The 113,356-nt window shown below is 51.4% G+C and overlaps 2 protein-coding genes across 21 annotated transcripts; both read right to left on the reverse strand.

Moving 5' to 3' along the window:
* Positions 1–385: 385 nt before the first annotated feature.
* ADGRG3 (adhesion G protein-coupled receptor G3) lies at positions 386–22,103 on the reverse strand. The gene is made up of 12 exons (XM_010365496.2): positions 21,883–22,103; positions 16,862–17,015; positions 13,869–14,007; positions 11,880–12,026; positions 10,881–11,015; positions 10,338–10,377; positions 9,855–9,955; positions 9,604–9,716; positions 5,571–5,851; positions 5,300–5,393; positions 3,886–4,169; positions 386–1,435 (listed from the first exon to the last, which is right to left on the reverse strand). Exons 1-12 carry the CDS (start codon positions 21,938–21,940, stop codon positions 1,326–1,328), a joined length of 1,656 nt encoding a protein of 551 aa, XP_010363798.2. The 5' UTR covers positions 21,941–22,103; the 3' UTR covers positions 386–1,325.
* Positions 22,104–25,157: 3,054 nt separating this feature from the next.
* On the reverse strand, positions 25,158–68,859 carry ADGRG1 (adhesion G protein-coupled receptor G1). 20 transcript variants are annotated; one of them, XM_010365493.2, is made up of 14 exons: positions 68,712–68,859; positions 39,536–39,634; positions 38,574–38,996; positions 36,843–36,975; positions 36,042–36,189; positions 34,689–34,820; positions 34,224–34,340; positions 33,941–33,986; positions 33,595–33,698; positions 32,722–32,840; positions 30,482–30,768; positions 29,292–29,400; positions 28,202–28,470; positions 25,158–26,720 (listed from the first exon to the last, which is right to left on the reverse strand). In XM_010365493.2, exons 2-14 carry the CDS (start codon positions 39,597–39,599, stop codon positions 26,590–26,592), a joined length of 2,082 nt encoding a protein of 693 aa, XP_010363795.1. In that variant the 5' UTR covers positions 39,600–39,634; positions 68,712–68,859; the 3' UTR covers positions 25,158–26,589. The 20 variants fall into 20 exon arrangements, with proteins under 20 accessions (XP_010363795.1, XP_030781371.1, XP_010363794.1 ...); XM_030925511.1 differs by having other exon boundaries at positions 30,482–30,750; positions 68,712–68,856; XM_010365492.1 differs by lacking the exon at positions 68,712–68,859 and adding an exon at positions 68,457–68,595.
* Positions 68,860–113,356: the final 44,497 nt, after the last annotated feature.

Here is a 113,356-nt window from a genome sequence, read left to right on the forward strand (position 1 = left end):
TAAGTTGTGGGTAGAGTGAGAGATGGACTTGTGTGGTGAGGCTCCAGGGAGGGGAATGATGTCAACATGCACTGCTCCCCGCAAGCAGGGGGTGTCGCTGGAGCTGGCGTGGGGCTGCCATCTCCCTGCATCTGTCTCTCTGCCTCCGTTCTCCCTCTTTGTGTCGGCCTGTCTGTTAAGTCTCTCTCTCTGTCTCTCCATCTCTGTATCTCTACCCCCATCTCTGCTATTTCTGCCTCTTTTTGTTTCCTACTGAGAAATCTGCATTCGATTGTGACATGGAGCCCCAGCTGCTGGAAGTGCCCAGCCCAACCTAGGTCTGTCCTGAGACACCCCCTTGGCTCAGGGCTCTGCCAGGCTGGTGCCAAACTCATACATCCACTCATTCAGCCAACAAATATTTATTCAAGGCTTGCCATGAGCCAGGCCCTGTGCTCGGCCTGGGCTGGAACAGTGAGCGAGGCCACCCAGGTCCTTGTTCTCTAGGAGCTCAGGTTCTAGTGGCAATGCCCAGTCTCTGCTCAGGGAGCCCTCAACCCCACCCTCATCCCTCGGCCCCACACAGTGAATGAGTGGGAGCACCCCCAGGTGTGCTGAGCCCCAGATCGTTTGCTTTCTACCTCTATGATGACAGCAGGTCAGAGGTTGGGCCACCTACGTATGTGGCAGTCAGAGTCGGGAGTGGGGGGTTTGCCCAAGGTAGCTCACCCATTCAGTGGTTCTTTGAAATGCAGTGTCCCTGAACACCTGCAGGGCTGCCAGCACCCTGAACACTGGGGTCTCTTCCAGGAGGGTGGGCTCTGATGGGATGGGCAGAGACCAGGGGCAGACTGGGTGGGAGGATCAACTCCCACCCCCCAAAATAAACCCCCAATGCCTGAGGGAATGCTGGCCTCCTGAATGCCCCTCAAGGTTACAAGCAGCCATAGGGGTAGTTGTGGGAGGCCAGTGATAAGGAAGAGGGGAGAGGCTGGGGGCTCCTTCCAGGGCTACGCCAGCAACAGACTCTTCTCTCTTGCTGAGACCAGAATGTGGGTGAGGGCTTTGCAATGAGGGTAGGGCATGGAGGTGACTGTCACTTTTTGCAGGCAGGGGGTCTCAGGACTATAGGAACTTTGGAGCCCTGCAAACCTGCTTATGTGGACTCTTGAACCTACAGTTGGATCTGGAGGGGATCTCTGAAGCCACGTGGTCAAACGTGGTCCCATCCTCTCCCTCCCCAGCCATATTGTACAGAGAAGGAAACTGGCCCAGAGGGAGGCACAGAGCTGCCCAAGGTCACACAGCGAGCCAGAGCTAAGTCCAGATTGCAGGGACGTGCTTTCCTATTCTTGAGATGCGGAGTGGGCCTGGTCCAGTCGTGCAGTAGAGGAGGAGACTGTGGTGCTCTGACTTGGGAGGTAGAGGATGGTGAACCAGCAGCAGATGAAGACACCTGTCAGGGAGGAGAGGCCTCAGTGAGCCTGGAAAGGGGTGCCAGGGAGTGGGGCAGCCTGGGCTGGTGGCTGCTGAGAGGGAGGAGACCCACCGTAACCACTCAAGAACTTCTGGGAAAGTCGGGCAAAAATGCAACCATTTCATAACCATTTCAAAAATGAAATAAAAAAGAACCAAATAGAGATCTTGGAAATGAAAAACAGAGACCTTCAAATAAAATATCTACATATGCCTGTTACAGAAAAGAAAGAGCAAAATAGAGGAATTTTCAGACATGCAAAACAACCATCACTCCCTCAATAAAGGATTATTATGGGAGGCACTCTAGCAAGAGGAAAAGGGAAAGTGTTGGGTGCAAGAAATGATAGTAAGTATAGAACATGACTTAGAAAAACTCTGTTTCAAGGAAATCTGTAACTGAAACACTATATACATGACAAATGTTGAGAAGAATTCAATGGGCAATTCAAGTATACCAAGGGCTCTGTTGTATTGGAGAGGAAGAGAGAAGGTAACAGAATAACCCAGACCCAATGGAAACTTAGTAGAGTGAAGTATGCAGGCTTACCTATGAAGGTAACCTCTGAAAGAATAACGAGGTCAGCTATAGTTTCAACGTGCATTTCTCCCCAACCATCAACCCCTGGGATTCTTCAGCCGTGGATTCATGATTCTCCATCTGGAGACAGCCTCAGATGGCCTTACAGTCATAATTTCTGTGATAATTAATATAGTTCCCACATATTGAAGACCTAGTGGTTCCCACATATTCATTGTCATTGTTCATTTTGAAATCTGGCAGGCCAGGCACAGTGGCTCACGCCTGTAGTCCCAGCACTTTCGGAGGCTGAGGCAGGTAGATCACCTGAGGTCAGGAGTTTGAGACCAGCCTGACCAAATTGGCGAAACCCCATTTCTACTAAAAACACAAAAAGGAGCTGGTCATGGTGGCATGCACCTGTAGTTCCAGCTACTCAGGAGGCTGAAACAGGAGAATTGCTTGAACCCAGGAGGTGGAGGTTGCAGTGAGCTGAGATCATGCCACTGCACTCCAGCCTAGGCGACAGAGTAAGACTCCATCTCAAAAACAAACAAACAAACAAACATCTGGTAAAATAAGTATGGGATTATCCCAATTTCAAGATGAATGAGGATGGGAGGAGCCAAGTGACTTGCTGGGTCATGGATGGGGCTAGGATTTGGACCCAGGGCTTGCCTGGCCCCAGCCACTAAGCCACACAGTTTCATGGGGCACTGGGAGCCAGCCCTGGTCTTGGGGGCTTGTATCCGCTGCATCTAGGATGCCTGGGTTTCTAGTGACTCCTCTGAACAGGCTGAGTCTCGTCACTCCTGTCTTGGCTGTTTCTCTCACACACAGTCAGGCTGTGATGCCTCTCTGAGCTGTGGATGTAAGGAGCAAAGAGAGCACATACAAACCCTAACCCATGCACTGCTCTTACCCCTTTGCTGGGATCTCAGAGGAAGGGCCCTGTGGGGGCCGGTAACAAATGTAGCAAGCATTTCCTTCCTACCTCTATAGATCTCTGGAGATCCCGTCCATGTCATGTGGACATCAGATCACATGATTCTGCCCTTCTGGTCACTGCTGATTGGACCAGAGATGCATGATGGACACCCAACTTGCAAGGTCAGGTAGGGTTATGGTGGCCATGTTGGGTAACCATTTGGGGCCATAGGTAGTAAAGGGTGAGTGGAGAGAGAATGAAGGAATTTCCACAGACACTAGGTGAGAGACTCCACAGCTCCAGGAAAACGATGGAGAACGTATCTGCTTTGGTTTGGGTGGCTTTTTCTGATCCTGGTAGCAGCTCCCATGAAGGCAGCTGATATGTCTGGGATGTTCGTTCCCTCCAAATCTCATGTTGAAATGTGATTCCCAGTGTTGGAGGTGGGGCCTGGTGGGAAGGGATTGGATCATGGGGGTGGATCCTCATGAATCCGTATCACCATCATGATGCTTAGCACCATCTCCTTGGTGATGAGTGAGTGCTTGCTCGGAGTTCGTGCGAGATCTCATTTAAAACAGCATGGCGCCTCCCCACTCCCTTGCTCCCACTCTCGCCATGTGATATGCTGGCTCCCCTTTACTTTCCACCATGATTGGAAGCTTCCTGAGGCCTCACCAGGAGCAGATACTGGTGTTGTGCTTTGTCTACAGCCTGTGGAACCATGAGCCAATTAACCCCATTTTCTTTACAAATTACCCAGTCTCCAGTATTCCTTCGTATTATAGTAACACAAACGGACTAATACAGCAGCCAAACTTTGCTGCCCTGGATCATTGCTCTGAATATTTGAAATCAACATCCTTGACTTGAGCTAGCCTGACCAGAGTCCTGTGTTTTGCAAACCACCCTCTTCCCTACCTCCCAATACCTCCTGCGACAGACAACACAGCCCATCACCTCCCTGGTGCAGGGGCCTCACCTTGCAAGGAGTTGAAAAGTGCAAAGATGTAGACGGTGGAGAGGCCCAATGGGGTGAAGATGGCCAACCCCCATGTCACACCCACCAGGCTCGAGAGGCCCAGGATGGTGAGCACCTTCTTCCGGTTCTGTCCCCGCTCCTTGACCGCTGTCGCGCCAGATAGGGTGAAGATCTTCCAGGCCACCAGGGCCAGGACCACCATGCCAAAGAGGAAGGTGATGAGAAAATAGCCGTGGACGGTGATATAGAGGGCGTACATGGCTGTCCCTTCACGGAACCAGCATCTGGAGGAGGGGACAGCTGTGGTGGGACTGGGAGTGGTACCTCTGGCCAGCAAGCCCAGGAAGTCCCCTGGCTGAGCTTTTCTGTCTCTGTAGGTGCCTCTCCCATTTCCACCCATCAATCCTTGACTCTCCCGCTGTGTGAGGGTCCATCACCAGACTCCAGTCTCTTTAATGCGAAAATGACCTCAAAGACATGTTTCATTTGCCCCATATTACATTGTGAAAAAACTGAATTAGTGGCTGCCTTTAAAATCAGAAGCTTTGGAATAAATACCTAGATTTCTGTTTCTCCTATAAAATCATACACCTAGCAGCTCTGTGGATGCCCTCCTGAAGGATAGTAACTGGCCACTAATTAGATGGGCTTGTGACTGCCAGTTCACTGCAGTCCCCACCTGACCCACTGCCTGCACCTTTGTGACCTCCCCAGCTCCTGGGGCCCCTGCTTTTGAGGCCCTGGGGACAGGTCTAAGGCCTTACCAGCTCCTTTTAGCAGAGAGCCATGGGCCCAATGGTGAGTGCCCCAAGGATCCCAAGGTGGGAGTCTAGAAACTGAACTCAGTTCCACTGCCCCCTGCACTGCAGGGGCAAAGGGCCTCAAAGAGCATGTTGATCAGTTCCCCCATGGTGCAGATGAGGAGACTGAGGCCCTGGGAGAGATCGGGCCTGCCAAGGTCACACACACAGCAGACAGGGCAGAGCCCTGACTAGACCCAGGGCTACTGGGAATCACTGGGCAGGTGGTGGCCTGAACAAGGACACCTGGCTGGGCAGCAGGTGGGGACTGAAATCCAACACACCGTCCACTCTCCAGGCTGCACACCCAGCATGTGGACAGGGTGACCTTTACTTTGCCTCAAGGTGCCGTGTGGGCTCGTGTTGGCCCAGGCTCAAGTAAGGCATCCTGCCTCCTGGTCCAGTTCTCCCTCTCCTTTCTCAGGCCCCTCTCTCATTTCACTTCCTCTCTCTCTAGGCTTCAGTTTACTTCTCTGTGCCATGAGCTAGCTGGAGCTGAGGATTCTTCCGGTCTTGACACATTTGGTCTAGATTTTCCTAGAAATCCCTCATCTCCCCACCTCTCTCCAGCCCCGATATGTGGCATCGCCCCTGCTTCCACAGCCGCCACTCACAGCTCCAGAGAGGTGCGGTTCTCCCTGTCGCGGATGGTGTAGAGGCCATAGCTGTTGGCACTCCCAGTGCCGATGACGATCAGGGCAGGCAGGCCTGGGCACAAGGGGAAGCGGCATGGCATCACTGGGGCTTACTGGCACGTCCTCCTCCACATCCCTTCCAGATGGCCATCCCTCCAGCTCTGGGACCCCCTCCTCTCTCTCCCCAATGCTATTTCCCTCTGCACCCTCGGGGTCAGCTGTTTATTCTGTCCACCCAGGCAGCACCTACCCCAGCCCACCAGGCTCAGCTTCAGGAAGTAGTGCCCGAAGTAGGTGTTGAAGACCCTGACGGCGAGCAGGTAGAGGTGGAAGGCTTCCAGGCCCATCCAGGTGAAGGCACAGAGCAGGAAGTAGTGGAAGACAGCCCCCCGGGCCCAGCAGGCAGCATCAGACCCCTTTGAGCCACTCCCCACATTGACCAAGAAGGCCAGATTCAGGAGGAACAGGCTGCCACCCAGGGCCACGTGGATCTTTGGGGCATCTTCTGACTTGAACCTCTGCCGGGAAAGCCTGGGGAGAGAAATAAGAGGCCCCAAGGGGCCACAGCTCCCATGGGGAGCTCTCATGAGGCATCCAGGCCTGTCCACCCCAAACAGCCCATGGCTCTCCACCCCCACTGCCAGCTTCTGCCCCTGCCAGCAGACAGAGTGAAAATGTCCTGAGGTTCAAGTCCAGGAGCCTCTCATGGCCCGTGGGGCCCTGTGGGTTCTGGATCCTACCAACCTCATGATGTGAGGTTGGTAATAGGGAAAATGATCGATGTGAGGCAGGATAATAGGGAAAATGAGGCTGGAAAATGAGGCAGGAGAATAGCAAAGGGAATTAAAAGTTGGATAAAGGGCAGAATAAGTAAAAGCAGAGAATAGAAGCAAGGTGAATGGGGCTGGTGAACAAGAAGCAAGATGAAAAGCAGAGGTTCAGCAGGCAAGACAAAAGTGATATAAAAAAGGGACCCCATGGCCAGGAAGAGCCAGACCAAACCAGTAAGGGGCAGCTCTTCAGAGATGGGCATTTGCATTAGAGAGAAAAAGTATCTTTCACATAACCCTGTATGATAATTAGCTACTTAAGGTTCATGCATATGGGCTGCATATCATGCATGTACTTAAAATTATGGGATAGAGGTGATGCACAAGTGCACAAAGGCCCAAAGTAACTGAACAACACACACCTATCAGTCAAAAGCCAGACACTGGCTAGAGATTAGGCAGCCTTGGGAAGAGAAGAAAAAAACACCTGGAATGACCCAACTACACCAAGATGAGGCTGATCTCATTTCGCAGAGGCCAGCCCACTCTCCCCGTCTGAGAATGGAATACTGCATGGAATACACTTTCGCTGCTTTGCTTGGCTCTCTCTGTGTGTCTCATCCAACTCTTTGCTCGGGGCACCAAGAGCCCAGAACTTCGCGGCACTATCCAGTAACAGTTGCATTAGCCAAACCGTGTAACTCGCAGTTTCCTGAATGCATGCTGATTTTTCACACCTCCCAGACTCTGCCCATGCTCTTCCCACTGCTCTCAATGCCTTTCCCTGCTCCCCAGCTCTTCCCACCTTAATTGCCTGACTCCTGTTCTTCTGCCTTTCAAACGCCCCTTGGATGTTTCCTTCTGGGGAGGCCATCTCTGAATGCCCCTTAGCCTGAGCTGATTTGGACGTTTCCCAGGAGCAGAGTGTAACTCCCCATTCTCTCCCTCCTCGGGTCTCTCCCATGCTGTGAACTTCAGGCCTAACACTGGAGGGGCCATGGATTCACTGGTGAAGTAGATGGACAGGGGGGTGGGTGCATGAAGCCAAAAATGCAGTAGGAGAGTGAGGCTCAGAGAGGGATAGGAGGAGTCTTACAGGGTCACAGAGCAGGGCAGGGGCTCCAACCCTGGGCTCCAGACTCCCTGCCCAGTGACTCACCAGGCTCACCTCCCTCTCTCTGGAGCTCCCACTTAGAATTCTTAGCACACCAGATCCAAAAGGGCTCTCAGTCGAGGGAGGGGAGCCGGGGGCTTCCTGGAGGAGCATCTGGGATCATGTCCACCTCACCTGAGATGCCAGGCCCCACCCTGAGGAGCTGGTGGCAATTCCTCCTGGCGCTCCAAGCCCCGCTCACAGGGTCCAGCAACATGGCCAGCTGGCAAGTCACACTCGGCTTGTTGGGGACCGGGACCATGTCCTAGGCCAGGGCTTGGAGGGTGGGGATGGGGGCACCACTTACACTCATGGGTTGGTCTGTGATGGAGTGGGTGGGCCTAGTGGGGGCTGCAGCCCGGGGCCAAATGCTGACACAGAGGCACATGGAGAGGGCAGTGGGACGGCCCTGGATGCGGGGACAGGAGACCCAAGGGCTGCTTCAGGTCACTCCCAGGCACCCCCAGGAGGCTGGAGGACAGGACAAGCTGGGGAACTGGCAGCTCCCCTAGGCTCCTTCAAGCTGGCAGGTCCTGTAGGTCCCTCAGCCATGGCCTGGGCCCAGGCAAGAGAGGCTGCAGTGCTCTCTGCTGTTTGTGCCTGTCCTGCACTCACTCCCCCATCTTCTGGACACAGCCCCAGGTTTCTCTGAGGAATGCCTGTCCCCACTCTCAAGCACAACATAGGTCAGGGGCCAGGGGTTCTTTGTTAACTCAAACCCAAAAGTAGGCACGTGGCCTGGCCGGCCAATCTGTGTATTCCAGCCCTTGACCACAGTGACCCACGCAGGCATGGGCACGTGGTCCAAGTTAGACCAGTAAGACTCAACTCTGGTGTATACACGGGATAAAACTGCATAGGCTGATGCACGCAGACACGCAGACACATGCTCACACAGGGCCAGTTTCATGAGCACATGACCTGTGTAGGGCCCCATACACAGAAGGACTTCATGTTCTACTGTCACCATCTTGACATTCTTGAAAATTTTTGAATAAGGGGCCATATATTTTCTTTTTCTTTTTCTTTTTCTTTTCTTTCTTTCCCCCCCTCCTTTCCTTCCTTCCTTCCTTCCTTTCTTTCTCTCTTTCCTTTCTTCTTTCCTTCCTTCCTTCCTTCTTTCCTTCCTTCCTTCCTTCCTTCCTTCCTTCCTTCCTTCCTTCCTTCCTTCCTTCCTTCCTTCCTTTCTCTCTCTTTCCTTCCTTCCTTCCTTCTCTCTCTCTGTCTCTCTCTCTCTCTCTCTTTCTCTCTTTCTTTCTTTCTTTCTGACAGAGTTTTGCACTTGTTGCCCAGGCTGGAGTACAGTGGATCTCGGCTCACTGCAACCTCCACCTCCTGGGTTTAAGCAATTCTCTTGCCTCAGCCTCCTGAGTACCTGGGATTACAGGCATGTGCCACCACCATGCCCAGCTCATTATTTTGTATTTTCAGTACAGACAGGGTTTCACTATGTTGGCAAGGCTGGTCTTGAACTCCTGACCTCAGGTCATCCGCCTGCCTTGGCCTCCCAAAATGCTGGGATTACAGGCATGAGCCACTGCACCCGGCCTTCTATATTTTCATTTTGGACTGGGCTCAGCGAATGATATGTCCTGCACACACACACACACACACACACACATAGACACACACATGAATGTGCATAAAAAATTGTGAAAACTGAGCAAAGTCTATGTTCTAGGCAACAGTACTGTACCACCAGCTACTGGTTTTGATATTGAACTATAATTGTCTAGGATGTATCCATAGGGGGAATCTGGGAGAAGGAACCACAGGACTCTTTGCACTATTTTTGCAGCTTTCTGTTTTATCTCAAAGTAAAAGAAAAATTTTTAAACCCTTCTTAATCCTGGGATTCATCTTAGAATACTTGGAAAGAGGAGATCTCTTTTATTTCTGCCTAAGCAGCTAAGGACCTATGATGTAATCCTGAGGCAGCCAGGGCCCCTGAGGGTGGTGAGGCTGCCCGATGTGACTGTCAAGGGGTGAGCAAAGCTGTGAGAGGCAGAAGGACATCAAGTCCTGGGGACCTCTTTTGACCCCCCCTTGATTGAACCCTGCCTGAAGTCCATGCACCTTGGGTTTTTCAATTACATGAACCCTATTTGCTATTTGCTATTCTCAGTTATGTGAACCGCACATTCCCTATTATGTTTAAGCCAATTTGAGTTGAGTTTCTGCCACTTGCTCCTGAAATAGCTCTGACACATTTCAACCCCCAACCCTATTTTGGGATGAAGATACTAATGTGTGGAGAGAACATCAGTCAGAAGCTGCACAACCTGAGTGCTTCCCACCCTGCCCTGCTGCCTCCCTTGAGGGTGGGAGAGAGACATGGTGGGGAGGTGGGGATCACTCACCTCAGGACAGCATAAAGAATAGTGGTGAAGGCCAGGAAGATCATGGAGACCCCACAGCCTGCCTGGGAGATGCGTGTGAGGATGTGCACCGTGGACTGGTCCAAGGTGGGTCTCTGTGGGTGATCCCGAAACCAGGACTACATCAGTTGGAGGCCAGGTTCATATACCCCAAGACCACCAGGCAGCCCCTCCCCTGGGCAGGAGCTGGAAGCCCCTGGGATGGCTGGGATCAGAGTGGAGGGGGCTGTTACCAGGAGCAGGGCGAAAAAGGTCAGGTGGTCACAGCAGCACATGGTCCCCTCAGGCACGACCTCCGTGGAGCAGCCCTCAGAAGCCCAGTCTCCAGTGGGCCCTGGAGAGGAGGCCAGGGGAACAGAGGGAAAGGGAATATAGGGAGGGGAGGGGAGGGGAGGGGAGCATAGAGGGGAGGGGAGGGGAGCATAGAGGGGAGGGGAACAGAGGGGAAGGGAATATAGGGAGGGGAGGGGAGGAGAGTGGGGAGGGGAGGGGTGAAGAGTGGGGAGGGCAGGAGAGTGGGGAGGGGAGGGGAGGGGAACTGGGGGGAAGGGAATATAGGGAAGGGAGGGGAAGGGGAGGGGAAGGGAGGAGAGGAGGGGAGGGGAAGGGAGAGGAAGACAGGAGAGGGACTCGACCAGTGGAACCTGCCCCGCCCCACAATGCAGCCCATACCCTCCTTTCCTGTCTTACCCCAGAGAAGGTCCTCCAGGCCCTACCTTTAGTCACATCCCAGAATACACAGGTGAGGGTCATGTTCTGAAACGAAGAGTGGAAGTCGGGAGAGAGGAAAAGGGAAGGCTGGGGGAGGGCAGGGGAAGCCGGAGGACAGTGTGTTACCCCGAGGCCTAGCGTGAGTGTGCATTCGGTAGAAGGCAAGGTTCACGCCCATGGGCCACACAGAAAAATTAAGTGCATCATTTGATGAGCCCTGGGCCGGCGTGTGACAGGCGTGACTGTGGTATGGGGCTGTGGGCGGGAGGGTTTGCCTGTCTGCATGCATGTGTGCGTGTCAGGGGAGCATGGGTGTGGAGGATGTGGAATGCTGTGGGTATGCATGTGGGCTTGCCAAGTCCTCATGTGTGCCTCTATGGTGTGTGGCCTTGGACCCAATTATGTGTATGGTCCTAATGGCTCCTCCTGGGTGACTGTGGAAGGGTAGGGGACAGATGTGTGGTGTCCCATGCAGGGCCCATAGGCCCAGGTGTGCCCACCCGCCTGTCTGCCCTGCAGTGACTGCCAGGCCTGGGCAGGGGACTCACAGGGGGTGGATGCTGGTGGGAGAAGACAATCTCCAGAGGCTCAGCCAGCTTGGTGACACGCATTTGTCCCACACTCAAGCCCACCAGGTGATTATTCAACACACCGCTGCCATCTCCCAGGCCGAGTTGGGGGCCCTGTGAAAGGGGAGATCGGGGAGGCTAGGCTGCAGAAGGGGCCATCCCAACCTACCCAGGCTGGAGTTCCTAGGAGCCTCCAGGAACCCATGGCCTTTGCTTGGAGGGCAGAGTTCGAGAACAGGGGACCAGGGAGCTAAGGAGTCATGGGCAGCCTCCTCCCTGCTGCTCCCAGTGGTCTCCTGCTTGGGCTGGGCCAAGCAGGTCGCCTGGCCGCAAAGCTGTGCACGTGACAGCTTTCCATTGCTGGCCTCCAGAGTTCCTCTGCCCTCTTAACTAGAGGGAGCACGGGGCTAAGATCAGCCAAGAAATGGAAGTCAGCGGGGAGGACAGCGTGCCCCTGAGGGTCTTAGCGTGAGTGTGTATTCGGTAGAAAGGGGGCTGGTGGGGGGAGCACACCAGCCCTCAGGGGTACCCGTGTCTGCACAGGAGTGGATGCACACCTCTGGGTGCACATACCTGGTACACACATGTGCAAGGGCATGGGTACACTTGCTTGTGTGGATATGATCACAGTTGAGCACATGGGATTGTGCGTGCACAGGAATAGAAAAAGACACGCATGTTTGTGCACGCATGAGGACACACAGGGCACATGAACACCATCAGGATACACAGACGAGCCAAAGGGCACTGATGTGTGGGGGTCAAACATCTGAGAGCCTGTGACCAGTGTGAGTCTGAAGGCCATAGACTCTAGCGACAGGGGTCTGGGATGACCACGGGCTGCGTTGGAAACACTAAGAGGCTCACTACCTGCTCCGTCCCCATCGGATCCCTCAGCAGACTCCAGTGATAGCAAGCTGTGGCATGGGGCCCCCAGAGGACCTAGCACTTAACCTTGGAGCTTCCCTGAGTCCTCACCTTGAAGAGAGTCCCTGAACCGATGTCCAGAATGGTGACGGCCAAGCGGACCTCAGACCTGTTGCCTGGCAGGGATCGAAAAAAGCTCTTGGGAAGTCGCACTCTGTCAGGAGGCTTGTCCTCATCCTTCATCACCTGCCTCGGAATCTACAACCACAGACACAGCAGCTCCCATCGGTACCCAGCCCCCAACACAAGTCCTGCCACTCCCCCAGCTGGGAGGGGAAACAGGCACACTGGGTAGGGGGCAGCACCTGGGACTGTCAGCTCTGAGAAGCAGGACGCCTGGGACACAGTGCAAGCTCTGCTCGTCACAGGCTGTGCGTCCCTAAACAAGTTATAGCCCTTGTGGAGCCTCGGTTTTCCCAATACAGAGAGTAGAGCTAAGCTTGTGCCTGTTTGGGCACCTGACGCCTGGGCAAGCTGAATGTGCAAGTATGAGGACGGCTGGAGGGCGTGTGCTTTTGGCCAGAGCCCTAACGGTCCCAATGTTTACACAAGGCTTGATTGTGATAGTGTCTGACTTCTGACTCAGGAATAAACGGAAAGAATAAAACTGTCAGGAAGGAAGTTCAGGAAGCGAGAGAACAAGGGCAGAGAGGGAGGACACACACATTTACTCTGAATGTGAAATCCTGCCTGCCCAACAACAATACCTTTTTTAAAAAGCAAATAATCGTCAAAATATTGAAATACATTTCAGTGGTCATTGCAAAGCATGTTTTTTTTTTTTTTTTTTTAAGATGGAGTCTCATTCTTGTTGCGCAGGCTGGAGTGCAGTGGTGCAATGGCACTATCTCAGCTCAGTGCAACCTCCGCCTCCCAGGTTCAAGCGATTCTCCTGCCTCAGCCTTCCAAGTTGCTGGGATCACAGGCATGCACCACCATGCCCAGCTAATTTTGTATTTTTAGTAGAGACAAGGTTTCAGCATGTTGGCCAGGCTGGTTTCGAACTCCTGACCTCAGGTGATCCGTCCGCCTCAGCATCCCGAAATGCTAGTATTACAGGCGTGAGCCACTGTGCCCACCCGCAAAGCATGTTTCATTCATTCTCTGAGCTCCCTGTTCCACTAAGGGCTACAGCCTGACCCACCCAGGGCTTGCCTCAGAAGCACCCCATGCATACTGGCACAGGGGGTTTATGGTTGGAGCTGAAGGCCCCAACTTTCTCCTTCCCAGTCCAGACCCTCATCGAAAGGACATGTGGGTGATTTCTGGGGCCAGTGCATAACCCATGCAGAGGGCTCAGCTGCTTGAGTGACATAATAAAGGGTTGAGAAAGAATCTATCTTCCATTTCCCTTTCTCCAGACAAACCTAAAGGTACCTCAATGCTAACCAACTTACCTTGCAGCCTGAAGTTCCACCACCACATCCATTTCTTCTGGAAGGCAGGAGACCTTCTGAGCCCTCGCTATCCCAAGCATTCCCTGTGCATTATCTCATTTGCTCCTCTCATTCATCTTTTGTTTGTTTTGTGTTTCGTTTTGTTTTTGTAGAGATGGACTCTCACTGTGTTGCCCGGGATGGTCTAGAACTCTTGGCCTCAAGCCGTCCTCCTACCTCGGCCTCCTCAAATTGCAGGTGTGCACCACTGCACCTGGCCATGGGAATCTTGAAAGTGGGCAATACCTTCATCTTTTTACAGGCAGGGAAACCAAAGCTCAGAAAAGTAATTTGCCCATGATCGCAATGGCTGGTCAAGAGCAGAGCTGGGATTTGAATCCAGACCAGCGTAAACCCAGAGTCTGTCCATTGAACCCTTTACCTAATTTCAAATATGTTCCCTCAGTAGAAGAGCTCAAGGAAATTTTAGGCTTGGAGGAGACTTAGAGCTCATTTTACAGACACAGCTCTGCCAACTGGGATGTGGGGGAGAGACAAGCCCTAATGAGCACCAATCACAGGATATAACTTTCTGAGAGTTTTGAAATATATGTCCAAGAAAAAGAGGGTCTGAACCAGCCAAGAGGGCTGGGGAACTCCTCACCTGAGAGGGCTTCAGAGAGAAGTAGAGGTCTTCTGCGGTGTTGGTGCTGAGGTTCTGGACCAAAGCCTTCAAGAAAGGCATGTTCACCTTCTCCGTCAAACCTTCCTTCACCAGATGGGCCTCGAAGTTTAGCCAGTATCTGCAAAGGGCCAGGAATGTGGGGAGGGTAAGATCCTGCAGGCTGAGTTACTCACTCGTCAGGCTCTTGGGGTGAGAGGGCTGACCCAAACTCTCAAAGTAAAAACCCTGGGATCAGGGCAGGAGGAAGGAAAGTGGCTTGGGGGCCGTCCAGGCTGCTCCTGCAGGATTCCCACCAGGCATCCCTCTGAGTATTGTATGTGTTTGTCTTTTTTTGTGCATGTGGTAAAGTGCACATAGCGTAAAATTTACGATTTTAACCATTTTAAAGTGTCCAATTCAATGACATTAAGTAAGTCACAATGTTGTGCAACCGTCACACTATCTAGTTCCAGAACATTTTATCACCCCAAAGGAAACGCATACCCATGAAGCTCTCCCTTCCCCCTTCCCCCGGCCTCTGCGATCACTCATCTGCTTTCTGTCTCTGAGTTTGCCTATTCCAGATAGCTCACGCAAATGGAATCATACCACATGTAGCCTTTTGTTTCTGACTTGTTTCACTCAGCATAATGTTTTCAGGGTTCATCTGTGTTGTAGCATGTATCAGTATTCCATTTTATTTTTGAGATGAAGTCACACTGTGTCACCTAGGCTGGAGTGCAGTGGCGCAATCTTAGCTCACTGCAAACTCCGCCTCCCGGGTTCAAGTGATTCTGCTGCATCAGCCTCCCAAGTAGCTGGGATTACAGGCATGAGCCACCATACCTAGCTAATTTTTTGTATTTTTAGTAGAGAAACATGGGGTTTCACCATGTTGGCCAGACTGGTCTCGAGCTCCTGACCTCAAGCAATCCGCCCACCTCGGCTACCCAAAGTGCTGGAATTACAGGCGTGAACCACTGCACCTGGCCCTATTTCTTTTTTTAAATTATTTTTAGTAGGGTTGGTGTCTCACTCTGTTGCCCAGGCTGGTCTTGAACTCCTGTCCTCAAGTGATCTTCCTGCCTCAGCCTCCCAAAGTACTGGGATGACTTTGGGCATGAGCCACCATGCCTGGCCCATGTATTTTATTTCTTTTTATGGATGAATACTATTTCATTGTATGGGGAGATCACATTTTGATTATGCCTTCATCCATTGAGGGACATTTGGGTATTTTCCTCTCTCTTTTTTTTTTTTTTTTTTTTTTTTTTTTGGCTACTGTGAAAAAGTGCTGCTACAAATATTTATGTACAAGCTGCTGCTGCTGCTGCTGCTGCTGCTGCTTCTTCTTCTTCTTCTTCTTCTTCTTCTTCTTCTTCTTCTTCTTCTTCTTCTTCTTCCTCCTCCTCCTCCTCCTCTTCCTCCTCCTCCTCTTCTTCTTCTTTCTTCTTCTTCTTCTTTTTTTTTTTTTTTTTGAGATGGAGTCTCTCACTCTGTTGCCCAGGCTGGAATGCAGTGGAGAGATCTCGGGTCACTGCAGTCTTCACCTCCTGGGTTCAAGCAATTCTTTTACCTCAGCCTCCCGAGTAGCTGGGATTACAGGCGTCTGCCACCATACCTGGCTAATTTTGTTGTATTTTCAGTAGAGACAGGGTTTCACCATGTTGGCCAGGCTGGTCTCAAACTCCTGACCTCAAGTGATCTGCTCCCCTCAGCCTCCCAAAGTGCTAGGATTACATGCGTGAGCCGCCGTGCCTGTCCTATGTATGAGCTTTTGTTTGGAGACTTGTTTTAAATTCTTTTGGGTATATACCTTGGCAGCACAAAGAGGAGCCTCTGAACAGCTCTAGGGTGCTAAGAAGCTACTGGATCAGCTGCAGGTGGGAATGGAAGCATTTTCAGCCACCGAAATAACATGATCCAATGAGATGGCTGTCCTAACACCAAGCCTGAGAGCACAGGGATTTTACTCATTCCTTTAACACATATTCATTAAGTACTAATACAAGCCACATGCTTTTCTAGGTATCCCAGAAGAGTTATGGGCAACTTTGATTAGGAGTGGGAGAAGGAAAGAGAGGCAGAGATATTTTTGGAGATGTCTCCTAAAGATGTTGTGTTTTAAACCCCTTCATCTCCCTCACCCCCACATCTAACCAGTCTCTTGTCTTATTGAGTTTACATCATATCATCTCCCCATTCCATCTCTCCTTTCCAAGTACACAATGCCAATTGCTGCTGGTGGTGCTGGCTTGGCCCTCACTCCCACCCAGAGCCCTGGTCATGTCTTCCTGCATCACCACCCCTGTAGCCGTCCCTGAAGCCTGAGCAATCTTTCCAAAATGCAGAGCTGACTATACTCTACCTGTGCTTAAAATATGTCATTGCCCTGCCACACCCCTGCCATTGGTATAGCTTACACAACCCTTCACACCTTAGTCTCTGCTTTTATTTCCAGTCCTATCTCCCACCCATCGCATGTGCCCATTGTCTCTTCCATCCCCACGCAGTTTACATTGTTACAGTTCAAAGCATTGTAGTTTTTCCCCATTACTCTCAAGTTCTGTTGCCTGTATCCCCACCATTGCTTAGATCCAACTGGAAAACTCCTATGCACCCTTCAAAGCCCTTTCCAGGTTTCCTCCTCTGTGAAGCCTTGGCCAACTTCCCTCCTCCAGGCTAACCTGGCACCTTGTCTGCCCTTCTGTATACACTCTGGAGTCATCATTATTTGGGTCTGTGTCTGTCCTTCCACGACTCCCAAGGGCCAGGATAGGAGTGGATTCATCTCGAAATCCCCTAGATCAGTAGGGACCCCAGCTGCCAGAATGGAGGTGTTGGGTCAGGGGGACTGCAGTGTCAAACAAGGTGGAAGGGTCAGACGGCAGCAACATTTTCTGGGGCCATGGGGTCAGATGGCCCCATCCCTTCCTGATAGGCCCCCTCCTAGCAGCTTCAAATTCCCCTTTCAGCTCAGGGGGCCACCTCACCTCTGCAAGTTTTCCACATTGCAGGAGTCGCTGCCCCACTGCCTGCACTTGGTGAAGCACGAAGCCTTGTCATTCAAGTTGAGGATGTCGTACTTGTCTATGTTGTTGCTCCCCAGGCAGGTGTTTCTTGGCAGTTCAGTGGGCTTTTCCTGACCTAAGGAAGGAATGCAGAGAGTTTGAATGGGCTGGACGAAGATGGGCAACAAGGACGAGGAGCAGGGAAAGGAGCTGAGGCTCCAGAGTCTGGTGGTTGGGCTGGAATTCCAGCTCCATACATCACACCAATGGTGCACTTGAGCAGGATGCAGACCGTCTCTGGGGCTGTTTCCAAGGTAAAAGCAAATACCCCATCTCCCAGGGCTGGTAGGATGCTTTGGAAAAAGCATGTACAAAAGGCTTGGCACATGGCTTTGTCAATACAAGGTTTAATATGTTTGTGCTATTACTCCTTTACCCCTTCCTCCACGGAGTCTGCCTGGCTTTTCAGTTATTCCACATCAGATCTTCCAAAGCCCTTGTGACTGTGGCCTCCTGGTCAAACTCTTGGATGTATCTTGTCTTGGTTTGCCTCATTCTCCCACATTCACACTACAACCCTCACAGCTACTTCCTGGGACAGGTAGAAAATACACCAAACCAAGGTCCCTGGAGCAAAATGACTTGAGACAGGTTACTAGGTAGTTGGAGGCTGCTCCAGGACTAAAGACCAGCTTTTGTGAATTTTAGTTCAGTTCCCTTTCACCTAACACAGGGCAGGAAGTGGAAGGTTTGGGTCATCTACTAGCTGTATGTCCTGAGGCAACTTAAACTCTCTGAGGCTCAATCTTTTGCCAGCAAAATGGAGCTAATAATACATTCCTTGCCAGTTTTGGGAAGGATTGGAGATAAAGGACATAGCTCATTGTAGGTGTTCAAAGAGTTTACCACCTTTAATGGTTTATTGCACAGCCTTCTAGAAATTTTGCAGAAGGTATGCATATGCAAGTATTTATAAGTACATCTTTTTTTAACTAAAAATGTTTTAATTGATTAGAGAGGGTTCTCACTATGTTCACTATGTTGCCCAGGCTGGTCTCAAACTCCCAGCCTTAAGTGATCCTCCTGCCTTGGCTGCTCAAAGTGCTGGGATTACAGGTGTGAGCCACCACGCCCTGCCAATACATCATTTTTAAAATTTACACAAATAAGGTCACTTAACAATAAATCTCTTTTTTTCTTTTGAAACAGAGTCTTGCTCTGTCATCCAGGCTGGAGTGCAATAGCATGATCATAGCTCACTGCAGTCTAGACCTCCCAGGCTCAATTGATCCTCCAACCTCAGCCTCCCAAGTAGCTGGGACTACAGGCACATGCCACCATGCCTGGCTAGTTTTTCATTTTTTAATGTTGTTTATTTTTATTTTTTGTAGAGACAGAGTTTTGCTGTGTTGCCCAGGCTGATCTCAAACCCCTAGGCTCAAGCGATCCGCTCATCCTGGCCTCCTAAAGTGCTGGAATTTATAGGCATGAGCCACCATGCTTGGACTAGCAATATATCTTGAAGAACTTTCCACCTCATTCTTTATATAGTTGCAAACTACTCCATTACATGGGCATTGTAACACTTTTTTTAACCGGTCCCCTCTTGGTGGACATTGTTTTTCACAATCTGCCATAAAAATTCTTGAGTGTGCATCTTTCAGCTTGTGTTGAGAACTCATAGAAAACATTCCTATCATAGGACTTTCTGTACCTAACTGTATGTGCTTTAAAACACTGCCAGGAAGGCTGGCTGCGGTGACTCACGCCTGTAATCCCAGCACTTTGGGAGGCGGAGGCGGGCAAATCATGAGGTCAGGAGTTTGAGACCAGCCAGCCTGGCCAACATGGGGAAGCCCTACTAACCATACAAAAATTAGCTGGACGTGGTGGGGACGCCTCTAATCTCAGCTATTCAGAAGGCTGGGGCAGAAGAATTGCCTCAACCTGGGAGGTGGAGGTTGCAGTGAGCCGAGATCGCACCACTGCACTCCAGCTTGGACGACAAAGAGAGACTCTGTCTCAAAAAAAAAAAAAAAAAAAACCAACAACAAAAGTCCTATTATAGGACTTTCTGTATGTGCTTTAAAAAACTGCCGGGTATTATTGAATTTCCCTCCAGAAAATGGTGTACCTATTTATACTCTCACTCAAAGTGGGTAAGAGTGATCATTTATCCACATGCCCACATGCCTATTATTCTATAGTTTACTAAACTTTTGAATTTTTGCCAGTCTGAGAGATGACACTGAATCTTATTTTCATTTAAGGAGTTTGAGCATCTACCTGTATATTTGTGGCCACTTATATGTCTTTTACTCTGAATTGCTTTGTTGTATCCTTCTCCCGTTGAGGACGGGAAGTGGGTCTTGGCTCTGTGTCGTCACTTTTCGGATTGCCCCCCAGGGACTGTTAGGAGAGCTCCGTCTGCAATGGGTGGTGCTGGGGGGTGAGGCAAGCAGGAGCTCACTTGCTTTCCATTTTTTATTTCCCTCTCTGCTTTTTGATTTTTAAAAAATCATGTCCAGTATTACTGTCACATTTAAAAAAAAACTGTTCATTTTTAATCATTAAGACAAACAAATACGTGATAAAAATAATGGCTGAATAAAGAGTAACAGCAGAGTAAAAAAATAACATTTTAGAGTGGATTTTGTAATAATGGACTCTATGTGATCATTTGTTTTAGATAGCTTATAAAGGAACTGTAAATTTCTGTTTACAAAGATATTTATGATGCATTGTTTAATAGGAAATGAAAATGATAGCTGGGCATGCATGTAATATGATCCATGTTTGCTTTTTAAATAAAGGGGAGAAGAGGGAGAGGAGGAGGAAGACAGAAACAGGGAGAGGGAAGAAGAGAGGAGAGGGGAGGAGGGAATGGGAGGGGAAGGAAGAGGATGGGAGAGAACATCGTCAGCTTGAGGGCAGGTGCCATCCTCTGCCATCCTCTGCCATCCCAGCCCTGCTGTCATGAATGAGCGCAGCTGCAGGCAGCCCCCTGGTGGGTGACATCAGAGACTCCCTCCTGGATTGCCATGAATTTCAGTTCAGGCATGTAAGTGAAGCTCTTGGCAAGCACCCTACACAGACAGGATCATTAAATATCTTTTCTGTGTTTATTCTTTGAAGACACTGCAAGCATTTCATGTAGACAAGGAGACGCTGTGTTAGGCCTGTGGGTGGGATAACGCTCGCCTACTCGCCGGACCTTCTGTGCTCCAGAGCTTGGCCTCCATGGACTGCCTCATTTGGGGGTCAGCAAATGGGGTGTGGGCTGGAGGAGGGCAGGGTGGACATTCACCCCCACCCTGCATGGCTCCTTCAGCCCTTGCTGGCTCACCACGAGCAAACCACCGCCATTTCCCTCCTGCAGCCACAGTCTGGCTCCAGAAGCCCAGGGAGCCACTCCCTCCTGGGCCCTTTAGACCTCACGGTGCTGAAGGCCGCCTTAGGTGTCAGCCTGCCCAGCGACCACCCTCCTTGCTCCCCGTGCTCTGCCCGCACCTTTGTCATGTGTCCCTTCATGCCAGCCCCTCCATTGCATCCACCCTGCTCAGTCCTAACAGCTGGGTCTTACATGTGAGTCCCCACCACACTGTGTCACTGCTGCAGACTGTCAGCCTTTTGAGGGCAGGGGCCACGTGGTACCAGCAGGAGCAGAGGGCACCATCGCTGCTTCCTGAATGAATGAATGAATGAATGGGCAAATGGATGAATGGAGACTAACACATCACTGTCCACACAGGAAGTATGTACACCTTCCTGTGTGTAGACCTCTCAAAGCTCCTCGCTCGATCAAATGGCTGCTGTTCTGCCCCAATCAGAGCACCCACATCACCATGGGGGAGACAGCATCACCTGGAGGAGCCTTGAAGACCCAACCAGCGATGACAACTGGGGCCTGAGGACACCCACGAGCCCTGGTCACAGCTGCCATCGGTGGCTCTGTTCATCCATCCATCAAGGGCTGCCCGGTGGCCTGTTCTGTACCAGGACCTCCCGGGGCCACTAGGAGGACAGTGCTACCATCTCCCACCCTTTTTTGAGCCAGGGACTGATTCACTCCACTGAATCTCCCAATGATTGAAGAGAAGACGGTTCTTCGAAGCCCAAAGCAGTTGATCTGTGTGGCCAAAGTCATGCGACCACACGCTGGACACACAGGGAGATGGACAGGCAGGCCCCTCACTGAGTCGGGAGCAAAACGAGAGCGGCCCACAAGGCCCCGAGACAGGAGTACTGAGGAGGGAGCACTAACAGGGGAAGCACCTCCCTCTGTCTGAGAGGGTTGCTAAGACACCACAGAGGCCAAGAAGGGTAAATGGAACCGGCTAGGTGGGCAAGGGGTAGGGGGAACAGCTTTCCTGAGAGAGAGGCCAGTAAAGGCAAGGCCTGGGCACTTCCACGGCCTCTGGAGACGCACCACGTGTTTGTGTGTGAGACAGGAGAGTGACGGGGAGGAGTGTGGATCCTGGCTCAGGCTACTGAGGACCAAGGGGTCGTGGCTGAGACTGGGAGAGGGAGACTCCAGTGTAGGGTGACATGTACAGGAGGAGAGGGCCAGAAGAACGAGGTGACAGACTTTCCTGGCCTCAGCTTCTAGAGTGTCTGAATACTGTCCCCAGGATCCCACAAGCCAGTTGGAGAATTGCCTGCCCAGGGCCGACCCTTGTCCCAGAGCCAGGCCCGTCAGGGAGACACAGCCCAGGTCGGGGAGTCAGGGAGCACCCTCCGACCTCTCCTATCTCCAGGGCACTTTGGAGCAACAAAGGGAACCTCAGACCAGTCCTGAGCAAAGTTTAGTGGAAGGACAGGACTGACTCAAAGGGACAGGGCTAGAGGAGGTGCTGAGGTGGCCACGGGGGGTCTCGGAGGACACGTCTCAGACATCCCAACTCCTCACCCTCTCTAGTCCCTGTGTCTGTCCCTGGATCCCTCCCTCAGCAGGACAGCGTTGGCCCAGCATGGCAGGAGGGGATGAGGAGCCAGCCACTCACCTGAGGTCAGCAGCAGGAGAAGCAGGAGCAGGGACCCCAGGCCCCTGGGCGTCACCATCGTTGGTCAGCCTTGCCCACACCTCCAGAGCCCTGCAGCTGTCTGGCCGTCTGGCCCCAGGCTCTGCCGAGCTGGCCTGCCCCCACCCTGCAGCCCCACCGCTCTGGCTTCCTGTCTCCTCTTTCTCACCCTTCCTGCTCAATGGCCCCATCGGTTGGGTTGTGAAAGGTGATCGTGGGGAACTGGGTAGTGCTCCCAGTCGCACCGCACCCTGGTTCCATCTGCAGAGGGAGCTGCTGAGCCCACCCAGGTATGTGCCCCAGGGCCCCACTGGGGTGGATCTATGGGGCTAGAGGCTGGGTGGCCACAGAGGCCTGGCTCAGAGCAGATCCCTGGGAACTGTGATGAGCACAGGCTTTGGAGTCAGACGCACGTACTCAGACCCCTCCTCTCACAAGCTGGGAGCCTCTCTGAGCCTCAGTTTCCTCCTCTGTAAAGTGAAGATGGCAATGGGGCTGCCTCCTAAGGCTGTGTCAGGGTTTGATGAGACCTGCAAGAAGCTGGACACAGAGCCTGGCTCTGGGCATGAAGACAAAGACCCGGATGGAGCCTGTGGCTTGAACCAGGCTGGAAGGCGTGGGAGGAGAGCAGGAGCTGACCCTGTGGCCTGAGCCTCCCCCACCAGCCTGGATAACAGGACGGTCCCACAGGCAGGGGAGCGGGAAGACAGGAGTGCAGCCCCAGGGGCTGGTCAGGTCTGGGCTGACATCCATCCTGGCCACTTCCTGGCTGGGTGAGCTTGCATGCACTGTCTGTCACCCTGAGCCTTTGGAGGTGTGTGATGAACTCACGGATAACGCAGGCAGAGCCACTCAGCCAGTGGATGTGGCCATGACATCGCCTCTGATCATCAGAGCTGTGAAATTGTTGTCTTCACACCCCAGCTGGTCACTGATCGGGTGTGGGGGCGGGTGGCAAACACGTCTGGGCTTCAGCCTAAAGGAATTGGGGCTCCAGTCACTCGGGCTTCAACTCTGGAGGCCCCACGGATGCACTGTGGATGAGGTCATGGCCACTTGGAGATTGGAAGGTGAAGGGCAGCCCGCCAAGGTGTGTGGTTGCTGGCATCCCCCTCTGGCCCACGGGGCTGGCACTAGCCCTACTTAGCCTTGGGATCGAACTGGGGAGCCACTCAGCCCCCGCTGGCCTCCATTTCCCCTTCCTCCCTCTCAGTGTCTCCTGCTGAGCCCTTTGGGTCTGGGAAGGGGTAGGGAGGGGATGTCAGGATCACTCACGGGGTGGGAGCAGGTGGGAATTCAGCATGGAGCAGCAGGTCAGAGTCCAGGGCTTCCTGAGCCCCAAAACATTCCCCTGCAGGGAGGGCTGCAAAGGCAGATAAATGACTGGGCCTGCCACTGCTCCACACCCAGCCAGCCTTCTCCGGGAAGACCTGCGGACCTCCCTTCCAGCTGCAGGTGAGGGTGAGTTGGGGCAGTGGACTTGGATGTGCTGGGCCATCCTGGCGCCTGGGACCTCAGAGACGCTCGCAGGTACCAGCGCATGAAGAAGGGCCTGGGGCTGAGCAGAGTGGAACTCTGAGCACCCAGCCCACTTGGGAATGCAGGCTCAGGGCACCTGGGGGGAGGGCAGGGGAAGGTCAGGCAGGGCTGGAAGGAGGGCCACCTTTTCCTATGGCCCCTTCCCTGAAAGGCCCCATGGGGACCAGGGACTAGCCTGGAGCCACTCATAGAACCCTGAGACCCCCCCAATCCCAGGGCCAACAAAACAATAGTGTCCCTTCCTGCCACCTCCTGCCCCAGCTTCTCCCAATGGCTCCAGTGGGTGGGGCCTCAAGTCCTCCAGCCAGACCCAGCCAGCATTCAGCCCTCGGCTATTCCAATCCATTTCCCAAGTTAAAGGGACGTTTCCAGACGCAGGCCTGGCCACGTGCTGGCAGAAAGGGCAGTCCCGCTGTCCAAAGCCCCACAGGCCAGGAAAGTGCATGATAAGAACCATCAGGGTGAAAGGATCAGCACGGAGCTGTTGGTGCCCCGTCCAGGGCCTATGAGAAGCGGGAGAATTGCAGAAGAAGGGGGCTGGGTCTTTTCCCTCCCTTCTGGAGGATGGGGGGAGTTGCCTCAACCCCTGCCCCAGGACCTAGCCCAGCCATGGGGCTCTGAGAGACACCCTCATGGAGACCTAGAGGCCTGTAAGGAGGAAGCTGGCTCTGATCCCCCTGTGCTGCCCAATCCAGACACTGGGGTAGGGGAGGCTTGGGAAGGTTTGGCCTCTGTCCTTTGGAACTGGGGGCATAAGAGGAGCCCCCCGACCACCTGCAGAAAGGTGGAGACAGAGGTCAGTGGAGCGAGTGGAGGGAGGGTTGGGAGAGCCACAGGGCACAGGGATTCTTGGTGCCTGCAGGTCCCAAAATCCCACATTCATGCCCCTCAGAGGACACTGCCAGTCTAGGCCCGGCTGCCTCACACCCACCCTGTCCAATCCAAGACCCTGAGCCTCTTCCCTGCTGGACATACCCCCAGAGTGGCCAGGGGAGGAGGGTGGAGCCTGCAGAAGGAAGAGAGTGGGCTGTGGGCCTTGGGGAGGACTTTGGCTGCACTGAACATGGTGACAATAATTCATTGCAACTGCCCTCACCACAGGGAAGATGGGAACCTGTGTGATCTGCCTAACCTGGGCCTTAGGAGGGGGAGGAGAGATTGATTTGGTGGAACAAGGTTAAAGGCAGGGATGGGAGAGAAGTCCGGTGATTTCATTCTTGTAGCCCACCTGCTGCAGAGTGGTCAGTAAACTGATTGCACAAATCCCAGGACCAGGCAGCTTTTGACTGTAATCTCTTTGGCCAGATAATGTTTTGGATTCGCCAAAATCAGGGGATTTCAAACCACAATCTGGATTTCCCATTTCTCATAAAAGGCAGGCGATCTGGCTACATGGGCCCTCATCCCTGCAATGCAGTGACCAGCTGGAGCTGATGAGCAGCCACCCCCTCAGCACAGGGTTGGGAGTCTCCAGTTCACTACAGACCCCACCACTCTCCATTGCCTCCCCAGCACAGACACCAAGTTGACATTTATCTTCCCCTTTGCCCTGGTTTTCAGCAGTCGATTTTTTATTTTTTTTATTTTTATTTTTCACACACAGCCCTCTTCTCTCTTTCATGTTTCCTGATTGGCCTCAAGGCATTTGCATCAATGACTCTTTTAATAGAAACTTGGTATAAAGCTCAGAAGGAAATGACCCAAAATGCTTACGCCAGTTTGCCAGGTGATAACAACAGCTGATTTTTATTTTTCTCAATTCTCTCTACAGTTTCCAAATTCTCTACAATGAACACGTACTTCTTTTCAATATCAAAAGACAAAAGAATTGGTACGTAAAAAGAACATCCTTCCCATCTTTAAGGTCAAGATTAAACGCTGACTCCTGCAGGAAGTCTTCCAGGATTCCCAGCCAGGAATGATGGCTCCCTGTCCCCGTGCCTGTAGCTCCAGGAGCTCTTGCTTCATGCATGCCTCACATACCAGACTGAGGGTTGGCAGGGGGAGTTCCAGGTCGGTCATCTGTGTCCCTACACGTAGCACAGGCCAGCGATCAACCCGTGTGTGTTTGCTGGACAGAATTAACCATGATGGGTGACTGAGGGTGCCTGGAGCTATTTGCAGGGACTTGGAGAGGATCCCTTAGGAGTGTCAGGCTCTAGGCCAGTGTCACCAGAGGAGGTCAGTCTCAGTCCTTGGAGTGCTGGGATGGAAACCAGATGGGACTGGCATGGTCCACAGTTCTTGCCACAAGAGGGCTTCAGAAGAGGCTGAGGGCCCCTCTCAGGCATGTGCTTGGTCAGGGTGAGCAAGGGCAATGAAGCTCATACAAAGGCCCAGATGGACAGAGGGACCTAGCCCAGCCCAGGCATTGGTACTGAGCCTGGGTCAGGGGCAGGCCAAGGCTTGTGCAGTAGACAAACATTTACAGCAGACACCAGGCAGCGCCTAGAAACCACTCCCCGAAACATAGCATTGGAATCGGGGACCCCAAGCTGTGAATGAAGGAGCAAGGAGGCCCTAGGAGAGGAGGAGACCCCAGGGAAGATGGAGGACTGGGAGTCTAAGGGCGGGAGGGGGCCTAGGCTCAGAGGTAGGCGAGCTGCTGCTGTGCTCCTGGCAAAGGGCCTCTCCTCCGCCAGGGCTCTGGCCCTGAAGTTCTGTCCTGGGCCCCATTCGCCCTGGGTGCTACCTGAGGTTAAAATGACAGAGGATGCAGAGCACCCTCAGGGTGACCACGAGAGACAGAGCAACTGGAGCCGTTTCTGTCCTAGGCAGGGGCACAGGATTAAGGATGTGCCAGACCCTCAAGATCCAAGGCCTGGCCCCCCAGCAACAAGGGCTGGACCCAGGGGTTGTAAGGAGAGACCAGGCCTCCACCCGGGTTAGGACAGATGTGAGGACAGTCCCCTAGCCAGCATGGCGGTGCGCTTCTGAGCCCTGTGGGAGCTGAGTGAGAGCCGAGTAGTCCCCAAGGCCAATTCAAAAGCCCAGTCCATCCACCACAGCAACAGCCCATCTCTCCATGGTCGTTGGGCCTTCCCAAGTGTCTGGCTGACTGGCCTGGGGCTGGGCCTGGCTCAGGGGCCACACTCAGTGTGCAGTGAGGCCGCATCTGTGCTTCCTCACACGGGCAGGTGGGCTGGAGGCCTAGATGCGGCTGGATGAGGTGCTGCCCGTGCTGATGGGGAGCCTGGCGCTGTCTGAGTTGCTCTTCAGAGGGGAGGGGCCACCCCGGGCCTGTAGCCGCATGGACCAGTACCAGAGGAAGATGAGGAAGCCTGTGGGCAGCGAGAGCACAGGGTCAGCAGGTGGGGGAGCCCTGCCCCACCCGTCCTCCTCCCTCCCCAGCCACTGTGACTCGGGTCTGCCCCACCTCCCCACCAGTGTTTGCCCAGCACGTGCTGTCGGACACCCATGGGACCCAGCGAGCACCTCCTATGAGCCAGGCACCACGCTAAGTCCCCGTGTGGCCTCTCACTGTCACAAGCTTCCTGCAGGCCTGTCCTATTCATCACTATTCTCTTTTTTAAACAAACTGAGGCCCAGGAGGCCCAGCTAAGGGGATGTGGCTGAGCCGGGGCTCAAATCGTGGTGAACAGGCTCTGGAGCCCACCCACTTAAGCACTGTGTGATTTTGCACCCCCCAAATTAACCGCACTATGATGTATTCACAGCTCAGTGAATGTCTGTGTGAATGTACGCGCCTCACTTACAATCCTGAGTCCCCTCATCTCACAGGCAGGAAAGAAGGCTTGAATGTTAAATAACCAAAATTTTGGTAACATCTCCCCACCACCAACTCCCAGCTCCCATTCTAGGGTGACCCTGTATGGGAGGCTGGCCTTGTACCCCATGTGAGCCCCTGGGCCTGGCCATAAACCCCCTCCCATTCTGCACGGCCAGGAACAGAGGGGTGTACATGCCTGTGTGTGCACCTGAATGTACACACATAGATATAAGAACAGGAAGGGACCCTGTTGGCATCAAGCCAGGGCCCTCACAACCCCCCCCTGGGATCCCACCCCTCCGTCCCTGACCTGCTGCCCTCTGGCCACGCTCTCCCTCACTGTCCCTACACACAACTGGTTCCAACTTCAGGATCTTTGCTCTTGCCTCTCCCTCTGCCTGGAGCTTCCTTCCCCTAGACCAGGGCTCCTGAGTCTGTCATGTGCACATGACCCCATAGGCATTTATGAAAATGCAGATTCTGATGCAGCAGGGTCTGGATGGCCCAGAGGCCGCATTTCCAACAAGCTCCCAACAATGCTGCTGCTGCTGGTCGTGGGCCACACCTGGAGTAGGGAGGCCCCCCATCTCTCCATGGCGAGATCCTTCTCTTGTCTTCACACATCTCCTATCCAGAGAGGCCTCCCTGGCCACCCTTCTTAGGGGGTCCCCCACCCCAGTCCAGGCTCTGTGCAGCATGTCCTCACGACGACATCCCTACTATCTGGGACCACCTTTGATGGCTACATGCTTGTCCGCTGACGCTCAGTCTTCCCCACTAGAGCTGAGCTCTATGAGAACAGGGTCCACACCCAACCAGCTCAGCCATAGCCCTGTGGCTTAGCACAGGGCCTGCACATAGTAGGTGCTCAATAAAGACTTGTTGACTGTGGCCTGGATGTCCCCACTTCATGAATGGGATGACTGAGGCCCAGAGAAGGAAAGCCTTCATGTTCCCTGGGTCATCTCTTCCCTGCCCTGTGCTCCATGTGTAGGCACCCTGCCTGGGCCAAAGGACGGGTCTTCTCCTTACCTTGGAAGGAGGTGATGATGCTGAAAAGGTAGAGGACGACAAGCTGGAAGGTTCCAGAAGCAAAGGAGAAGAAGATCAAGGCCCAGGGTAGGCCAAGGACCAGGCTGAGGCCCAGCAGCGTCAGCACATGCGACCACTTTTGGGTGTGGGGGCGCAGTCGCAGGATCTGCACCACCATGGTGCCTAGCATGGCCATGTTGAACAGAAACACCAGGCTGAAGAGGCCCAGGTTGGTGATGTAGCTGACCAGGGAGTCCCGGATCCAGCACCTGTGGGCAAGGGCGGGAGGGCTCAGTGTGCAGCCAGCAGGGGCGGCACTTCCTGGGCTGTGGTTGTCATGTTTGTTTTCAGGATTATCCACTGTTTACAGCAAATACTGCTTGTTTTCTATTTACAGTGTTGATGTAATTTTAAAAATACATTTAAGTTAACCAGTCAGATGGTTTACAGGAAAATATCAAGTAAGTAATAATACAGATAGTACAAAAGTGAGGCAGAAATCACTGGGTCACAATGTGAAGAGCTGAAAATTTCAAAACCAGTGAGCCAATGGGAAGGATTCCTTCCCAGCCTGGAGCTCGGGAACCCTGGCTTCCAGGCTGGGTTCAGGGGATCCACAGGCAGGGCCACTGCCAGCCTGGGTGAATTGGGTGAGTGGAGAAGCACTGGACTTCAACCACACTCATTCCCTGCCTTTGAACAGCACACCAGCCCTCAGTGTGACCAAGAGTGGATCTGTCCCCTCCCTGAGACTCCGTCTTCCCATCTGCCTGGGGAGACAGCGAGGTGCTGCTGAGGAATGTGGTGAGGCTCATCTGCTCCAACCCATACCCATATTCATGCAGGAGGAAACCGAAGCTCAGAGAAGGGCCAGGGCCTGCGCAAGGTCACCTGGTGAGTGAGTGGTGGGTCCAGGCCTTTTCTCACCCTCCATGACTCTTAGACTAGTGCTGTGGCCACTGCCAGGCCAATTCCTTGAGGAGACTGGAACCCAGGTGTCTTGTGGCCAGCATGACCTGGGCCCGGCCTGCACTCGGGCCTCTATGCCCAGAGATCCACCTTCCTGCCCCCATTGCACACAGCCACTCACATGGAAGGGTAGATGACGCTCTCTGGAGTCCTATGCACAGCCAGGATGATGGGGCCATAGTTGTCCACATCCACCAGGGCCACCAGCGTCACCAGAAAGATGGGGAAGCCTGAGGGTGACAATGCATGTTGCTCCACTTCCCACTCTCTGAGGCCTGCCCCTTCCCTGCTGGCCTCAGGGGGTCTGGAGGGTGAGGGCCCCTCTGAAGTGTGGGCTCCTGAAGCCAACACAGCCCCATCTGGTGGCGAAGTTCCCCCAAGCTTGGACCCTCCCCCTTACCGTTCCAGTTTGGGTTCCCTATAAGGGGAAGCTATCTCCTCCAACCTTAGCCCTGCCCTTCATCACCCTGGGAGCCCCTGGGAGAAAGGCCTGTGGGTCTCTGCTGCAGGGCTGGATGTCACGGGGGGATGGGAGGGGCAGAGAGTTTAGGAGGGACAGCAAGAGTTCTGCCATCAGGGGACGTCTGCACTGGGCCTTGACCTCGCCCATTAGGTGGAGATTGGAAGCTCCCTAGAGCGGGCTGCCCACCTCCAAACACAGAGTCCTCATACAGAGACACCTCCATAGGAATTTCATGCAAATGGGGGAATGGACAGAGAAGGGGTCCAATGACAAACCCACGGAGAGCAGCAAGCTGGAGTCAGGGGCATGCAGAGGTTGGGGGTCTGTGCAACGTCCAAAAAGACCTGTGGCATCACGAGCCCCTGGGCTGTAGGTCTGACATGAGGGCTGAGCCACAGGTGAATTGAACAGTCATTGACCACGAACAAAATGCCAAAGCCGCAGGGAATCTGCTACCCAAGGTCCAGGGGGATCCTGAGGCAGGGCCACTGCCAGCCTGAGTTAATGAAATGAGTGGAGCGGGACTGGATTTCAGCCCCACTGATCTCTGAACTGGGTGCCTTTGAGCAGTGCACAACCTGCACATTCACACACAGTGGCCCTGCTCATAAATCCCCTTTGCAATGCAGTGAGTGATGTGGAGAATTTGGAAGTGTTTCTTGGGGACAGGGCTCACCACTTCTTCCTAAAGGGGACCGTGACCCAGCCAAGGTGAAGGACACCTGAGGATGAGTGAAGGAGGCCGGGAGGGAAGTCAGAGAGATAAGTGGAGAGGCAGAACCAGGTGCCTGGGTTTTACCAGAGCCAAGTGGGAGAGGCAGGTCTGAGGTATCCCCCATCCAACTTACCCCAGCCCATGGCGCTCAGCTTGAGCAGGTAGCCAGGGACGTAGGTGCCAAAGACCTCCACCACAAGTCGGTATAGGTTGTAGCCCTCGAGGCCCATCCAGGAAAGGCAGGCGAGCAGGGAGAAGTGCAGGAAGATGGCGCTGGCTCGGCAGCCAGACTGGGAGCCCGTCAGGGCCACTGGCTCACTGAGCAGGAAGCTCACGTCCAGCAGGAAGACAGCCAGCAGTAGGTTCATGTGTACCTTGATGGTGTAGTCCCGAGGTTTCCTCCTGCACGGCAGGGGCACCCTGGTGGGCCAGTGTGGGAAGGTAGAGTGTGCCCACATCTCCTCCAGGAAGCCGTCCCAGACTGCCCCCAAGTCCGACACACACACGCAATCATACACGCCCCCTATCCTATTCCTGTGGCTGCAGCCAAGCTGTTCCCCACATCCCCCTGTGCACCTACTGTGTGCCCAGCACCCACAGACTCAGGCACCAAGTGCACGTTTAACAGAAACCTCAGCCAGGCAGAGCAATGAAGACAAATCAACCACAATAATAAACCAGGCGCACCCGAAGTCGGAGAGCGCCGAACACTTCGGCATTTTCACCGTGTTGGAGAATCCATGCCGTCCACGTTCTGTGTCTGCCCGTCTGTCTGCGTGACTGTGCCTGTGAGTCTGAGTGTGGGCTGCGCGCATCGGTCTGTCTGAGGTTTGCAAGTCAATGTGTGCACACCCCACCTCCCACCCCCACTCCAGGATTCTACATGGCCCTAGAGGGTGCAGCAGAACATGCAGGTCCCAGCATCCCCACCCTGGAGTCCCACCCTGCCCTGCCACTAACTCATGGCACCATCTTGAGCTGGTCCCTTCCCCTTGAGACTCTCAGTTTGCCCATCTGTGAAGTGGGAGAATGGTGCCCTCGTAGGGTCGGGGTGAGAGTTACACTGACACAAAGCATCTGACACAGATAAGGTGCTCAATTCCTAAGGGTTCCTGTGCTGTGTCCTTGGGCATGTTTGTGAGCAGTTGGGTGTTGAGGACTTCTGCCTCCACCCCCAGCCTTCCGCTGGGCCCATCTCATCACCCAGCTGTCCTTCCTCATCACCATCACCTACTTAGTTCCCTGGGGACACAGCTGTGCACACACATGACAGTCATATATGCACACACATGACAGTCATATATGCACACACATGCTTGTGCCCACACATCAATACAGCTTCACCTTCCTCTCCTCCTTCCTCGTGACTGGGGACAGTGAGAACTGAGGGTGTCTCTCCTCTCTCCAAAAGGGTTCAGCACTGAGGGCAAGTGAACCCCAATGCAGGCTAAGTCAAGCCTGACAATCTGACCTCTGCCACTTCCTCACTGTGTGACCTCAGGCAAGTCACTTACCCTCTCTGAGTGTTCCTTCATAGGGCTGTTGTGAGGAAGAACTGAGTTCACACATGTAAAACACTTAGAACAGTACACGGCACGTGGGAAGTTGGACACACATGTTAAGAATGATCATTATCGCTTTGATATTATTCTGTCCACAGTGCTCCCACAAATCTGCTTATTCAAAGGCAGAAATGAAGATTCTTTCCTTTTTAAAATTTTTTTGGTTTGCTTTCCTGTCTTACTCTAGGAAAGAAACAGATCCTTAGGTGGACTCCCTCAATTTTAAATGTTGACAATTAGCTGGGCTCAGTGACTCATGCCTGTAATCCCAGCACTTCGGGGGGCTGAGGTGGGTAGATCACTTGAGGTCAGGAGTTCGAGACCAGCCTGAGCAACATAGTGAAACTCCATCTCTACTAAAAATACACAGATTAGCCAGGTGTGGTGGCGGGCACCAGTAGTCCCAACTACTCAGGAGGCTGAGGCAGGAGAATCACTTGAACCCAGGAGGCAGAGGTTGCAGTGAGCCAAGATCGTGCTACTGCACTCCAGCCTGGGCGACAGAGCAAGGCTCTGTCTCACAAAAAATAAAATAAAATAAAAATAAATAAATAAATAAACAAATAAATAAATAAATAAATAAAATGTGGACAGTTGAAATTTGTAAATGCTATGTTATCCAAACACCACAGATCTGAGGAGGAGATGTGGCCCCCAGGGGTCAGCATGCTGTACCCACCACAGCTCCCCTGACCACACACACAGTTCCAGGTCATGTGGGTGGGCCACAACCAGAGGTGTGTGTGGTGCCCTGGCGGAGGTGTGTGCCATGGAGGGTCCCCTCCCCTGTCCCACCCCTTTCAGGCCTCACCTGGAGCAGAGGTAGGCGGCAATGGTGGCGATGCAGGCCAGGGCAGAGACAACACAGCCCACGTAGGAGAGAAGGCTCAAGTAGTGCTTGTGCGCGGCGTCCACCTCCACCGAGGAGACCTGGCCCCAGGAGACAGGTGAGGGCTGGCCTCCGTGTCCCCCACCCAGCCTGGAGGCTTGCCCTGCATGAGGGGCTAACCTGGGGCCCCTGGTAGGCCTCGGAAGCCTAAGAACCCCCACTCCCAACTGGGCAGAATGTGGTCCCATGAATGCATTTTTCTGGAGTGGGGGCTTCTTTAGATTTAACCACATTCTCAAGTGGCTTCCTGACCCACAGAGGCCAAGAACCTTTCATGAGAGAACCCCTCTTCTGTCCTGGCATTGATTATTCTTCTACAACATTGAACATGGGAATAGGTTTCCTGTGAGGGAATGAGGTTCCCACACCCAGGGGAGTTCAAGCCCCAGGTGGATACCCATGGGCAGAATCCTCCAGTCCTGGGAGCATGAATTCTGCGGTGTTGGGGGTACTAGAGGCCACCTCAGGGGCATCATTAGAAACACTCATGGCCCCAGCACTGCCAAATCAGAACTCTAGGTGAGGGCCAGGAATCTGCATTTTAGCACACACCAAACTTTGGGAATAAACAGCAGGGGCTTTACGAACCAGCTCTTTCACTGACTAGCTGGTGGCCGTGGGTAAATTGCTTAACCTCTCTGAGCCTCCATTTCCTCTTCTATAAAATGGGACAACAATAGAAGCTACCTTGGAGAGCTGTTATGAGGAATAAATGACTTAATATATGAAAAGTGCTTGCACAGAACAAGCACACGGCCTGGGGCGTGACTGCAAGGCGGGAGCGGGGACCCTCACCATCAGCACTGCAAAGTAGGTCAAGTGGTTGCAGAAGCAGGATGTTTGGGTTTCTCTCCTGACGGTCTCACACCCAGCACTGCTCCAACGCCCTGGGCTGCTCACTGAGGAGGGGACAGCATGGGGCTCCAATCAAGTCCGGTCCTCCAGGACCCCACTGTGCCCATCCCCAAAAGCACGACTGTGTCATTCTTCCACCCGGCCTACTCGTAGCCTGCCATTGCTGTCTCTTCAAAGTCCACCTTTCTCCAGGAAGCCCTCGGTGATTAACCCCACCTCCCCCACCCCCCAGGACTCCATTTCTCTTTCAGATACTTGTCCAGCCCTGAGACCCCTGCATACTCACACGTCGGGTCTTCAACCCAGAACACACATTGCAGAGTCACGTTCTTCTGTAGGGACAAGAAAGAAGGAGAGTGGCTTCTGTTACACTCTCCCCGCTTTACAGGCCAGGCAGAGGAAGCCTAGAACACAGTCAAGCCACCACCTGCCCCATTTGGACCTGACTGGCTGGAGCCCTCAATCAGGCAATCGTTTCGTTATAAAGACAAATGAGTCTGGAGGGAGGGAGAGGAAAGGGCGATATGGCTGAGGGGCGCTTGTCCCCTCGATGGCTGGTCCCCACTCACCGGCTGCGGCTGGTGCTGGAAGGTGAGCACCACGGGCTCCGTGAGGTTGGCGACTTTGGTATTCTGCACCACAATCCCCAAGACTTTCTCACCCAGGACTTGGCTGGAATTCTTGTCCTAGATACGTGGGGTTAGGGGAAGAGCGTAGGGAGGGAGTTCAGGGCTGAGAAGAAGAGCCCAGAAGCCCCTTACTCTCGCTAGATAACTCTCTCTCCCAGCACATTGCCTTGAGATGCTGCGTCTCCCTCTGGAACCAATTTTGCCCATGTAGTCATTTACACTATAGTAAAAAGAACATTGCTTAGCCCTCTCACAGGGAGATTTGCACATTGCAGTGCAGTTTCTAACTTTACAAGGAAAGGCTTTGACTCCCAGAGGAAGGAGCTCATCTGCATGCCTTCTTTCCACCTCTGTCAGAAAAAAAACTGCTTTCTCCTGGGAGGCATGAGGGTCAGGACCCCATACCTGGAACAGGGCTTGGCTGCTGAAGTCCACCAGGAGGAGCCTCTTCTCAGCCTCCCCTCTCCGGCCTTTCGTCCTCTGGAAGAGTGTTCGAGGCAGCAGCACCGAGTACTCCAAGATCTCGCTCTGCTCCTCCTGCAGAGGTCCCTTCAGGGCTCAGCCAAATGTGGACCCCCAGATCCGTGCCCCTGCCCCAGCACACACACACACCCATCCCTTCCTTGACACTGCCACTTCTAAGCCTGTTTCTTCAGGAAGTCAAGCCTGACTCATGACAGCCCTCCTCATCCCTCCCTTCCTTGCTACCAGCTCTGGCTGGGGAGTCTCGTGGTTAGAATCCAGGACTCCAGGGCAAATAGCCCTGGGAGAACCACGTGGTTCGGTTCTGTTGTCTGGGGCTTCAGATGCCAGCTCTGCCTACAGCAGCCAAGTGGGGGATGGCCATGTGGGCAGTGTGGGTGGTTCCCAGCTAACCACAGCCACTCAGGAAGCAGTCTCGATACAGGGGTGTGGCTGGGTGTAGTGGCTTACACCTGTAATCCCAGCACTTTGGGAGGCCAAGGCGGGAGGATTGCTTGAACCCAGGAAGCCAAGACCAACCTGGACAACATAGCAGGACCGTGTCTTTACAAAAATAAAAAATATTTTTTGAGACAGAGTCTCACTCTGTTGCCCAGGCTGAAGTGCAGTGGCATGATCTCAGCTCACTGCAGCCTCTGCCTCCCGGGTTCAAGCGATTCTCCTGCCTCAGCTTCCTGGGTAGCTGAGATTACAGGCACTTACTGCCATGACCAACTAATTTTTGTATTTTTAGTAGAGACAGGGTTTCACCATGTTGGCCAGGCTGGTCTCGAACTCCTGACCTCAAGCGATCTGCCTGCCTCGGCCTCCCAAAGTACTGGGATTACAGAAGTGAGCCACCGCACCTGGCCTTACAAAGAATTTTTTCGAGCCAGGTGTGGCAACAAGCCTGTAGTCCCAGCTGCTCACGAGGCTGGAGTGGGAGGGAACTCTTGGAGACCAGGAGTTTGAGGCTGCAGTGAGATATGTACTGTACTCCAGCCTGGGTGACAGAGCAAGACCCTGTCTCGAAAAAAAAAGGGGGTGAGTGGACAGGCGTTTAGGGGCTGCTCTTCTGTTCATACGGCTGGCCCCAGGAGACTGGTATAGGAAAAGGTCCTGCTGCTGTGCCCACGCAGGGTCCTCAATCCCACGGTTGAGCTACTGACTGAAGATGGCTATCCTCGGGCCTGGAACCTTCTCAGGAGGCCCCAGGGAGAGGCTGCGGGGGCACTGGGCTTCAGGGAGTGCTCACAGCCCCACCTCCTGCCAGCCCCAGCCCAGCCCGCATCTGACCTCCTGCCGGGAGCGGATGTGCAGGTCCTGCAGGCTGGCTGTGGGCTGGAGCTTCCACACCGTGGCGTTGACCCGGTCCTCCTCGAAGGACACCATGTCCCCCATGAATTTCACAGAGGTCAGCTTCGATTCCAGGCTCTGCAATTGCCTGGCAGGGAGGAGAAAGCGGCGGTGATGGTGGGGAGGGGGCCAGACAAGCAGGGAGACCGAGGCAGGAAGAGGAGACACTCAGACAGAGACACAGGGAAGAGGCAGAGGCAGAGGCAGAGAGGGGGCTGGGTGGGCAGGAGAGAGTGGAGAGCAGACAGAAGAGAAAAGCAGGCAGCTGTGTGCATGAGGCAGAGAAAGAATGAGCCAGGGGTGGGGTTAGACAAAGGAGGCGGGGGGCCTGGGAGCCACAGGAAAGGAGAGCAGTGGGGTTGTGGGGGCTGTCCTGGGACTCCGCACTATGGATTCGGGCCCAGCTCTGCCTGTGCCAACCCACTCTGTGGCCTTGGAGCGGCTCTGCCGTCTCTGAGCCTTGGTCTGCTGGGCTGTACCATGGACCACCTGTCCCTTCTTTACGTGGGGGAGGAGGGCTTGGGATGGTGGATGCAATGTTGGTTACTGACTCAGACGGGAGAGGTGCCCAGCCTGGGGGGCATGTGTTGACTCCCAGAAGGCGGAAATATCAATCAAGGAAGCATTCCAGTCCCAGGGAAGGCCTCGCAGTGGCCCCCCCGCTCCAGGTCTCCGCCATGCCCAGGTCCAGATCTCTGATGCCTTCCTGGCTCCCCTCACAGCCCCAGGTGCCATACTTACTGGCTGGCGGGGGTGGCCGAGGGCCTCCTCGAGGCCTTCTGGGGATGCTTCAGGAACTGGCTGAGCAGCTGGAGGTCCCTTTTGAGCTCGCACATGTCCACCGAGGCATTGTGAGCAGCTGTGTGGGGAGGACCTGGGGGAGAGGTGGACAGGCCCCCGCCGAGGCTGCTGATTCAGGCCCCAGGACCCTCCCATTCTGCCCCCTGCCACCCTGACATGACTCTGAATCCCTCGATCTTGACTTTATAGAGGGGAAACTGAGGTTTCAAGAAGTAGAGTGGACTCTGCCAAGGTCACTCAGATGAGGCCAGCCTGCAGGGGCTGTGTCTTACAGAACCCGCCAGCAACACCAGCCCCAGTGGGATGGGGTGGGATGCGCCTTGCTCAGCACCCTCTGCAGGCGCCCTCAGCTACACACACGGAGCAGGGAGGGTCCAGCCAGGTCTCCTTAGGAGGGATGTAGGGGGCTTGGTGGTTTGGTGGTGGTTCCTGGGACTCCACACCCACCAGCCTCCCTGACTCCAGGCTTGGGCCCCTCTGCCCAGGTAGCCTGCACTCAAAGGCGGCCAACTAAGGTATCTCCAGGGATTAGCTGGGAGTCAGATGAGGAAGACAGACAGTGGGGGTTGGAGGGTATACTTTCTGTGCCACTGAGGAAGGCAGGCCCTGGGTAGCCGCATCTTTTGAATGCATAACCCAGAAAGCCTGGGTTTTAGGCGATTTGAAATCCCTGGTCAATGTTTTTTAAAAACCCTTTACAGGTCAAACAAGACCAGGCTCAGTCTGGTCTTCAAGAATGCCAATTTGCAACTAGGACCAACTTTGCCCTAAATCCTCCCAGGTTGCAGGGCAGAATCCCAGCCTGGCGTGTGGAGATCCCCCTCACCACTGATTGGCCTGGCCCTGCCTGTTGCACTGGACATAATCAGTTAGCCTGTTACACTAACACAATCAAAGTGCTGTGCCCTCCACCCCTGAAAGCCCTGCCTCAAACTCGAGGTGCTGGAAAGACATGAAAACCCCCCATTAAACCTTCAAGCTGCTTCTGATGCTCCTCCCTTCCTGGCCACCATTCAGCATTTAATGGTGCTGAATGGCAGTGGCCACATGGAACCTGTCACACTCAGCAGGGAAGATGCAGCTTCTGGACCTCAGAGTCAGCCCCACTGCTTTCCTGACCTTTGACCTCTCGTGCTCCACCCCTCACCCTCACCCCACTCCAATCAGCTGCTGGGTTCAAATCCTGGCTCTCCCATTGGCTAGCTGTGCAGCTTTGGGCAGCCTCTCTGTGCCCCAGTTTCCTCTTCTGTGAAAGGAAATTAAATAGTCTACACTGATGCTGAGGAAGAATTTTTCTCCAGGCTCTTGATCTTCAGTCCCTTTCTAGTCTCTGCTCTCCCACCCTGTTCAGACTTCATCCTCCTTCATCAAGACCTTCTCTGCAGCCTCAGGATGGGCCCTTGCCCCTCCATCCTCACCCCTGCCTGCCCACAAAGTAACCATCAAGAGACAGTGGGGCCAAGCGCAGTGGTTCATGCCTGTTATCCTAGCACTTAGATCACACTCCTCCCCTCCTCAGATACCTTCATTGGCTCCCCAGTGCCTGTGAGCAAAGTCCAGGCTTCATGATCTGACATTGCGAGCCCAGTCCACTTTGAGTTTTGCCTTCCTTGCCTCCAGACCACTGCCCAGTTATTCCCTCTGCCTGGAAGTTATTCCCTCTTGCCTTACTGTGGAAGGAGAAGGTGAAGTTGGAGGCACTGGGCAGGCTGATGTTCTGAGGGCTCCACCAGGAGGTGACAGAAGTGGCGAACAGCGGGGGCCCCTGGGCCAGGCTCTCCTCCTGGTGCTGGAAGCAGAGGAGGCTAGAGGCTTTGTCACTCAGCAAGAAGTCATGCTTGCCATAGAGAAGATGCAATCTCCCAGCATGTCGGTCCCAGTAGAGGCAGAAATGGTAGAGGCCCCTGGGGTGAGGGAAGGATCGGGAAGCAGGGTGGGCTGCAGGGAAGGGGGCATGGACTGTGAGGGCCTCCTCGGAGTTCTCGATGGAGATGCGCAGGTCTGACGTGGATTTGTAGTGGAGGCTGCTAATGTGTGTCTGGTTCCGCTGGCTGCAGAAGCGAAAGTCTTCCCTGTGGCCCCTGCCGTGGGCACCTGAGGAGGCAGAGGCTGCAGATGGGACCCTGTGGCAGTGGCTGACCAGAGGCATGGAAGGGGACAGGACCTAGGCTGAGTACATATGAACTTGCAGCCTGAGACTCACACACATTCCAAGGGTCTACAAAAATGTATTAGTCTTTCCCGCTCAAAACTTACCAGCATCAAACTATAAAACAAGAAAACTGAAAACAAATAGTAATTTCAAAGGCAAAATATACTCTTAACAGCAATGAAATATTTAATGAGGCCATGGCTGCCATAGACGGTTGTGCAGGTGGTACACTGCACAAGAATGCTCTGGCTGCAAAGGTGAGTGGGACCAGTACCCCATCCAGGTTCCATACCCTAAGCTGTGCACTGCGGGGCTGCACCTGCCAGAAAGAAGGAGTGTCTTTTTCTTTTCTCCAAGGTACCCTCTGCTAGCTAAGCTGTACCTGCCTAAAGGAGTTAGCATGTGTGCTGGCAGCCACCCTAGGCACAGGGGCTTTTTAACATACGTTCCAACAGCCCAGGGGAGCCCTGGGAAGACTTGCCTTGGACCAGGAAGAGCAGACTCAGCAGGAACAGTGTCGTCTGCAGCAGCGACTGGGCAGTCATTTTCCTCCCACAGAGTCACTCTTGGAAGTTACCACCTGGAAAAGGCCAGGAGTGTTAGCTGGGAGTGTGGCCTGTGTGGTGGTTGGGCTGGCCCTGCAGAAGAGGAGGCCAGTGTGGCATGGATGTGGGAGGTGAGGTGAGGAGGCAAGTGCGGAAACAGCCCATGGACCTCTCCAGAGCAGCCAGAAGCTGATTATCAAGAGGCAGTGAGGCCAGGCGCAGTGGCTCACGTCTATTATCCCAGCACTTTGGAAGGCCAAGAAAGGAGGATTGCTTGAGCACAGGCATTCAGACCAGCCTGGGCAACATAGTGAGACCCTATTTCTACAATAAATAAACAAAATTAGCCAGGCATGGTGGTGCATGCCTGTGGTCCCAGCTACTAGGGAGGCTGAGGTGGAAGGATCACTTGAGCCCAGGAGGTCGAGGCTGCAGTGAACTATAACTGTGCCACTGCACTCCAGCCTGGGTGACAGAGTGAGACCCTGCTTTAAAAAAAAAAAAAAAAAAAAGATGTGCAGATGGAGAACCTGAGGCCCATGTGGTTAAATGACTTGCCCAAAAATGCTTCCAAGGTCAGGGGCTTTCCCTGCCTAGTCAGGACCATAGTGCCTGGCAGGGAACCTGTGGTCCTGGCACTTGTAGAGTTGCCAGAAGGCTTGGCCCTCCCTCTGGCCAGCTGGCCCTGTGGCAGAGCTGGATGCCCACAGACACAGACAGAACCTCATCCTGTGTGGCATGGCAGCTGGCCACAGTGACAGAGGCACTCATGGGCCACAAGCCGGAGAACACACTGGAGTCTGAGTTTGAGAGAAACCAAGGCGGACTTTCAGAGTCCAACTAGTTCCAGTCTCAGTTCCACCTTTTACCGGTTGCAGGACCTTGTGTAAGTCACTCAAAACCGGGCTAATCACAGTGCCTCCCTCCTGAACCCAGAGTGACGGCGTGATCTTGTCTAGAATCTGGTGTGAGTGTTCTACCTAGAACCGTCACCACCTTGCCCCTCCAGGCCCGGAGGGAACACAGACAAAAGGGGGTTCCCAGAGTTCTCCCCAGCTACCTCCCTATCATCATTCCTGAGACCTAGCTCAGAGGACACCTCCTTCAGGAAGCCCTTCTCAACTCCCTCCAGCGTCAGTCCCAGCCTCCTTTGGTTCCCACCACTGGCCGAAACCCCTCCCACCTCCTCTAGCCTCCTCCAGGTAGTGGGAGATGGTGCATTCCCTCCTCCTTGGTCAGCCAGGGAGCACCTGATCCATCTCTGTGGGCAGGCCCTGGTTGTACAGAGGTTGCCGGATAAAGGCTGTGGGGATGGACAGTGAAGGAACTAAAGGAGCAATGCATCCGCGACGCCCTCTACAGGAGCCAGAGGGGAAGGGCGCTTCCTATCATGACCACCAGGGGGCGCCAGTTCCCAGGGCCCGGAGCATCTGGAACAGCAAAGGGACCAGGGTCTCTGCTGGGGACAAGGACTCGGTATTGCCCCGCCCTGGCAAGGATGGAGCACATCTGACCCCCCAAGCTCTCTATTAGCTGAGCGGCTACTATCTGCCAGCCTCTGTGTTGACCCGTCCCACCCCTGCATCTGCACTGATTCTCACTCCAACCCTATCAAGAGGGCACTGCTGTTGATCCATTGTGCAGATGGAGAACCTGAGGCCCATGTGGTTAAATGACTTGCCCAAAAATGCTCCTGAGGCCAGGGGCTTTCCCTGCCTAGTCAGGACCATAGTGCCTGGCAGGGAACCTGTGGCCCTGGCACTTGTAGAGTTGCCAGAAGGCTTGGCCCTCCCTCTGGCCAGCTGGCCCTGTGGCAGAGCTGGATGCTCACAGACACAGACAGAACCTCATCCTGTGTGGCACGGCAGCTAGCCACAGTGACAGAGGCACTCATGGGCCACAAGCCGGAGAACACACATGGAGTCTGAGTTTGAGAGAAACCAAGGAGGACTTTCAGGAAGAGGTGGCTTTTGAACCGAATAATTGAGAACAGCATTAAAAGGAAGGGTGTCCCAGGCAGGAGCTCGGTGTCTCCTTCCTGGGCCAGTCCTCCCTCAAATAAACCTGGCCCCTTCGATCACGAGCCTATCCCCTGCGTCCCACCATGTGGAATGGAACCCCAATTTCTCAGGCCTCGTCAGTTCAGTCATGCGTCAAATAGGCTCAGCATCTTGCCCTGGTGGCATCACAGGGCCCTTTGAGAAGAAGGATGTGGAAGTGTTTTAGGGAAGGGCACCATTTCCCAGATTGTGATTTGTAAGCATTTTTATTCCTTTTGAAACTGCCTCCTGCCACCTCCGACCAGCAGAAGGAAACCCAACATCTGGGGACAAGGACTCCCAGACCCCTTCTTTCCTTCTGCTTCCTGTCAGTCTCTGTTGCTGTCCCCCTCTGATTGTCAGTCCAAATGCCACTTTCTCCAAGCAGCCCCTCACTGCTACCACCAGTCTCCATCTGTAAACTTGAAGCTGACAAATCATTTGGAGAATTTGAATCCAAGGCCCAAAGAGGGCAAGGAAGGAACTGGCCAGAATCCATGCCTCTCCCTGGCTTACTGACCTTCAAAGTGAGCCTTCACTATTAGTAGGCATGGCTGAAGGACAGAGCAGAACCACTGCCTCACTTCAGCCCTCCTGGATTGGCCCTTGAGAGTAAAGGAGGGGAGTACAGGTAGTGAGCTCCCCATCATTGGTAGGAAACAAGTGAAGTGACAACATGGGGTTCCATGGAAGAAATCCAAACACACACAAGGGACCAACTGTCCCCACCACCTCCTGAGTCATCCCCACTCCACCTCAGCTGTTTGAACAACTACTCCAAGGTGGACAGCTCTGGCTCCATCAACATGCTTTAGGCTTGATGGGGAGGGGCTGCCTGGCTTCCTTTAACCTAAGGGGTAGACTCTAGAGCCAGACTGCCTGGGTTCAAATCCTGACTCCCTCGCTAGCTGTGTGTCCTTGGGCTAGTTACTCACCCTCTCTGAGCCTCGCTTTCCTCACTTGTAAAGAAGAATAAAGAAATCAAGCTCACCTCAAAGGTCATTGTGAGAATTAAAGAATTGATACCTGTAAAGGGCTTAGAGGCAGGCGCCATGAGTCTCAGCTAAGTAGCTCTACTTTCGAAATAGCTCAGCCCCCTGGGCCTGTCACAGGCCCCTCCTCCCCGTTTCCGTCTCTTCCTTGCGGCCCCCAGCAGCCAGCTCACCCACCGGAGCACCTTGAGGGGAAATTCTTAGAGCATGAAGCTTCCTTTCCGGGAGAGTGCAATGGAAGGCTGAAACCCCACCCAGAAAACTTCCCTCCTTCAGAAGCCCACTGGGGCAGGAGAGCTGGGCTGGGCACAAGGAAGTTGCCATTCAGATGGGGCCGGGGGGCACTGTCCCGCTTGTCTGCTTAGCGCCCTTCCTTCATCCCTGCCTATGCCACCCCTCCAGGTCTGCCCCCCACACGCACAGCTGCCAGCTGCCCACCCACCCACCCAGGCACCAGGGATGTAGCATGAGTCTCCGCACAGACCCCTGGGACCTGACCTGTCTCTGCCTCTGGAGCAGAAGCCCAGCGCTACAGGGCCTCAGCTATCAGGCGCTCAGTACCAAGCACGGCCCCACAGGCTAGGGCCTTGCCTCGGCTCACACAGAGCCAGAGGGAGTAGCTGAGCAGGGGGCATTCTAGCAACATCCCCACAATGATAATGTCAGTGGCAACGCCCGTGGTATCACACCAAACCCTCAGAACCACCCTGTGATGCGGGTCCCACTGCTACCATTTTACAGATGTGGACACTGAGGCTGGGGAAGGCTGTGTGTTCTGAGATCACATGGGCATGGTGCCAAGCCTCCCCCTCCTTGTAGAGCTGGCATTGGTAAAGGCCCCAGAGATGTATATCCTTTCCAACCCCCTGGCTTTAGAATCCCCCAAAGAGAAGGAGAGGAGAATGGGGAGTAGCACAGAGAATCCAGCCTGGGAGAGAGGGTGCTGGGGCTGAGGCCCAGGGAAGCCGCCACCACCCCCAGCTTCCAGAGCAGCCGCCCTTGACTTCAGACCTTCCATAAACACGCACAGGACAGAACAGGCCGGTCCAACCTGACACAATGGGAGCCACATCATGGGGTTCCCCAAGGATCCAACAGAGTGGAGGATGGCCAGAGTTTGTCTGAGATCCCACCCCACCCCCAGCCCATCCCCTGCCCCACCCCCAGGGCTCCAGCTCCAGACCTAGCTCAGCCCTGCCCCTCTGCACGGTGGGCAGGGGGGACCCACGGCTCACTTTCTCCCGGGGGGCCTGAGTCACTTCCGTGTGGAGCCACGAGTCACCGCTGCCCAGGCCAAGCTCCTGGAAAACCCATTTCCTCGGAGGATGGAGGTGGAAGTTGAGTGGACAGGACCTGGATGGCTCCGGGATTAACCCTTCCCGGGCAGGCGCCTCTCTGCCGTCTCCTGCCAGGAAGACTCACGAAGCTGGCCGTCCACTGCTTCCTTCTTCCCTTTACACACAGTGGCCACTGCCCGCCCCTGAGCACAGGCATCCCACCCCCAGACCTTTGCCCCTTGCTGTCCCTTTGCGTTGGATAACACCTAGCCCTGTGACATTCCACTCATCTTTGAGACGAGCTGAGACAAGTCGTCCCCATGAAACCTCACCTACCCGTCCATTCCTTGCCAAAATTAACCCGTGTTCCTGCCGGCCCACAACTCCCCCCATTGCCACAGATGCTCACATCAGAGGCTCCCAAGCCTGCCGGTGGTCAGACCCCCTGCTGGGAGTGAGCTAAAATGCAGATACACAGTCCCGGCCCACAGAGGGTCTGATGGGGTGGGCTTGGGAGCTTGGCTGTAACAAGCATCCTGCTGATCAACACACTGCAGGCTTGGGAGCCAGGGGCTTATGAACCGGAGATAGGCACGAGCAGCCCTGGTTTAGAGATGGTCAGAGAGCGGAGGGACTAGCGCCGCATCCCTCAGCTGCTAGATGGCAGGGCCTGGACTCCGGGCCAGAGCAGCGTGCGTTCTCTTCCTTGCCCTGTGACGCAGACCCATCAGGCTCCTCTGTGGCTCCCCTAGCATTTAGCAGGGCCCTGGAAGGGGCCTCCTGAAAGACATCAGGAGAAGGGCAGGCATCGGGTGGGGGGTGGCGGGGTGGGAAGGGAGTCAAGAAGGGAGGAACGTGGGAGCCCCAGGGGCGATCTCCAGGTTCCAGCCTAGTCTTGCCCACCTGGAGGACTTCCCCTCAAACTGATCCTCGCTGGGAGAGGCAGAGGGAAAGGTCCCAGCTCAACTTCCACTGCCCCAGCTCCCCTCCCGTCCGCAGCTGCTCTCCCATGGGCAGCTGGGGCACAACACGGAGCTGCTGAGCCTTTGGAAGCAAGGATTTGGCCTGGGAGGGTCGGGGGGCAGGGTGAGGATGAACTCCTGCCAGTTACACAGGCATGTGGGTGTGCATGAGTGTGTGTGCCCGTGCATGAGTGTGAGTGTGTGTGCATGAGTGTGTGATGAATGTGTGTGCCTGTGCATGAGTGTGTGTGTGCATGAGTGTGCGTGTGTGTGAGTGTGCGCATAAGTGTGTGTGCCCGTGCATACATAGTGATCCAGGGGGCCAGGAGGAGAAAGCAAGAGAGGGCTGGGAGTACCACAGAGGAGGCAAGTTAGCTCTGCAGAGGAGGAACAAGGGAGCCGCTCAAACAGACTTCAAAGCTGGGGAGGGGACAGGGAGGGCGGGGAACAGTGCAAAGAGCAGGGCTTTTGCAGGTGCTTCCTCCATGGTGGGTGGGGTGGTGTCTGAGAGGACCCTCCCTCCAACGGTTTCCAAACGTTTTTTATAAAAGTAAATCTTACTTGGAAATAGCATGTACCCAACAGCTCAAAGGAGACGCCCCTGTCAGACCCAGGTGGCACTCAGGGCCACGCCCCACTCCCAGCCCAGTCCCCTAGCCCCTCAACTGCGCCCATGGGTCCTGGGATAACAGCTTGCAAAGGCTGAACCACTTCCCTCCCCCATTCCCACTCCCCAAGTGAATGACTGAAGCCCAAGTTAGGTGACCACAGAGAGCACCCCAGGAGGGGTGTTCCAGGATCACTGGCGGAAGCAGAGCGACTTCAGTTTTCAGGAATTTTCCTACAATAAAGGAGAATAAAATGAAGCAAGCTGCCTGCCTCGGAGGCTAGCGGGTGCCCAGGCCTGACCTGCTCACTGCCCAGGGTGAGGCTTACACTCTTACACCAGACCTGCTGGACACCCCCCACCCCCCACCCCGCCAGCTCAGGTCTCACTGTCCCGGTAGCTTCTGGTCCAGCCAAGTCCTTGGGCCACAAGACCCTCTGCCTGCCCAGACACACCCTGTGGGGAGACTGACAAAGGGGAGAAGTTGGGGCACTCCCTGCCAGCCTGAGAGGGAAGGAACCGCTCATGGGAAGGGACTCTGAGTCCTCCCAGAGAGTCAGTTGTCCAAAGCCGGCTACCCTTGTGCCTCCCGTATGTGGAACTGGGCATTTGCTTAAGAGGCCTCAGAGAAGCCAACATATAGTCACCCAGCCAGGAAGGAGCCTGGTCTTGGATGCTCCCACCTCCAAGCCTGTGCACACACTGGTCCTCCTCCCTGTGATGCCAGCCTTGTGACACATCTGTGAGAGTCCCAGTGCCCTGGCCTCAGGCCCCCATATCCTCCCAGTCCCCATGCCTGGCAGGACGCCAGATGATGAGTGGGACTAAACAGGAGTCTTATCTGGTGCAGTGAAAAGAGCCCTGGAATCCAGGGAGATTCTAAGAGGAGAGGGAGGATCACAGCTTCCACTCACCAAGTGCTCAATTAGCTGCTGGCATCCTGCAAAGCACTTGGCAAAAAATTAATTGTTCAATCCTCACAATAACCCTAAGAGCAGAGCCCGTGAATCATGCAATCCTCGCAGCAGCTCGGTGAAGCAAATGCTATCAGTGTCCCCACTTTAAAGACAGGGAAACTGAAGCCCAAAGAGGTTAAGTTATGCCCAAGATCACACAGCAAATAAGCAGCTGAGCCGGGACTCAAACTCAGGTCTGCCTAACCTCCGAGCCCAAACTTTTGGCCACTGTGGTCTTTTGAGTTCTTTCTCTTCTCTGGGACTCAGTCTCCCCATCTTAACCATGAGGTAACTTGCCAAAGCACTTTCAGGGAGCACTAGTGCCCATATTAGAGAAAGGTTGGGGGTCGTACTTTCTCTTGTATATTAGCATATCAAAGGCCCTGATAAGTCCTGCAGGAAAGAAACCCATAAAGCTTGGTTGGGAGTTTCCCAGCCCAACATGAAGGTAGAGCCTTTTTTGCATGGACCCCTGTTATCAACATGGAGAAAAGCTCTCAGAAATCTCGTCGCACACGGAGAAAAGCTCTCAGAAATCTCATCGCCACACAGAAGCCTGCCGGCACCTCCAGCCCCCTCCCCGCTCTTCCCCTTTGAGCTGTCCCAAAGGTCATTAGCTAGCATGAGATGAGCTAGAGGAGATACTTAGGCATCCCCAGGGCCACTCATCATCATCCCTGACACTTACAGGAAAGAGGTCCCTGGTGAGCCTGGGGTATATTCGGGCCTATCCCACCTCCCTTTGGCCGGCAGCACCAGCTCGTGGGGAAAAGGGCACTGCCAGGGCTGTCCCCAGGTGCGCCATTCCATTAAAGTTGGCCGTGGCCAGCTGGGCCTGCAACTTCATCTCAAGCAGCTAAGACACTCAGGATGTTGGAAAAGAGAGAGAAAGAATATGAGGATGCAAGAGTTTTAGGAGATGAGATCAAAGCCTCTTAGAATTTTGGAATTCAATCCAGGGGTGGTGGTGCGTGCCTGTAGTACCAGCTACTTGGGAGGCTGAGGCAGGAGGATTGCTTGAGCCCAGGAGTTTGAGGCTGCAGTGAGCTATGATCGTGCCACAGTACTCAAGCCTAGGTGACAGAGTGAGATCTTATCTCTAAATACAAATTAATAAAAAAAAAAATAGGCCGGGCGCGGTGGCTCAAGCCTGTAATCCCAGCACTTTGGGAGGCCGAGACGGGCGGATCACGAGGTCAGGAGATCGAGACCATCCTGGCTAACACAGTGAAACCCCGCCTCTACTAAAAAATACAAAAATCTAGCCGGGCGAGGTGGCGGGCGCCTGTAGTCCCAGCTACTCGGGAGGCTGAGGCAGGAGAATGGCGTAAACCCGGGAGGCGGAGCTTGCAGTGAGCTGAGATCCGGCCACTGCACTCCAGCCTAGGCGACAGAGCCAGACTCCGTCTCAAAAAAAAAAAAAAAAAAAAAAAATTAAAAAAAAGAAGAAGAAGAATTTTGGAGGCCAGGCACGGAGACTCACGCCTGTAATCCCAGCACTTTGGGAAGCCAAGGTGGGCAGATCACTTGAAGTCAGGAATTTGAGACCAGTCTGGCCAAAACAGTGAAACCCTATCTCTAAACAAACAAACAAACAAACAAACAAACAAACAAACATTACTGGGCATGGTGGCACATGCCTGTAATCCCAGCTACTCGGGAGGCTGAGGCGTGAGAATCACTTGAACCCGGGAGGTAGATGTTACAGTGAGCTGAGATCACACCACTGCACTCCAGCCTGGGCGACAGAGCAAGACTCTGTCTCAAAAAAAAAAAAAAAAAAAAAAAAACTTTTAGAATTGATTGAAGAGACTTAGAACCTAAAGGAGAAACAGGGATTAGGAAGGCACTGGGGACACCAGCCTGTCTTGAAGGGACCTCAAAGAGCCAAACAGCCAGCAGTCCGAGCACTCTGGTGCAGACCTGTTTAGCTTATGCTCCTGGGGTGGTCTGCAGCCAGGCAGAGGCTCATGGCCAAGTCTCCACCTGGCCGTCTCCAAGAAGCAGCTGAGGCCAGCCTCCTGGGCGCCAGGGCATACGCCAGTCAGTACCTGCCCAGAGAATGTACATGCCTAGAGCAGGGGTGGCAGGAGTTAGGGGCATAAGGTTCAGACAAGCTCTGCAGGCAACTGGAAGCTTGGGGTCAGCCTGTCCCTTCTCTGGGCCTTATTTTCTCCCCTGTCAAGTGGGCGACTCTGATGCCTGCCCCCTGCATGCCTTCTCTGGAGTCAGGGCCCTCCAGGCTCCCACAGGCTTCAGGATGCCTACAGGTAAGAACAGAGCTTACCTCCGAGCTGGCAGCAGGGGACAAAGAGGATGCTGAGCCGTCTCCCCTGCCCTGTCCAGACTGTCTTCCCTCTCAAACCACAGCCGGACCTCAACTGTCTGGCTGAGGTTCCCCTTCCCCATCTGTGTTCCCACGTTGCCCAAGGCCAGGCCCTCAAGGTCAGCCTCAGTCACCTCCCTCCTTGTTTAGCAGTTCAGCTACCCCAGGTCTGGCAAAACTCCCATCTTTGGAGCACAGGACACTTAGCATTCCCAACACTGGCCACCAACCCTCCCTTTCTTTTCTCCTCCCCCTCCTCGAGGTCCTGGATTGCTGGCTGAGGGGCTGAGAGCACCCTCCCCTATTAAGCAGGCTGAATAGGACAAAGTTCTCCCCTACCAAGGCTGGGGGCCCGAGCCTGGTTGCACCTGGGCCCCGTCCAGGGAAGGGAATTAGAAGCACTGAGTTCCATCCCAGCTCCTGAGCACACAGCACAGCATCACTGAGCATCAGGGGCTGCACACTCCACAGGCGGGGTGCTCACCACCTCCAGTGACACAACCGTGTTCATTAAGCTCTTTGAAAATGCAAAACAGGATTGTGAGCTTTTTACACATGTTCACACATTTAAGCCTCCTCAAAACCCTTGAGACAAGTACCATCACACCCACTCAACAAATAAGGCCAGCGAGGCCCAGGGAGGTCAAGTTACCTGTCTGAGGTCACACAGCTAAGTGAGTAATGAAGGTTGAATGTGAACCAGGGCCAGCTCCAGGACACACGCTGTTCATCTCGAAGCCTATTTCCCCCCGAACTTACCTGACTCTTAGAAAGCGTATCTCTTGGAAAGTGACAGTAAAGAAAGCTTCCCACAATGAGTTTCCATGGGTTCAGCTGGACGCCATCCTCCCAAGGGCCCAAATCGGGGGGCCCATCGGAACTCACCCAGGTGACCTTGGATCCCAGCCCCACTGGCGGCTGTTTCCTGCACTTCCAGTCTCCTCACACCCTGGGCTTGTCAGAGGCTTATTTCTGACCCCTGGGGTGCAGCCCAGGGACCCAAAAGAATCTTCAGCAAGGGTTGGGCTGCAGGAAGGGGGGCAGAACTCTCACCCCCAACCACTTCCTTTTAGTTGAAGCTGCTGTCTTTAACTGCCCAAGTCCCTTGGAGTACTGTCTGACCCCCTCAGGGTCCCTAGTGCCGCCCCACCCACTGGCTACACCATCAATGTTGGGTAGAAGGGGGATGCAGGGGAGAGGAAAAAGATAAAGGGGAAGGGATGGGAGGAAAGAGGGGAGCTGGAGGGGAAGAAGAGTGAAGGAGGCAGACAGGGGAGAAGTGGGGAGCAGGGAGAGGGAGCAGGAGTGAGAGGGATGGGGAGGAGAGGAGGCAGGAGAATCGTACCTGGACTCCTTTGTGGCATCAAGCAGACTATAGATACGTTAAGAATGTGCATGGCAGATGAAGGGTTCTTGTTTGCAGGCAGTAGCCTGCGGGTCTGGTGTCAATCTCCCCTCCACCACCTCTTTTCAAGAGGACAGAGACTTTGAAGCTGTGCCACCCCAGCCACTGCTCCCTCACTGGAGCTTCAAACAAAGGGGACAGCCAGGGAAGAGAGGCTGAGAAGCCCCAGCCGCCAGCGCGGGAGAAGGGGCGCAGGTGACAGCAGCCCCTGGCAACCGTTGCCCTGGCAACCGTTGGCAGCTGCAGGGACTACGTCACACCCTGGCTCAGACCCAGCAAAGCAACGTGGCCCCGTAACTTGTCCTGTGCCCAAGTCCTCAACTCAGACGCTGCCCAGGCCAGACAGGGAGCTGGCAGGAGGGAGGGCAGGGGTTAGGACAGCGATTTATGGAGAGCCTGAGGGACACCTGCCTGTCTTGAAGGGACCACAAAGAGCCAGAGCTTCCAATTTCTCCAGAGAGGCAGAGCCTCAGGTTTTTACATGAAATCTGCAAGTTTGTCAACATTGACTTTAACACCAAATCTTTTTTTTTTTTTTTTTTTTTTCTCTGAGACGGAGTTTCGCTCTTTCGCCCAGGCTGGAGTGCAGTGGCACGATCTCAGCTCACTGCAACCTCCGCCTTCCGGTTTCAAGCAATTCTCCTGACTCAGCCTCTCAAGTAACTGGGACTACAGGCACCCGCCACCATGCCTGGCTAATTTTTGTATTTTTAGTAGAGACGGGGTTTCACTATGTTGGCCAGGCTGGTCTCGAACTCCTGACCTCATGATATGTTCGCCTCAGCCTCCCAAAGTGCTGGGATTACAGGTGTGAGCCACTGCACCCAACCCGAAACCAAATCTTTTTTAGAACCCAGTGCAGGCCACCCAGTAACCAAATTATGCCTAACAATAGCTGGATTTGCTTCTAGAAGCTGCCAGACTGAGGCCCTGGCCTCAAAACAAGCAGAACACCCTCTAATCCCACCATTGGCTTTTGTGAGCACAATGTGTGCATCATATTTCTCTGAAAACTCCTTAGGATCCACCTCCTCCAGGAAGCCTTCTCAGATTGCCACAGCCTACCAAGAATCCCCCTTCTGAGTTAGCCTTAGGCCTGGAGGTTCCTCCTGGCTTCCTTCTAGAGCTCCCAGGGGGCTAGGAGCTCAGATTCTCTTTTTCCAGTCTGGGGATGGAGGAAAATAGAGGCAGAGCTTCTGAAACTCCTCTTGTGTGCCAGGAACTACATTGGGCATTTTGGAGATCCATTTCTACCACTCTGCAAGGTTAGCCCTGTAGGACCCACCTTACAGATGGGGAAACAGAGGCTCGGGGATGTGACTTGCTGTGAGCCTCCTAGCTGGTAAGGGAGGGGTATGGAATTTAAAGAGATCTTCTCTGGGACATGAAGATATCAAGACCAGTTGTCCATCTGGCGCTTGACTAATCCCTAACTCTCCCCCACGTTCAATGCTCGGCCAACTTTATTTGAACATCTCCAGTGACAGGGAGCTCACTCTCTTCCAAGAGGGCACATTCCTTTGATCTCTAAGTTTTTCATACCCACTGAATCAAAGGGGAAGGGGCATAAAAACTGTGGTATTCCCCAGACACGGCGCAGAAGAGAACCAGGAGTTAGAACCCCCACCGAGGTTTTCGGTTCCAGACCAGCAACAGCCCAGCAGATAGGGTGGGGTTGCTCAGGGGTGCAAAAGGTCCTGGGGTCTCAGTCAACCAGCTATAAGCACTTTCGCAGAACACAACAAGCAGGGAACCCCACTGGCAATCATGTTCCAAAGGGAGTCCAACAGAGGAAGGGGCTTTGGGATGATTTCTGGCAGAGGCCATGGGAAAGGCAGCAGGGGCTTGGGGCTGAGGGGATGGCGTCTCTGCAACTCCCCTCCTCCCCCGCCCCTCCGTGGAGCAGAGCCAGGAGGCAGCTTCAGTCAGGAGGCCGCTATTGTCTCACTGCAGGCCCAGAGCTGGGTCCCATTCAGGCCCTATTTTTGGCCCCCGGAGGAAGAGGAAAAGAAAGCAAAGAAAGGACTTGCTGTTCTCTGGTGAAACCTTCTCCCGGAAAGGCTCACAGGGCTTGCCGGGCCGGAGAAGGCGGCCTCTGTTGCATCAAAGGATCCTGGGCTTAAAGGGAGCTGGCAGGGGGCTGTGGTTCAGGGGACCTGGGGGGAGGTACAGACAAGGCACGCCATGCCTGTTACATACACTTAGTACTCACTTACAACAGCAACCCAGAGAAACAGAGGCCCAGCTTCCCCAGCCCCACCCACAGTCCCTAAACATCCCACTCATGGTAATAATAAAAATAACTGCAATAGCTCATCGCTGCCCAGAGCCAAAAGCCAAAGCACTGTCTTACCTCACACCTACAACATTCCCCATCAGGGTGGGGGCGGGGACCAAAATGATGAAGCTCATTCTGTAAGTCAGAGAACTGAGGCTCAGGGAGCAGCAGGACTGCTGAAATCATGAGCCAGTGACCACAAGCTTACTCCCATCCCCCAGCCTTATGCCACCCCATCCCTTCCTTGCAGTCGCCAACTCCAGCCACTCTAGACTTCTATCCTCGGACACACCTCAGGGTCTTTGCACGCACCTTTCCTTCAACATAGCACATCCTTTCCAGGACCCTTTCCCTGACTGCCTCCTTCTCAGGCCTCAACTCAAATGTCCCCTCCTGTGAGAAGCCTTCCATGACCACCCAATTAAAATTATCTTCCACATCCATCACTTGCTTCCATGTGATGTATTACTGTGATTTATTACCCTTACGGCACCCAACACTGACAAGACTCTGCGATTTGCTTACGTGTTATCCCTTGCTCAGCTTTGCTGTCTCACCTATCTTGCTCACCACCTGCATCTCCAGTACCTAGCACAGTGCCTGGTCCACAGATGATCCCAGTGACTGCTAGATGAGTAAATGAAGACTGAGACGGAGCTGGGACTCTAACCCAGGGCAGGCAGGCTCCACACCTCTTCCTAAAAGGAGCCATTCCTGATAGATACCATAGAAGGTCTAGAAGATCCAACCCAAAAGTGCCACTCAGGCTATGTGAGGGGTAGGGGATAGGGGATGGAGAGGGTTCGAGCATTGAGTCATCTCCACTCCCCAGCCTCTAACACGATCAGGAGCACACACACCTCACTGGGTGCTTGGCCAGAGAAGGGTTCCCAAAACTGTGCATAGCCTGATAGGATCTGATACACAAGGCAAACTCTCCTTTGCTTTCCTGGTAAAGGCTCTGAGAAGTCCTGCGGCATGGAAGCCTGGGAGCCCATGCCTTTCCTATGCCGCTAGGGCCATAGACAGTTTTAATGAGTGCTGCATTAGAAGATGTCTGAGATTCCATCTGAATCTGTGAGCACTGAACCTTGGATTTTCTCTCTACATTAAAGCAAAATTACCACCCCCAAGACCCTCAAAGCCTCACTCCTGTGGTTCGGGTCTAAGCGGAGCCCAGGTAGCAGATTTGCCAATGAAAGTGGGGCACGTTCCCATTGCTGCAGACACCAAGCTCCTACCTGTGCTCCCCATGGGCTCCCCCAGGTAAAGCAAGGAGGAGAAAGGGCACATGCTTATGGCCATGGGGTCCTGCAGTCTAGCAAGCTGGGGGTGGGGTGTGTCCCAAGGACTAGTCTGCAGAGATTCATGAGGCAGCTGGGGCAGGGAAGGGAGCCATGCATGAGTGCAAACCATAGGATATGCACTTGGCCTCACATGCTTCCAGGGCCACTCTGTGAGGAGGTACTATCATTCCCATTTTATAGCAGGGACACAGGGACACGGAGCTTGCCCAGGGACACAGAGCTGGTAAAACTGGATCCAAAGGAGCATGATGTACTCCTTTCCCTGGGCTGCCTCTGTTGTCCTGCATGCCCTGGCATCAACATGGAGAGTCAGCAGAAGCTACTCCATAGAGAGGGAAAGGGAGGCTCAGAAGTGCTGAGCCACAGGGCCCAAAGCCTCATGGCCCAGGAACAGGGGCGGGGCCGGACCTTGCTCTCTCCTTTGCTCATGTGGTTTGCAAACACTACTGTCCTTCCTCGATCACAGTCACTAAAGCTTCGGACTCCAGTTTCCCAAACCCAGGTAGAGGGACAGAGACAGGACCCTGGGGCATGCCACCACCTGCTGCAGGGTCTCCATGAAGAGGCACTGGCTGTCCTCCCCCCACCATGGCTGGCAAGAGTGCTGCACTGGTCCCAGCTCCCACCACCTCCAGTTAAGGTGCCAGGACACAGGCAGGAGAGGAGCTGGAGGACAGACCATGTGCATCTGGTCCCCTAGGTGTGCGCACAGGTGGCATAGCCCCCCAGAGGGTGTGGCCAGCAAGGCCATGGTGTAGGATAAGTACAGCTTTGAGGAAACTGTACATGAGGGTTTCTTCCAGCCTTGCCCACTGTCCATGGCTCTAGGCAGGTAGGGGGCTGCGGGAGTGCCATGAAGTCAGGAAGGCCCCTATTCAGGTTCAAGCCTACTGGATAAGGGAGAGCAAGGGTCCCTGAAGCTTCGCCAGGTAGGTGTCCTGCCCCTCCTGACCTCCATCAGCCTCTCCCAGCTCACTCCAGTCCTCTTCAGCTGGATCCCTCTCCCCCTCTGCTCCCTCCCATCCAGCCTACTGAGTTATTTACACATGGACAGGAGTCTCTGAAGATGCATTCACGGCTTTCACGGTGGAGGTTCCTTGGAAAAACCTTGCCAGTCGGCCAGGCTATTAAGAGGGTTTCCAGATAGAGGCACCACCTGCCCACAAGCACGGCCTGATGTAGCTAGAATGACCCATGTGCTGCTTACAGACATAACGACTCGGGGGAACGTGGGAATCGGGTGCCCATCTCCCCCAAGGCTGGGAAAGCTCGGGGCTGGAAGGCGCCATGAAGAGAAGCCCCATGCAATACCCAAGTTGCCTCTGCAACTCCCCTGCCACACTTGAACACCTACAAAGATGGGGAACTCACTACCTACCATGGGAATGGCCATCTGTGGCACTGTGGGGAAAAGTCCAGGCTAACAGGCCGGAGACTGGGTTCGGGCCCTGCTACCACTGACCGCTCCGAGCTCTTGGGTCTGATTCCCCATCTGTGAAATGTGGATAAAGTTTCAAGTCTTAGAGGGCCAGCAGAACTCAAGATTGAATGAGGGTCTTTGTAGGCAGTGAAGTGTATGCCCCAGGGGTGGAGGTTTGGGCTGTGAGTCGCCCCTGAACTGTTTGGCTCATGCCCAGATGGTGACACAGCAGAGGAGCAGTGGGCAGAGGGCACAGGGCTGAGCATGACTCAGGGGCCCCCGCCAGCCCCTGGGGCTCACCACTAGCATCTGTCACCATCAAAGCAGGTGGGTCTGGGCAGTTGTCTGACCCCCTGCCACAGGGTCTGAGACCCAAGGTGCCAGCCACAGAGCCACACCCTGAGGCCCAGATTCTGCCAAGGACCCAGAAGGGGTCAGCTGCTCAGCCTAGCTCCCAGGGGCCCCAGGAATTCACCCAGCAGAGAAGTGACCACAGTGCTGTTCTGTCCCAGGAAACCAGCTTGACTAGAACTCAGGCCTCCTCTCCAGGGCTAGTGCCACGGCCTCTGGTCCCCTGAAAGGTCAGCAGTTCTGTGGGTAATGGCTGCAGCCCAGCTCCCCAGCCCAGGGTCATATCAACTCACTCCAAAACCTGGGTCAGGTCTCAGGTCTTGGGGAACATGAAGGAGCCCCAGGCTGGACAATGCCTCGGGGCAGCAGATCAAGACCCTAGTAATGGGCATGTCCAAAGGGGAAGCTGTCACAGGATTGGTGGTTTTCCCGGTAACATCTTGGGAGGATGGCATCATTGTTCCCGATAAAGTCTCCGTTGCTCTCTAAGAACAAGGCTTGGCCATGGCCCAGAAGGGGCAATGACAACAGCACTTGAGGTGTGCCCGGCCCTGCACTCAGCACTTAACATCTAGAGGCTCACTTAACCCTCTCAAGGTGCCATTACCATCCTCATGTTTACAATTAGGAAGATGAGGCACAGAGAAGTTAATATACCTGTCCCAGGTCACACAGCCAGTGAAGCTGGGACAGAATCAGGCAGCGCCAGGACCCATGCCCCTAACAGCCCACCTCGTGCTGCCTCTCCTAGGGGGCAGCCTGGCTGGGGGATGGAAAAGCAAAGTTCTGGGCCAGCTGGGGACAGGGTCTACATCTCATAAGCCCCTACAACATGTGGCTGTCTCGGTTCATCCCCACAGGGCCGCATTTAGATATCAGAGACTTTCACAGCCCAAGTAATGAAGTTTTGAGAAATGCAGCCGCTTGCTCTAAGTCATTTTTCAAAGATTTGAGCCTAACTCAATGACCCCATGACCTGGAAGATTAAACCTTGAGCTGAGGTTTAGGGAGGACCTCTTGAAGTCATGCACTGTGCTAGGTACATACTTTGCAGCCATTTGTTGCCCCAAATTCCACAGCAACCCTGCAAAGGGGTGTATTGTTATCTCCATTTACAGGCAGGGAAATGGGTCCAGAGAAGCTGTCATCTTTGACAGTGGAATGCAAGCCTCCACAGCTCCTCTCAAAAGTCAGTTTTCCTCCGTGGGCCTTCAGCATCCAGGCTGGGGTACTGGGAGGAGGACAGAGACCTGGGAACGGGAGGGGAGAGGGCCTGGGAGGTGGCAGAGGCAGCTCTCCATCTCACTGTTTCTTGTTTTGGAGTTGGTGTAAGTGGCCCTGAGTCTGGGAAGCCAAACCAGAGCCATTCACCACAGAACTTTTCAGGCCACCGGGGCTGGGCTGGCTCTTGGACAGTGAGGCCGTCTCCCCACCGCCAGGCCATCTCCCACTAATGCAGAGAGGCCCGTCCACTGGTGCCCGGAACCATGCCAGCTCCTCCAGGGCTGAGCTTTTATCTCTGCCTGGAACTGCCAAGCATACCACAAACTGCCTGAGCCTGCGCAGGCGCCAGCTTGGGAGCCCGACGTCCACCACACTGGCCTCCTTACCAAAGCACAAGTCAGGCTAGAGGTGGGTGAGTGAGCGCCACTGGTGTCCAAGTGGCCACAGCTCTCCCAGTAGTAGCGGGGACAGGGAGAAGTGCTCACAGTTATTACAGGTTATCTCTGGGCCTCAATACACCCATCTGTTCAATGGGAGAGGTAATAAAAAAGGCTTAACATTCCCACATATGGGAAATGCACTGTCCCATATGCTTTCCTATATCAACTCTCTTCATGCTCATAACAGCCTCTGGAGTAGATGTGACTGTAATCCACAGTTTACAGATGAGGAAACTGAGGCACAGGCCCACGTTCACACAACCAGAGAGAAACAAAGCCAAGATTCTCCCTGGGCAAGCCACCCCTGCTGTCTGTAAGGGTGTCCCTACAGGTGTGCGGATTTGGCAGTGGCAGGGGCGGGGTTCAAGACATGTGCCCGGCTGGCTGAGGAGCCTCCTCTCCACCAAGACACAAGAGCCCACATTCTGGATCCCCAGAGATGTGGGTTTGCCTCCCTTGCCTCAGTGTCCTCATCTGAAAAGTGGGTGTCGTGTGCAAGGCACTGAGCCCAAGGCCTGGTAGAGTCTGACGTCGGGGAAGGTCCGGGATTGCTCCCGTCCAGGCTCAGCCATCGGGGAATCAGGGAGAGTTTGGGGCTTAGCCGACCTCCTGCCAGGGCAGGCTAGCACGAGGCAGTGGTCAGAAAATGTGTGTGCCTTCCTCCTCCCCAACCCTTGGCCCCTCTACCCAGCAGTCCAGTCCTAAGCCCAGAATCTACAGGGCTCCCCTGGGGGCTTCAAGGCGCCCCAGATGGAGCACCAGAGACAGGAGGAGGGGCAGGGTCTCAGCCGAGTGACGGCTCAGGAGAAAGCAGGCCTGGGAGGCTGAGGCCGTGCCAGGGCCCCGCCCCACCCGGTTTGAGAGACCCCTTTGTGCCAGCCCGCCCTGCCCCCCACTTGCCATCTGCCCGGTTGCTGCGTCTGATCACCCCCGACTGCTGGGTTTGCTCACATGATGCCCCCATCTGCTGTGAGTCAGAAGGCGGGGTCCACAGGGCCACCCCCAGCATGGGGACAGGGGCTGAGCCCTGCTCAGGCTCCTGTCTGGGGGGAGGAGGTGGTGCTGGGGTTTGGGGCTCTGTTGTCACGCTTCCCTCTCCTCCCTACTTCCACCCAACTTCTCCACGGCCTCCTCCGTGGCCTCCCTGGGAGCCCTACCACATGGAAACCCATCCCGCATCCCTGAGACAGCACAGCCCCCCAGGTCCCACCTGTACACAGCTTCTGCACAGGATGGCGGAACCCGCATCCCAGTCCGGCTGGAGCACAGTCTGCAGTGGCACCTCCACGGCTGTTCTGCCCACTCCCCGCACCTGCCTTTGTCATGCTGGGCCTTGCCAGGAGGCCACCCCCCACACCAACCCTGCCGCAGTTCTGCCACCTCTCTCCTGCCCTTCCCCTAGACAGGGTGCCACCTCCACCTCATCTCCCTCATACGTGAAGCTGCCCCCAAGCTTCAGCCTTAACCCAGCAGCAAGAGACTGGGACTGCCTGGCCAACCTCACACTGCACACCTATCCTGCCCCTCCCCGTCCTGCTGGGTTTGTAGCCTGGGTCCCCAGCCCCACACAGCACCCACCTGGTGAGTCCTCCTGCCTCCCTTCCCCCCACAGAGCAGATTGGGACCTGCTGGCCTGGCTCATCAAGTCCCATGAAATGACCCATGCCAGGGGCCCGGTAACACCTTCCCCATGGTCCTCAGCTTGTATCATTCCCCAAATGTTTTCCTACTTAGTTTCCTCCACTAGGACTCCCCCTGCAGTGCTCATACAGATATCAGCTCCTTCCCCTCCCACCTTCTCCCAAGCCCAGCCTAAGTGCCTTCCACAGAGCCTCCCTGGTCCTCTTCCCCTTCTCTGGGCCTCCGGTTAGCGAGTTTATCTCACGCCTCCATTTCACCTCCTAACGGTTTTGTTTGTTTGTGTCCCTGACAAAAGGAAGTGTCATGCCAGGCTGACTGGCCCTTGCCCAGTGGCCCAGGTGGGGACACAGCCTGTCTGTCACAGATCACACCTGGAGCTGTGTTCTCCATCACCCGGCACTCTCAGAGCCAAGCCCCAGGCTTACAGGAGCCAGGGCAGCTGTGATCACCCCTACCTACCCATTTAACAGCCGAGCTCCTGAGGTCAGAGGAGAGGAAGGGCAAGGAGGCCACAGTGATGCCGTGACCACGGTGGCTCCATATCTCGGGTCCCTGCAGCAAAGAAGGGGTCAGGTCTGGCCCTAAGAGCTCATTCCACACCTGGACATTGGCAGAAAAGAGCCCAACAGGACCCTGCCTGGGCTCTGGGGAGCCAACTTGGCAGCCCATGGTTATTAAAGCCCAGATATGCTCCTTCTCACACAGTCTCTGACCCCAAGGAGCCAACGGGCTGCCTGGGGCTACCCTCTGGGAGGGGCGGGGGACTTGGCTCTGGGGTCTGGGCCACTCACGAGCTCTGAGATACCTTATTCGCCTTGCTCACGGCCATGTCCCCAACAGAGTACAGAGCGCACAGTAAGCGCTCAATAAATGCTTCTATAAATAACTTCCTTGGTCCGCTGAAAGAGCCACAAAGGCTATTTCTACCCAGCCTGTGGACTCCAGGCCATAGCTGCTCCACATTGGTGGGGAGTGGGACGGCCCTGCCTTGGCCCATCCTCTCCTCCCCACTCAGTAAAATGAGCACCAGGCCCCTCCCGGTGGGGCGCTGGGAGACCCCCCAACTCTACCACACAGCGGAGGTGAGTGGGGGATGGGGGAGGACAGGAACCATCGGTTTCCTACACACCCCCAGCCCCTGCGGGGACCAGTGGGAAGTCCTATCAGTCCCAGGCAGCCAGAGTCCTGAGGTCTGGTGGCAACCCACAGGGTGTTCAGCCCGCAGCCTGCGCTTCCCGTCTGCGTGTCACCGGTTCCAGGACTCTCACCCAGGTGCCCCATGTTCAGAGACCCTGAGGGGCCACCTCCTCCCAAAGCTGGCCTTGGTGATGAAGAGCACAGCTGTCCCTAGCTTAGTGGGGACCCCGGACCCAGCCCCAGGGGCAGCTGCAGGAAAGCTGCCCTCAGGAGTCCCCTCAAGTTCCCCCTCCTCCCTGAGCCTGGCCCCCGGCTTTCTATCCCTGGATGTGCTAGGTGACCCTGGGCAAACCACCTGCCCTCCCAGAGCCTCGGTTCTCCCACCTGTGTGGTGGGACCACTGATCTCACAGCCCAGAGAGCAGACCCCAGCTTGCTGGGCCCAGTGACTGCACCACTCTGAGCCTCAGTTTCCCCTGCTATGAAATGCCTGGGAGCCCCGGGAGGTGCTACTCCCCTTGGGCCCCAGCCCTTTCCCAGGCATCTCCCTGTGGGTCCACCCTCACTCTAGAGACCCCCCACATCCATGCTGATCTGGGCTAGATCCCACCAAGATACCAAGACCTCCCCCCATTTCCCCATTTCCCCACCACCCCTACCCACTGCCCAACAGCCACCCGTGCATGGATGCACACACCCACACTCACACTCACACACTATTCCTCTTCCCACCTGCTGTCCAGCCCGTGTTTGGGTACCTGCTGCCAGGCGGAAGGAAGGTCCCACGCAGGGCCAGGCGGCTGGACCACCTTTCAGGATCCACCCCCAGAGGCTTAACCTGCCAGCCCTGGTCCCCGCTGCCTGCCGAGTGAGCTGGAGAGTGTGGGAGGCTCCCAGCCCATCTCCTACGGCAGGGCAGGGCAGGCAGCTAGTGCGGAGAGGGAGGGACCGGGTGTGTTTGGTGGGGAGACACCCCCCTCCTGCCCCAGCTGGGCTCCTCCCTCCTCCCTGAGCTTGACTGGGGATGACGGACGATATATGTGAGTCATGGATTTCTCAGAGGGAGACCAGGAGGGGGCAGGGCTGAGAGCGCTGAGGCAGTGACCCTGGGGGATGCCCATGACTCAGCGCCGGGCAAGGGGGCACCTCAGCCTCACCCCTCATCCAGGCAGACAGACTTCAGGGACAGGCAGGGACCGGGGATCACTCTGCTTCCTCAGCCTCCATCTGTGGCTTCCCAGGGCCAGTATCCCCAAAGTTCCCACAGAGCGGCCAGGGTTGCCATGGCAACAGGGTCCTTGGATGCTGTCCACCCACCCCCCAGGTCAGGGCAACAACTGCCCTTTCCTGAAGGAGAGTCCAGCCTCCTTGGCAGCCGACGGGAGCCAGTGCTGACCGGCAGAGCGGAAGGCAGTCAGGAGGGAGTGGGAGACAGGCAGCCAGGCAGGAAGCCAGCCAGGCCACGCACGACGGACCGGCTGACCCACGTCCCCTCTCGGGGGTGACCCGTCTCCCCTCTCAGTGCTCCTCAAGCACCCGCAGTTTCAATATCCCAAGTCATTTTGGACTCTGAGACCCCAGGGGCTTCTGGAAATGGCCTCCTTTAATCCATCTGCTGAGCCAAAGGGGAAACCGAGGCCTGGTTGAAGAGCCATTCCCAATGGCCCCAAAAGCTCAGAGAGTGGAAATGGGCCATGCCCCATCCCCTTTCTGGTCATTCATCTGTCAGCAGTGCCTCCTGCTGCTGGGGTTCAGCGCCCTTCTCAAGTCAAGAGGCTTTGGATAACTCACACTCCCTGCAGAGGCTCCCATCTGCCCTCCTCCAAGCAATGAGGATAGATGATTCCTCAGTCAGACATGCTGGGAGGATTTTACAGTGTCAGAAGGGTGAGTGGTGACAACAACAGTAATTACACTCGCTGATCACCGTCTGCATTCCAGCTCCAGAGCGCCCCTGGCAGTGGAGAGAAGTCAAACCTGCTGCTCAGACTAGCGCCGCTGCCCGCTACTTGCCAAGCCCTCAATAAATACTCCCTGTGAATGTGGTGATGAAGTAGAGGGAGCTTAAGGCAGAGACATGCAGCTCAGAGATGAGAATGAACCTGCCCAAGATCACACAGCAGGGAGGTGCCCGAGTTGGGATGGCTCCATAGCCAGGTCTCCTAACCACTCAGCAATCCGGCTCCCCAGGCCTCAGCCTGGGGCCTGGACACGTGGATGCTTGGGGAACTTGAGATTCCTTCTCTCCGGCAGAGATCTGCCTTCTAAACGAGGGGGCCTGGAAAAGCTTCCCAATGCCACGTGGAGGAAGAATGAATGGAACGTCTCAGGCAGCCTGGGAGCCGGGGCTGTCGCAGCTGAACTGCACTCCTCACCTACCCGCCTGAAATCAAGCTGCAGAAAGGAAGGGCCACAAAGCCACCCTGTGAGGTCCAGGGAGGCCACAAGGTGAGAGCTTCCAGAAAACAGCACTGTGCTCCCCACATTCACAGCCCCCAGTCCATGCTGTGGGCCAATGCCTGGGGCAGGGAGGCACCATGAGCACTGGGCCCATGTCAGGCCCTCTGCTCCCTCCTAGGGCTGAAGTGGGAGCTCCCTTATTGCCAAAGCAGCAGGGACCAGCCTAAACTGGGGGGCCTACTAACAAGGCAGGACGAGTTATCCAGCAGAGGATAGGGAGTCCCTGACATACCACCACCTCTGCCTCAGTTTCCCCAAGGTCAGTCCTTCAGGGCCCGATCAATTGGTAACCAGGGCAGCCTCAGCTGTTCCCCAGGGACCAAGCCCACAGGGCAGCTGTCCCCCCCGCCCCACCACCACACACACACCCCACAGAGGGTGCCAACCAGAAGAGCACAGATGGAGAGTTGAAGGCACCACTCTCTCTGCAGATGGCTGAAGAGAGTGCAGAGCCAGCTGCCACTCTGGCCACATAGGAGAGGCCTGTGGGGCCGCCTGGCTGGGCAGGAGTTGGCTGCCCAGCTCTGCCTGCCTCTCTCACCATCTGGCTTTGCAGAGACCTACTAGGAGCTAGGGGCAGGCAGGTGAGGAAGCAGGCCCCAGCTCTGAGTCTGGCTAGGGAGACAAGCCTGGCTCTCATCACAGTGATACCCAGAGTTGGTATTCAGCATCCAGGGGGTCTCTGGGAGTAAACGGGGAGAAATTCAATGAATTATTAAACACAACACTATCTGTTATGAGTGCTGATAACAGGACTAATAATAACCTGCTATGTCTGGAGGTTTTATGGTGTCAGATGCTCTGCTTATGCAGATCATTCTCATTTTATCCACACAACCCTGTGGGCTGGGTACCACTTGTATGTTAGAGATGGTCAGAGACATGAAGTAACTTAGCCAAGATCGCACAGCTTGGACCTGGCTGGGCCTCCAGGTGTGTGGGCTGTAACCAAACACAGGACACCAGGGATCTGTCCCCTGTTAGGCACTTCATCTTCTCCTTTGGTTTTCACAACAGTCTATCCCCACTTTACAGAAGGGGAATCGAGGTACAGGGAGGTACCCATGCCTTTCTATAACAGAGCAGAAAGCTGAAGGTGCAGGAAGCCCTTCATTTGAGGGACAGAGGAGAGGGGGCAATGCTGCTGCCCCCTCTCTGAGCCCGGAGTCTCTGATCACAGACTCTGGGTTCAGGCCAGCTGTCCCCTACTCCCAGCGGGCCAGCTGGATGACTTGGGCAAGCATCTCTCCATCCATTTATCTCCTCGCCTGCCAAGTGGGGACCAAAATAGCACCTCCTATGGGGGCAACTAAATGAGGCCACATGCGTAAATCTTGCAGCCCAGGCCTGGCAGACAATGGGCACCCTGATGCATTGGCCAGGACACTGTCATTCAGAGTGGCCTGCAAAGGAGGCAGAGAGGGGGCTGCCAGGGAGGTAGGAGATCTCCAAGAACATGACAGCCTCAGGACAGGGATAAGAGGTTAGGGCATCCTTATTGTCTGCTGTGACTGAGGCCTGGGGGAGTAGGGAGACATGGTAAGGCTGGGAGGGTTAGGAGGAGGTCTTCAGCCCCTTGTTCTACCTCTAACCTTCCAGCCAGAGCAACAGCATTTAGTGGGAACCAGCATAGCAAAGAGTGAAAAGCTGTCCCCACCTGTGCAAATGGCCATCAGCAACCACTGCCAGCTCAGAAGTGGGTTTTTTGTTTGTTTTCGAGACAGGGTCTCGCTCTGTTGCCCTTGCTGGAATGTAGTGATGCAATCATAGCTCTCTACAGCCTTAATCTCCTGGGCTGAAACGATCCTCCCACCTCAACTTCCCAAGTAGCTGGGACTATAGGCATGTTCCACCACACCAGGCTAACTTTTGTATTTTTTGGAGAGACAAGGTCTTGCTACATTGCCCACACTAGTCTTGAACTCCTGGGCTCAAGCAATCCTCCCACCTTGGCCTCCCAAAGTGCTGGGATTACAGGTATGAGCCACTGCGCCCAGCCTCAGAGGTGGGTATTTTTAGACAAGAGCTGTTCACATCCAGGCTTCTCCCCTTGCAAGCTGAGTGACCGTGTAAATCATTGAGCACAATGCCTGGCACACAGTAGGTGCTCAATAAATCTTGGCCAACATCATTATTATTATCATAAAGCCCACATGAATGCCAAAGGCCCAGCACTCCACCATTTGCAGCTTGCAGAACCCTTTCACATCTACTACCTCCTCCACAAAACAGTGATGATCATTCCCATTTAACAGAGATGAAAACTGAGGCTCAGACAGAGGACCTTCCCAAAGCTTTGCAGCAAGTTGGCAACAGAATCAGGACCTGAGCTCAGACCATGTGTTTGGCGGCCAGTGTTCCCAGCCATCTCCCTGCTATCTCCTGTGGGAAAGCCTCCGGGACACAGACGTGGGGGTACCCACAGTCCCATGATAACGCCATCTCCCATCACACCCGCCCCGGGGCCCGACAGGGATTGCGTTGCACATGTGACTCAGCCTCCTTCACAAAGGGAGCTGTGTGTCTGGTTCCCTAGGCCTGCCTCCCCCACCCACTGCCCATCCCCCAGTCAGGGAAAGAGCAGGGAGCCTGGCCTAGCCGAGATGCGGGGGAAGCAAGGTCATCCTCACAGCTAAAATGGGACAAATCTAATGGCGCTTCAGGTCTAGCCTTGGGATGCAAGAGGTTGGTGCCAGTTCAGATGATAGAATGAAAGGCTGGGCACACAGGAGGGGCGAGCGTGCCCAGGTCCAAGCCTATTTTCTGATACCTTATTTGGAGCTCCAAGGACAGACTCCATCTAGCTGGCTCCCTTGGTGAGTGGAGCCTGGGCAGGTGCCCTGTCCATATTTAACCTGCATCTGGTTTCAAAAGCGCTGGAGCTTGTGGTCAGGGAGGAGGCACTGCCCGGATGCCAGTCAGGCTCCTGTGTCCACACCTGGCTACAGCACTGGCCTCTATCCACCCCACCCCCCAGAAGGTTCCAGACTTGGAGCAGGTGGACCTTTATTGAACACTTATACTGTGCTAGGCAGGTGACTTGCATTTTCCCCCACAACTCTGTCAAGGAGGATTTGCCCCATTTGTGAGAGGAGAAGACTGAGACTCAGAGAGGGAAAGGGGCTGACAGGTCACACAGGGTTAGAGCTGCCTTATTTCAGTCCTGCTTTTCCCTTCCATACCCACTTCTTGGTTCCAATGGCATCTTGACCACCTGCCAACAAAAAATGGCCTTGAGCCTGATGCAGGCAGACGTTCTCCCTCCCCCAGGGTCACCCTGTCCCTGCCCTGCCGGGAAGGGGCCACTGCAGAACGCAGTTCCTTAGGGTTCAGGCTGGCTGGGCCTCCAAGGCCCACCCCCGTCTGCTGACCTCCCCAGCGGGGAAGGCACGCCTGGGTGCCCCGCTGCCCGAGATAGAAGGTAGGCTGCATGGCCACCCCCTCTTCCTAAGCATGACGGAATGTCTGACCTTTTGCCTACCTCCCAAGAGCACTTGGCAGGAAGGTTGGATCCATCCAGAATAGGTCATTCTGGCCATAACCCTGCTCCCAGCCTTCAGAAGCCCCTGAGCCCAGAGCAAGGCTGGGCCACCTCTAACAAACCCTTTCCTCACCCAATCATATGCCTGCCAGCCTGGGCCCCTCTTGCAGTGTGCACGGCTGGGCGTCCAGAAGTCTGGGTTCTTGGGTGAGACTACACATCCCTGGATGTCACAGTGTCCTTTGCAGCTCAGGGGATTGGAGCCAGAAGCACAGCCCCTCCTCTGAGTGTGGCTCCTGGGAGGATCCCTGCCTGGCGCCCAGCTAGAGCAGCCTTGTCTGGAGGAGCGCCAGTGGTTGGGAGGCTCCAAACTGCCCATCACTCCACCTAGATGCCACCAGCGTCACCCTAAAGCCCTCCGAATAGCCAACCGTGAGACTTTGCAGCAAATTTGACCTTTCTGTGCCTCAGCATTCTCATGTGTAAAATGGGGATATCCGCCTATCTTAGAGAACCTGTCACTGCCACTGCTGTATGTTTGGTTTAGCATGAACTCCCCACTCTCTCTCTCTCTCTTTTTTTTTTTAGATGGGATCCTGCTCTGTCACCCAGGCTGGAGTGCAGTGGTGCAATCAGAGCTCCCTGCAGCCCCAAACGCCTGGGCTCACATGATCCTCCCACCTCAGCCTCAAGAGGAGCTGGGATTACAGGTGGGCCACCACGCCCAGCTTGGGTTCTCTTTTAAAATCCAAATTCCCCCAGTGGAGAATTTGACTCCTCTGTAGAAGCCTCTCTTCCTGAACTAGGGGTCCCAGCCTTGGCATGGGGTCAGCAAGACCCCTTACCTCAAGACCATCCCAGTTGCTGCTCTTGCCTCTAAAATTGTGCCTCTTGCATCAGCAGCATCCTTGGCCCTGGCCTGTGAGGTGTGAGTGGCAGCTGCTTGGATGCCAGGCCTGGGTCAGGTGCCTCTCGTCAGGCAGTGAGGCATCATCGCTCCTGTGCCAAGGGAGCCAAATAAGACCCAGAGAGGTTTAGTGACTACCCACAAGGCGGCACGGCAGTGTGCAAAGATGGCAGGACTTGGTCCATCTCGAGAGGACCGTGTATCACCTCGCTCAATGCCACAGTGTTCCTGGATGTCAGCTTTGATCTCCCTGTGCACCCCACCTCCACCCCCAATTCCCTACACACATACACACACCCCATCAGTGCCCAGCACAGAATGCGTTAAGGTGTTGGCTACAAGAGACCTCCCACTGGGAGAATCATAAAGAGGGTGCCACTGTTTCCTCACCTGGACACCAGGACTGCCACCACTTCTCTCTTGGTAAAATGAAGAGCTGCAGTTGAAACTACTTTGTGGAAAGCCCACGGAGCGCCCAGCCCCCCAACACATCCCAGAAATGCCGCCTTCTGCATGTGCCTGTGCCCAGCAGCCAGGAGCCCCTGGGGTCTCCCCCTAAGTGCTGAGGCACAGATGGCTCAGAAGGCGTAATGGAGCAATGATGATAGCCACTCATTAGCAGGCGCTGCCTAATTAACAGAGGGAATGTGGGGGGCCCATTTGCTGCCCACAGGCCCCAGGGAGCCAAGTTGGTAGAGAAGGCACGGTGCCAGCACCCCACCCGCAACTCCAGACACCCACCTCTGGCTGGCTGGCGCGTGTGGCCCGTGAGACCAGGGAAGGGGCCTACTGCTGCAGCTTATGGGTTTACAGACCAGTGCCCCTGCCTCTCCTTCATGGAACAGACAGGGAAACAGGCCTGGAGGGAAGGGAAGCCTGGCCCAGGGTCCCACAGGAGGCAGTGGCAGGGCCGGGCCCCTTCTTCCAAGACAGTTCCCTGTTCCAAAGAGTCCTCAGCCACCATCGAGGGGCCTGGCCCAGAGAAGACAAGCAGCCGGTGGAGGGAGGGACCGTTTGAAGTTCTCCTCCTGCCTCTTGCAGCCAGGGCAGGGAGGGCTGTGCTGCTGGGTGCGGGGAACTAGGGGGAGCAGAGGGACCCTCTGCTGGCCACTGGCCAGGCACACCCCCAGGCCTGCACCCCATTCCTTCCACTTGGCTCACCAGGGGAGGCTGCCTTCTTCCCCCGTCAAAAGTCAAACAACCTGGGCCAACCTGCTCCCAAACCAGTTTCTGTGCGATCCCAACAGGAAGCTGCTCAGGGCGCTGCAGAAAGCAGGCAGGAGGCTTCAGGTCCTGCCGCCCGCCTCCCGTCCACGCTCAGGCTCCACAGCGTCACCCTTGCCCTGTGTCCTGCAGTGTCCTCCTCTGGACACCGGGAACACACCTCACACCTGCCAGCTTCCCGGTGCCAGGATGACCACTATGCCAGCATGCCCAGCCACGCTGTGCACTGCAAGGGGTAACCCCAGAACAGCCAGGGCCTCCACTGAGAGACGCCTAGTACCCTGAACAGGCCAAGGGCCAGGCCAGACGCATCGGGACCCTCAGGGCATTGAACTAGACCTGAGGGATGGCCAAGGTCAAGGGGACAGGCTGGCAGCGGCACCCCACTTATCTTTCCCACTCCTGTCCCCCACCCATCTCTTACCTCCAGGTCTGGGCAGGTCCCTCACCGGCCTATGCCTGTGTGGCCTGCTCCTCCCCTTCCACCTCCTCCCAGGGCCAAAGGCACCCAGTCTGAGCTTGTCTGGGCTGGCGGGCAGCCCCAGGTGAGGCTCCGCCTGCCTGTCTCGCTCCATTTCCGGCTGCCCCACAGTCACTGCAGCTGCCACCCTCTCTTGTTCCCAGGTGTCCTTGCAGGGGCCAACCTGGCCCTTAGGTGCTGAGTCCCCCCACCCCTCACCTCTCCATGGACTTCAGCGCCTCTTTTCTGGGAAGCAGAGGCTGCTGGATGAGCCTGGGGGCGTCCTTGGGTGTTTCTGGGTCTCAGAGGCTGCCCAGGGTGTTGGGAGATGCTGCCCTCCATCCGTAATCTGCCAACTCTTTGTGAGTTTCTTCCTACCTCCTCCCTCAGTCCAGGCCCCGCCTGGAATCCTGGGCCCAGACTCACCTGCCTGTAATAAAAACAGGCCCCAGCCAGCAGGGTGGGGTCAGGAGGCGGGAAGTGAGGGGGATGGGGAGTCCTACCTGTTCTGCTCTCTGAGTGTCCAGGCTCCTGCAGGACACGGGACAAAGGGAGAACTGAGGTAGAAAAAGGGGCAGGGATGGAAGCCTCTTCCTGGAAAGAGCTCAGCGGCCACTGCTCCAGGCGTCCTGGGACGGTGCTGAGTGGAGTCCTCCAGGCAGGCCCTGGCCCACTCACCCCTAACCCTGCCTCCCTAGCCCCTGCCCCACCCTTCACTCCTTGTCTCAGTCCGGCAATTCTCCAGGGGAAGTTTCTCAAGCTCTCACACCCAGGCACCCCTCCTCCAGATGCTTTCTGATTCCTACGTCACATCCCCAACATTGAGAACACCGTCTGAGCCCTGCCACCCCTTCTAAAAGCCATCCGGGCAATGGCTGATTTATTCTACAAAGTCTCTATCAGGTGCCACTGTGGGTCACAGCTGGTGCGAGGTGCTGCATGCACCTAAATGGAACCTTCCCTCACCTCCCCTCAGCCCACTGCTTCTCCCACAGTCCCCCAGGCTCCCCCTCAACTGGGACCAACCCCTAAGTGTGGGAATTCTTTCTTTCCTGATCTGTGTGCCCTGCTAGCGCACCAAACCCGAGAACCAGCACAGGGCCTGGGATTGAGAAATTCTGGGTGATTGATGGGTGAAGAAGTGTGGGAAGAAAGCATAGACAGTGGATGGATGGAAGTGCGGACAGGCAGGGGATGCACCAGGCCTTCAGCGAGTGTCTATTGAGGGCCTGCTGTGCACCAGGCCCTGTGCCAGGCATGGGGGATCCTGCAGCCAAGAAAACACAGAAACCTCTGCCCTCAGAACTGTGGGCAGAGATACAAGAAATGAATAAGCAAATAAGTATTAAATATATCCAGTGGCAGTGGGGTGCAGTGGCTCACACCTATAATCCCAGCACTTTGGGAGGCTGAGGCAGGCAGATCACCTGAGGTCAGGAGTTCGAGACCAGCCTGGCCAACATGGTGAAACCCTGTATCTACTAAAAACACCAAAAATTAGCCAGGCATGGTGGCACACACCTGTAGTCCCAGCTACTCAGGTGGCTAAGGCAGGAGAATTGCTTGAGCCCGGGAGGAGGAGGTTGCAGTGAGCTAAGATTGTGACACTGCACTCCAGCTTGGGTGACAGAGTGAGACTCGGTCTCAAATAAATAAACAAATAAATCCAGTGGTAAGACTTATGGAGCAAAATTAAGCCAGGAAAGGGGAAAGAGTGATGGAGGTGGGGTGGGGCAGCTTAGATGCTCTCTGGGAAGGGACACGTGAGGACTGAATATGGTGAGGAAAGTGGCCTTTGGGATATCCCTTGAGGCCAGAGCTTGCACTTTGGGAGGCGAGACGGGCGGATCACGAGGTCAGGAGATCGAGACCATCCTGGCTAACACAGTGAAACCTCGTCTCTACTAAAAAAAAAAAATACAAAAAACTAGCCGGGCGAGGTGGTGGGCGCCTGTAGTCCCAGCTACTCGGGAGGCTGAGGCAGGAGAATGGCATAAACCCGGGAGGCGGAGCTTGCAGTGAGCTGAGATCCGGCCACTGCGCTCCAGCCTCGGCGACAGAGCGAGACTCCGTCCCAAAAAAAAAAAGAAGCAAGGAGGAGGAGGCCAGCTCGATTCCACGGCTGAAGAAAGGAGCTGAGGTAGAGGTGAGATGCAAGAGGTGAAACAGGGATGGGTGGACAGATGGTTAGATGGGAGCAGAGGTGAATCCAGGTCTGCTGGAGCCAGGTCTGGACTGGAGCCCTCTCTGACTCCCCAAGGTGGTAAAGAAGGGGTATCTGCTGGCCACAGCCCAGATCCATTCCTGGAGACCTGCCCAGACCCCACTGGCATTCCTAGTCCCAGCTCCCTCTTGCCCCTGTTCCCCATGGCAAATTCCCAACAGCGGATGCCACCTTCACTGCACCATGGGCCTGCAGGCCTGCTCTGCCCTACGAGTCTCCTGCTTGAGTACAGACAGGGTTGGGGTACCAGAAGGGAGACGGAGTATCAGAGAAAGGGGGATCTGTGGGATGACAGCCTGACCTCTAGGCTCCGGGGTTTCCCCACAGCCCCAGAGACGCCACCTACCCTGATAAGGACACCAGGGGAGTCCCAGTGACTTCCTGTCTACCCGCTGGCAACTCCTCCACCCCTGACACCCATGCTCCATCCCCCATGCCGTCTGGCCTCAGGGCCCCTGGCTTGTGATAGAGCAGCAGGGGCTGGGCCTGAGACCTTGGGCTGGGACCTTCACTTGCTAGGTGCACCTAGGTGCTAGGTTTCTTAACCTCTCTGTGCCTCAGATCATCTAGTAAATGAGGGCACATGCCTTTGCCTTGTTTGCCTTCTAAAAGTAAAGGGAAGAAGCCAGGCACAGTGGCTAACGCCTGTAATCCCAGCACTTTGGGAGGCTGAGGCGAGTGGATTACCTGAGGTCGGGAGCTCGAGACCAGCCTGACCAACATGGTGAACTCTGTCTCTACTAAAAATACAAAAGTAGCAGGGGTGGTGGCGCATGCCTGTAATCTCAGCTACTCTGGAGGCTGAGGGAGGAGAATCACTTGAACCCAGGAGGTGGAGGTTGCAGTAAGCTGAGATCGTGCCATTGCACTGCAGCCTGGGCAACAAGAGTGAAACTCTGTCTCAGATAAATGAAATAAAATAAAAAATAAATAAAGGGAAGAAAAGAGACAGGGTCAGGAAATTGCTTCAGCAGGTACCTAGGGAGCATTTGTGAGGTGAGGGCTTTGTCTCTGGGACTCCTTCCCCACCACCAATCCAGGACCTAGCCCAGCACCCCTGGGATGAAGGGGTAGAGCCAGAGAGTGTCCAGTTCTATGTCTGGTGGCCGCAGATGATAATAATAGCTATTATGTAATCCTGGCAACCAGGCACTGTGCTAGGCCCATTACAGGGATCAGCCCAGGGACTCCTCACCATACCCCAAGAGGCAGAAGCCACTTTACAACTTTTTTTTTTTTTTTTGAGATGGAGTCTCACTTTGTCCCCTAGGCTGGAGTGCAGTGATGCAATCTTGGCTCACTGCAGCCTCCACCTCCTGGGTTCAAGCAATTCTCCTGCCTCATTCTCCCAAGTAGCTGGGATTATAGGCTTGTGTCACCACACTTGGCTACTTTTTGTATTTTTAGTAGAGATGGGGTTTCACAACGTTGGCCAGGCTGGTCTAGAACTCCTGACCTCAGGGAGCCACTTTATAATGTGGGTTTTACAGATAGGGCACAGGGGGTTCAGGAACACAACAGAGGTTCCACCCAGGCAGTCTGACTCCAGAACTCCCACCAGGACTCCAGGCCCCTTATAGAGCCAGTCTCAGCCTGCACACCCCTCACCCCCACTCAGTGGAGGGCCTCAGGAAATGCAGACTCCTTCCCTCTTGGGGCACTTAGGAGGTGTGGAGGGGCAGGAAGGGTCCCCAGCTCTGACATCTCGTGCTCCAGCAGGGCTGCAGTCTCAGCCTCCCTGCTCCCTCTGAGAGCTGGTGCTGTCCACAAGGTCAGGGGGTGAGCTACCTGTCTCAGAGGGAAGCCAAGGAGTTGTTCAGCTAGGGCATTGCAGATAAGACACTTGCCACATCTACAGGGAGGTCTAAATGGTCTCTAAAATCTCTTCCTACTCACAGGTTATTTCATTTGGGCCATTTTTCACTAATTCATGTATGCATCCACTAACCTGATATTTGCACAGCAACTACTGGGTACCAGGGCCTTAGATTTATTTAGAAAACAAACAGTCCACAGAGCAGGCAGCAGAGGCGTGATGAGCCTTGGGGCTCTGGAGCAGACCATCTGGGTCGGCATCCAGCTCCACTGACCGGCTGGTTTATCTCCCTTAGCCTCAGTCTGCTCATCTGCAGAATGGAGGTGATAGCAGTATCTATCCATGGAGTTGTGAGGATTAAACGAGACAATGCTAAGCGCTTCCACCTATGGCTGGCACGTGGCTGAGTGCTCAGTAAACATCTGCCACATCAAAATCCAGAGGAGAATTTAAATTACTAACCTTTGGGCCGTGTGAAATGGCTTACGCCTATAATCCCAGCACTTTGGGAAGCTGAGGTGGGTGCATCACTTGAGGCCAGGAGTTTGAGACCAGCCTGGCCAACATGGCAAAACGCTGTCTCTACTAAAAATACAAAAAAGTAGCCGGACATGGTGGTGCACACCTGTAGTCCCAGCTACTTGGGAGCCTGAGGCAGGAGAATCACTAGAACCCAGGGGGCAAAGGTTGCAGTGAACCGAGATTGTGCCGCTGTACTCTAGCCTGGGTGACAGAGAGACTCTGTCTCAAAAAATAAAAATAAAAATAAGTTACTGACCTTTTAAACCATTCTGGCTGCAGTATTTCCTCCTCATATTAGAACAATAGGAAAACTTTCCTCCATTCTGGCCACATCTGGAAGGTGGTCTCCATGCCACTGCTCTGCAGCCAGCACTAGGATCAGCCCCACCATCCTCACCATGCTTTCTAGAAAGGAAATGGTATTATCATTCCTCCTGCAATCAGTTCATCAGATCAGTTCTCCACTCTCTGTATCCTGTGGTCACACCCAAGTTCTGTCAATACGTGATTATCCATCTGTGCACTGTCCAGGGTCTGACTCCAGCCCTGGGTCTATCACTCTCCAGCTGTGTGGTACTGAGCAGGTCAGGGCCCTCCTCTGAGCCTCAGTGTTCCTCATCTGTGAAATGGGGATAATGACAGGACCTGTCCTGCTGTGTTTTCAAGCGAATCACATGAAGACACCTGGGGCAGAGGGGACACAGAACCACTCTGAAACACGCTGTGCCAATCGAAAGGCTCCCCTGACTGACCCAGCAGCTCTGAGGAGTGCCTATCCCCGTTTTACAGACAAGGAGATGGAGGGTGACCGAAAACAACTCAGAGCAATCCACCAAGCCTCCATGAGTCAGTAGCATCAGGCCGCTTCCATGTGTTCCGTGACACTGCAGAGCTTTTCTGGCATAGCATCGGGGGCCTCTCCAGGTTTGCCCTGTGTTTTGAGTTACCTGAGTTCTGCCAAGGTTGAGATAGGAGCAACTGAGTCACCTCTTCTGGGGGCATTTTCAGCCAGGCCTCCCCATGCCTCCTCAGAGTCAACAGCTGCTGTGTCAATTACACAGAGGAAACAGGTGAAAACCAAATGTCAAGACTAGGGGCAGAGGCTGTGGCCTAGAACAAAGCAGTTCACACTGAGCATATCCCTGGCACCCAGTGGCTCTCCTCCCAGCCCCAGAGCAGGCCTGGCCTACCCGCAGATCTCTTTCTGGGACCAGATATCCCTCCTGGCTCCTGATCTCCCTACTGTCATCTCTGCCTAGAGAAATGCCATCCACCCCCCTTTATGGCCCAGTTCAAGTGCCCCTTCTTCCAAGAAGTCCTCTTGGAGTTCCCCCATCCTCTTTTATGGGAAGTCAGGCTCTGAACCCCTGAACCCCTGAACCCCAAAGTCCCACATCCCTTTACTTATAAGAATACTGACATCTAACAGTCCCAAGCACTTCTCTGTGCCAGGCCCATTCCTAAAACTGCATAGATTGATTTATTTAATCACCATAACAATCATTTGAAGGGAATTACATAGGGGGTTATAGACAGGGAGACTGAGGCTTAAAGAGATTTAGGAACCTGCCCCAGAGCACACCAGCAATCAGTGCCAGTGACAGGACTTGAATCCATATCTCTGTTGGACCATAGGTCCATGATTTATCTCTAGGTCATACAGTTTCTCAGTGAATGTATTTTATTCATTCATTCAACGAACATTTCCTAAGCATCCACCAAGTGCCAGGCCTCAAGCTGGGCTCTGCATACATGACAGAGCCCAGAAACCATCCCCGCCTTCATGGAGCTGATAGCTTGATGAGGAAGTAAGGTAAGAAATTAAACAATCAATGAAGTAATTAATCAAATAATTCAATAAATATGAAGACAAATACATGTAATGGGAGGGCAATTTAAAAAGCAACCTAAACAGCAAAAGAGTGAAAATGAAATGAAATAGAAAATTCACTTTAGCCAGGTAATTCGGGAAGGCTTCTTGGAGGAGGTGACGTTTGTAACAAGGTCCTGATGGATAAGGAGGAGCCAGCCTTGGAAAGAGCGGGCCTGGGGCTCAGCATACCAGGCAGAAGGAACAGCATGTGCAAAGGCTCAGAGTGAGGAATATCCTCAGCATGTTGGAGAAACTAGCATCTGGTAATTGTGACTGGAGCACAGAGGCAAAGGAGATGAGGGCAAAGAGCCAGGCTGTGAAGACAGAAACGGAAGTACAGTTTTAGTCCCAGGGCAGCAGGAAGCCATGGGTGGATTCAAACAGGGAGTGAGGGGACCGCTTTATATTTCAAGGAGGACAGCTGAAGGACTCAGCCCTGCTCTGATGAGATAAAGGCTATTGATCAATGCTAGGCCAAGCAGCCTCTCCTGCATGCCAGACCAGGCATAATTATCTCCACTCTTTTGTTTTTTAGTTTGCTTTCTTCATTGCCCTTTCATTACATGTATTTGTCTTCATATTTATTGAATTACTTGATTAATTACTTCATTGATTTTTAATTTCTTCTCTTACTTCCCCATTAAGAAATTGAACTGCTGGCTGGGCGCAGTGGCTCATGCCTAAATCCCAGCACTTTGGGAGGCAAAGGCAGGCAGATCACTTGACGTCAGGAGTTCGAGACCAGCCTGCCAACATGATGAAACTCGGTCTCTACTAAAAATACAAAAAATTAGCCAGGTGTGGTGGCGGACGTCTGTAATCCCAGCTATTCGGGAGGCTGAGGCAGGAGAATCACTGGAACCTAGGAGGTGGAGGATGCAGTGAGCCAAGATCGTGCCACTGCATTCCAGCCTGGACGACAGAGAGAGACTCCGTCTCAAAAAAAAAAAAGAAAAGAAAAAAGAAAAATAAATTCAGCCGCTAACACCACAGAATCCTGATAGCCAGAGGTCACTAAGGACCAAGCAGAAGCCTTACAGAAGCCCCCCAGGGTAGAGGGTAGGAAGGCAGCTCCCCTACCCCACTCCCAGGGAGGAGACACTGGAACTGGTTCACCCAGAGCAGCTGAAAGGCAGGCAGTCGGTCCACCCACCCGTGCAGGCCCTGCAGCCTTGGGCCCCTCAGTCCTGGACAGGCCAGAGCTGGCCTCCTCCACCCCACATTAGTGGTGGGCTGCTAAACATTAACAACTGGCTCTCTAAGTGTTGTTTGGATACCTATATTGCTATTTTTCATTTACATTAACAAGGAAAAAGGGAAACAGCAAAGATATGTCGGTATCTCATTTGTCCATCAATGACGTGAGCAATTTTTTGCCGGGTGGGATAATAGTCTTCAGATACTGGAATCTTTGCTGAATCTGATTTTGAACACAGATTTTGAATAGTTGGCTGAATCCAATCCAATAGTTGGCTGAAATCCAATGGTTTTCAAATTGTGCTGTTCATGATGTAACTGCTACAGACATGACACATCGATTGCATGGAATGTGCCGTAATAACATTTCACCACTGTCAACTCTATCTAGACAATCAACAAAACAACAAAGCAAGTCCTGATTTGTAACACTTGTAGATTTCCATGGTTTTAATATTCTCTGACTAGGTGCAGTGTCTGTAATCTCAACACTTTGGGAGGCCAAGGTGCGAGGATCGCTTGAGGCCAGGAGTTTAAGACCAGCGTGGGCAACCTACTGAGACTCGCCCCAATCTCTACCTAAAAAAAAAAAAAAAAAAAGTTGTAATACATAAATACTTCTGCCATGGCCAATTGCAAGATAGCAAAGGAACACAGCATTTGGAAAAGGTGCACAGAAACTCACCATTCTTTCTACTCTACAAATGCAACAGATGGCAACCTCAAGAGCACAGAGGGATTCATTTGCTATGGCGATCACAGCAAAGGACTACAAACGAGGTGGCTTCATCAGAAATGTATTCTCTCCCAGTTCTAGACATTAGAAGTCCAAGATCAAAGTGTCGGCAGGGTTGGTGCCTCTGAGGGCTATGCAAGAGAATCTGTCCCACACCTCTCCCCTGGTTTCTGGTGGTTGGCTGGCCGTCTTTGGCACTGCTTGGCTTGTAGAAATTTCACTCCAATCTCTGCCTTCACCTTCACATGGTGCCCTCCTTGTGTGTGTGTGTCTCTGCCCGATTCCCCCATTTTATAAGCACACCAGTCATATTGGATTATGGCCCATGCTAATAAATGCCAATTAACTTGCTTACTTCTGTAAAGACCTTATCGCCAAATAAGCTCACATTCTGAAGTACTCAGGGTTAGAACTTTAACATATGAATTTGGGACAAAGAGGAACAGGATTCAATCCATTACAATGAATGATGGTAGTAAAATAATCAGAAAGTGTTTCATTCTGAGTATTTATTATCTTTTTAAATATACAGTCATGAGTCACTCAACAAGGACACGTTCTGAGAAATGTGTCATTAGGTGATTTTGCTGTTGTGCAAACATCATAGAGTGCCCTTAACCAAGCCTAGTGGATGCATTTTAAAATGTATATATTCTTACATGGAAAACCAAATGTCCCAGCACCATTACTGAATATCAATCATTTCCCCCTAGTTGATCTGCAAGGCCAATATCAAGTGCTGTATGTAGCTTTCTCTACAAGCCCCATATCATCTTATGGGACCACCATCATCTATGTGGTCTGTCATTGCCCAAAACATCATTATGCAATGCATGACTGTAATTTAATTTTGTGTATGTAATTTAATTCTTAACAGTGGCTATGTTTAACAACCAACTCACAAAATGCCTAAAAATTTAACCACCAGTTCTTGCTAGCCAAAACAGCAAGCTCCAGCACACCCCTGGCCCTTGCCTGCCCTCAGCCTGTCCTGGGTCCCCATCTCACCTCCCTGCAGGTTCCTCTGAGCGGCAGGTCAGGAAAGCTGTATTCAGGTCCCACACATCTCCTCTGAGGACCCTCCAAAGCCTGGTCTCCTCCTACCCAGGAGGGGTCCTGAAGAAAAGACACTCCAGGGACAAGCTGTGGTCACAGGGCTGTCCAGCCTGACCAGTGGAGAGCTGAAGTTGTCCAAGTGCTCAGCTGAGCCAGGAGATGGCTCAGAAAGCACAACCCAGTTTTGTCCTCTGGGGTCACCAACCATCTCATTTTGCTGGGGACTGTCTCCGCTTAGCACTGAAAGCTCTGCCTCCCAGGAAATCCCTTAGTTCCAGTAAACTGAGAGAGCTGGTCACCCCCAGCTCATGGTCATGTGGTCACAACAAAAGGAAAACGCTTATACAATCGGCCCTCTGCACAAGTCGTGGGGGGCATGACTGAAGGACTTGAGCATCCTACAATTTGGTCCCCCACAGATATTGGGGGATGACTGTAATATAAAATTCAGGGAAATAAGCAGAAAACAAAGGCAATGTCTCCACCTATCTCAGGGACCTGTTTCCCCACTCAAAGACAGGGCTGCTACCCAGGGGCCACTTGGAAAAGCTCTGCACAGAGTGAACAATGATGTCAAATTGATGCTTCCAGGGCAAGCTGAGAGGTGGCAGGGATGAGAGGCAAGGAGAGGCAGCCCTGAGGAGGGGGCAAGCACAGGACCCTGGAGTTGGATTCCAGTCCTCGCTCTGTGACCTTGAGGAAGTGACCTACCTCTTGGTGCCTCCGTTTCTCCATCTGTGACAGGTTTCTTCCTCACTGGGTGGTTGTGCAGCTTTAGTGAGATCAACCATAGACAGCACAGTGTCGGGCTTATTGCCAGCACTTAAGCAGTGCTTTTAGGAAGCCAAACCAACAGATAGCATTGTGCGTGCCTCTTTTTTTTTTTCCATTTTAGAATTGTTTCCATTATAGCTGTTCTAATGTTATTTGTGCAATCAAAACAAAACCAAACCAAACCCACAAGTATCTAGGTACATAAATCTATGTAAACAGAATCTGAAACCAAACTTTGGACTGTGGTGGGGTTGCACTGGGGCTGCCCCCCAGCTGTCACAGCTGGCCCCAAAGCACGCCATACTTGGAGGCATGGCTTTAGAAGAGCTGACAGGAGATGCAGTGGTGCCTCCCTGAGGTTATGCCAACTCATGCCAGAACTAAAACCCAAGCAGGCAGCTCTGGCTGCTGAAGAAAGAGAGGGCAGGTGGGCGCAGCTCCTAAGACAGACAGGGTGTTTGTGTTTCCGGGACAGCCTGGCACAGACATGGCTCAGGCCCACCTCTGCAGCCTGACACAGATTCTATTTGCCCTGCAGACTGGTCTCAGCAGTTTGGGGCTGCTGTGGCCCCACAGGGAGGAAACTGAGCTGCACTGCACAGAAGGGGAAACCACGTCCCCCAGTTGCATAGGGATAAAGCCTTCTGCTTTTCCACTTGTCTCTGAATTCCTGTCCCAGTAATTAATATTCCTTGTGCAGGCTGGAAAGAGCAAAATACTTAGGGTGTAACATTCAAGGAGGTGCCCACCGTCACTGCCAATGGCCCTGCACCTCACTTTAATCTTCATGTGATTCTGTTAGGCAAACTCTATTATTATCCCATTCCATTGTCCAAAAAAGGAAAAAAAGAAAGAGAGAGAATAAGGCTCAGAGAGCTGATGTTACTTGCCCTGGAAAGTGACAGAGCCAAAATTCAGACCCAGACCCATCAGATTCCAGCACCTAATGGCTTAACCACTGGGCCATCCTTTCTCCTGAGCACATGGGTACCCAGGTGATCCTCAAGTGACCAGTGTGGCAGAAAGTACGCTGAGGTTGAGTGTGCAGGCAGCAGCTGCAGTCCCAGCTCTGTCCAGGCTCACCAGGTGACCTTGGGCAAGTCCCTTTTTTTCTCTGTGCCTCAATTTCCTTGTTTATAGAAGCTGGTGGCTGTGCTGGGCCGAGAATCACAAACTGCAGTGCCCACAGCCCCCAGGCAGCAAAGCTAACAAGAGCAGGAGGGGGCGGGGTGGGAGACAATAGGGAGTGGGGGCACCTGGGGTGAACTGGAGAGTACGGGCCACACTGGGAAGCACTGCCCAGCTCCAGTGAACTGTCACTTGAGGAAATATGAGCCCCATGTGGCCTGATCCTTCAGTTTTTTCAAGGAAGCCAGAAATTTAAAATTAATATGAAAATCTTAATTGTTATAAGTTGGGGATGAATTCAAATGGACGTAAAGCCTGTCTTAAGCCAAACAAAGCCTATCTAAGGCTAGATCTCACCCACGGGGCCTCCAGCAAGCAACCTCTAGATTCCATGTCAGAAGCTGTAAGTGTTCCTCAATATCCACCTCCCCTTTCTATATGAATAGAACCCCATATTTTCAGCTGGGTTCATGGCCTCCTAGAATAAAGACATTATTACCTAACGTTCCTTGCAACTAGGTGGCCACATGACCAAGTTCTGAAAAATAGGATGCGGCTGTAAGTAAAGTCTGCAACTCTTGCATCATGCCCTTAAAACAAAAAGAGGTGCACCCTTTTGGAGGAGCAAAAAGGGAAGGGGTATGAGTGCCCAAAGTCCAGGAGCCACCATAGCCACCTTGCAGCCTTGTCCCTCGCATGGGATGGAAGTAAACAGCTTCTTGTCTGTATGGGTTCTTACTCTGAGTTTGTTACAGCAGCCAAAGTCATAACTTACCTAGCAGAGGCTTTTTCAGGGATCTTCCTCAGGGCTCATAATTTTAAAGCCAGAAGGCTCCTGCAATCCTCAATTCCTACCCCCAATACTGCCCATGTACCCATTTTACAGATGGGGAGACCAAGGTTCAGAAAGGTGGGGAGTCTGTGACTTCATGAGTGAACAGCCTTTGTAAATGCAGACACATCATGAACAGGACCCTTCCTCTACCCCAAATAAAGCTACCGGGAGCTGACATCTGGGAAAAGGGACTACAAGGGTGGGGACCATGCCACCCGCACCCTCTCAGGGGCCACTGTGTGCTAGGCAAAGCCTTTCTTCACTGCTAGGGGCCCCTATAAGTCCCAGGCTTGCACCCTAACCCCGTATTTCTTTGCTGTCTGCCCGCAGCCCCCGAGCTCATGTCTCTCTGGGCTGAAGAGGCCTTCAGGACATTCTTTTTTTTTTTTTTTTTTGAGATGCAGTCTCACTGTGTCGCCCAGGCTGGAGTGCAGTGGCACCATCTTGGCTCACTGCAACCTCCACTTCCTAGGTTCCAGTGATTCTCCTGCCTCAGCCCCCCGAGTAGCTGGAATTACAGGCATGTGCCACCACGCCCAGCTAATTTTTCTATTTTTAGTAGAGACACGGTTTCACCATGTTGGCCAGGCTAGTCTCAAACTCCTGACCTGAAATGATCCGCCCGCCTCGGCCTCCCAAAGTGCTGGGATTACAGGCATGAGCCACCGTGCCTGGCCCGCATTGGTAATTTTTTAAAGCTCCTTCCACCCCTATACACCCTCACCCCCACCCCCGCCTGATGGCCCCAGGTGACTGCAGGGTCAGGGCATGTGAGTCTGGTGGTTTCACCCTTAGGGTCCCGGGTATCCAGTGCTCGGCGCTTTGCCAGTCTCAGCCACTGGCTCAGACTTTCCCCTGGAGATATAGAGGCTATGGGGGCAGTGATCTGGAAGGCCAGCTGTGTAAAAGTCCCTGAGGGTCAAAGTCTAGACCCGGCAGTGGTGGAGAATAAAACCCTTGGCCGGCCAAACACTGGGAGGCTGCACCTGCCGCTCTGCAAATACGCCTGCCCCTGCCTTAGCAGCAGGAGGCCTCAGCCAGCCCTCAGCAGGAACCCAGCCAGGGCCACCCACCCCAGCCACGCTAAGCCTCTGCCAGAGTGAGAGAGGCCCGTGTAACAGTCACTCTCAGGGTGGGCCAGAGGGTATCACAGAGACAGCCCGGTCCTAGAGCCACGCAGATCAGGGGCTGGGTGCCACCTCCAGCACCAACTCATAGTGGCTTTGGGCAAGTCCCTTTTCCGTCTTGAACCTCAGTGGGCCTAGTTTTGGCAACTGTGCGGTCGAGTGTCCAGTCCAGGGTCTAGACCAGAGTCAGTGTCAGCAAACAGCCTTGTTATCAAGAAGCAACATAACAAGAAGAAAGGAGAAAAAAGATAAGCTGATTTTTCCTTTTCTGAGTGTTTGTAGAAGTCAACAGACAATGTCCAAGGTTAATAAATCAGGAAATGGCAGTATAAGCATATTATTTATGGCTCTGGAGGTAACTGCCACATGAGCTCAAACTATTAGAAGTGGTTGCCTCTGGGGGGGGGCTTGCAGGAAACTGGGGCTTTTCATTATAAGTCCTTTTTACCAGTTCATGTTTTTTTAATGTCTGTTTAGAATTATTTATTAAAAAGTAGGCCGGGCGCGGTGGCTCAAGCCTGTAATCCCAGCACTTTGGGAGGCCGAGACGGGTGGATCACGAGGTCAGGAGATCGAGACCATCCTGGCTAACATGGTGAAACCCCGTCTCTACTAAAAATACAAAAAACTAGCCGGGCGCGGTGGCGGGCGCCTGTAGTACCAGCTACTCGGGAGGCTGAGGCAGGAGAATGGCGTGAACCCGGGAGGCGGAGCTTGCAGTGAGCCGAGATTGCGCCACTGCACTCCAGTCTGGGCGACAGAGCGAGACTCCGCCTCAAAAAAAATAAAAAATAAAAAATAAAAAAAATAAAAAAAATGAAAAGTGACCCTGCCCCTCCAGTGTTGATTTTCCAGGTCATCACTGTTAACAGAAGTGTTTTTGGCCTATAAGGCCATGTACAGGATTAAGTGCTCAGACGGTGGAGTTGGGTTACCAGAGTTCAAATCCCTGCTCTGTAACTTACCAGCTGTGCCGCCTGGGCAAATTACTTAACCACTCTGTTCCTGTTTTCTCATATGTAGAATAGGAGTAATAATAACTCAATGCTCCTGGTATATACAGTAAATATTCAGTAACTGCAAGACATTTTATTATATATCCCTTTAACTCATATATGCAATTGTTTTACAAAAATAGAATTAGTGTGCTATACATAGTGTTTGCAACTTGCTTTTCTTTCTCTTGCCAAGTTATAATGGATATCATTTCAGCTTAGAATGTACAGTTCTATTTCATTCTTTTTAATTAATACAATAATTCCATTGCATAGAATGTAAAATTATTTAGCCGTAACCCTCTACTGAAGGAAATTTAGGGGTCCTGTTCTTTAGTGTAATACACTTTGCAGTAATTAACATATATATTTTGGCACACATGTGGCTATTTCTAAAGGATAGATACCTAAAAGAGGGATTACTAGGTTATAGAACTGTGCAATTAAAAATTGTATAGATACTCGAGCCGGGGAGGTCAAGGCTGCAGTGAGCATGATGGCACCACTGCATTTCAGCCTGGGTGACACAGCAAGACTCTGTCTAAAATAAAAAGGCATAGACACTGCTAAATTGCTTCCCTTAAAAAGTAGTACCAATTTAGAGTCCCACCATTTCCATTCCAGTGTGAAGGTGATCTCTAGATTGGCAAAAAATTGTTTTAGTGTGCCTATTGTAATTCTGAGTGGAACCGAGCACATTTTTGTAACTTCATCATCCATTTTTATTTCTTCTCCTGTGAAACAAATGTTTATATCCTTTACCCAACTGAAAAAAAGTAATACTGTTTGTTTATTAAACTTCAAAAACATTTCAACATTCTAAACATACAAAAAATAATAATAACAGAATGTTGCAAATCGTGTTTAAGGACAGAAGGTTCCTGAACTTTCATTGCAGTGGCTCTTTGCTTTACTGACAATGAAGAGCTCTAGAGTTTGTTTAAAAACCACCACACTTAACTAAAAAACAAAACTAAAACTAAACACTTCTCACGCCAGCTGACCCCCCACCTTTTCCCCTAGCTAAGAATGGCAGCAGCAAGCTGTCACCATATACAGAAACAAGACAACTTGAAGCTAAATGAATGCCCACTGCAGTCAACCAGTCCAGCATCACGGTGCATGCCCTGAGCTATGGCCCCTCCAAAAGGCAGCTTCCCCACAGCCTCAACGCCAGACAAGAGCATCAAAGCTTGCCTCAGTTGTTTTATTCTTTTTACAAACTATAGACGTATGTAGTTGATAACTCAGGATTTCCAGCCAATAACCACATAGTTAACACCATCTTACAAATTATAAAAATGCTAGAAACATGGTTTTTTTTTTTTTTGGTTGGGTTTTTTTTTTCATTTTTTTGGTTTTTTTCGCTCTGTCCCCCATGTTGGAGTGCAGTAGTGCAATCTCGGCTCACTGTAACCTCTGCCTCCTGGGTTCAAGCAATTCTAGTGCCTCAGCCTCCCAAGTAACTGGGACCACAGGCATACGCCACCATGCCCGGCTAATTTTTGTATTTTTAGTAGAGACAGGGTTTCGCAATGTTGGCCAAGTTTGTCTCCAACTCCTGACCTCAGGTGATCTGCCCATCTGAGGCTCCCAAAGTGCTGGGATTACAGGTGTGAGCCACCATGCCCAGCCCAGAAACATCTTTAAATGTCCTGTCACACCAACAGTAAAGTGCACAGAGTGAGAATATGAGAGTGCCTTCTCATTTTAAAATGTTTGGAGGCCGGGCATGGTGGCTCATGCCTGTAATCCCAGCACTTGGGGAGGCCAAGGCCAGTGAATGGCGAATGGTTTGAGCCCAGGAGTTCAAGACCAGCCTAGGTGACATGGTGAAATACCATCTCTACAAAAAATTTAAAAATTAGCCATGTATGGTGGCATGCACCTGTAATCCCAGCTACTGGGGAGGCTGAGGTGGGAGACTCGCCTGAGCCCAGGAGGTGGAGGCTGCAGTGAGCCGAGATCACACCACTGCACACCAGCTTGGGCGACAGAGCAAGACCCTGTCTCAAAAAAAAAAAAAAAAAAACAACAACAAAAAAAGGTTTGGAATTATGTACAACTTTGATACAGTTTCAGGGTGCTCTGGACACCCATGGCCACTTTATGTAAACCACTGACAGTTTCTAGAGCGCTCTGAGAGACTACAATATGATCGTGATCAAATTTTATAAGTAAAACTAATGAGGGCAACAGATACTTCTCAAATAAGAGATGAGTCAATTACAGCAGCAGTCCCCAACCTTTTTGGCACCAGGGACCGGTTTCACAGAAGAAAATTTTCCACGTACGGGGGTCGGGGGTGGGGACAAGGGGGATGGTTTTGGGATGAAACTGTTCCACTTCAGATAATCAGGCATTATTTAGATTCTTCTAAAGAGCACTCAACCTATATCCCGCTCACACGCAATTTACAACAGGGTTCAGGCTCCCATGAGAATCTAATGCCACCGCTGATCCGACAGGAGGCTCAGGTGGTAATACTTGCTCACCCACCGCTCACCTCCTGCTGTGACGCCTCGTTCCTAACAGACCACAGGTGAGTACTGGTCCATGGACCAGGGGTTGGGGACCCCTGGATTCTGACACTCCTCTGCTCTAAGATATTGACAAGGAGATGGATAAACAGGTTTTTTTATTCATCCTCTTCCTCGTCTACCTTTTTCAGGCAATTTTAACTTTGGCGCCATCAAACTTTCCTTTAGACTTAGAGTCAGCAACACCCTTCTCACACTTCTTCAGTTCACTGCCTTAGTGATGTCAGGCTGCTTTGCACTGTCACTCAAGTTATTCCATATCTCACTCAGCTTTTTTGCCACATCTCCAATAGAGATGCCAGGGTTTGTGGATTTGTCCTTGGGGTGGAATTCTGAACAGAACAGGAAGAATCCAGAAGGTAGCCTTTTGGGAGCTTTAGAGTCCTTCTTCTTGCCTCCCTTAGCTGGTCCGTAATCCTTTATTTCTCAATCATAGAGTACTTCATCCACCTCAGTCATTTCATCAGGTTTAGACTTCTCTTTTCCACACATTGCCTTCCACCTCTCAGAGCACTTCTTGGAAATTTCTGTGAAATTGACAAGTACCTCTGGGTTTTTCTTCCTGTGTTCTTCTCTGACAGCTGCATAAAAAAGGCATAAGCAGACATCTCACCTTTTGGTTTCTTGGAGGTCATCTTTAGCCATCCTGACTGTATTGTTCGCTAGTCTGGGCAATGCAGGGCACCTGCTTTACACATTTTTAATTGGGCTTTTTGCCACTTTCTTACTGATTCATAGGACCTCTTTGCATATCAGAAACCTTAATTCTTTAATACATATGAGCCAAATATTTTCCCAGGATCTTCTGCATGCTTTTAGCTAAATTCTTGGTGTCATTGGTCATAGAAAAGTTTTGCATTTTTATAGTTAGATGTAGTCTTTCTTTATGATTTCTGGTTTTCATGTCTTGCTTTAAAAGGCTTTTTCTGATTGGAATTTATTTTAAAAATGCTCTCCTATATTTTCTTTTTAATACTTTTATAGTATCTGTTTAACATTTAATTCATCTGGAATGTTTGTGTGCATGAACATGTTGTGAGGTAGGGATCTAATTTTTTGTAGAGTGAGTCTTTTTAAAAATTGATAAATAATAGTCATACATACTTATGAGGTACATGTGATATTTTGATCCATGCACACAATGCGTAATGATTAAATTAGGATAATTAGGATAACCATCACCTCAAGCATTTATTATTTCTTTGCATTGGGAACCTTCCAAATCTCCTATTCCAGCTATTTTGAAATAAACTATAAATCCTATTAACTATAGTTGCCCTACTAGGATCTAATTTTGTTTGCATCTAAATGGAGAACCAATTGTCCCAACATAATTTATCGATTAAGTCACCCCTTCCTGCCTGACTTGTGATGTCCCTTTGTCAAAAGCATCTCTCTGTCATTTTATGCATTCTTCTTGTGGTTGGCACATGGCAGGACTCGTGAATGTTGACTTTAGGAGCAGCTGAAATGTCGGCTGAATGAGAGCGAACATACGCCACAGCGCAGCTGACCAGAGCTCACCTTGCAGCTCAGAACTCAGAACCAGAAATGAATATGAGTGGCTCCAACATCAGTTAATATTTGTGGCTTTGGTTTTGATGCTGTTTTCAAAACAACTTTGCTTACCTACAATAAAATTTCCACATTTTAAGTGTACAGGGTGATGACTGGTGACTTGGCAAACATGTACACTCTTGGACCAAACACGCCAACCAAATAATACAGAACACGTCTATCTTTCCAGAAAGTTCCCTTGGGACTCTTTGCAGTCAATTTCCCCTCCACCATCAGATAATCAGGCAACCATGATTATCTGAAACCACACGTGTGTAGCACGTTGATAACATTGTCAGAGAAATAAATAACCCAGCTGCAGCATGAGCTTGTTGGCTGAGGAGGAAGGCCAACTTCCCCTAAGTGGCAGGACTTCTCTCTTGAGGCCGACAAACTCCTCCCTGGGCTGGTTTGGTTAAGAAGAAATGGGATAACCCAAACCAGGTCTCCCCAACTTCAGGTAGGCAAGTTCTGTTCCAGTGGTTTTCAACAAGTCTAGAAATTGGCCAGATATTTACTTAATATTTTCTTCTAGATCAATTGGTCTTTTTACATGTAATTCAAAATGATCACTTTTAAAATAAAATATAATATCCCATTAAATGATGAAGGGCACATGCCATAATTAACAAAGGACTAGTGATTATGTAAAATGAAACATGAATCTTCTGTGCCATCTGAAATCACATGAATACCGCCTCAGGGGGCAACCACAGACATGAAAGAGGTAAGGGAAAAGCAGAGGAAGAATCTGGAACTTCATTCAGGTTTGAGGCTGGTGGTTAGAGGGGAGGCAGAGGGGCACAAGGGCTGTCTCAGCAGAGCTAAGGGGTGAGGGCTCCCTTTATCACTAAAGCAAAGGAGTTGCTTTGGGAACAAACCTGAGTCTATGCAATCCCTCCCTGCAAGGCCATGAGAAGGTAGAGAAACAGCCCCTTAGCTCATAGGTTCTAGGACCTTCCAGCCATAAAAGGAAACAGAGTGGTTTTTGAGGGGCCATTGAAGGGGAAAATACCTCTGGAGTCAGACAGACTGGGATTCACTTCTACTTAGGTGACATTGGGGAAGAGAGTAAGTAGAAAGGCCTCAGTTTTCTCATCTGTATAATGGATATAATAGTAGTACCTCATTGTAAGGACTGAAAGAAGTGTGGTTTATAAAGCACATTGCCCAGAAATGATAACCAGTCACCTTTCATTTGCCCTGGGATCCTGAAGGATACAAACACGTGGATATCAGCCTTTGCCCCAATGACTGAGTAGTTAATAAAATCAGTCCCCACTGAAAGAAGTGGGGCTGGCAGTCATGAGTTTTATTAATTAATTTCTCATTAAAGTTTTGCCAGTGGGAGCAGTTAACTGCCTGTAGGCTGGAAGCCCTAACTAAATGAGAATGGATTCGGGGGTTGGCCTAGAAGCAGGGCAGGATTTGGGTGAGCAGAGGCTCTGGCCACAGAGGGCCTGCAGCAACTACTCCAGAACGCCTTGGCCAAGGCCTCTCCCAGTTCTGGCTTCCTCTGAGGGTGGAGGCAAGGGGCCTGCAAGGGCCTGGCAGAGGCAGGAAGCGTGCATCGGTGGGCTGGGAATTACTTTTTGCATGATTGAGCTGACCCTTTCCCAAGCCCTGTGCAAATTAGCTCCTGCAATCCCGCGGGGTCTGCCAGGTGAGTGCTGCTGCCACCTGCAGGCACAGGTGAGGAGTGCTCGGTGGTCAGGTCCTTGCCCCAGTGCCCACACTCAGCACTGCCCCTTCCCCCGCGGGAGCAGACGGAGATCAGGGCCACACACTAGGAGGGACCGTCATACCTTTGCCTGATGAGCAGGGCAGGAGGGGCTCTTCAGACTTATCTCAACTGTGCCTTACCCCATTTCACTGAGGGGGTGGGGAGGACTGGAGCCCAGAGAAGGGCAGGGACTGGTTTGAGGTATAGAGTTACAGGCTGGAACCCAGGTGTCCTGCCTGGGCTCAGGGAAGGCAGTTCTCAGGTGGGCCTGGAGGCCCAGAAAGGGAAGACTGCCTTCTTGAGTTTGTCCAGCCCAAGGGGAGCAGCAAGTTCTCACCCAGAATTATTCATCCATCCCTGTGAGAAACTGCTGGCCCAAGCCAGATACTGGGTAACACCTACCTAGGTGCTATGGCTGTGGTAACTTTAGAGGCAGTAGATTCTGAAGACTGTGGCTTCTGGGGAGGCAGCTTCATCTCATCAGCTCACTCTCTATCACCCAGCTCTTCAGGGGCCTTGAGTAACTTCAGCAACTCTGATAACAAACTTCCCAGTACAGACACAACACTGGGACTTGGTCACATGAGCTGGTGGCAGGAGGGGAGATGATTAGCCCTTCCTCTTGGTTCACCCCTGGGGAACCTGAGTTCCAAAAAGACAGGACTAGGCTACAGTCACACAGCAGCTATGATGGCAGAGCTGGGACTAGAATCCTGGGAATCCTGCTTTCTATAATGAAGGCAAAATACAGACACTTTCTGGCAAATAAAAACTGAGAAAGTTCGCCACCAGCAAACCTTCACTAAAGAAAATTCTAACACAGGTACTTGAGTTGGAAGGGACCCGATCCAGATAGAAGGTCAGAGGTCACAAAAAGAATAGGGAGCAGAGAAAGCGGTAAATATGCAGACAAATGTGCACAAACATTGACTGCATAAAACAGTACTGATCGGCTGGGCGTGGTGGCTCATGCCTATAATCCCAGCACTTTGGGAGGCCTAGATGGGCGGATTACGAGGTCAAGAGATCGAGACCAGCCTGGCCAACATGGTGAAACCCCGTCTCTACTAAAGATACAAAAAATTAGCTGGGCGTGGTGGCACGCACCTGTAATCGCAGCTACTCAGGAGGCTGAGGCAGGAGAATCCTTTGAACCTTGGAACCTTGGAGGTTGCAATGAGCCGAGATCGTGCCATTGCACTCCAGCCTGGGCAACAGGGCAAGACTGTGTCTCAAAAAACAAACAAACAAACAAACAAAAAAATCCAGTAATGGTCATATCTAGTAGAGTTTGGAAAAAAATGTAAATACCAGACAACATAACATAGGAATTGGGGTTAGGAAGCCAATAGACTCAAAATATTCTAATATCAATGTGTTGTCCAGAAGGGTAGAGGTTTTCATTAATTGTAGGCTTTGATAAGTTAAGTGTGCATGTTATAATTTCTAGAGTGAACACTAGAAGAAGTTACACACTATGGCCCATGGGCTAAATACAGATTGCAGCCTGTTTTTATATAGCCTGCAAGCTAAGGATGGTTTCTAGATTTTTAAATGGCTATAAAAAATCTGACTGTGGCCCACAGACCCTAATAAAAGCCACTGACTGTGGCCCACAAACCCTAAAATATATATTATCTGGCCCTTTACAGAATAAAGGTCTCTAAACCCTGCACTAAAGGAATAGAAGCAATATGTCATTTCAAACAAGCTAAGAGACAAAATTAAATGATAAAATATTTGCAGATAATTTTTTAAGTCCAGAAAGAAGAGAAAAAGAACAGAATAAGCAGAATGGATTTAATTCTAAACATTTACAAAGTATACACTATGTTTACAGTTACATATACATTTACATTAAATATAAATGAACTAAATGCTCCAGTTAAAAGGCAAAGAATTTCAGACTGGATTTGGAATGGGGGGAGGGGAAATTATGGTGTTTACAAAAGAAGAGATACATTTAAAGCATAAGAATAAAGTTTAAAGTAATAAGGTAAAAATACTAATGAAGAGAAAGTTGAAAAATTACCGATGGAATACAGTGTCCAATATTTGAGTGATGGGTATACCAGAAGCCCAACTGCACCATTACACACGTAATATCCATGGAGGAAACAAGCACATGTACTCCCTGAATCTAACACACACACACACACAATTTATTACACACACACACACACACACAAAGGCAGATGTATTTATATTCATGAAAGACAAAATAAACTTCAAGGCAAAAACCAGAGGTAAAGATAACAAACGTTACTAGGAAGACATAACAATATTAAATTTGTGCCTACAACATAAGCTCAAAATATATAAGCAAAACTTAATAACACTATGGAAAAATCAACAGCCATAATAGAAGAGTTAAAGACACCTTTTTCAATTTAATTTTAAAAACAAGACAAAAGAGTATAAAAGATTTGAAGAACTCTGTTAATAAACTTGACTTAATGAGCATGTGTATAACACTGCACACAATTGTTGTAAGATACATGTGTCAAGCAGAACGTTTATAAATTTGGCTCATATTCTAAGCCTAAAACAAATCTTGATAAATTTCTAGGAATTTTAACCATTTATGTAATGTTGCTCTGACCACAATATAATTAAGCTAAAATCGATAAAAAATAACTAGAAAATCCCCATAATGTGGAAAATTTAAAGACATACTTCTTTATAATATATCACAGAGAAGTTACAATGAAAAACTAAAAGCATTTTGAGGTGAATAATAATGAAAATATATATATCAAAGCTGGTAGGAAATGTTTCTAAAGTTAATACTTACAAGAAAATATAGAGCATATATTAGAAAAGAATAAAGACTTAAAATTAATGAATTAAGCATCCATTTCAAAGAGCTTAGAAAAAGAATCGTAAATTCAACCCAAAAAGTATAGGAAAGACCAAAGCACAAGTTAATAAAATAGTAAGCATACAATTAAGAAAATGAACAAAAATCAAAATTGGCTCTTTGAAGAGACTAACAAAATTGGCAAACCTCTGGAGAAATAACGAAGACCCTAGGAAAAAAAAGCATAAATAACCTATGTCAGGTAGAAAAAGGAGAACATTATTATGACCATAATTATATAAGAAGATAATATTATGAACAACTTTATGCCAATAAATTTAAAATTTATAAAAATTGATGTAAGTAGAAATAGAAATTCTGAGCAGTCCTAGACATTCTAGGATTTGTATTTATACTCAAAAATCTTCCCACAGTGAAAACTTAAGACCAGACAGTTCCACTGGCAAGTTATACCAAACATTCTAGGAATAAATAATAATTCCAACTGGCCCCAAACTCTTATGAAAACTCAAACTCGTTTTATGAGGCTGGCATACTCTTGACACCAAAACCCAACGAGACAGTATGAGAAAGAAAAATTACAGGCTACTCTTTCTCAAGAACATCGATGCAAAAATTCTTTTAAAAAATTAGTAAACTAAATCCAGTAATATATAAAAGGACAACATGAGGTTTAACAAATGCAACATTTTTTTTACATTGCCAAAAACATTAATGTAATTCACGACATTAAAAGATCAAAATTCTAATAATGATCGCAATATATGCAAAGAGATGTTTGACAAAATTCAACATTCATTCATGATTTTAAAACAGACGAAAACCCTTAGCAAGCTGGAAACAGAAGGGAACTCCCTAAATCTGATAATATCTGATTAAATATACAGGTATATGAAACCCTACAGCAGATAGTATACTTTCAGATGAAACTGTTAAAAACTTTTCCTTGGAGATTGGTAACAAGATAAGGAAGCTCACCATTACCACAGCTGTTAAACTCTTGTTCTGTAAGACCTGGCCTGTGTACCAAGGAAAAGAAATAACATAAAATAAAACGTACAAGGATTGGAAAGATAAAAATGAACTTTATCATTCATGGATAATATGATAAGTACATGAAAAATGCAAAGCAATCCACAGATAAACTATTAGATTCAACAAGAGAGTTTAGCAAGGTTGCTGAATACAAAAATCAATATTAAAACATCATTATGAGGCCAGACATAGTTGCTTATATCTGCAATCTCAGCACTTTGGGAGGCTGAGGCCGGTGGATCACTTGAAGCCAGGAGTTTGAGACCAGCCTGGCCAGCATGGTGAAACGGCATCTCTACTAAAAATACAAAAATTAGCTGAGCAAGGTGGCATGTGCCTGTACTCCCAACTACTTGGGAGGCTGAGGCACAAGAATCACTTGAACCTGGGAGGCAGAGGTTGCAGTGAGCCAAGATGGCACCACTGCACTCCAGCCTGGGCAACAGAGTGAGACTGTATCTCAAAAATAATAATAATTATGTAATACTATATAGCAGCCGTAAGAATTAGGAAATGAAAATTTTTAAAAATCACTGCAATAGGCAGCCTCTAAAGCAGTCTCCCAGTGAACCCTACTTCCTGGTATTCACTCCTTTGTGTAATCTCATCTTCTTGTATGGGCTGGATTTAGTGACTAACTTCTAATGATAGAATATGGCAGAAATCATGGGATGTCCCTTCTGATATTAAGTTGTAAAGAGTGTGGCTTCCATCTTGGATTCTCTCTCTCTCTCTCTCTCTCTCTCTCTCTCTCTCGTACTATCTCTTTCTCTCAGATCACTTGCTCTGTGTGAAGCTAGCTGCCATGTCACGAGGCAGCCCTGTGGATCACCTCCACAGTCAGGCCCTTAGATGAGACCTCAGCCCTGTCCTCCAACTTGACTGAAGCCTCATAAAAGACCGTGAGCCAGAGCCACTCAGCTAGGCCACCTCTGGATTCCTGGCACACAAAAATGGGGAGATAAATATTTGTTGTTTTAGCCACTGAGTGTTGGAGTGATTTGTTACATGGCCATAACTAATATGACCATCATTTATAATACTTCAAATATATCAAGTACTGAGAAATAAATCTAAATGGAAATGTGCAAAACCCAGATAAAATTCTAAAACTGAAATGAGAAATAATTTAAGACATGCAGAAATATACAAGTTAGGGCACTCACCAGTAGTCTAATACATATGTGGCTGCCTGGTTTATGACAGAGGTGACATTTCTAAACATTGAAGGAAGAGTTGACTTTTCAATAAATGGTGCTAGAACAGTTGGGTATCCCTATGGGAAAAAAATGAAATTTGACCCTAGCACGTACCAGTCACCAAAATCAATTAAAGATCTATGGGTGAAAAGCTATTAAACTTCCAGGCCATAACATAAACTAACCAGAAGTAAGAGTTTAATCAATTAGAATATATTAAACTAAAGAATGTCTGTTTGTCAAAAGACAGCAGGGAAAAAAAGTGAAAAAGAAAATTCATAGAATGGGAGAATATATTGACAATAATATAACTGACAAAGGAGTACTATCCGGAATACATAAATACCTCCTACAAATGGACAAGGAAGAAATGAAGAGTGAGCCTGAGACAAGGACTTGGGTGCAGGCAGTATATCTAGAAGGTCATGCCAGGAGCAGGAGTTGGTGGGGGAGGGAGGTAGAAACCCAGTTCACAGGCATTGTCGAGGTCACTGCTATAGGTACTGAAGACTGGGTTCCTTTGGGACCTCCAAGGCCCCTGAGAGTTCCAGGGTTGTTTCCACGAAGGTCAGGAGGCTGGAGCATTTCTCCACCATTCCAGGCTTTCCCACATGGTTGGAGGAGTCCCTGGGGTAGAATGTGGAAAGACTGACTTTCTGGCAGTGGGAGGCTCCATGACATGGAGGCTGAAATCAGAGTGATGCTGGCCCCAGATGTGTCTGCTATAGAGCCAAATGACCCAATAAGAAGCTGGAAAAGCATTTGAATAGGCACTTCAAAAGAGGAAATCCTGGCCGGGCGCGGTGGCTCAAGCCTGTAATCCCAGCACTTTGGGAGGCCGAGACGGGCGGATCACGAGGTCAGGAGATCGAGACCATCCTGGCTAACACTGTGAAACCCCGTCTCCACTAAAAAATAGAAAAAACTAGCCGGGCGAGGTGGCGGGCGCCTGTAGTCCCAGCTACTCGGGAGGCTGAGGCAGGAGAATGGCGTGAACCCGGGAGGCAGAGCTTGCAGTGAGCTGAGATCTGGCCACTGCACTCCAGCCTGGGCGACAGAGTGAGACTCCGTCTCAAAAAAAAAAAAAAAAAAAAAGAGGAAATCCAACTGGCCAATAAATACATGCCATGGAAATACAATTTAAAATAACAATGAGCCATCACGACACACCCATGAGATTTCCCCCAAATTAGCCATACAGAGTGTGGCTCTGTGGAGCACTTAGGAGGGGGCAGAGGATGGCTAGGTGGGGCTGTAAATTTGTTCAACCACTTTAGAAAGCAGGTATTATCTAGTAACATTGAAGATGCTCATGACCTGTGGTTCAGACAGTCCACTTCCAGATACAGAGCCTGCAGAAGTACACGCATATTTGTACCTACTCACCTATAAGAATGCTTATAGTAGCATTGTTCATAACAGTTTTAACCTGCAAACATCCCAACATCCATCAGGAAATGAATGGATTAATAAATCAGAGTATGTTCACATATTGGAATAGTATACAGCAATGAACAGCAATGAACTACTTCTACATACAGCAATGCAGATGAATCTTACAAATATAACGTTGAGTAAAGGAAGGTGGGTTTCATTCATGTAATCTTCCAAAATAAGCAAAACTAAAACTGTATTGTTTCAAAACTAAAACTAAAGAGCTAAAACTGTATTGTTTAAAACTGTACAGGTGGTAAAACCATAAATAAAAGTGAGAGAGAGATTCCTCTAAGTGTTGGGATAATGTTTCCCTCTCCAGCACAGTGAGGTTGTGATGGAGGATTGGGGATGGGGGTTTCTGGGGTGGTGGCAATGTTCTCTGTCTTTACCAGGGTTGTAGTTACACAGGGATTTGCCTTATCATTTTTGTTAAACTATTGGTATATCCTGTGTATTCTCCATAGTTCACCATTTTTTAATGCTTAAAAATAAATAACTAGGCCAGGCATGGTGGTTCACATATATAATCCTTATGCTTTGGAAGGCTGCGGCAGTAGGGTCACTTGAAGCCAGGAGTTCAAGACCAGCCTAGGCAAGGAAGCAAGACCCCCATCTCTACAGAAAAATTTAAAAATAGCTGGGCATTGTGGTGCACACTGGTAGTTGCAGCTACTCAGGAGGCTGAGATGGGAGCATCACTTGAGCCAAGGAGTTTGAGGCTGCAGTGAGCTCTGATTGTGCCACTACATTCCAGCCTAGGCAACAGAGTAGACCCTGTCTCTGAAAATCCATCAATCTATCAATCAAACCGACCCACACACATCACCAATTCTCTTCCCTCCCTTGGGTTCTCCACCTTAGTTACAGACAGGCCACCCCAACTACACAAGAGTCCAAGACGTCAGCCTTGATGATGCCCCATCCTCACCTGACCTGCAGTGTGGGTTCTACCTCCCAACACCTCCCAGAGCCTCACCCCTCCCTTCATTCCTGCTGGCAGCATGACCCAGGTGGGGTGGCTCACCATCATCTGCTGCTGATGCTCAAGGACAATCCAGGACAGCTACTCCTCCCTGGATGCCACTCCAACCTGTCTCCACCCACTGCCACAGTGATCTTTTTGAAACACCACTTGGATCAGGAACTCCCCTGGTCAAAGACCTTCAGTATCTCCTTACTTCCCGAGCGCCATAATTGGCCCTTCCTTATTTTTCTAGTTTCTCTCTGGCTCCTCCCACCACCACTCTGCTCACCAAGCCCACTCTCCTGCATTCTCTCTCTCACCCAGTCACCCCCAACCCCAAGCCTGTGCCACTTCCCCTCCCTTTTCTCCTGCCTAACCCTATTCAACACTGTGGTCTTGGTGTAGAAGTCACCTTCCATAGGAAACCCTCCTGCCCTGCACCACCTGACGCCTCTTTCCCTACTCTAAACCCGCTAGAGGAAGCAGCCTAGCCCAGAGGCTCCAGGCACTCCAGAGAGGTCTGTGTTCCTGCAGCCTGGGTTCCTGGGTAAGGGAACAAATGCAGGGCCTGTCTGAGACCAGAGACTCCCACTGTGCCAGGCACAGCCTGAAAGCAGGTCTGGGGTGCTTCTGAGAAGGAGGCTTCTCAGCCTCAGCAAAGCTTTCCCTGGACCAAGCCTGGAGGGTGCAGAGAACCACGATGAGACCACCCAGGTCTAACCCCAGGCCCTTTCCTCGTTTTCCTTCCAGGAGCAAGCAACCTAAGCCACTCAGATTTTTGTTTAACCCAAGGGCCTTCTCCACAAAGGACAAATTGAATTTCCTACCCATGCAGGGGATGGAAGGCCTTGGAGTCTAATGTGATGTAAAAAATAATAAAGAACTATGACATTTTTGCACTCCCAAGCTTGACCACACACATCTCACTATGTTAACACTGCCTAATACCTCCCCAGGCCCCAGCAAATGGTGAGCCAAAGGTGGGGGAGTGAAGTGGCAGAAGCGGGAACCAGGTCTCCTTCCTTCATAGGGTACCCTGGAGCTGAGCAAGTCCTGGCTCAACAGAAGGTCTCACTGCATGTTGGATAGGCAGAGGGTAGATGGACAGGTGTTTGAACGTTGGATGGATGGATGGATGGATGGATGGATGGATGGATGGATGGAGAGGTAAACCCACAGACATTAGAATGGACAGATGGACAGATGAGCGGATGAAGGAGGAAAGAAGGATGGATGGATGGATGGATGGATGGATGGATGGATGGATGGATGGACAGATGGATGCACAGACATTAGAATGGACAGATGGACAGATGAGTGGATGAAGGAGGAAGGATGGATGGATGACGGGTGGAGGACAATGGACAGATAGATAGTCAGATGAATGGCTGGATGAGGGAAGAGATGAATGGATAGCTGAGGAAATAGAAGACAAAGGGATAATGGATGGATGGGCAGACAAAAGAATGAACAGATAAATGGATGAATGGACAGAAGTATAAATGGATGGGTTAGAACAACAGACAGTCCAACAGATGGATGGACACACTTACCAATGTTCTTCTTTAACAGGACTGGGAAAGTCAAGCCAGGGCCTCAAACCTGCTCTTGTTGGAAATGCTCCTCTTCATAGATGGCAGGGATGTCATCGCCACCCACAGGTGCTGGGATGAGGGAAGAAGGCAGAAGTGGCCAGCCTGACCCCTGGTGGTTGCTATGGGAATGATCACCCCAGAGCCTGGCTTGGCTGCTGGGGGCCGTAGGGGCTGTGGGAAGCTGGGAAGGGTGGGACCTTCCAGAACACTCTGATCTTCTGTCATCCAGGCAGGTTCCCATCAAAACACTCTTGGACACAGTTTGCTACATCTATAGTGTGCTAGGCACCAAACCAGGACTTTGCTGGCACTCTGAAGGGCCTAGTCTTGGCCAAGCCCTGCTAGAGAGAGCTGCTGGGGCCACCGTGGACAGGTGACTCATACAGCATAAATTTATGCATTGCTTGTCACGCCAGGCAGTGAGCCAGGCCACTCACACCTTTCTCATCAGCCCTTGAAGTAACACCCAGGACAACCCGCATTTGACAGGTGAGAATACAGAACCTCAGAGAGGCCAAGAGGCTTGCGTGGGCCTGTAGCGAGTGAGGGGCAGAACCCAGGCTGTCAGGGAATCCCCCCCTCACCCCCTCACCCTGACCATCCTTAACGACCTTGCTCCCTGCCTCCCCGCCGGACCCTGTGGGGAGGAAAATTGAGGTTGATGTTCTCAGCATGCCAGCCTCAGCATGAGCACACACACAGCCCCTCCCACCTCAGATATCCCTGTCCAGTAGGGTCACTCCTAACCTCTCACGGTTCTGGTGGGGAAGCAGAGCCTGGTGTGATCTCAGCTCCAGCGCTGAGTACCTGTGTGACCCTGGGCGAGCCACTTAACCTGTCTGTGCTTCAGCTCCTCATGCGTGTTCCCAGGATGACACTAAACACATGGCTGGTGTCAACATTCAACAGGCAGCCATATTTAGGGAGCATCTGACTCACCGGGAGTGTTTTCCTCTCATCATTGCTAGGGAGGAAATGGGCTCAGAGAAGAAAAAGCCTGAATATGGAAGACAGCAGTTTCCCCCACGCTCTCTTTCATCATTTTTCAATAATACGGTGGTATCATCACTCTTCTTAGAAAACAGTGCCCCTCCTTCGCCTGCAAATAAAATCTAAATTTCTGAGTCTCCCCTACCCTTCCCTACCTCCCCTCTCCAACCCCAGAGGCATCCTGAATTTTGTATGTACCCTTTACAGCTCTGTCTGTAAAGTTCAGTGCAGTGTAAGTGTTTAGATACGTATTACTTACTTTTTCTTGGCATTAAACCATTATTTAAAAGGTATGGGCTGGGCGGGTGGCTCATGCCTGTAATCCCAGCACTTTGGGAGGCCGAGGTAGGCAGATCAACTTGAGGCCAGGAGTTTGAGACCAGCCTGGCTAACATGATGAAAATCAATCTCTACTAAAAATACAAAAAATTAGCCAGGTATGGTGGCACACACCTATAACTGCAGCTACTTGGGAGGCTGAGGCAGGAGAATTGCCTGAGCCTGGAATACAGAGGTTGCAGTGAGCTGAGATTGCACCCCTGTGCTCCAGTCTGGGTGACAGAGCAAGACACTGTCTCCAGAAAAAAAAAAAAAAAAAAAGGCATATCCACCAAGATTACATGCCTGTAATCTCAGCCTGGGCAACATAGTGAGACCCCCGTCTCTACAAAAAATAAAAAATAAAAATAACTGGGTGTGGTGGTGTGCTTGTAATCCCAGCTACTCCAGAGGCTGAGGTGGGAGGATCACATGGCCAACATGGTGAAATCCCATCTCTACTAAAAATACAAAAATTAGCTGAGCATGGTGGTGTGCACCTGTAGTCCCAGCTATTTGGGAAACTGAGGCAGGAGAATTGCTTGAACCCAGGAGGTGGAGGTTGCAATGAGCCGAGGTCACACCACTGGAATCTGGAATCCAGCCTGGGCAACAGAGTAAGACTCTGTCTCAAAAAAAAAAAAAAAAAAGTAAAATAATTAAGTAAAAATTTTAAAGTTATGAAACTGTAGTCTCTGGAACTTTTTTTTTTTTTAATCAGCACCTATGTGTCTTAGCTTCGCCCACGCTGTGGCTGATAGCTGTGGTCCATTCGTTTTAGAGGTTTAGAATGTTCTGTTCTGTGATGATACCACAAGGCCACTCTCCTATCAAGGGGAAGTTGGGCTATTTCTGTGATTACTAACAACGCTGCTACGAACATTCTCAGGTGTGTCTCTAGGAGCACTGCAAGGCTTCCCCTTAGATATAGTAGGGAGGTAGATTTGCCAGAGCATAGGTGTACCAGTGTGTCTCTATACCAGTGATCCCCAACCTTTTGGGCACCAGGGACTGGTTTCATGGAAGACAATTTTTCCACAGATTCGGGGTGCACAGCAGGGAATGGTTTCAGGATGAAACTGTTCCACGTCAGATCATCAGGCATTAGATTCTCATAAGGAGCGCACAATCTAGATTCCTTGCATGCACAGTTCACAATAGGGTTCTCAGTCCTATGAGAGTCTGACGCTGCCACTGATCTGACAGGAGGCGGAGCTCAAGTGATCATGATTCCTCCCCAGCCAGTTCATGGCCTGGCGGCCAGGGACCCCTGCTCTATACAAAGAGAAATGCCTAACTGCTTTTCCAAAGTGCTTGAACTAATTACACTCTCACCAACAATTTTGAGAGTTCCTGTTGATCCACGTCCTCACCAACACTGAGCAGTGTCAGACATCATAATGTTTACCAATCAAACGTGTGGAAGATGATGTCTCGTTGTGGTCTTGATTCCCACGTGCCTGATCGCCAGTGGGCTTAAGCATCTCATCATATTTTTTTGGCCATAGCTGTTTCATCTTTGGTGAAATGCTGGTTCATGTGTTTTTCTGCCCATTTATCCTTTTCTTGCTAGTCCATAGGGGTTTTTGATACCAATCCTGATCATACATGTATATGTGTATATGTCTCTCGCAGATTTAGCTTGTGTTTTCACTTGCTTAATGGTATCTTTGGGGAAACAAAATTGTTATTTTTTAATTGTATCAATTATTGTATCACAGTTAATGCTTTTTGGTGTATTTTATTTAAGAATTCTTTCCCTGAAGGCAGAAAGATATTAACTTATGTTTTCTCCAAACAGTGTTAAAGTTGTACCTCTATTATTAATCCATTTAGAACTGCATCTTGGTTATGCTATAAGGTAGCGATCCAACTGCACTTTCCCCTCACGTGAACAACCAATTTTACCCACTCTGAATAATGAATAGTCGCTCTTGCACACTGATCTGACATGTTCCCACTGACAGAGGTCAGAGCTCCACATCTGCCTGCATCTGTTTCTAGGCTTTCTTCCCTGTTTCTTTGGTCAGTTTGTTGATCCCTGTGACAAATTCCTAAATATATGGGGATTTTTTAAATTGTATTTTTGTTATTACCCTCTAACTTCATTGCATTATGATCTAAGAATGTCCTCTATCAAATACAGGTTGAGTATCCCTAATCTGAAAATCCAAAATCCAAAATGCTCAAAAATTTAAAACTTTTATTTTTTTTTGTTTGTTGTGTTTCTTGTTGTTGTTGTTTTAAGACAGGGTCCTACGCTGTTGCCCAGGCTGGAGTGCAGTGGCACAGTCTCGGCTCACGGCAACCTCTGCCTCCTGGGTTCAAGCGATTCTCCTGCCTCAGCCTCCCGAGTAGCTGGGACCACAGGTGTGCACCACCATGCCAGGCTAATTTTTCTATTTTTAGTAGAAACAGGGTTTTGCCATGTTGACTAGGCTAATCTCGAACTCCTGACCTCAAGTGATGTGCCCACCTCAGCCTCCCAAAGCGCCGTGATTACAGGCGTGAGCCACCACACCTGGCCCAAAATAAAAAACTTTTAAATCACAGACATGACACTCAAATGCTCATTGGGGCTGGACACAGTACCTTATGCCGTTAATCCCAGCACTTTGGGATGCTGAGGTGAGAGGATCACTTGAGCCCAGGAGTTCGAAACCAACCTGGACAACATAGTGAGACCCTGTCTCTGCAAAATTTTAAAAATTAGCCAGGTGTGGTGGTGCACACCTGTAGTCCCAGTTACTTAGGAGAATGAAGTAGGAGGATCCCTTGAGCCCAGTATACCCGGTGAGCTATGATAGTGCCACTGTACTCCACCCTGGCCAACACAGCAAGACTCTGTCCCAAAAAAAAAGAAACAGAGAGAGGGGGGGGTAGAAGGAGGGGAGAGAGAGAGAGAAAAGAAAGAGAGAAAGAAAGGAAGGAAGGAAAGAAAGAAAGAAAGAAAGAAAGAAAGAAAGAAAGAAAGAAAGAGAGAGAGAGAGAGAGGAGAGAGAAGGAAGGAAGGAAGGAAGGAAGGAAGGAAGGAAGGAAGGAAGGAAGGAAGGAAGGAAGGAAGGAAGGAAGGAAGGAAGGAAGGAAGGAAGGAAGGAGGAAGGAAAGGAAGGAGGGAGGGAGGGAGGGAAGGAGAGAAGGAAGGAAGGAAGGAAGGAAGGAAGGAAGGAAGGAAGGAAGGAAGGAAGGAAGGAAGGAGGGAGGGAGGGAGGGAGGGAGGGAGGAAGGAAGGAAGGAAGGAAGGAAGGAAGGAAGGAAGGAAGGAAGGAAGGAAGGAAGGAAGGAAGGGAAGGAGAGAAGAAAGAAGGAAGGAAGGAGGGAGGAAGGAAGGAAGGAAGGAAGGCAGGAAGGAAGGAAGGAAGGAAGGAAGGAAAAGAAAAGAAAAGAAAAGAAAAGCTCATTGGACTATTCTGGATTTCAAATTTTCAGGTTAGGGATGCTGAACCAGTAAGTATACAATGCAAATATTCCAAATAAGAAAAAAAAAAAAAAAAAACCCAAATCCTAAGCACTTCTGATCCCAAGCATTATGGGTAAGGGAAAATCAACCTGTACCTCTTCTTTGAAATGTTTTGGAACTTGCTTTCTAATCTGGCATACAATCAATTTTTGTAAATGGTCCATGATTGCTTGGGAGAGCGCCTAACTGTGGAAGGTGGGATTGAATCACTGTCCATTAGATCAAGTTTAATCTTGTTGTTCAAATCTTTGGTATTTTTTTCGGCTTTGCTATCAATAATTAAGAGAAGCATTTTAAATATGCCACATTGGTGGTACATTTGTCAGTGTCTCCCTATTCTATCCATTTTTTTTTTTTTTTTTTTTTTCTAGATGGAGTCTCACTCTGTCACCCAGGCTGGAGCGCAAAGGCGCAGTCTCAGCACACTGCAACCTCTCTCCCTCCCAGGTTCAAGCAATTCTCCTGCGTTGGCCTCCCAAGTAACTGGAACTACAGGCATGTGCCACCACACCGAGCTAATTTTTGTATTTTTAGTAGAGACAGGGTTTCACCACATTGGTCAGGCTGGTCTCAAACTCCTGACCCTGTGATCTGCCCCACCTCGGCCTCCCAAAGTGCTGAGATTACAGGCGTGAGCCACTGCGCCTGGCTTCTATCAACTTTTAGAAGTCAAGTTTATTGGAGTAAATTTAAACACAATACAATTTACTTTTTAAATGAGCAGTTCTGTGAGTTTTTATATATACAGTTACGCAATCACCACCACTCTCAGAATATATTATATTTTTAATAGCTTAAAAAGTCTCCGCCAGGTGCAGTGGCTCACGCCTGTAATCCCAGCACTTTGGGAGGCTGAGGCGGGCGGATCACCTGAGGTCAGGAGTTCAGGACTGGAATGGCCAAGATGGCAAAACTCGTCTCTACCAAAAACACAAAAATTAGCCAGTCATGGTAGCGCACGCCTGTAGTCCCAGCTACTTGGGGAGGCTGAGGCAGGAGAATCCCATGAACCTGGGAGGCAGAGGGTGCAGTGAGCCAAGGTTGTGTTACTGTTCTCCAGCTTAGGGGATAGAACAAGACTCTATCTCAAAAAAAAAAAAAAAGTCCCAGTTGGATTTGGTGGCTCACACCCGTAATCCCAGCACTTTGGGCCACCAAGGCAGAGGGATCCCTTGAGGCCAGGAGTTTGAGACGAGCCTGGGCAACATGGTAAAACCCCATCATTACAAAAAATAAAAGATTTAGCTGGGCGTGGTGGCATGTGCCTGTAGTCCCAGCTACTTGGGAGGCTAAAGTGGAAGAATCACTTGAGCCCAAGAAGTCGAGGCTACAGTGAACCATGTTTGCATCACTGCACTCCAGTCTGGGCAGCAGAGCAAGACTCTGTCTCAAAAAGAAAAAAAAAAAAAAAAAAGATGAATTGTTAAACAAAATGTGGTATATTCATGGTGGAATATTATTCAGCCAGAAAACAGAATGAAATTCTGATACGTTCTACAACATGGATGAACCTTGAAAATATCATGCTAAGTTAAGAAAAAAATCTCCAAACAAAAGATTCTACTTGTGATATATGTTATTTCATTTATATTGAATAATTAATGTCCAGAATAGGTAAATTCGTAGAGACAGAAAGTAGATAAATAGTTGGCCAGGGTCTGGGAGGAGAGAGAAGTGGGGAGTTACTGCTAATGAGTATGAGGTCTTTCTCTGGCATGATGAAAAAGTTCCAAAATTAGGTAGTGGTAACGGTTTTACAACCGCAACCACTACACGGAAAACTTCAAAGGGTTAGCTTTATGGTATATGAATTATGTCTCAGTAGAGCTGCTATGCTTTAAACGTTTGCATACAGGTATCAGTGCAGACATGTGTTTTTATTTGTTTGGATAAATATCTAGGAGTGGGATTGCTAGAGCATAAAGTCGGTGTATATTTAACCTGTGAGAAACTGTCAATCTGTTTTCCGAAGTGACTGTACCATGTGTATTTCCACTAGCAGTATATGACAGTGCCAGCTGCTTTGTACCCCGGTTAGCACTTGGCATAGACAATCTGGGGTTTTGCGTTTGTTTTTTATGTAGTTTACTAATAGATGTGTAGCATATTCTCATTGTGGTTTTAATTTGCATCTCCTTTATCATTAAAGATGTTGAGTATCTTTTCATGTGCTTCTTTTCCATCCATATCCCTTCACTGGTGAAATGTCTGTTCAAACCTTTTGTCCATCTTTTATTTGATTTTTTTTTTAGATGTAAGAGTTCTTTTTTCCTTTTATTGTTTGAGACAGCATTTCACTCTTGTTGCCCAGGCTGGAGTACAGTGGGATCCGGCACACTGCAACCTCCGCCTCCTGGGTTCAAGCTATTCTCCTTCCTCAGCCTCCCAAGGAACTGGGATTACTGGCATGTACCACCACACCTGGCTAAGTTTTGCATTTTTAGTAGAGATGGGATTTCACCATGTTTGCCAGGCTGCTCTGGAACCCCTGACCTCAGGTGATCTGCCCACCTCGGCCTCCCAAAGTGCTGGGATTACTGGTGTGAGCCACCACACCCAGCATGTGAGTTCTTATATATTCTGGATATAAGTCCCTTGTCAGCTATGTATTTCTGCAAAGTTTTTCTTCTAGTTTTTCCTTTTATTTCTCCTTAAGAGTGTCTTCTGAAGAGCAGAGGTGAGGTCTAGTTTATCTATTTTTGATAAATAGGTATGGTTTCTCTATGAATGAGGTCTAGTTTATCTATTTTTGCCTGTTTTGTGTCCTAAGATATGTTTGTCTAACCACGGTCACAGTGATTTTTGCCTATGTTTTCTTCTAGAGGTATTATAGCTTTGTACTTTATGTTTAGATCTATGATTCACTTAGTTAATTTTTGTCCATGGTATGAGATATGGGTCGAGGTTCATATTTTTTGCATATAGATGCTTATTTGTTCCAGCATCATTTTTTGAAAAGATTATCCTTTACCTCCATTCAATTGCCTTTGCGCCTTTGTGGGAAAAAAAGTCTGTTGTGATTTTGCTTGGGATTTCATTGAATCTCCCCAGTTTAGAGAATCCTCTCATCTTAACAATATTGAGTCTTCCAATCCATGGATATGGCATAACTCTCCAATTATTTTGAGCTTGAAAAACTTTTTTCAATTTTTGCCTTATACTTTTTTTTTTTTTTTTTTTTTTTTTTTGAGACAGAGTCTCACTCTGTTGCCCAGGCTGGAGTACAATGGCACGATCTCGGCTCACTGCAACCTCCACCTCCCGGGTTCACACCATTTTCCTGTCTCAGCCTCCTGAGTAGCTGGGACTACAGGCACGTGCCACCACGCCCAGCTAATTTTTTGTATTTTTAGTAGAGACAGCGTTTCACCATTTAGCCAGGATGGTCTCGATCACCTGACCTGGTGATCTACCCACCTCAGCCTCCCAAAGTGCTGGGATTACAGGTGTGAGCCACTGTGCCCGGCCCAATTTTTGCCTTATACCTTTTAAGGCTACTTTATTATACCTTCTTGGTGAATTGAACACTTTATCATTATGTTGTGACCTTCTCTATTAGTGCATTGTGCTTTAAAACATAATTTGTTTTATATCAAAATTGCTATACAGGTTATCGTTTGTTTATTTTTTCCTTCACATATCTTGATTCATTTTTGTTTTCTTCTTTTTTTGAGACAGTCTTACTGTGTTGCCCAGGCTGGAGTGCAGTAGTAGGATCACAGCTCATTGCAGCCTTCACTTCCAGGGCTCAAGTTATCCTCCTGCCTCAGCCTCCAAAGTAGCTGGGACTACAGGCACATACCACTATGCGTCGCTGATTTTCAAATTTTTTTGGTTTTTTTAGAAATGAGGTCTCACTGTGTTGCCCAGGCTGGTCGTGAATGCCTGGACTCAAGCAATCCTCCTTCCTCAGCCTCCCAAAGTGTTGGGATTATAGGTGTGAGCCACTACACCCAGCCTTGATTCATCTTTTTACTTTCAACCTTTCCATGTCCTTTTACTTGAGCTGTGTTTCTTATAAATGGCATATACCTGGGTTTTGTTTTTGCATTCAATCTTAATGTCTCTTGCCTTTTAACTGATCCATTTAGTCTATTTATATTTATTATAATTATGGATGTATTTGGGTACGTTTGTATTATCTTACTTTTGGATTTCTATTAGTTCCACTTTTTGTTTCTTTTTCTTTGAGCTTTATTTGTTTTATCTGTCCTACATTTTTCTCTCTACTGCCCTTGAAGTTGCTTTTTATTTTAAGCTAAAGGCAATTAAACCCTTGAAGTTTTACCACATGCAGTTAACTAATAATATCTCATATTAAACCATATCTTAACACCCTCCTTACCCCTCCCCACAAATGCTAGCTAACACTTTAGGACACTAGCTCCAATCTTACTCTTCTTTATTTATACACTATTATTCTCCAACATTTCACATTCCTTCTTCTTTTTTTTTTTTTTTTTTTTTTTTGAGACGGAGTCTTGCTCTGTCGCCCAGGCTGGAGTACAGTGATGCGATCTCGGCTTACTGCAAGCTCCGCCTCCTGGGTTCACGCCATTCTCCTGCCTCAGCCTCCCGAGTAGCTGGGACTACAGGCACCCGCCACCTCGCCCGGCTAGTTTTTTGTATTTTTTTTTTTAAGTAGAGACGGGGTTTCACCGTGTTAGCCAGGATGGTCTCAATCTCCTGACCTCGTGATCCGCCCGTCTCGGCCTCCCAAAGTGCTGGGATTACAGGCTTGAGCCACCGCGCCCGGCCCATTCCTTCTTCTTAACATCGCAAATAAAATTATTATTTTATACAGATGATTTTTGGATTGGCTTTAGCTACACTTACTATTTTTAAATTTATTTATTTTTGAGACAAGGTCTCATTCTGTCACCCAAGCTGGAGTGCAGTGACACAATCACAGCTCACTGCAGCCTTGACTTCCTTGGGCTCAGGTGATCCTCCCATCTCAGCCTCCCAAGTAGCTTGAACTACAGGTGCACACCACCACACCTGGCTAATTTTTGTATTTTTAGTAGAGACAAGGTTTTACCATGTTGCCCAGGCTGGTCTTGAACTCCTGGACTCATGGTCTCGTCCCACCTTGGTCCCCCAAAGTGCTGAGATTATGGGTGTGAGCCATTGTGCCCAGCCTTTTACCATTTTTTTCTTTCTTTCTTTCTTTCTTTTTTTGAGGCAGAGTCTCGCTCTGGCGAAATCTGGGCTCACTGCAAGCTCCGCCTCCTGGGTTCACGCCATTCTCCTGCCTCAGCCTCCCAAGTAGCTGGGATTACAGGTGTGCACCACCACGCCTGGCTAATTTTTTGTATTTTTAGTAGAGATGGGGTTTCACCGTGTTAGCCAGGATGGTCTCGATCTCTTGACCTCGTGATCCACCCACCTCGGCCTCCCAAAGTGCTGGGATTACAGGCGTAAGCCACTGCGCCCGGCCACTTTTACCATTTTCTAACCTCACCATTCCTTCTTCTTGCATCTTAGGCTGACCTGGAATCATTTTCCTTCTTGAAGTACATCCTTTGGGAGTTTCTTTGGGTCATTCTCAGCTTGTATTTACCTGTATAGGTTAAATGTATTTTTTTTCCTTTTTGTCTTCATTCTTGAATGGTAGTTTTATTACAGTGGGTTACTAGTTAGGTATGAGCAGGGCAGGAAAGGACTTTCCCCCAACACACACACACACACATACACACACACACACACACACACATACACATACACACACAACACAAACAGATAAGAAAAAAACAAAAATAGACAGACACAACAAAACACAGAGAAAGACACACACAGAGAACAGACACACAAACCACAGACACACACACACACACAGAAACACACAAACACACACAAGAGAACAGACACAAACAACAGAGACAGACAAACACACAGAGACGACACAACCAAGACAACACACACACACAAGACACACACACACAGAGACAGACACACAACCAAACAAACACAACACACACAACAGAGACAGACAAACAAACACAGAGAGACAACACACAAACACACAGAGACAGACACACACACCCACAGACCACACACACACACAGAGACAGACACAACACACACAGACAAACACACCACAGACAACACACACACACAAAGACACACACCACACACACAGAGACAGACACACACACAAACACACTACAACACACACACACACAATACATACAACACACACACAGACACACACACACACACACACATACCACACACACCCACAACATACACACACACACAATACATACACACACACACCCACATACACACACACACACATATACATACACACACACACACATACACACACACACACACATATACATACACACACACACACACATACACACACACACACACATATACATACACACACACACCCACATACACACACACACACACATATACATACACACACACACACACATATACATACACACACACACACACACACATATACATACACACACACACACACATATACATACACACACACACACATACACACACACACACACACATACACACACACACACACACACAAGGAGTGTTGGGTGACCATCAGGTGGTGGTCAGTTGGTTGTTAACTGTTTCTGTAAAGTAATTGGTCACAGCCTGCACCGGGGAAAGGCAGCCTCCTAATAGAAAACACCTGCAAGCGATCAGCAGCTGCTCAGTAAGATCTCAGGAGTGGGGCGCAGCTTACTTTCAAGATCCTGGACGTATGCCAAGGTATCAAACCCCAAGTCAAGAGGCCAAGCTGTGCACTCAGTTTCTCAGGTCAACCGCTTGGCCTTCTTCCACGTTGTACTTTTCTTCTTCTTCCTTTCCTTACTGTTTTAAAAGTTCTTTTGTTTTGTTTTGTTTGAGACGGAGTCTCACTGTGTTGCCCAGGCCGCTGCAAACTCTGCCTCCTGGGTTCAAGCAATTCTCCTGCCTCAGCCTCTCGAGTAGCTGGGATTACAGGCACCCACAACCAGGCCCAGCTAATTTTTATGTTTTTAGTAGAGACGTGGTTTCAACATGTTGGCCAGGGAGTTCTCAAACTCCTGACCTCAAGTGATCTGCCCGCCTCAGCTTCCCAAAGTGCTGGGATTACAGGCGTGAGACACCACGCCCGGCCCTAAAGCTTTTCAATAAACTTTGACTCGTGCTCTGAACTTCGCCCAGTCTCTCCTTTTGCCTTATACCCCTCAGTCAAATTCTTTCTTCTGAGGAGGCAAGAGGTTACTGCAGATCCAAACGGATTCACCAACGGTAACTTGGATATCTTCCACCAGTAACAGTTTTGCTGGACGCACTTTTTTTTTTTTTTTCAGATGGAGTTTTGCTTTTGTCACCCAGGCTAGAGTGCAGTGGCACAATCTTGGCTCACTGCAATCTCCACCTCCCGGGTTCAAGTGATTCTCCTGCCTCAGCCTCCCAAGTAGCTGGGATTACAGGCGTGCACCACCACACCTGGCTAATTTTGTATTTTTAGTAAAGATGAGGTTTCGTCATGTTGGCCAGGCTGGTCTCGAACTCCTGACCTCAGGTATCTGCCCACTTTGGCCTCCCAAAGTGCTGGGATTACAGACGTGAGCCACAGCACCTGGCCCCTGCTGGACACACTTCTAAGTGGACATTTATTTGCTGTCATCACTTTAAAGCTATTACTCCCGCCTCCTAGCTTTTGTCACGGTGGTTGAGAAGCCAGCTCACGTTCTGTTGTCCTTGATAGGCAATCTGTCCTTTCTCTCTGCCCACTTTCATCGTTTCTCTCCGACATTCTGTAGTTCCTTTTTTTTTTTTTTTTTTTTGGCGGAGTCTCGCTCTGTCGCCCAGACTGGAGTGCAGTGGCGCAATCTCGGCTCACTGCAAGCTCTGCCTCCCGGGTTCACGCCATTCTCCTGTCTCAGCCTCCCAAGTAGCTGGGACTACAGGCGCCCGCCACCTCGCCCGGCTAGTTTTTTGTATTTTTTAGTAGAGACGGGGTTTCACCATGTTAGCCAGGATGGTCTCGATCTCCTGACCTCGTGATCCGCCCGTCTCAGCCTCCCAAAGTGCTGGGATTACAGGCTTGAGCCACCGCGCCCGGCCGACATTCTGTAGTTTCAATAAAATGTGTATAAGCATGGATTTATGTATTATGCTTGAGATACTTCGTGTTTCCTGCTTCTGGGACTGTTTTTTCATCGCTTCTGGAAAACGTGCAGCCATTTCGTTTTCAAATACCGCCTCTTTCCTGCTCCCTTTATTTGCTTCTTTTGGGACTCTAATATATAAGATCTTCTCATTCTTATTCTCTATGTCTCTTAAGCTCTTTTCATGTTATCCATCTTCTTATCTCTGTTGCATGCTTTATGTATATAACTCCAGGCTTACTAATTCTCTTTTTGTTTGGTTTTTGTTTGTTTGTCTTTTTGTTGTTGTTGTTGTTGTTAAGACAAGGTCTGGCCCTATTGCCCAGGTTGGAGTGCGGTGGCACAATCTCGGCACAATCTCGGCTTACTGCAATCTCTGCCTCCCAGGCTCAAACCATCCTCCCACCTTAGCTTCCTGAGTAGCTGGGACTACAGGCACACGCCACCACGCTGGGCTAATTAACTCTCTATTCAACTGTTTACTGTTAGTTGAATTTTAGATTTTGAGGTATTTTTTATTTTTATTTTTTTTTAGTAGAGACAAGGTTTTGTTCTGTCACTCAGACTTGAGTGCAGTGGAGTGATTATAGCTCACTGCAGACTCAAACACCTGGGCTCAAGCAATCCTCCTGCCTCAGTCTCCCAAGTAACTAGAACTACAGGTGTGCCCCCACCATGCCTGGCTATTTTTTTTTTTATAGGACAGGGGTCTTGCTATGTTGCCCAGGGTGGTCTGAAACGCCTGGCCTCAAGTGATCCTCCCGCCTCAGCTTCTGGAGTCACTAGGATTAAAGGCATGAGACACCATATCCAACTTGAGATAATATTTTATTTCTTGAAGTTCCTTTTTTTCCCCCAAATATCTCTCTCTCTTCATTCCTGTTCATTTATATGCTCATGTTTGCAATTGCATCTTGTGTTTCTTTAAACATGTCATATATGGCTATTCTGTATTCCATCCCTGGGGTCTAAATCTGTTACTTCCTTCTTTTCTGCTGACTCTCACTCGGTGGCTTACTTTCTTGTGATTTGGTAAGTTTTGTATTGAAGCCCATTGCCTGATCTCACTCTGGGCATCCTCCTGGCCTAACCAAGGGAAGCTTTCCTCCATATTGTTTGCTTCTCTCTTGCCAGTAGCAAGGGGCACCCCAACTCAGGACCACCTCAGTCCCCTCAGAGAGTTATATCTCAGAGGAGATTCAACTTCCCATCTTCCCCACCCCTAGCTCTTCCAAAGTTCACTATCACCAAATGGAAAACTTTGCTATAAGACTGGCTTTGGAACGAGCCCTCCCCTCCAGGTGATAAGCCAGTTCATGCCAGCTCTCTGATCCTCTCCCATGCCCCCAGCTCCAGCGCCCCTGGGCTCATTCTCCAGCTCCTTCTGTTGAAACCCAGGCTCTTGGCCACTCTATTCCCTCACCGTCCTTAATTTTTCTTCTCAGCACTTGTTGCCACCTGTCCTGTCTCTTTGTCAAACTGTTCAGTGTAAGACGTTTCTTCCCCACAAGAATGTGATGACTTGTTCACTTATATATCCTCAGCAACTAGTGCAGTGCCTAGAATATAACAAGTGTTTAACAATTACGTGATGGGTGAATGAATGAGCCAATGAGACACAGCACCTGTCTCCAAAATGCTCTCGGTCTGGCAGCTGAGACAGACAGGGACAGTCATAACACAGAGAAATAACGTCTGTCACAGGGGAAGGGTGCAGGTGGTGAGGCTGAAAGGAGGCCCCACCCTAGATTTGCAGGTCAGGGACCCCTTCCCAGTCTGGACTGAGGGAAATGAGGATGTGCAAGGCTGAGACTTGAAGGATGTGTCACCATCACTCCACAAACAAGACGCACAGGAGAGCCTTCCAGACAGAGAACAGCCCAGAGATGAGAAAGAACCTGTTCAGGGAACTGAAAGCTGTTCAGTGTGGCAGCACCGAGGAGGAGGGGGGAAGGAGTGGTAAGACACGGCTGGAGAGGGGGACACAAGCTGGACCCTGAGCCTTTCCAGTTCCAGTGGGGAGTGTGGCAATGACGTGGGGGTGCCGTGGAACGGCTTCCGCAGGGGAGGACACGGGAGGCTGAAGGATGGAAAACACCCTCTAGCTTCTGGATGAAGTTGGAATTGGGAGTGGGGAGGCAGGGAGGCCATGGGGCCTCTGCAGGAGATGGAGGCTAGGTCTGCACCAGGGCTGATAGCAGGGGTGGGGACACCCACGGCAGACCCCTTGGGGTTTCTGGAGGTGGCTTTGACTGGCAATAGGAACACCTCAAGCTGAGTGGGCTGTGAATGAGGGGGACTCATCCAGTGGGCCGAGGGGCTGCCCCCGCAGCACAGCCTGGGTGGATTTAGAGAGTGAAGAGTCTACACCCTGGACTCCTGAGCCAATGCTCTTCTCATTAGAGTTTCCAAGTTTAGCAAAAATCAAAATACATCAATACATAGGATACCCTGCTACATGTGAATCCAGGTAAACAACGAATAATGTTTTAATATGTCTTCCAAATTGGGCATCTGATATTTTATCTGACAACCCTATTTTCAATAGCCCCACATACACACACATGCACACACCCCTTTCTGAAATAACAGTAACAAAACCACACACAGAAATCTCCAAATCTGTGGTCCTGTTGACATTTACATGTCATCCGTTCACCAAGTGCCTGCTCTGAGTCCCTGGCTCTCAACAGCAGCCCCCAGACTCCACCCCATTCCATCCTCCGGCAGAGTCTGGACGCTCCCAAGAGCTGGCCCCTGGGCCCCATCTGGGCTTTGCTGGGAGGGAGAGGAAGGGG

The sequence above is a fragment of the Rhinopithecus roxellana genome, chromosome 20 (genome assembly GCF_007565055.1).
Source record: "Rhinopithecus roxellana isolate Shanxi Qingling chromosome 20, ASM756505v1, whole genome shotgun sequence".
NCBI classification, from domain to species: domain Eukaryota; kingdom Metazoa; phylum Chordata; class Mammalia; order Primates; family Cercopithecidae; genus Rhinopithecus; species Rhinopithecus roxellana.

Bases quoted from the DNA above. Each gene is read 5' to 3' on its own strand.
- ADGRG3 (XM_010365496.2), bottom strand. From the start codon at position 21,940: ATGGTGACGCCCAGGGGCCTGGGGTCCCTGCTCCTGCTTCTCCTGCTG. The intron at 17,016-21,882 runs GTGAGTGGCTGG...TTCCTTCCTTAG, and splicing joins TCTCCTGCTGCTGACCTCAG to GTCAGGAAAAGCCCACTGAA. The intron at 5,394-5,570 runs GTAGGTGCTGCC...CCTTGTGCCCAG, and splicing joins GCTGAGCCTGGTGGGCTGGG to GCCTGCCTGCCCTGATCGTC.
- ADGRG1 (XM_030925499.1), bottom strand. From the start codon at position 39,599: ATGACTGCCCAGTCGCTGCTGCAGACGACACTGTTCCTGCTGAGTCTG. The intron at 39,012-39,535 runs GCAAGTCTTCCC...TCCCATCTGCAG, and splicing joins TCTGCTCTTCCTGGTCCAAG to CCTCTGCCTCCTCAGGTGCC. The intron at 26,721-28,201 runs GTAAGGAGAAGA...CGCTGCCCACAG, and splicing joins CATCATCACCTCCTTCCAAG to GCTTCCTCATCTTCCTCTGG.